At 42.8% G+C, this 144,179-nt stretch overlaps 1 long non-coding RNA gene across 6 annotated transcripts; it reads right to left on the bottom strand.

Moving 5' to 3' along the window:
- Positions 1-41,799: 41,799 nt before the first annotated feature.
- Positions 41,800-115,222, bottom strand: LOC140601799 (uncharacterized). Of its 6 annotated transcripts, none has more exons than XR_012004904.1 (6): positions 115,011-115,222; positions 113,144-113,229; positions 111,192-111,386; positions 60,081-60,163; positions 47,289-47,475; positions 41,800-41,947 (listed from the first exon to the last, which is right to left on the bottom strand). It is a non-coding gene; the product is annotated as an uncharacterized lncRNA (long non-coding RNA). The 6 variants fall into 6 exon arrangements; XR_012004903.1 differs by lacking the exon at positions 41,800-41,947 and adding an exon at positions 45,990-46,468 and having other exon boundaries at positions 115,011-115,221; XR_012004902.1 differs by lacking the exons at positions 41,800-41,947; positions 47,289-47,475; positions 60,081-60,163 and adding exons at positions 107,176-107,787; positions 108,434-108,553 and having other exon boundaries at positions 115,011-115,215.
- Between the last annotated feature and the right edge of the window lie 28,957 nt (positions 115,223-144,179).

Below are 144,179 nucleotides of genomic sequence, written 5' to 3'. Positions count from 1 at the left end.
GATATGTTAGACACACGTTATAGAGTTCTGGAATAAATGGAATACTACTCATTTAGTTATATTCTGTTTAAATTGATCTGGTGTTGACTGACAACAAATTCAACGTCTCTGTGGAAAGTCAATGAAAAAAACTGGGGGAGACTGGGAATGAAAGAACTGAATTCATGCCTTCGATGACTAACGGATGATAACTCGCTCTAAGTGTTGGGGAGGGGAGAGCACATCCACGGGAGTGTAACTGAGGAAGACAGAATAAAATTAAGCAAGGGAAAATTGAGCAAATGAAAATTAAAGCAATCTTAACAGTGAGGGCCATTAAACCATTGAAAAGTCTCCCGAGGGAAGTGATGGAAACCTCCTTGCTTGAGTCATTTCAGAATCGACAAAGCAATGGAAAATGTACTGCAGGGAGCAATCCCGTGCCGGCAGGGAGCGGACACGATGATTTAACACTTCTCTCTGTCTCTCATTTCCACGTTCTGTGAAATTGTATTGCAGCTAAGAAACAAGATATCCTTCACCCTGGCAGTATGTTTACAGAGGCTTCCTCTGAAGCACAGAGTTGAAAAGAACGGGAACAAATGCATTTTAAAATGCCATCAGTTTTTCACATTCTTTTTTTTAAAGGCGAGTTTCTAATATGATATAACGCAGCAGTTTCAGTTGAGCTTGGGCGTTCCTTTGACTTAACCCATAAGAACACTAGAACTTCAGGGAATAATCCTAAAGCCCAGCTTGCATTTGTCCCAATGCAGAATGGAATACTGAGAAGAATAAAGTTTAATAATTTTTTAAACTGCCCATGACAACATAAAAAAAAGTACAGCTTAGAAAATAAACATTAATCCGAAATTAATTTTTAGCACAAGTGGCAAAGAGGAATTTGATGAGAGTATCAGCTTTCTCTTTATTCCTGGGAATCTAAAATGTATTATTATAAAGGTGGCCTTGAATTTTATGCTGTATACTTCTTATTTAGAGATGTTAGATCTGGGCTTTAAAAGAGCAGATCTGGGGATCCCTCGGTGGCTCAGCGGTTTGGCGCCTGCCTTTGGCCCAGGGCGCGATCCTGGAGTCCCGGGATCGAGTCCCATGTCAGGCTCCTGGCATGGAGCCTGCTTCTCCCTCCTCCTGTGTCTCTGCCTCTCTCTCTCTCTCTCTCTCTCTCTCTCTCTCTATGTCTATCATAAGTAAATAAATCTTTAAAAAAAAATAAAAGAGCAGATCTAAGAGAATTGTTATGGAAAGAAATTTGTGTATGATCCACACACTGAAGACCTAGAAAGCTTTGCTAAAAGCAGTTTGGGATTATATCTTGAAAGTCTTTACTATAAAGACCCAAGTGTGATTCCTAATTGAGGACAATTTATTAATATTTTGTAATTGTTAAACTATTATATTAGCGATTATTTACTGTGTTCCAGATGCATTAAGCCGTGCACATCTATAATCCTTTCATTCAACAATATTTATTCAATCCCTATGCTGGGCTGAACACTGCACAATAAGATTTTTTTAAAGTAAACTTTCTATTGGATTTCTGATTTACAGATTTACAAGAGTAGCCCAGAGATTGCCCCCATGCCCCTCATCTGGTATAACTTTCCTTAATGTCACCTTCTTACTAACATACCCCGGATTACTTTGTCAATATCAGTAACTCACTAGTCAACAAAATTCATCCTTCATTGGGATCTTGCTAGTGCTTAATTACTGTCCACTTCCTGTCCCCAGATGCAATCCAGGATGCCACACTGCATTCAGCTGTCACGTCTCCTTGGCTTCCTCCAGTCTGCAACTGCTTCACATTGTCCTTGTTTTAGGTGACCTTGACAGTTTTAGAGTCTTGATCAGGTACTTTGCAGAGTGTGGATGTATCTCCTCCTAATTAGACTTGGTTAGGAGTTTTTGGACAGAATACCACAGGGGTGAAGTGTCCCTCTTACCACCTCCTGTGGGTACCTGGCCTCTGCATAGCATCGATGGCATATTTACCTGCTCCCTTACTTAGGGAGTGTTGGCCAGGTTCCTCCAGTGAGATATTATTACTTTTCCCTCTACTCTGTTCCCGTGAGTAAGTCACTAAATTCAGATCGCTCTCAAGGAGTGGAAGATGGATTAAGCTGGACCTGCGATAGAGGAGGGTATCTATATATGCTGTTTGACATTTTTTTTCTGTAAGGAAGACTTGCCTCTTCTTCATTTATTGGTCTATTCAACAATTTATTTGTATGACTACAGACTTATTTTATCCTGTGGATTATAATTCAAACTACATTACTTTTTTTGTTGTTCCAGTTGTCCCAACTTTGGCTGTGGGTAGCTCTCGCAGATTGGTCACGTCCTTTTGATTATATCCCTTTCCTTTCAGTTTTTGTCAACACTTCCATAGTTTCTGGAATGAAGAGATGCCCCGAGCTCATCTTGTACACTCCCTGTCACTGTTCTCAAGTCAGATGGTTTCATTTCTAGAAGAATGATATTTAGACACCAAGCCCCCTGGATGTTGGTACCAAGTGTCAAGGCTGTCTCAGTGGACAGGGCGAGATGGCCTGTGTGTGTAGTAACCAGCACATGCGTATGTACCATCTCTGCACCCATCTGTATGTATGTATGTGTGTGTATGTGTGTTCACACACACACACACATGCATACACACATGAGCTCATACCAATGACTCTCAAGGGGGTTCACTGCAGCCTTGCCTTCTTGCTTACCTATAATTTCCTTTTCTAGCAATAAGAGACTTGGCTCCAGCCATCCTCCATCCATTTCTTATTTGTTGAACACCATGATACACATAAAGTATTTTAATACTTATAAACCCACACCGCCGTGAGAAGCAAATACACAACTAGAGTATAGTCTTTTTTGTCTTTAGTCCTACCGTTTCCAGATAAAAACACCATTGTCCAAGCAAACTTTGGTCAAGTCCTTCACTCCTTCCCCCTTCAGCAGGATTATGTCATTCTTTCATTATACTTAGATTCATTTGTCCTTCCATCCTGGGATCCTTGGCAATCTGGTTTAATTTTTAGTTTTCAGTGTGCATACATTAGAGTTGACTTGGAGACAGGTACAGGTACAGGGTTTTTGTTTGTTTGCTTGCTTTGCTTTAGCTGTATGGGTTTTGGCAAATGTGTAGATGCATGTGTCTGTGGATCCCAGTACTACACAGAATACTTCCTTCACTCCACGATCAGATATGTGCACTGAAAATGTTTTCCCCCAGTTTGTGGCTGGCCTTTCCATTTTCTTAATTGTAGCCTTTGAGAAGTGGACATTTTAAATTATCATTAGTTTCCCATTTACCCTGTTTCTTTTATGGTTACAGTATTTGGGGGCTCTTTCTTTCTAAAAAATTCTTACTTATCTGAAGTTTGAAAAGCTACCCTGCTGTGACTTTGGAGAGAACTTTTAAGTTTAGGTCCATGATGCATCTCAAGTGTTGTGAAATATCTGAGTTAGGAGTTCGGTATTTAGTACCCCCATGTTTTACTTAGTTAATTAAGTACCAGTTTTCAAAGGAGTCTGTCTGTTGAGATGCCCTGGGACCTTACTGAAAAATCAATTGAATATGCATGAGTCTATTTCTGACCTCAGTTCTATGCTAATCATCTATTTCTGTGTCCAAAGACCAGTGACTGTCCTCTGTAGTAAGGCTTGAGGTCAAGCCTTGTGCATCCCTTAACTTTGTTCTTATTGGAGAAAATTTTGTGTATTTTATTTTTTTTTGTATTTCCATGTATAGTTTAAAATCAGCTTATCAATTTCCACAGTAAACTGTCTTAGAATTTTAAATCTATAGATCAGTTTGGGGAAAATAGTTTGCTTAAAAATACTGAGTTTTCTAATTTCTGAGCATGACATATCTCTGCATTAAGTTTGGCTGTTTTTAATTCTTCCAACAATGTTTCTCATCTTTCAGTAAAGTAGTTTTGTATGTCTGTTTAAAAATTTACCCCCACACATTAAGATTTTTTGGTGCAGTAGTATATGGCATTGTCTTAATAAATATAAATATATTCAGATTTTTTTTTTTATTTCTTCTTATGCCATTTTGGTAAGGTATTTTTTCCTTCCTTCAAAGAATTTGTCCATTTTATTTCCATTCTCATTTTTTTTGGCGTAGAGTCATTTTAATATTTCTCATCATTTTAACTTCTGTAGGATCTGTAGTAATATCACTGTTTCCTTCCTTGTAAATGGTGTCTTCTTTTCGCCTCTTTACCAGTATTACTCAGTCTTTATGTTTCCATGAAGCAATAGTATACTTTGTTGATTGTCTCCATTGGTTACTGCTTGTGTATTTACAATTTTTTCTCCTTTCTTGTCCTCTTTTAATGGAAATTTATTACTACATTTTTTATCTCACGTTCTATGTAAATATATTTTATATTTTATAATATACATTTTCTCTTTTGTTTACTTCTTTTGTAGAGACATCTCATTACTACATTTTCATATCTATTACCTTGTTTGTTAACACACTTATGCTATTTTTATAACATAATTTTGTTTTGTTTTATTTTTTTTTGTATCTTAGATTGATCTTTTTAATGTTCTTTTTGACTTATTATTGCCTGGCATACAATAGAACTTTTTGCATTTTCCACTTAATGCCTTTATAACCACTTATACTCTCTAGATGTTTGTGGGGCTTTTTTCTATATATTTGAATTCTACACGTATTTTAAGCTCCATGAGGCTTTAATATTCATGCTTTGCATAGTTCATATATATTTATATTTAATTACATATTTACTATTTTTTACTCCTCATTCCTTCTGGCATTCCCATGTTTCCATCTGGGATTTTTTTTCTTACTTCTTGAAAAATTATCTTAAGTAATTTCTTTAGTGAATGCCAACTGGCAAAAAATTCTCTGAGTTTTTGTTCAGCTAGAAATATCTCTGTTTAATTTCGTGTTTCAAGGGTATTTTTGCTGGGTATTGAATTCTATGGAATTCTGTGTTAGCTTCTTTCTTTCACCACTTTAAAGATGACATACTATCTTGTGGGTTTTGTCAGTTCTTTTGTGCGGCTAGGTATCAGGGTAATTATTTCTCTGACGGTGATTTTTTTTAAGTTTTTATTTAAATTCCAGTTGGTCAACATGCAGTGTAATATTAGTTACAGGTGTAGAATTTAGTGATTCATCACTTACATACAAGACAGTACTCATCACAAGTGGCTTCTGAATCCCCATCACCTGTTTCACCCATTCCCCACCCACCACCCCTCCAGCAACCTTCACTGTGTTCTCTAGGATTAAGAGTCTATTTCCTGGCTTGCCTCCCTATCTTTTTTAATTTTCATATGTTCATTTTTCTGGATGTTTTCTAAATTTTCTTTGCCTTTAGCAATTTTATTATGATAAGTTTGTGGACAGTTTTTAATGTCCGTTCATGGTTCATAGCACTTCTTGAATCTTAACCTAAACTCAAACCTGACTGGTTTAGGAGAATTCTTTCAGGTTATGCATTCAAATACGTCCTCTGTCCCATTCTTTCTAAACAACCTTCCTGGGACCTCAACTTCATATAAAGTATACTTTACCCCATCTATCTTTTATGTTTTGCTCTGTGTTTCCTATTCTTTTCATTCTACAAGCCTCAGCCTAGATATTTTCTTCTGACCTATCTTGTGGCTCATTTATCTTTTTTCTGTTGTGTTGAATATGCTGGAAGCACATCTACCATCCACTGTGTTAAAGAGAAACTGGGCTGGACATTGGTTAAAGATAGGAAGGCAGATGTCAGGCAAGCTACCACAGTAGGGAGAGAGATTTGAGTATCAATCTGAGCTCAGCTCCAAATACAAATGCAGCAAGGGCACCTGGGGATTTATACCCAACGGGCAGAAATCAGTGGTTGGAAAATTATTAAGAGGAGCTTAATTAGATATCAAGAGTGGGGCGTTCTCATTAAATTGGTATGCCAAGATTCTTGCTGAAATGGGGCTGGAGGCCCAGGATAGCAGCCAGGGTCGAGGTCTAGAGGAGAAGAAGGCTCAGAGGAGCCAAATAATGTTCCGTCAGGGAAGGTGTCCTTGCCAACTGACATCTGATTTACAGTATTGAAGTGTTCAGTTTTAGAATACAGCCACCTGAGCATCCCAGCTGTGAGACTGGAGCGCTTGCTTATGCAGGTACCTTCCTTCTTATCTGGTTCTGATATCCAGTTTCTACTCCGCATAGCAGACAACTGAACCCTCCATTCTGCATTTCAGTGGTTTTCTTTATGGCTTCTTAGCTGCTGGCCTTGTGACATTTCTGACTTCCACAAATGATGTCTATGGCCATACCACCCTGAACACGCCCAATCTCGTCTGACTTCCACAAATGCCTAGAAAGGGGAAATCAAGACTTCAGATTCACTTCTTCCAAAAAATGGGTGATGGGCATTAAGGAGAGCACTTCATGTAATGAGCACTGGGTGTTATATGCAACTGATGAATCACTAAATTCTACCCCTGAAACTGAAATACAGTTTATGTCAACTACATTGGATTTAAATAAAGATTTTTTTAAAAGTAGTGGTTACCCTAGTGTTTGCAGTATATCTTTACAACTAATCTATGCCCACTTTCAAACAACACTTTACCACTTCATGGATATAGTGCAGATGTCTTCTAACAGATCCTTCCCAGGTCCTCCCTCCACCCTTGTAGCATGTGGTCATTCATTTGACTTATTCACAAGCTATAATCACCAAACATGTTGCTGTCAGTAATTTGGGCAAGCAGTTATCTGTTATGTACATTAAAAATAAGAAAATTGAAAAATTTTAGTTTACCTTCATCTACTTTTTCTCAAACGCTCTTCCTTTCCTTATGCAAATCTGTGTTTCTGACATATATCATTTTCCTTGTCTCTAACGAAATTCTTTCAACATTTCATGCAAGGCAAGTCTTCTGGTCAAAGAGTCCTTCCACATATGTTCAAGAAAGCCTTTATTTCTCATTCTATTTTGGAAGAGTAATTTCACTCGATAAATAATTCTAAATTGGTGGTTCTCTTCTTTCAAGACATTATTTCACTCTATTCTCTTCTTGCTTGCATGGTTTCTGAAAAAAAAAAAAAGTCTAATGCAATTCTTATTTTTCCCCTATCTGGCTTCTCTCTAGACTTTTTCTCCTTGTCTTTGATTTTCTGCAGTTTGAATGTTGTATGCCTGGGCCCTTAGCATATCAATAATGGTTAATTTAAATTCTTACTCTGATATTTTAAAAACTTTGTCAAATATAATCTATTTTGTTGCTTGATTTGCATCTTCAAACTTTTGTTTTTGTTTTGTTTTGTTTGTTTGCCTTTTAGCATGCCTTATATTTTTTTGTTGTTGTTGAAAGCTGGTATATGATATATTGCGTGAAAGATACTGCGGGGTTAGGCCTTCAATGTGAGGTTTCATGTCCATCTGGCTAAGAGTTGGGCTGGATCTACTACTCACTGCAGCTGTAGGTGTTAGAAGCTAACATTTTCTTTTATTTTCTTTGAAAGAGTTTATTTATTTATTCATGAGATACAGAGAGAGGCAGAGACACAGGCAGAGGGAGAAGCAGGCTCCCTGTGGAGAGTCTGATGCGGGCCTTGATCCCGGGACCCCATGGTCATGACCTGAGCTGAAGGCAGACGCTCAACCACTGAGCCACCCAGGCATCCCAGAGGCTAACATTTTCTGTGGTGTCTCTCTTTTTGTCTCTCCTGCTCTCTGGGTTTCTCTAGAGAATCTTTCTTAAATAGGATTTGAGCTTTGCAGTTCTTTTAGCTGTAATCCTATTATTTTATAGATGTCTAATGATGTAAGGTACAAGGGGCTGTGAACCAGACTGTATGATTATATCTTATGATTAGATATCAGTCTATGTGAGCCCATGTGCCTGGGCTGTGACCTCAACATGAACTCCTCGATTTTTTCCCCCATCAGGTGAGACAGGGAGGCTAGGGGCCCTGAAACTGGCTTTATCTTTCCCCAGACTATTCAGGCTCTGGTAAAATCATGTCTTTTGAGGGAGGTCCTTTGTTAAGAAGAAAGAACACTCTGGCTATATTTCAAAATGGTTATTTTCCCCCTCTCTCTGCTGGATCATGAGCAAATTTTTTCTCAGATCATATTCACCCTGAAAACCTGGCAGGGTCCTAGAAGTAAAAGTCACAAGTGTGGGTCTTTCCTCCAAGATTTGGCTCCCTGGGGTTTTTCATTCTGGAGCTACTCCACACTGAACCTTTGGTAATTTGTTAATTATAGTTTAATGTTCCTATTCTGATAAGATAATCAATTATCTGAAACACACACACACACATACTTCCATTATAAATGTAAGTGGATGAAATACAATGATATTTGAAAGATTTCTATCCTATATGCAGTATATATATGTATATACACATATATACATATATAATTCTATGTATATTTACATATGCATACCTATATGAGTATGTAATATTTGTACTCACATATATAAAAACCTCAGTCTTAGTATATATTTCTAGATAAAGAATGATCACAGCAGCAAAGCCCATGCCCTTCTCTGTCTTTGACATTCAATCTCTCCCTCCCCTCCCCGTCTTTCTGTTATTTGTACATCCCTCCATCCCCTCCCTTTCTCTATATCTATCTCCGAATAGCACTTAAAATGATTATATAAATGTATTTCCCCAATAGTTACAACTGGGAAAAGTTGCCTCAGTGCACGCTTTTGAAAATAATTTATTCTTTCAGAGTCAAGGATATTCTTAAATTCACCTTCCACGCACCTTCATTCAAAGAAAGTGTATTATTCCTTCTGCTTTGTTCTCCTGCTAACTGCAGTGTTTGAAAGGCTGGTAACTGCATTTTGGAAAGCTGACCTCTGATTTTCTGATTTTCTCTTTTTCTTTCTTGTCTCCTACATGAGGCAGATAATAGAGGAGCTCTGTCGGTAGACCATTCAGATCTAATAATATGTCCATCTCCTAATGTTTTCAGGCTGTTGTGTCTGAATAGACTTTTTTTTTTAACTCATGGCTCTAGAAATATTAATCAAATGAATATTCATAGTTTAAAAAGCATATCCATGTGAAATTTAACAGAAGGGTGCTTGACCTGAGGGAAACTTCTCCACAATATGAAATTCAGCACAACACTTTCAAAAGAGACTTGAACACACCCATCTCTCCTCATTTCACTCATTTAAAATTGGTGAAGAGAATCAAGGGAGCTGTCATTTACTCTCTGGGCTGTGACTAATGCCCAATTTCAGAGCTGTGACTCCCCTCGTATCTGTGATCAACTTCAAAGGAATCTGGAGGCAAGTAAAAGGCTCTCCTCAGACATGAATCACGGCACTCTCTGTCTCTCTCCTTTAAAAGTAAATACCAGTTCTTTCAAAGACAGTTCTATGAAGGTCATGGATAATCTGGAAGATCAATGAAGTCGGGAGTGAACCAGTATCATCCATATTGCTGAATTATCCATAAGAAAAGCCACCAGGAAGCACATTAGAGATGGTGCAGTCCTACTCTTTCAATTGGGAGGAAACAGGCTCTGTGGTACTCACTGCTTTGCCCAAAATTGTGTAATTGGTTCTGTTGTACCTAGAGATAGAATTAGAAATAAATTATCCCAATGCAATCCAATACCATTTCCATTATCCATTTAAGTGGATGTCCTTATTCTATCTGGATTCCAGGTAACTTGGGTCTAACAATATGAAAACCACTTAAGGAAAGTTGTCTTGTGAAGTATGAATATACAAACACACACAGGCCCACATTGGATGGGATAAGATATTCTGAGACTCTTACATCCAATAATCTTCCCATGCCTCATAGAGAATTCACTGTAAAATATTTAGGAAATGTTAAGTATTTAGGGTCAATTTACCTCCTGGAGGACTGTCACTCTGTGACTTGCCTATGTTTTATACATCAAGAACCACCGCTACTTAATGATAGTTGCTGTGGGGTCAGTACTCAGAAATTTCAATTCGGTAATTCCAAGGAAAAAAAGCTTCTTTTTTCTTTCTTTTTCTCTTTTATCCCTCCAATCTAGATTGCTTTCATTTTTCTACCCATCCATCTTGGTATCTGGTCTTGTTTCACTAATTATTTTTCTCTCTTCTGGTGGAATTCAATGCTATGTACCACATCTATAAATATTCTCCCCTTTATTTATCAAATGATAGCCTATTGCATCAGCCAACATCTGTCCTTGGCTCTGTTGAGAATAGACTTGAATGTCAAGTGTCTTGCCTGTGTTAGATGTTCTGAAGGTGGCAGAGAAAGTCTTATGCCTTTTCATATTACTTCCAATACCAAAACCTTGAACACACTTGACCAATACATGCCCCTTATTGTAAATTCAGGTTTGTCACTTTCCAACTATATGTAAAACATATCATGAGATGTGAAATCCTTTGTTTTATTGGGAAGCTTTAATGTAATGACTATAGCTAACATTAATTAAGAGCTTACTATATGACAAGTACCATGCAGTAAGAACTTTTTATCTCATTTGAACTCCTTATGGGTAGGTAATCTTATCTCATGTACAAAAGAGGAGACCAGACCACAAAACATTTGTGTAACTTACCCATTCGTACTATTAATAAATGGTGCAGCTGAAATTTTAATTCTAAAACTGTGCTTCATAAGCATTATGCTATACTCTGATAATTGTGGCAAAATGAAACAAAATAACAAACCCAAATGCACTACCCATATGCGGATATGAAGTTCAGCTCCACCATTAGGTTAGTGACCCTGAATGAGTCAACATTTCTTAGCGGGTTTCACTGTTGGTTCATTTCTTTTTTCAATAGAAATATAGATATTTGCATGTTGGAGAATGTTTCTCTTCACTTACTTTGCACTTTATAATCATCCACTTGGAAATAACAGGGTTTTGCACTGCATGAGGGAAAACAGAGATAACCTGCTAGTTCTTCTGGCGTTACTTTCCAACTACTTAAGGTCATGGAGGAAGACTGATCATGTAGAAATAAGCCATGAGACTTGAAGCAGGAGAAGAGAGAAGGGTTTCCCAGAAATATGATAGTTAGATAGATAGATGACAAGTAGATATATAGATAGGTACATAGATGACAAAGCAAGCAGGCAACCAAAAGGTAAGTATGTAATAATTCCCCCAGTTCAGGCAAAGAGTGATGCCTTTCACCCTCTTTGGGGTAGGGCTCAGAGCTCTTCTATGGTAGTGCTCCAGGGAGGCTGGGAGAGTCCAGGGAGGAATGGTCCTCCAGGCATAAAGTCATAAACAGGTGGGACCAGATCTACAGAAGTTCTGAAGCTTCCAAAAGATTTTCAAAGAGCTATTCACCTAGTGACCATGTTGACATAGACAATATGGTCAGACAAAGTACTGTTGAACATTTCAACAGTACTTTCATGGACAAATAACCTCTTATGGGCCAGGGACTATGCACTACCTTCTGGGAGGGCAGGTGGAAGTCTGCAAGAAGAACTAGAAGAGACTTTCCTGCCAGCCCACGATAATGGAGTTTGGCACTAAAAACTCAATTATGTATATGCAATAAGTTATTCATTATAAATATGTTTCAAATACCTAACATGTGTCTGACACTAGGAACTCAGAGCTAACATAAATATGTAATAAAATATAGGAAATTATCCATGATGACTATATACACATTCTTCTCTCGGCATTTTGAAGTAATTAATTTTTTGTTTAAATAGTTTCATTACCTCCTTGATGCCAACACTATATTGTAACCATAAAAATAAGAAAAAAAACTACTCTAGGACCCAACACTGGTAATGTTTTTGGATTAAAACATTATACTACTTCCCCTGGTGTGATAACTCTTGGGTATTGGGGACCACAGGCAATGATAGCAAATGGACAGCAGAAGAGACAGCACATCTCATTGGTAGAGCCTATATTGTTACCAGCAGATGATGTCTTCTTCAAAGATGCCAACATTTGTTCCTGCTTTGCTAGGTCTCATATCTGACACTGTAAGCAAAGTATATGTAGGTTTTTTGGACCCAATTCCTGGAGTCCATGGAGGAAGCGTGTCATAGGGTGAGGCTGAAGGTATCCCAGGCCATGGACCTCCAAACATAACCTTTTACTGCTACCAGAGCTTACCTCCAGTCTATGGGCATCACTTGTGTCTTACTCTTCATTTCACCAACGCCCCTGACATTTCTCTGCTGAGTAAAATTCACTGCATGGGCTCATTCTTATTCATGGACCTCTAAGTGAAATTTAACTTATTTTAAAATAAGGAGCTAAAATAAAATAATACTGATGAATCCAAGAAGATGAGTGAATTAGAGCTAAGAGGATGGCAACTGAGAAAGCAACACCCACCTCTTCATGATTCAGATAATAATAATACAAGGAATTGCATGCCTACCACTGGTTCCTTACTTTTCAAGGTACTCTTCCCTGATGGGTAGGATGGGCATCACTTATCATGCAACTACTACTTCCCCCAAACTTGTAAGCAACACATTCTTTTGGCAGGTGATGTCTTACTCTGTGGTTCTATGTGACAGGAAGAAGGAAAGAAGCAGAGCTACTTTGCTGCAGCAGGGGCATGGGTCTTAGGCACTGCAGCTGACCCCGCCCCACTCCTCAACGGTTTCTAGTGTGCTTTCCTGCACTGTTTGGGACTCTTTGACCATCCAAACTGTGTCACTGGCCTCTGTGCTTCTTGGAGGAGGACACCATGCATACCCAACTTTGTCTTTCCAGCATGAAGAGAACTATGATAGAGTTGGTGACAAAACTACAGCCAGAACCTAGATGTCCTGACTCCCAGCACTAGGCTTGTCCTCATTTCACCATGTCAAGGATTTTATGGATTTATGAAGCAGAATGTTAACATGTTTAATCAAAAACCCAGTATAACTGAAAATCTGAGAGTTATTTTCTAGTTATTTCCAAAATTTCCCAAGCATTCTGCAGGAAAATATATTTACCACAGCTAATAAGACTCTGTCTCTCCACTATCATTACATTTCTTCAGAGCATTTCCAATAAGAACACTCCAAATTATCCCCCCTCAGCTAGTTCATCTGTTCAGTCAATAAGCAACATTTTATTGCTTTTATGAATTAAGCCCACTTTGCATCCAATCATTTTGCAAACATCTGTAGCAGGAGCAGGCTAGGGAGCTTTTGAAAAATCAATCAGAGGGGAACAGCTTTCACTTCATGAGTTTTTTTTAATTTTAATAAAGTATTTACACATGTTTGCTCTGCCTGAAATGGAAACAGGATGGAGGCCACAGCAGCATCGCAGAGTGAGGGCTCCTGAGCCACAGGCAGCAGCAGTAGGGCCCCTGTCCTGAGTCTCCCCAAGCAAGAGGGGACCTACAGAGCCAAGCATTGCCTCACTGAGCCTAGTCAATTGGTTAAAGACCCCCTGTCTTTTCCTGTCTTTTCTCTCAGGTCTGATCTTACTGAGTTTTACATATGAATGTGGAAAAAAGGGACTTTTTTGGTTATAACACAGTCCCTAGATCTGGTCTTTATAAATGAAACAGCAAAGTCGCCTGTGCAGGGATGAGTTCTGTATGCTACTCGAAGTTGAGTTCAAAAATCCTTGTGGATGTATAACAGGGAGAGAGGAAGTCGATGTCAGTGGCAGATTTTAGACTGAAATCTAAAGGTAAGGACCGTGGACCTACCCAGTATTTTCTAGAAGGATTTCTAGGGTCATCTCGGATACATGAGTCACTCCTAGAAAGTCTCGAGCTCATTGAATTTTAGTCTCCTTCCTCTACTGTGTTGCCTTTGTAACCCTCCAGAATCTGTCTTTTAGTGTGTGATATGCTTCTCATGATGCATTTTTTTTTAATTTAAGAAGGCTCCATGACCAGTGTGGAGCCCAACATGGCGCTTGACCCCACAGCCCTGAGATTAAGACCTGAGCTGAGATCAAGTGTCTGCCATCCAACTGAATGAGCCACCTGGGCACCCCTCTTGTGCTCTGTTTTAGAAGACATTTCTACAGTTTGTCCTCCTCTCTGTCCCTAATTTGCTACCATGGATTATTTCATTTTGTGTGTTTAGGCTGCTGAAGATTACTATGGTTCAACACAGTGCAGAGGGGAAGGGAAAGAGGCGCTAGGGGAAGAACAAACGGCATATTTAACAACCGTTGGTTGAGGACAGAACCCCCAAGTAGTCAACTACTGCACCAAAGATCCCTGGCACTGGATGGGATCCATTCCAGCTGAAGCCTCCTCTTGGATTGATGAGAAGCTTAAGAATTGGGCAAGCCCTTTGTCAAGGACAAAACCTCAAGGATTATGCTACAGCATGTAGTTCTCTATTTCACTCTGTTTTCCTGTCTTTTCCCACTGACAGGTTTGAGGGTTATTTTCTTTTCACCCTCAGTGGTATCATGCTATGAGAAGTATTTCTTATTAACAAGAGGAGGCTGATACGCGGTCGGTGACCTCACTGGGAAGAATGAGAGGATACAAGACAAAATAGGACTTGGGATCTGCCCACCTTGCAGAGGGTGACAAGATGGCATGCTTCCGAATTTGACCACTGTGGCAAGATGACACTGATGGGGCCCCAGAGAGGGCATGGGGAAGGCGCTAGAGGGGAGCTAAGAGAAGGAAGGACCTCCAGCTCCTCATTCAAGGGAAGCCCTTGCACCAGCTCCACACCCTGCGTTCACTCGCAGTTAACCAGGAGTGATGAACACACCGGTCCTTCTGGTACAAGTGTGAGCCCGGTGCCTCTCCGGCTGCTGGCGACAGCAGGTGTCCACGGTAGCAGAGGTGCAGTTATCTTGTAGTTGGCCAGGGATGGCTTGGGAGGCAAAACCCTGGAGCAGAAATGGAGAGAGTTTAATTTTTTATCTGGAGGCAGTTTTCAGAAAAGTCTGTAGCTGCCACCTGGCAGTTTGGAAGCAGCTGTGACTTAAGAAAGCACCCTTTGCTCAGGAGACTCTTCTTGCATGGAGGCCAAGTTTAACAGGCTTTTATTCCCCCATAGCCAGTTCTGAATTATTGACTAAAAGGATTTAAGCAGAGAAGCATGTTTCCCTGCTCCCCAAAGTCAACCCTTCGAGCAAATACACTTCCAAGTTACTTTTTCAAAGCTGTAATCCACTTTGCATTGAAATGAAGAATTCATAAGAACAGTAGACATGTTTTTTGGTTATTTTTTTTTTTAATTTTTATTTATTTATGATAGTCACACACAGAGAGAGAGAGAGAGAGGCGGAGACACAGGCAGAGGGAGAAGCAGGCTCCATGCACCGGGAGCCCGACGTGGGATTCGATCCTGGGTCTCCAGGATTGTGCCCTGGGCCAAAGGCAGGCGCTAAACCGCTGCGCCACCCAGGGATCCCTGTTTTTTGGTTATTAAATGCTGAGGTGTATCACCAAAGTGTTGAAGGATAATTACCTATAGTTTCGTTCGTACAGGCATGAGAATGCTGGTATATTTACCCAGGAATGTATATCTGCCTGTTTTCACATATTTTATGACAAATAGATGGCTCCCACAAACACAGCGTTTAAACATATTATCTTTTTTTAAATGTAACGCAATATTACCTTGACTAATAAAAAGTTATTTTTTGTAGCATGAGAATGCTTAAGAACTGCTGCTTCAGCTCCTCTTGCATCATCCTCTTGTTGGCTTTGTTTCATGGTTTCCAATTCTACTGTATAATAGGGCAAACGCCAGGAAAACTGTGCACTTTAAATATCTTACGATTTTATGTGTCAGTTTTACCTCAGTACAGCTACAGTAAAAAACCTGCTTTTGATTTACCCTCTGCAGCCTTTTATTTTTATTTAAGAATTTATTTATTTATTCATGAGAGACACACAGAGAGAGGCAGAGACACAGGCAGAGAGAGGAGCAGGCTCCATGCAGGGAGCCCGATGTGGGACTCGATCCCAGGACCCCAGGATCATGACCTGAATCAAAGGCAGTTGCTCAACCACTGAGCCACCCAGGTGTCCCTCTCCACAACTTTTTAGAAATCTTGTCGGTTTAAACAGTGATCCTTTGACTGCCCCACTTGATTGCCGCTGCCACAAAGCTGGACACAGAAGGCCTGTCCTCTGCAGACATCAGATTAGTCTCTGGTGAGGTCGTGTGTGACACTCCCATCTCCTGCCTTCTCCCCACTGTCCTGGTTGCTTCTGGTTGCTTTGAGCTGACTCCACCTGGGACGTCCGTGATGTGTTTTAGGCCAAACACTGTGGATCAGTGACTAGGATTCTTCTTGCCTTATTCTTGAGCCTCTTGGACCCACGCCTGTTACCTAAGCTGGATTTCTTCTTTATTTTTCATTTGGGCTGGCTGAAGGGAGTTTCTGATTCATCATTGCACCAGCAGCCCAATGGAATCACAAAGGTCCCCCCGAGGGAGGCCGGGAGGCAGGGGTGGGGAGGCCAGAGGGGAGCGAGGGAAGCAAGGTTGCAACAAAGCCATGTGTGAGGAGGGCACTTTCCATGTGTTTGGTCACAGATGAGTTACAGACTCTGCACCGCAGAGGGTGAGGCTCCTTCATTCACGCTCCATTCATTCATTCATTCATTCCCCAGGATGTGTTAAGTGCTGGCTCTGTGCATGAATCCTATTCCCTGGCTACCATCTCCTTCTTTCTCCCTCTTTTCCTGAACACCTTGTTCATTGCCCTGCTACTCTCTCCTCCTTACCCCACTTTCTTTGCTTGGGTCCCAGGGCCCCCTCTTTCCCGGCTGTCTGTCTCTTCCGGACAGTGGCTCCTCATTCTTCCCTGCTGGATCCTCAGCACGCTGATGCCAAATGCTAGTGTTCAGAGCTCAGCCCTTGGCCCTATTCTTTTCCCTGTAGTCTCCCCCTTCATGGTCTCATGCAATCACATGGCTCTAATCATTACCTGTGTCGGAATGACCTCTGAATTAATATCTGTTACTTGGATTTCTCCTGTAATTTCCACATTTGTATATTGTGTTCCCTACCCAACATCACGTCTCTTGTGGGTTAAGTAGTGTTCCCCAGAATGATAGATTGAAATCCTAAGTCCATTACCTATAAATATGACCTTACCTGAAAATGGGGTCTTTGCAGATGTAATTGAATTGACATGAGGTCACCCTGGATTAGGGTGAGCCCTGCTCTAGAGTGACAGAGTCCTTATAGGAAGAGGAGAGGGGACACAGGCACCCAGGAAGATGCCGTATGAAGACGCTTGCAGGGATGGGAGTGGTCCAGCTGCAAGTCCAGGAGTGCCAGGCATTGCTGGCAGCCACCCAAATCTAGGAAGATTAGGGGAAGGATCACCCCATATTGCCTTTGGAGAGAGCATGTTCCTGTTGACACCTGGATTGTGGACTGGAGCTTCCAGAGGTGTGACACAGCAAGTTTCTGAAGTTTGTAGTATGTTGCAGCAGTCCTAGGAGACGAACACAGTGTCCGAAGCCTAACTCTTCATTCCTTCCCTCTCAAACCTGCTCTCTGCTCTGTCTTCTGTGTGGGTGATAACAACCCCATTCTTAAGTTCCTTTGGCCAAAATTCTTGGCGTCATCACCCCGCTGCGTATCTGGCATTACTGTAATGACTTGCCCTTGGTCTTACTTTTATCAACAGGTTATTCGCCAACAGCCCAGTCTCCGCCTGGCTCGCTCCCTCACCTGCTCAGGTCTTTGTGTACCTACCACCTTCCCAGGGGTGGTGGTTCCCGGCTCTGCCGCACGCTACTGCACATCCTCTTGCTTGTTTGTTTCCCCTGTGGCAACTACCGTGAACAAACATACTCTGTATTTCTCCTCTTCCCGTGTTTCTCCTCTGCCTCCCTGCTCAAGAATAGAAGCTCTATGCAGACGGGGATTTGCCTGTTTCGTGGCTGCACTCAGATCCTTGATCAATGGCTGACGTCCAAGGGCTCTGCAGGCACCTGCTGCTGGAAGCATCGGACAGCTGTGGCCACCATTCAGAGGCAGTGTGCCTGTTGCTTGTCTTCCTCTTGATCAGTCTTCATCCTTTTCCATTCTGGTCAGCCTGTCTTGGAAGAAAGCGCTTGTTAACAAATTGGATCCCAAGCTCTTTTCAACTGCACGGGGTCTTCATCTGCGAGACAAGCAGAGCGGGGAGATGGGATGCCCAGCTGACGGATGGAAGCCACCTACCACTTTGGAACTTCACTTTGGGGGAAGCTAAGGAATCATCCAGCCTCTGTCTCTTGTTGTGCATCTTGCTTGAAGCAGCCACAGCCACTCCTGGGGGAGCAAAATATACTAGAAAGAACAAAAAGAATGAAATGTTTGTTTTCCGGCAAGAAGGGTGGGAGCTACTGAGTTACATATAAAGCTGTGAGCTCTCTTCCTGACCACTGAGGCTTCTCCAAATATTTAGGCTCCAGAATACTAATAAGGTCCGATGCAAATTCTGTTTCCTTTTCAATTTGACATTTTCCAAGTGTATCTATGGGTGCCCGGTGGCTCAGTGGTTGAGCATCTGCCTTCGGCTCAGGGCGTGATCCTGGAGTCCCGGGATAGAGTCCCACATCGGGCTCCTTGGATGGAGCCTGCTTCTCCCTCTGCCTGTGTTTCTGCCTCCCTCTCTCTCTCTCTCTCTCGAATAAATAAATAAAATATATTTTTTTAAAAAATGGTGTATGCTTTTCACTGGGACTCCAGTCTCGTTGATTCTGTTTTGCATGCTTTCTTACCTTTCGCCAGTGTCAGTCAGGAACCTGACCTCTTCCGGTAGAAGATTCTGGAAGGCAACATGTGATCTTAATTTCTCATTGTATTCCTTAGCTACTAAGAACTTTTCAGTTCTGGGGCTCAGAGGTACCTATTTATTTAAATATAATTTCTGTTACCATTGAGTGTTATTCTCAAGGTAATTCAAATTAGAAAAAAAAAAAAAACAAACAACAAACCCTGCCAGGTGAGTCTGTAATTTATGGTATCACCTCATCTGTGAAGCCCTCCCTGTATACCCTAAACTACAATGTGGGAGTGCAGTGAGTAGGTCTGTGGAAGGCCTACCCTGAGCGCATAAGGGCTTCTTTGTGTCACCTGCTCCTACCAATATGGTTGACAGGTGTCATTATCCCTGAGCCTCTTATGAGTAAACCCTGATGTCCACAGAATAAATACTAGCTGAAGTTCTCAAGGCTTCAGGGGGCAGAGGTAGGATGAGAAGCCAAGTTGGCATGGCACAAAGCCTTTTTCTTTCTGTGCCTATGTATAGAAAGTGAAATTTCAGATAAAGGTGCAGAAAAAGATGGTATGTGTATTCTTTTGTCCTGAAATGCCATCCTGCTTCTGTTGGGAGGAAACATCCTGTTTGTAAAACAGACAAACTTCCAGGGCTCCTGGGGCCCACTCATCCCTCTCCCTCCTATTTCTAATACCTCTTGCACAGGGACACGTCTGCAACCCAGATGGACAAGACAGGAACTCTGTACACCTGAAAGTGTTCAAAACAATGCCACTTTGTAAAGACAGCCAGGGTAACACTTGGTAAAAGGAGACAATTTTACGTAGTGGCTGTCATATTATTCTGTCAGACGTAGCAACAAACAGCATTCACAGGATCTTATCCCCTATCAAGGAAATGAGCAACTGCGACCTAATTAGAAGGAAAGCCCAACTCCTGAGCATAGGCCTATGGTCTAAGACTGGGAGGGATCCTAGAAATATATCAAATGAAAGTAGCTAGATTTACACAGACCCAACACACAGAGAATCATCAACTACGTGGATGTACAAAATGAGGAGTCTGAGGGGAGGGCTGGCTTTAAAGGAGGGTGTAAACATAAATGCTAGTCAGAGGAATTGTGTCATACACAATCAAGCCAAGAAAACCGCAGAAAACAGTTTAGATCATAAAATCTGCCTTTCTATTGACACACCCATGGACTTGCTAAACAACCCAGGACTGATTTAACAAATTGAGGTAAGGGCCTATAGTCCGAGTGTATTAGAAAAAAAAAATGTGTACAATTTTGTGGGCCAGAGAACAGGCGTGAGAGACCCAAGGTGGACCAGTTGTCCAAAGCCCATTGTGTTTTCTCTGTTCTTTTCCCAGCCTCCCCTGTGGCTTCTTAATAGATTGTAATAGTCATTTACCCTCTATTTCCCTACAATTAGAAATAAATAACACTTGACCCAATGGGACTTTGGGCCAAGGTTCCTTTCTGAGTGTTTGGATAGCTTCCCTTTGCTAGAATGGGCATCCAATACAGTTTATAAAAAATGAAACCTGAAAGCAAAATCTCTGATTTTCTTCACCACCTTTCTGAAATTCAATATGCAGTCATGAAAACTAGTCAGTTGGTCAGCTGTTGTTCTTTGTGTGGTTCTGGTCACGGCCATATGTATTTTAACAATGATTATAAAATGGCTCAGTCAGACTGTTTTGAAAGGGAATTCATTGCTAATTCATGATGCAGCTAGACTTACAACTTTCCTCTGCTTAATTACAGCTTTTTGTGAGAAGAACACTCATTAAAGGGAAAACAGGGATGGAAGAGTTTCTGAGTCTGATCGATCTTGAACATTGCAGGTCTGGGCGACTCCTGCTTGCCGTGTGTTGCGGGGGTGTTGGGTTTGGATGCGCACATCTGCATTTCAAAGAAGTTCTCATCTTCACCAGTGTTTCTTCCAAAATATGCCAAACCAACTGTCAAGTTAAAATAATAATAAGTCCCTCTTCCCGAATTCCCTGCCAACCAAATGAAAATGATCACAGTTCAGGGGCAATGTGAGAAGTCAAGCAGTGCCAGTATGCTCCCCTTCTGCCTGCTTTCCTCCCTTTGTCAAGGGACACTATGGCTATTGGCTTTGGTAGCTCTAGAGTTCACTTCCTTCTGCTTGTGATGATTGAGCTCATATCAGGAATAGGCCATCCTCCTTATAAATTCAGCTCAGGCAAGGGCATTGGTCTCATAGCAAAGCAACAATGTTGTCTATTTGGGGTTTTGTTTTGTTTCTGGTGAGTCCCATCCCGAAAAGTGAAACAAACACAGACAACTTGGCAGTACAGAAAAAGGAAAGATCAAGAGAGAAGTGTGCTGCCCATGGGTAAGATTCCAGAACTTGTCAAATTCTCTTGATCTTCCCTTTGTCCCTACTGCCCAGTTTTTGCTCAGAGTCATGGTTTCAGTGGCCTTTGTCATTTGGTATAAATGTTATTTCCATAACCCTGGCAAATGTTTACCCTGCCACGAGCCTCATTCCTATGAGGTGTTGGGTGTTGGCTGCTGTTCTGATGCTGGCCACGAGCTCCTGGGGCCGGTGAGACATGCCGAGATCCTTTACTCCACTCAGCTATAGACAGAATGCTAGGGAGCCATGCCAGTTTGAACAGACATCCTAAGCCCTTCCTTTATGTGATCTCCACACTCACACCTACACCCTGTTAAAAGCTAGTGCTGTACACTTGGGTCACTGTGGATTGCCTTGAGCTGCCATAGGGAGACTCCCCCTCTGGCAGATGGGATATAAGCAGTCAGGGATGTGTACCAGGGATGCCACTGTCCTTAGGTCTCTCTTTCAACCCAGCTAAACACAGGAGTGAGGACCTGCCCTCTAGAGCAAGGGTTTTTACGCTGCTTGCACATTAGACTCACTTGAGCATCTCAGAATAAAACAAGACTGATGTCTGGGTCACACAGCACCAACAAAACTAGAACCTCTCATTGGCCACAAGCAGGAGACCCTTCTGAAACCCCTGCGCACACAGGCCGATCATCCTGTGTTTCGGAAGTTGAATGACTGTACTTGTGGTTGGGATACACAAGTACACAAGTACACAAGTATGTGGGTTGTACATAAGGATAGAAGGAAGCCAAGTTTTTAAATCACCTGTGGTACATCCTCAGACTCCTATCTATTCAGATTATTGTGTGAGAGAAGGATCTTCTCTTCTGATTTTGTCACCTCAAGTTTGTTTCTGGTAAAACAGATAATCCCAGATTGATGAATAGAACCCCACACCACCTGATCTTCATAGTGTGCAGACAGCTCTGGAGATCACCAGGACACATGCCTAACTTCTTTTCTAGACCATCAGCTCTTTGCAGAAAGGAATTGTGACTTATTCAACCTTAGCTTCCTTCGTTCAGCAAACACATACTGTGTGCATAAGATACACCTCTTACTAGCCAGGAATTGGAAAGATGAAAGTCTCTGACTGCAAGAAGTTAATATTCTAGTGGGGGAGACATATAACACACACACACATATATCAGATAGTTATGGATGCTTGAAAGAAAAATTAACAGAAGGTGTTTGAATAATAGGGAGAGCTTTTGTTGGACAGGATGGTCGGGGACTGCCTCTGTGTCCTGGTAAAGTGGCCTATCTGAACGAGCACTCAGTATCATTCTGTGGAGTTAATGAATTTGGTTTCCCCCAGAATACGTAGCCATTCAGAACTGAAGAGAGGTCATAGTCCACATGACCTCACCCAGTATGGCTCTCCTCCCAGCACAGGTCAGGTCTGTTATTTGGGTTCCCTGTACCTGCTTCTGCTATCTCTTCCCTGGCAGCCTTTCTCAGTTGCAGGGGCTTATTTACTGAGAATTGGAAAGCTGGATAATCAAGTTTATTAAGCTGGTATGAAAATTAGGAGTTGCTAGGACCTGAGTGTAATTAGATTTGGAGACCTTCTCCATGAAAGACAGACAGAATTGGAATGTTTGGACTTTGTGAGTTGGAGGTGGGGGGGTAGGCATTGTTCCAGCGGCAGGCAGTGGTGTGCATTGTTTGTAGGGAATCCCAAAACAATAATAAAACAAATCATAAGTCAGTATTCTTTTTATTATCACCATGCCCCAACAATTTCAATAATGTCACTGATTAAAAAAAAAAAAAAAAAAAAAAGCTCCTCCATGTGAACTTTTCTCACCTCCTTCTCTCATTGGTAGAACACGGGTAGGTCCCACGGAGAGACTACTCTGTTTAAAACAGAAGGAACTGGGCTCTTCTTAAATTGAAGGAAAAGCTAGAGAAGATGGCTGTGGGCTGAGAATGACTCACAGAAAGATCTGCCCCATGATTGAGGATATGTAGGAATTGAAAGTTGTCACTAGTTACCTGGGTTCCAGGAAGATTTTGCTGTGGCTCCAACCCAGCAGATAGGAAGCTGCTCCCACTCAACCCCTCTCATCAACCATGGAGCTCAGGACAGGACACTGAGTGTCAAATGCTGCAGCAGAAAGTCCCAATTCTTTCTCCCTCTCCCTCTCCCTCTTTTCCTCTTCCTCCTCCTCCTCCTCCTCCTCCTCCTCCTCCTCCTCCTCCTTCTCCTTCTCCTTCTCCTTCTTCTTCTTCTTAGCAAGAGTGATAATGTAGGGGAGTGGGAGAGGAAGAGAGAGAATCTTAAGCAGGCTGCATGCCTAGAGCCTGACTTGGGGCTTGATCTCATGACCCAGAGATCATGTACCTGAGCCAAAATCAAGAGTCAGATGCTTAGCCAACTGAGCCAGTTAAGCCTCAGATGCCCCAGAAAGCCCCAACTCTTAGTGACTTCTCTTGCCAGATACAGCAATAGAGCCACAGGCAGATGGCTTCCACCTCACCTTGACCTTCTAATCACTCTTTGTCCATATGCACCTTGTTCCTACAGCCTAACTGTGTCCAGAACCTGGCTACCAGAAATTATTGGACATATGGTTTCCATCTCTCTAACTGTGAAATACAGGAGGACACACAGAGGGTAATTGGAAAGGGGATCAAATGCTCCAGGTTTTGACCCTGCTTACCACTCCAAGTCTGTGATACTTTTTTGTACCCACGTGTAGATGCTCACACAATCCTAATATATCATTAAAAATGTGACTCACTGAACATAACGCTCAAGCTAAAATGAACCTACTTCTCTCTAAAGGGGAGACTACATTTCCATCAGTCACTGTATCCATCCCTGTGACATGGTATATTCCAATATTATCTTGATATCTTATAACCTGATGATGTAACCATCATAACATGCCTTATAATAAACAATGAGAGGAAGGTGTCTGGATGGTCCAGTCAGTTAAGCATCTGGTTTTGGCTCAGGTCATGGATCTCATGGATCATAAAATTGAGCCCTGAGAGTTGGGCTCTGTGCTCAATGGGGAGTCTGCTCAAGATTCTCTCTCTCTGCTCCTCCCCTACTTGCACACGTGCCCTCTCTCTCTAAGATAAATAAATACATTGTTAAAAAAAACATGGAAAAGAAGTTGAGGAAGACAGAAGTGTTTAGTAATTACAGGTATGTACAAAACAGAACTGAGAACTTATGGGTAGCTCCCTACTAAAGTTCCTATTTCAATAGCTCCTCATAAGGCCATACCTGATGTCATCACTGATCATTCTATGGCTGTACCTGGTCAGGTGAGGCACATCATCCTCCCTCCCAGGTTGAGCCCTTGGTAGTTCTGCTTATAATGACTTGCTAGAATCATCTCTTAATTTTTATAGCTGGACATGGAGTTCCTGGAGGAGCCCCAGATAATCTCCTGAATTTCAAACTCACTCCTGCCTGCTGGCATTCCATAGCAGCAAAGCTACTTCCCCTTAGCAATCAGCACCACTTACCCAGGTCAGCACAGTGACCTTCCCTTTGGCTTGTTGATCTCAAGGCATAGTAAGCCCTGGTTCCAGTCAATGGTACCACTTTCGTGGAAACATTCACATATTGGGTGAGAAGAACTCTAATCAGCAGAACTGAAAGTCACGGAGATAGGCAGCAAAAGTTCTGTGACTGGACAAATCATTAGATGAATTAGTGAAAATGTGAATTTCATTGAGCCCCTGAGTGTCCAGACCCATTTATTCTGACCTTATAAGGCCATATATTGTCAATTCCTGTTTCAAAGAGTATTGCTTATTTAGTAGGCATCCCCTCAACACCAGCTGTTGCAATAACTACATCTGCCATCAGCCTTTGTTTCATTCTCTAAGGATAACTGCTTCTGTTGAGTTAAAAATCATAGCTTCAAGGGATCCCTGGGTGGTGCAGCGATTTGGCGCCTGCCTTTGGCCCAGGGCGCGATCCTGGAGACCCGGGATCGAGTCCCACGTCGGGCTCCCGGTGCATGGAGCCTGCTTCTCCCTCTGCCTATGTCTCTACCTCTCTCTCTCTCTCTCTCACTGTGTGCCTATAATGAATAAATAAAAGAAAAAAAAAGAAAAAAAAATCATAGCTTCAGTCCTGGGGTTGCAAAGGCAAATCCACTTTGCCAGCACCCCCAAAAGAAACTCTCAACACGTGCAACACTGGGGTTAAACACTGAAACAACCCCCTGAAAATGTCCCATAGCTCTTCTGCCTTCCAGCCACGCACAGCATCAACCAGTTGGCAGAAAGTGATTTATAGCCAGTGTCCTAGTGTAAGGGAATCATAGAAACAAAGGTTTCAGCTTTCTAGGCTTTGTACAACAGAGAAGTGTACCAAGCCACATTTGGGATGAAAGCCATCCCATTCACCACAAAATTCAAGGAACTCCAAATAAAGTAAATGGATGATTGTCATATGTGCCACACACGGGATGTCAATACAGCCATGGGCAAAATACGTTGCGTGTGTGGCAGCAGATGAATGACATATGTTATAATAGTTATTGGATTCTGGTCACTTTTCTTTGAGTTTAGCTTTATTGTCCCCATTTTACAGATTATGATGAATACCCAAAAAGGTGACTTGATTTATTCAAGAGTATTCTAAGAGGATTTGAACCAGGTCTGGGTACCTGAAGATACTTTTCAGCATTTATTTGAGGGATGTAAAGGTTTTTAACATTTTTTTTCCCATGGTCAATATTAAAGCAGAATATGGCAGCCATTCCCTTTCACATTTCATTGTGTGGTTGTGCACTGCACAAATCTTAAAGGCACTGTCACATAGGCATAACTAATCTCTTACAGTTTTGAGCATATAGAATATATTTATATTTATATATATTATATAATATATTTATATATACTTATATATTTATATATATTAAATATTTATATATTTATATATGTTATAGAATATATTTATATATATTAGAATATAAACATATATAAATATATATAAATATAGAATATATTCTATATATAGAATATAAAGTCACCTTCTTTGTAGTGGAATTTTCCCTTAGGCTTTATATTAATTACCATGCCCTAAAAATTGAAGAACTGTGACTCCTGGACATAGAAACATATTGGCTAATTTACCTCGGGGACATTTATTTGGGTCACAGGAAGTGGGTCCTCTCATTGGAGCACATTTTTCTTCCTCATAATCTGAAGAATCTGTCTGAAGTTAGGATAGAGTACAAAATGAATGTGTTTTCTTGGAATATTCTTAGAGGCAAGAAGTTGACATTTTATATTCAATTGTGTGTATGTTTGTACATGCAGTAAGGAATTCTGAATATTTTTCACTAAAAATCTTAGTGGAAAGAAAACCATAAAACAAAAGACAGAATGCCATCATTCCAGTGTGGTTACACACAGCTGGCATTATTCTCCACTTTTGTTTCTTCCCCTGGAGCCCTTTCAGAGATGGAAGATTTCCTCAGACAGCATGTTCTCAGCATAGGTTGGAAAGACAAACAAAAAGTGCCTAAGATTTTAGAGAAAAGGGACTTTAAACTGTCTTTGTTGGTTTGGGTAAAAACAAAATCTATAGGAACAGCTGCTTCCATTTTCTTTAAAAATATAAAGGTAGAGGGGTTACCTGGGTGGTTCAGTTGGTTAAGTGACCAACTGTTGATCTCAGGTCAGGTCGTGATCTCAGGGTTGTGATATTGAGCCCTAAATCAAGCTCCAAGCTTGGTGTGGAGCCTGCTTAAGATTCTCTGCCTCCTTCTCCCTCTATCTCATATATATATACATTATTTATATTTATATTTATATTTATATTTATATTTATATTTATATTTATATATAAAGGTAGAAACACTCTGTTGTCTATTAATTTCCATCCCAGGAGTGGACAGGTAGATAAAACCCTTTTACAGTTTCCTACCCCTGTTCTTATATCCATGACCCTCCTCTGAACTTTCCCACATTTGAATCTTACCTTTTCCCTCATTCTAATACATCTGATACACAGAAGTGAAAGCTGAGAAAAAAAGGGATTAAGTAGAAGTTTTAAAAGATTATATTATGTAGCAAAGAAATCCAAGCTGAGCCTACAGCAGTTGATTCTATGTGTGGTCCTGAAGCTACAGGTTTTCTCTTTCCTTCCCAGGCTCTCCCTGCATGTAGGCAACACTTAGTAGGACCCACATCCGCATCCACATCCTATGATCCTGTGGATGGACACTGCAGGAACCATGCACATGCTTTACTGAAGTGTATAGTACAGAGTGGTTAGGGATGTAGAGCGAGCTAGAACTGGGTTCCATGTGAGCACACATGCACTTGTGAGGGAAATCTGCCTGCATAAGAAGGGTGGCAGTTTTCTAGGGACTAGACTAGGTCTTAAAATCTGAGTAAGAATGGACCAAGCAGGAGGAAAGCATGTGCTAAGGTGTGGAGAAACTATGTATTGTGACTGATTTCAGACAGGATGATGTCAATAATCATGGTCATGAGTAAGATGGTTATGGGTTTGAGTCCTGGTTCTGATCCTTATCAGCTGCATGGCCCAGGGGAACTTACTTAGTTTATTCTTTGTGTAGATGCTTCATTTATTTAAAAAAAAATAACAACAGTAGGACTGACCTTATGTAATGTTATGAGCACTAAGGGACATAAAGCATATAGAGAACCTGTCACTGTATTTGGCATGATTTGAAGTCCAATTAGTGTTAATGTCGGTGGTAGTAATTGCCATCATGATAACAGGCACCAGCACAATGCAGTCTGCCCAGGAAAAGAAGCATTGCAAGTCTGAGTTGTGGTCTCGGAGAGTTTTGTGAATGATGAGAGGTCTGCCACAGTCAGCCGTGTGAGTTAGGTGGGAAGGGTGTGAGAACTCAGTAGATATGGAAATATGTAAACAAGACAGGAGTCGGCCACTTTGCAGGGATAGGGCATTTATGAATGGGAACATGGGGGGAAAAAGACCTCAGCAGTTTAACTGGCTTATGTTGGGCTTCAGCTCTAAGTTATTTGGACTTCTTCGGTAAGTCTTGAGGAAATCTGTGGGAGCACTGAAATCACCATCAGTGAAAAGGTGATGAATAGAATTGTGAGCTTTATGGGACTGGCGCTATTCAGTGCTCTTTCCTCCGCTTAAAACATTGGTGTTGGTACAGGTCATTTGCAACTGGCATTCCAAACATGACCGCTCGGCCTAAGATGTCATAAATGTGGGCAGACCAGAAGCAGGAAGGCAGGCTGAGACTCTCACAAATGACACAGTCATTCCTGCACTTACCTTTGTGCTCATCGTCAAGTACAAAAAAAAGTATCTTGTATACAGCTTACCTTGAAAATGTCGCTCTCAGCTTCTGAAGGCCACCATTTCGACTACTGCAGACAGGGCCACTTGCAGAGCTCGGGTTCTCGCTGAACTTGGAATAGGGGGTACTTTTCCCTGGATGGGAAAGCATGGGCAGCATCAGATGTGGAAGCAGAGATGACGAATCGTTTCTCAACCAGAAACTGGCCTTCACGCTTGTGCAGGATCTCTACTGATCTCTTCCGATTTACAGGGTCAGTTCTAGGAGCTGACTCTAGTTGTGTTGTCCTGTGGGAGGTGCTGGCAGGAAATCAGGCAGGAGCAAGAGAGGTTGTTTCAGGTTTACCCCTTACCTCCCGGGGCCACCCAGATCGTGTGCGCTGGACGAGCTTGACTGCTGACTGCCATAACAATTTCCACACAGGGTTTTGAGTTTTAGAATCCATTCCTACCCATTTCCCCTTAAGGGTTAGGGATATGAAGAATTCCCAGTGTCACTGGCTCTGGGCTAACACTCTGTTCTTCGTGATCTCGGAAAGCCCCCTCACAAATTTGTGAATAATCATTATTAACATTTCTTCAAATGACCCAATTTGAGAGTGCCAGGAGTTTTCAAGCAGGACTCTGACTGGTCCACTGGGCACACATGAGGGGCCGATACCAGTACAGAGGTAGGGAGTGGGCAAAGAAGAGATTACATGATGGCAGCAGTATTGTAAGTCAATGAAAATATGAAATCCTTGCAAAGTTAATGAGACCCATCTTTTATCATCTTCTGAGTTTCTACAGGATGGAATTATTTTCCCATGGCTCTTCTCAAGGCCAATTTTACTTAATAGATCTCCCCTTAGGAAGAACACTAATGTTGGCTGGAAGACATATTTGATAAGCCATATGGCTTGGCCAGTGAGTTACTAATAATGTGATCAAGAAAGAATCCCCAGTTGCTATGCTGGGGAGGGTCAATGAGAAGTGAGAGGTAACAGAGGAGGGTCAGGGAAGAGGGTGGAAGATAGCACAGCTAAGTGTAATTCCTATCTAGGACCCTCAGATGTTAGGAGGACCTGATGGACACCCCATCAGAGAATTGAGGTGTGGTTGAGGAGTTGAGGGCTTTTTGTCTCCAGGCTTTGCAAGTGGGGTTTTTGGGCCAGTTTACCTAAAACATCAAGGAGTCATGGCATGTAGGTGCCAGATTCCAGCTTTTATTATCAATAAGAGCTACACTGGAGCACTAAACTTCTGAGTGATAAGACACTTCTTCCATAGAAGAAAGAACTCAGCATTTGTTTCAGACTTTACCATAGTCTATTTAAAAAGAACACCGGTGCCAGAGCCAGCAGCTGGTTTTGGCTGTGAGACGAGGTTGGGGGAATGCCTGTGTTTAGAATACACTATTGTTTTAGAGAGAGAACATGAGATAAAAATGGGCAAATACTTGGATTCTGCAACATTTTAAAAAGAAATTTAAGAAGAAACCCAAATGTACCTTTTGGGTTTCTTGGCTTATTGTTGGCCCAGAAAAAAAAATTGTTACTGTGATTTTAGGAGGATTGATGCTAACTTGCATTTATTTTTGCATGCAGTGACTCTTCAGAGAATGGAGAAGGAAAGGTTTAGTTTTCCTCCTCATTGGACATATCAGGAAATTTTAGAAAGCTGGTTGAAGGTCATGCGGAGATGGAGTTAGTGTCGGGATTGTCTGAGTCCCACATGGTTCTCTCTTCACTGACTCGTGCCGCCTCCTGCTTGAGACTTCTTTTCCTTAAGACAAACTAAAAAGCAAAATGGTAGAGAAGAGAAACACTTGGGAGCCAACACGGTGGCAAGCAAAGAGCATGGATTTGGGGATAAGATTGACTTGGAGAGGAGTTTCCCCTTGACCATATAGACTTCTCCAAGTCCTTGTTTCCTTACCTGTAAAATGGGGGAATAATGTCTACCGTGCAAGGTTGTAGTAAAGATTAGGGAAATAATATGTGTGAGGCGTTTCGTGGAATGCAGGTGGTGATCAGCAAATACATTTCCCTTACTCCCAGCGATGCAGCTTATCCCTTTGCAGGGGAGCTTGGACTGGCTTTGTCTCAACTATTGCCAAATGCAAAAGGACTCCCTGTGTGAGGCCATGTAAAATGAAGTGCTATGATTTCATGTGGGGTTTGTTCCAAGCACTCTGCTGTGATTAGATATCTAGTTAGAGGCTCCCGCTATCACATTAATCATATGTGTCCTTGTAGCTGATTCAGACGAGAATGACTGCAAACTTCAGTGTTTCTGGTTGGTTCTGAGAACGTTTGGTCTTGGTTGGATAGTGCTGATCGTACTTCATATTTTAAAAAAATATCATGTTGCAGGGGATACATCTATCAAAGAAGTTGTCACTCAATACTTTCCAGAAGCATCCTAGAGTAATGAAGGCTGAGAATTTCAAATTAAGGTGACCTTTGATAGTATATAGGAGAACAAAATGAGATGTTCCCAAACTCATTGTTTCCCCATTTATACCAGAAACTAGGTATTTATTTTATCTTTCCCTTCTATCCCCACCTGTGTGTCTCTTGTGTTTCCAAGAGTCTTGGGATTTAACAAGCCATGAGGGGGTGACACGACTGTTGTTCCCTGCCTCCCACCTACTCAGGAAATACACATCACAATCATCTCCACGATTTATGACTTCAAGGCTGCTGGCTATGAATATTCCGATTCCTTGGAGGTGACTAGTGCTCTCAGCCTCTTCAGATACTAGCACATTTCCTCTGAATCTTTTTCCTGCAAAGGCCAACTTACTTAAACTACTGCCTTCTTCAAAGGTGAATTTCTTACTCTCTTTTCATCTGATCCTTTTATCTGTCCTTCCCTGAGTGCTTCACACTTGGCACAAAGTCAACCTGCTGGTTACAAATTATTTTACCATCCCCTCAATTCTCTGAGCACAGACAATGTTTGCTCATGTTTTCCAGACATCTTCTGCCATGTTGGAAGCCATCGCTGTGCTGCCTCTGACAGTTGTGACTTGTTCTTCATCATCTTTTGTTAGATAGTCTTCTACATGGGATGCATTTCCAAGGGGGTCTCTTCCCCCTGAATGAGATGTTACAGAGAGTATGGAAGGGATGGAGGGATGGGGTCAGCTCACCTGGGACACTGGGTTAGCTGGGCCCTGACTTGCCCAGCTCCTGCCCCTGGAGGAAGTTTGCTATGGTTTTCTGTACCACTTTTTCTCTCTGCAGTGAGGAATTGTTTAAGATGTCTTCATTCCTGCAAGTTTTGTGTCTACTTTGCCCCACCAGTTGCTGTCTTTTAGAATTTTTCCACTTTCTGCACATCTGCTTTGACATGTAAAGGCCACAGCTTAACTCACATACACATAAGGAATTCACCAAATTGAGTTAAGCAGACCAGTGATTTCATGGCCCTGCTATGTCTTGGCTCTGCTAAAATATCCGGATCCATGCCAGCTTTTCATGGAGAACTGTGCTCTGTTCTCCAACATAGGGTATAGCTTGCTGTTCCACATACTCCTCTGGGCTCTGTGTGCTGGACAGCATTAGCAGCATCTTCCCACACTTCATGCTTCACACTTGAGCTTTGTGGTTTCACCTTATCAAGTAGAAGTCGAGTTGCTTCTCTCTTCCTCCCCCACCCTCATTATTTATTGGTTAACTCTTAAAATTTCTTCCTATAGCCTTAGTAAAAAAAAATTGCTGAAAGATACAGATGTTTCATATAGAACTATTTACAGATATAGGAATGTACACGGGTTAGTATACACATACTTTTTCTTGTTCTATCAATTAAGCTGGTCTTAAGCAATGATGCTGCAAGGGCATCAAGCACATCTGGTGCCCAGATCTTGTTTTCCAATACCATTCTCCAGTGAGAGGATCTAGGACTCTCTGAGAAATTGGTTCTAGGGCTGAGACAGAAAATATTCATGATGAGCCTGGATCATTTCATAATATCAGAACATAAGAAAGGGCCGAAAGAATATAAAACAAAACAAAAACCCCACAGTGATCGGGGAGTATGGAACGGGACACAGAGGTCAAATGAAAGAGCTCCTAATGACCAAGGCTGGAAAACTTTGAGTAACAAAAAATGTAAATTAGTGTTGTTTTATAAACCAAAGTGTACAATATATATATTCATGAATTTTTACTTACATAACTAAAAAATTGAATTAATAAATAAATGAGAGAGAAAAGACCAATCTCCCACGGAGAAGAATTCCAAGTAATTTATTGGAGGATTTTGCCCTCAAGGGGATGGAGCCTAGTCCCTCACTCATTAAGTGTGGGCCACACAGAATGACTTCCTTCCAAAGGAAAGAGTTTGGGCAGAAGAGAAACAACAGTCACTACCTCAACCACAAGATCCAGGTCAACACCAACATTGACAAGTCATGTCAGTAGCGTATACCTTTTATGCAATGTGATGAAAATGTGGTTTTCCTCCCCCAAGCACATAATCCCAGTCAAATAAGGGGGGACAATCATAAAACTCCCCATTAAGAGACATTCTTTAAAATACTAGATTAGAAAAAAAAATAAAAATAAAATACTAGATTAGTATCCCCTCAAACCTGTTAAAATTAATAAAAACAAGAAGTGCGTGAGAAACCATCACAGCCAAGAAAACCCAAAAGAGGAAATTCAACTAGATGTCATGTGATATCTTCCCTGGGATCCTGGAACACAAAATGGACATTAGGTAAAAACTAAGAAAATCTGGATAAACTATGGACTTTAGTTAATAACAAGGTATCAGTATGCAAGGCAATTCATTAATTAACAAATATGCCATGCTAATGTGAGATGTTAATAAGAGAGAACCTGGCAGTGGGATATTTGGGAACTCCCTGTACTTACTTCATAATGTTCTGTAGATCTAATGCTGTGCTAAAAAAATTTAATAAGAAACATTTCTTCAATCCATAAAAAGACTTTACACACTGTGGATACAATCATGAATCAGAGGGAGAAAGTACCTGGTCTCATAGAGTGTATAGATTTCCTTTATATTACTCATTAAATTTGGATCTTGGCTCCCATTAAATTTCCATGAACACTATTGTCATATGGTATCACTTGATGTCATTCAGAAACTTTTCAGCTATCGGACTGCGACCCTCACTCTAACATTGAGGACTGGATGTGAAAATAGAAGCTAAATGAAAATGTCTTAAGGGAATCCCGCAAGAGTTGATATAAATACTGCGCTTGCTACTCTTAGTGAAATGATATTATGACTGTGTATCAAACGCAAAATTCTACTAAGTGGGGCTTTTTCAATATCAGCTCCTTGAGGAGGATGTCCACTGATACTTGGCAGCATAATGAAGAGGAACAAAGAGAATTGACACCAAAAAGCAAGTGCAATTGTCTGAAACGGCTTGGTGCATGAAAACAAATCACACATGCTTTCAAGTCCTTCTGTCTACTGCACATTGAGATGCCTGACAGGCATGCACGAGGATGCTTAGTCATCAGTTAGGAACCAGAGAGAAGTGAAGAACAGACTGCGGACCCAGACTTCCTCAGTTTGATCCCACCCCTGCCACACAGTTGCTCTTTGAGCACAGGCTGCTCTTGGCCTTTTCTTTTTTTTTTTTAATTTTTTTTTTAATTTATGATAGTCACAGAGAGAGACAGAGAGGCAGAGACACAGGCAGAGGGAGAAGCAGGCTCCATGCACTGGGAGCCTGATGTGGGATTCGATCCTGGGTCTCCAGGATCGCGCCCTGGGCCAAAGGCAGGCGCCAAACCGCTGCTCTTGGCCTTTTCTTGCCTAGTTCCTCACATATAAGATGAGAGTAATAGTGGTCTCTACTTCATACACTACTTTAGGAATCAATGATCCATTAAGCAGGCTTAGAATAATGCCTGTCTATAATACATACCTAACAAATATAAACCATGACAATCAAGAAGTGGCCAAAGTACTTCAGGTTATTAGTAGCAAACATTTATGTAATGAACTAAAAATGAAATCATGGAAAAATTCAATATTGGACAGTTTTACAAAATTCAGTATATATGATTAATATACTGTGGCCTTTCAAATTATGGCTAGTTAGTCCCTGTCTCTCTGAAATCTGTAGGAAAGGAAGGAGAAAAGGAGGCAAGAAGAAAGAGAAAGAAAGTACACTGGGACACATCTGTCAGAAGTTACCCTGATGGGTTTCAAGAGAAGTCTTGGAGATGGGTTGGAGGTGTTGCAATTTATGGGACACTTTAACAGCATATAGCAAGAGCAAGATGAACTTTCCCTCACTCACTTCATTATTATCTCATTTGTACTAGATTTTTTTTTTCAACTTGGTTGAGAAGGACAATGCCTATCTTCCTACTTCAAATGAAAAAATTGTAGCCAACAACTTATGTAGTGGTTTTGTAGCAGTTGTGGTGGGTGCTCCAACTGTATCTCCTCTCCATTCCCTCCTCATGCACATCGAACACTCACCAGTCCCTTCCAATGGTCTGTGACTCTGTCTCCAGGCTCTCTTTGCTGCCTAAGCAGCACCCAGGCAGGCTGGAAGACTGGGTGTTCCATGGCCCTGGGAGCAGCCCTCTACCTGTGCTGGCAACCCATTATGGTGGGTAAATGCCCAGGTGCCCACCCCTGCCTGGGGTATTGCTGAGGGGTGGCTTCCTCTAAGCTCAGAGTTCACCTGTGGGGTTGAGGCCCTGGTTGCACAAATACTCTTTTTCTTGGCTTCTTCCCTAGTCTAGCTTACTTCCTCTTGTTTTTACTGGTTCTCCCCAGGATCACCTTTTAAATAAACTACTTGCAGTCATACTGTCTCAGAGTTTGCATCAGGGGAAACTCAATCTAAGATAAATTCTGTACACTGTTCTATTTTTTTAAGTAATCTTTGAACATTTTCTTTTCCCCAACAACAGCATCAGTAGGCAAGCAGAAGTATGATGTTTGCCATCAAAAGTCTTTCATAGCAGTGGCATCTAGAAATTATGGCTGTGATATAAATAAGTAACTTCATTATAAGTGCATGTATGGTTTAGCTCAGCCATGACCACCCCTCATCAAGCCTGATGCTTTATGAGCTGGGGCCATTTATATTTAGTAAGACAAATTTCCCATTTTGACCAAAAATTATTCTTATATTGTTGGCATATTCTAATCATAAGGAGAAGTAGGGGCCTGAAGAAGACAAAAAATCTACACCGCTCTGTAGCTCATGTTAGAAATGAGTGATGGAACAGGACTTGAAAGTGAGACCACAGAAATGCCCTAATTTCCCCTGTTGCTAGTTTGTAACTTTCTGCTTTGGGCAGTTTTGCTCATAATTAAGCTCTAAAAAGAAGCAGGTATATGAAGTGTTTTTGGAGCCAGTAGGGAATGAAGAAACCAATCATCTAGCTATCCTGGAGCTACATGTGGGGAGACAATGTTCAGAGACACCAAGGCTAGTAACGGCAAGTCAAAGGGGAGAAGGCAGCCTGTCTCCCTGGGGCACGGCCATGCGCGTGTAGTGCGGGGGACACATCTGAGACCAGGACCACCCGAGGGGCTGAGCAGAGGGAATGCCTGTCCTCCTATTCCCACACACACCCATCTTTCCAATCCATAATCTCCTTGCAGCCATGCCACCCCACCTCCTCATCATGTGGAGAAAGAGCACTGAGTATAAAGTAAGCTGGTGTTAAAAAAAAAAATCTATGTCACTTTTTAAATTTTAATAATGAACTAAGTTATAAAAAATGACTTCACAGTTTAATTTTTAATTTTAAAGGTTTCAAAACAGCAAAGAGAGCTTGAGAGGGTGGAGCTGTGTGTCACAGAGTTGCAGGGTTGAGGGAGGCCCTAGAGTATATGGGTAGCTATTTGCCTGGAAGATACCTGTTGGAAATCACTGTGGAAAGAACGGGGAAACCAGCTCCCCAAAACCATAGCACTTGGTGAAGGATAATAGGGATAATCATCGTCTTGCATCAAACAGCCCATCGAGTGTGCGTGTGCTATCTTAGGAGACAGTTGAAAGCAGAGGATGACAAGAAAGACTGGAAGTGAGCATGGTGGCAGGATTTGACTTGTCTTGGAAATGTGGCTCTCAGAGCAAGCATTTGCCAGCAAAGCCTTAGGGTAGCATTAGCGTTGCAAGACTAGCAGAATTCCTTAGGGTGCCAGACTCTCTTCAAAATCTGTCTTTCCTCTAGAAATGCATTGACTTTCAGCTCATTAGGACCTGCCCCACTAAAGACTCTCATAATTGTCTGCGCCTCCACTGAGAAATTTTGCAGCCATCACCAACGTGTGTGATGCACAATACATGTCCTCCCCTCTGTCACAGTGGAGAGGGCTGCATGTATGCACCTTCAAGAGCTTTCCAGATGTCACTAGCCTCCCGAGAGCCCCAGGAAGCATCAGGTGGCCTGCTGTAATTGGGTAGGCGGGCTCTTAAGACAGGATTGAGGAAGTGTTGACGGAAGAGCTCAGATTGAATTCAATTATATCATCTGAAATGAAGGTCAAGGGAACTTATCCACCAATGCAAAGAAGACAAGAGCTGCATCGAGAATCACAGGTTATAAATTCATTCATTCGCTCATTCCTTCATGCATGGCACCTGCCATGTACTAGGCACGATGTTGCCCACAGATGTTTGGGGAAAGGCTGGACGCTTCCTCACAATTTTCTCAGGTGATACAATCTCCACAGCCACCCTCTGACAGGGGAGGAGATTGTAACTCAAAGCCATCTCACAGGAGGCTTTCTGATTTATGCAGTATTGTCAGCATTTGGGACACCGTGAGAAGTAAAGGGCTATTTGCCTTATAGCTAATTTTGTTGTTGTCAATGGTGTGGAATGTCCCCCTTCAAGAAAAATGCTAGATCTCCTCTAATACAGGCTTTCCACAATTATGTTGCTGTGATGGCAGTTGGGTATATGTGCATTGTGTATTTGCTTTAGATTCAGAAATCGGGCTTAGGTTGTTCAGATTTAGCTACATTGTAGACCAAAGTCTTGAAGACTTTGGATGCCTGCTTTTCTTCTTCAGGTGGAAATGTGAGTTGTTTCTCTAGGAATAAGCTGGCAGACTGGGTAGCTGGACGGGGCTGTGGCTGTAAAAGATCAAAGGCCTCTGGTGTGGATGAAGCAGTGGGGAAGCTGCCTTCCAGAAAGAATTTACATCCGGGAAGGAACAGTGCTAAGTAGTGTCTCTTATTGTTGATCTTGGGAGAGAAAGTCCTCTCAAGCTTTTAGCTTTATCCATGTCGTGACAGACTCTGAAAATAATTTATATTCAGTCTTCTGCAGGGAAAGAAGGAGGCTGCTCATGGTTGAGGCCATCAGCTGGGCTCTCACCAGCTCAGACCCCATCTGGCACTTTGAAGGCCACAGGGGTCAGTAAGGTGACCCACCCTCAATTCATTTGAGCTACACCGTGCACCAGGCGAGAAGTTCTGATTAAGGAACTTCTTTAGGATCCCCACATGAAAAGCAGAGCAAAATGAGAGGTTTGCTTATGGAGTTCCTCACAGTCCACTTATCTAGTTAATTCTACCAATGCTTATTAAGCATTTGGCAGGGGTTGGTTTTCACACCAGGTACTGAGGTTACAAAGACACAGGATGCCCAGACCCTGTTCTCAGGAGTGTTGCAATGAAGTTGGAGAGGCAAACGGAGGAAAACAAATGTGGCCCAGTGATGGAAATGTGTGTGGGGGACAGTGGGGACCACAGAAGAGAGTGATCCATGAAGGAAATACTCTTTAGAGAAGGTCAGACCAAGAAGCATGGGCACATTGTCCGACTCTGGGGAGAAAGGTTGGCTTGTCTCTGCGGAGTCTCTCGTGGATGCATACAGGATACCTCGCATCAGAAGGGCATTTGTCAGCTGTTCTGCTGTCTCAACTCGACTCTAGGTGCGCCTTCCACAAATACTGTGCATGAATTCCGTGGCCAGACACTGTGGTAGACCTTCAGAGATATTTTCTGTCCTCCAGGGACCCATGATTTTCTGGTAGAGGCAGACAGCAAACAACGTCAGGAAGTGTGTACCTCAGTTCTATTGATGCTGTTTTGGTTAAGAAAGTGGCCTACAAGGAACAGCCGTTAAATCTGAATGACCCACACTTCACTGGCATGACAACTGGACGTCTATCTGGCCTTCTCCCAACCCTGGAAAAGCAGTTGACAATAGCAAGCTGAACTTCAGGTAGGTGTCTCCTTTCAAACTCTGCAGCATAACTACCATCGCAGCCCTTACCCAGTGGTCACGATCACCAGCACCCACTCTTGTGATGAGTGTGGTGGCAGGCGGTCTTTCCTCCATGGGCACTGAGCTCCAGAATCATGTGCCTGGGCACATGTCTGCTTCATGCTGGAGGACCAAATGCCCCTTACAATCCAGTTCCATGTGTACTTGCTTTATGCCCTTTCCTTAGCACCTGGTGCGTGCCATCTACCCAGACTAGTGTATACCTGTTCTTCATTTATGTTTTCACTGGTTCACTTAGTCAACCCTACGTCTCAACTCCTATCAGACACTGGAGTAAATACTGAGGACACAGGGAACAAAATGAAGTAGCTCCTGCCCTCGCAGAGTTTGTAAGCCAATGGGGAAGATGGCACCAGAAGCAAGTAGAACTCAGCATGGTGGGTGTCCAAAAAAAACATGCTTGAAGGTAGGAGCAAGCGATTTCCTGCAGGTAATATTGTAAGGTATTTTACCCACCATGAATTGTTAGCAAGTTAATTCGAACAAAGAGTAAATTATACGATGTCACAAGTAAATAATTGTGCATTAAGAGCTGACTTTCCTGAAGTACCCAAAATGCAGTATGGTAGGATTTGGTTTCAATAAATAATAGCCAAAATAAATACACCGAAACCCAAAGTTCCATCTTTCCTTCTGCCATCATACCTCACATGTTCCACAAACTTATAGGTAGGATTGCTGGTTGAACACACGGATGTGCTGTGCCTGGGATGACATTAGCTTCCCTCGGAGATGAAGGGGCTGGAAAGGTGGGAACCAGAAGCTCCATACCCTGAGATGTGGGCACAGAAGTAGAAGAATTATTGGTGAGCATCAGGGAACCTCGGAAGCAGGTTTGCTGTAACTGAGACGAGAGGGCTGAGTTCTCACAGGTGAATCCTTCTGGACCTCTTTGCTCAGTGCTGGTCTGCTGTGCCTCTGTCCCTATGAGCCTTTGCCCACACCACCTTCCAGATGATGCTGGTTCCTGGCAGTGACTGTTTGTTTACCATGTTCTAATACCTGGGCAAGCAATCCCAGGGAGTGGAAAGATGGTGTTTATACTAAACATTCTGGTTTGCTGTTATCAAAGATATGGTCTACCTAGCAAGGCAGGAAAATACATTCTTTTAAAAAGTATGCAAAATGCTAATTGCTGCATGTGAAGTCTTCTTTCCATTCTTTGCCATCCCAGAATGTATGGCACTGACTATGAAAGCAGAGAGAAAGAGGGACACACCTCCTGGGTAGACCCCAACAAGGTAGATCCCAGCAAGGAAGATTTCAATCAGTGTTATATTACCTGTGAAAATTAAAAAAGAGAAATATATATATTTCTTATTATTCCACATATATATTTATGGAATAATATATATATTAATATACTATATATATATATGCACTGTTTTTTCCCCATTTTTACCTGCTCCATTTTTCTGTAAAGGCAGTTGCATTTTTAAGCATGCATCAGGAAATCTTAGCCTTCAGTCCTCATGGACTGATTCCGAGCTAAAGCCTTCCTTGCATTTTTCTGCAATGTCTAAATAGAAACTGTTCATTCAAATCTTATTCAACTTCCTAGAAATGAAATATGAAAGTGAGTGAGAGCTACATGCTCTCTGCTATCCAATGCAAATGTATGCAAATTTCTTCATATTAGAATCATTGTCTAGTTGTCACCCTCGCACGGGGCACATCAAAGCCATATGACCTGATTTTTGCACCTGCTGTTTAATTAAATTTACAAGGCAGACACACTCCCCACTCCCGGTGATATACAAATCCGGTTTTACAACCACAGCTTCTAATTTACAAGGTAGTTGACGGCTGCGTCCCACCATCGATAGCCGCCCAACTGCTCTTTGTTGCACCGAAGATTAAAAAAGGAAGAAGAGCTAGCATTTGGGCAGCTGAATTCACAGAAATATTAAAAATTGTCTCCCTCTCCCATCCAAGCCCTGATTTTTGTTGTAAAGATGCAAAGGAAGGTACGCATTGGGTATTTAATGCCAACGGGAAGAGCATTTTCGTCTCCGTTGACTTCCCCTAATTTTCATGCAAGGGACAAAGCTCTGGGCTTCTCTGAAGTCTGATGCCTCCAGTCTGTTGGGGGTGGGAGGGGGCAGGAAGTCCTTAATATAGCAAGGCCAGTGTGGTTTGAGGAGAAAGATCGAAGTTCTAAGGCTATCATGAGCTCAAAGTGTTTTCTGAGAGATATTTATTGCATGAGAATAATGTACTGTGAAATTCTCCCTCAGCTTCTACCCGCAGGAATTTTTAGTCTTTAAATTGTGTGTATCTGTACGTAATGGAGGAAAGAAATAGTAGAGCGTGATCTTCACTGGGTTTGTGTTCGATTATTATTAGTATTTGTTCTTGGGCTGGCACGGTGCTCTTCATTTCTTCTAAGGGCTGGTACACAGACATGGATTTGATTTCCGTGAGAGATGGCTCAGAAAGGAAAACCAATGGAAATATTTTACAGGAAGGCGAGAGGGGATGAAAAAAATACTTCTTTGTCTGTTTCCACTAAATCACCCAGCCCAAGACCTATAGTGAAAGAATAAAGCCTTTTAGATTATCGTAGGGAACATAATTTCATCGAAATAGTACGTTGGGGTTTTTAAAAGTGTTTTTGCAGCCATGCACTCTGAAATCTGGAAGGGCCCCCCGAAACATAAATTTTGTGCAATAATGTGAAATGCATGATCTTCGGATAAAGGAAAGTGAACTTCCCAGGGTCCACCTATAGGTGGCGCCACGCATTCACCAAACTGAAACCCTGTGCAGCCAAGTTTGGAACAAGTCACATAAATTAAAGCCTTGAGCTGCAACTAACTCTGAGACATATGGGTTGAGTCCCAGGCCTGCCCAAGAATAACTTTGAAGAAAATTTTGTTTTCTGGCAATACAGATGCTAACACACCACAGAACCTTTAAAAAGAATAAATATGTAGATGGTTCATAGCTCTTCAGAATAATTTAACCTTCCCCCCCAAAATTAAGATAGCATCACGAGAATAAAATAATATAAGCTCTGTTTTTCTGCTTTGGGGGGAAAGAAAGACAATTTGATGGCTGTGATACTCTCAAGAAGTATTTGTCAATTAGTTTTTATTTACTCACATTTTATTATTTCAGTTTCAGACGTAGAGCAAAGAGTGAACGCATCTTAAAATGAGCTAACGTTTGATGAACAAATAATATTTAAACACAGATTCTATGTGGGAAAATGTCATTGCCTGAATTTAGAATTTTTTGCTTCTTTGTTCTGTGCTATGAAATGTAGTCAACGTGTTCCCATTTAGGAACCAAACGTACGCCTTCCAAAATCCTTTATTCTATCATGGGAGAGTCTAGTCATCACGCCCGGCCAGGAGGTGAACAGTTTCTGGAAAACACCGGTTACAAAGCTGTTAGCTGTACCCAAAATGTGAAGCTATGGCTCTCGAGTAAGTAAAACTTTAACCTTAACACAGAGGTTTTGTTTAAACAAGGACTGTTTACAATGGGCCTTGAATCAATGGCGGGGGGAGCGGCCTTTGTTGGATCTGACCCTCGCTGAAGTCACTCCTGACAAGGGACCTGCTCAGGTGAGGGGGCACCTTGAGAGAAATAAATGCAAGCCCTCACACATATTTCTTTGTTGCCCAAAAGGTAGAAAAGGGCAGCAAAATTAGTTTTTATTTATCCTTAAAGCCAGTAGCGTCAGTCCATTTGGCCGCCCTGAAAATGTACCCAACGGCTGGTCAGACTGGCTAAGATCACCTGTAATATGTCTCAGTATCTAAACAGGGAGCATTCCTGCAAAGAAAACACACATAAGTGATTCATAACATGGAATCCAGCTATTGTAGTCTGTTTGTTTTATCTCCATGTCTTCTCGAATGCACATTTCAGATGTGCCAGGTATGATGTTAATCATCAGTGAATGCCTCCATCTGTGTTTGCGTAGATGTGTTTTTTTCTTTCGCGTTGATGAAAGGTCAAGAAATCTTTAAACCTCAATCCCAAAGCAGGGATAGCCAATAGAAAACACCTTTGGCTACTAGGTTTCGGTCTCCTTCATGCCACAGAACCTGTCTTGTTCAGTTTTGTACTCTCGGGTCCGGCCCAAAGCCTAGAACATGCTAGGGGATCAGGAGCTGTTCGTTGTCACTGCTGCCCTTTTACTTGTATTTGCTTATCATGTTTGGCTGATTAAACAAATGAGTGAGAGTCCCAGGAGCTGAGCACATGGTGGGTGCTAGGAAGGGTGAGGACATGAAAGCCACGCTCCTTCTTTTGCGTGGTTGAATTACGAAGACGGGTTTATGCACGCGTTAATAGCGACAAAACACACTGGCCTTGGCTTCTCATCACCAGCTTCATTTGCGAAGTGAGGCTGAAATGACCTCTTTCTCAAAGGTGGGAGGGTTGGAAAAGGGGGGCTTTCCCGGGACTCGGCACCCAGGGGCCACTTTCAGAACTGTCCCAGAGGCTCGGCGTGATTATCCCATTACCTCAAGTACTGGCCAGTGCCACCCTGGGGCACTACGACATCAGCCCCCTCTTTCCAGTGAGGACACGGGAATCCCTCTCTATATTCCCTTTTCTCTTACTAGATGTAACTTTTGTTGGAATCTCAAGCTCCTTCCCATGGTGGCAAAGCTGTGGCCCAGGGCCAGCCCCATCCTAGTCATCTGCCCCCTGCGGTCCGGGTGCCAGCTTCAGGACCCTCTCCCTGTTCTGATGGGCCCTGCTCTCTGCCCTATTCACAGCACCATCTGTCTTCAAGTGAGGTCCCTCAACGGTGGGAGTCTACCTCTGACCCATCCCTTTCCATCTTGGTTCCTTACAAATGAGTGATCACTTTGTAGCAAACAGTCAGGAAGCAGGAAATTCAGATTCACTCAATTTGAGTGTGGCCAGACACCTACGGCAGATACTGTGCAGGGCCTTTAATAAGTAGGCTTTTCTTCGCCCTCATTCAAACTCCCTATACCATTGTTTGGTTGGTATTTCTGCGTCCCCCACCCAACCAAGGAGAACCCTGTGGCTCTGAAAGATCACCTTCTTTTTCTAAGACTCTGGAGCTAGTAACGGGATAACCAGTATTGCAGCGTTTGTTCTGACTCGCCAAGATAAACCCATTAAGAGGTCTTCTGTACAAAGCCTCGGTACGAATTCTTCCTGGATGTTATTCTGCACACTTCCCCCCTTCCTGTCGATCTGTAACTGTGTGGCACCGCAGGGATACTCAAGGCACCAAAGATGCACTGGGAAGCCCAAGACTTCCTCCTGAAAGAGCTGCTGCTGTTTGAGGAAACAAGACTAACATACAGGCAGTGGTAACAAAAAAACTCCAGGTCAGGTATTTATGAAACTAATAAAAATCCCCAATAATTGCCATGGAGAGGAGTTTAGGTACCTCACCCCATGATAGACGTGGTGTAGCCCTGGGACTGACCTCAGAGGAAGGTGCAAAACAATGTGTGCAGATTGCGCACAGCCGTGCCAGGCAGCTGCCAGTGCACACGGGCCGTGTTTATGATCTCGGTTACTACCTTCTCATTTACTCCCTAAAAGACCTCTGGGAGAGACGTGGAGTCCCTCCAATTGACACACTAAAACAGATGTTGGACCTTCATGTTGCCCGAGGTCAACAGCTGAGAGGTAGGAAATTGGGGTTAGAAGCCTCTCTGCCCAATCCTGTGGGGTGTGCAAGGTGTGGAGGGGTGTGCCCAGGGGTGGGGGAGCAGGAGAAGCTTCTCAGAGCTGGTGGGCCTGGGTGGAATCCTGAAGCCCAGGGTGGATTTTGAGGGCCAGAGAGAAAGTAGATAGAGGACAGGGAGACAAAGTGGGAGTGGCTCAGATGATGCTCATGGTCAGCTTTCTACACATACCGGGGGTCGTGCTTTGTGGTGCACTGGCCCAGCCTGTTTGGAAGGAATGGATTTGCCTCTGGAGCAAAGCAAAGTCCTCATAGAAATGCTTTTAGGATCATAACCTGCAACACTGAAATCTCCTTCAGCTTTGAGACCCCTTTGGAGAAGGGTCTGCAAAGGCATCAGAGGGCAGGGCCAGTGCTGTTTCTGATGGCCAAAGCATGCCACGTGTTTGCAGACCACTTGTGAGGAAGGCTATGGGCAGGGGAGAAATGCAGGTACCAGCCAGGCTGGGGGAGGCAGAGGGCATGCTGTTGGGTGGCCAGGAGAGCTGAGGCAGTGGACACTAGAAGCGCCTTGATGGCCACGGGAAGCACAGAGGGGAACAAGGCAGAGGACCAAGAGGGATGGGGACCAGAAAGGGCTTTCTTGTGCCTCCTCCCCCTGCCGAAGCCTCTTCATAATCAAGTTGAGGCTGTGCTCATCCAGGGTCTGAGGTCGAGCACCTACATGCAATAGAAAAGAAGGCCATGGAAAACCTGCTCCTTCAGCACAAAGTATGGTGGATGACCCGGTGTTTGGTGTGACAACCGATGAGAAGGCTTTGTGACATCAAGCATCTAATTAACCATGCAAGTCCCTTGAACACACTACGCCTTGGTTGCCTTGGCCAAGAGGTGACATGGCAGTTGTCCATGCTACTTCTTAAGCTCTTGAGAAATCCAAAGAGGTGACAACTGTGAAAGCTCTTCCACAACTGTAGTGCAGGAAGCAAGTAGCGATTTTCTGGAAAGTCCCCCTTTGGCTCTCTAATCAGACCTCGAAGGTGTCAGCAGGACCCAGTCATACTAGTTTCTTAAGCACCCCTTGGCTGAGGACACATCGTAGTGATGCGTGCTTGTTTTTGAAGTAGAGGCTCTCTCTCTCCTGACTTGGGTGAGCGTCTGCGGCCAGGTGCCACTGAGCCCTCACTCCAATGGGCATGTAAATCCCAGCTCCGCTCCTTCCTTGTGATCCTGTGCCGTTGGGTCACGTGTTTTGATACTCAGTTTCTTCCCATCTAACTGGGTAATAAGATTGTCTCCCTCAAGGGTGTGTTGGGAAGCTCAAATCAGATTACAGGTAGGTTCCCGGGGCAGTGTTTAGCACACAACAGTTGCTCTCTTTAAGTTGCTCACACACTGATGAGCTCCTTAGAGGACAGAGACTATTCTTAAACATTTTCACAAATCATCCACTTCTGTACCAGATCTCTTCTAATACTGGATGCCCAATGAATCTTTATTAAATAATCACATTTAATCTCACATAAAAAGGCAACTTCCTGCTATTACATAAGCCATAAAACAAAGGACCCTAGAAAAGACCATCTGGTCTGTGGTTAAAGGATGCTTGCACTGGGCTGTGTAGAAAAGTCATAAGAGTGTAGGTTTTGGGGTCACTCAATCTAGTTCAGATCATGAGTATCCCATATACTAGCTCTATAGCCTTAGAAAACCCAAATATCCATGAGCCAGTTTCCAGGGGATGACATAACCTTCATGAGTGACACCGAGTACTGGCTTTAACACGGCTGGCTGCTTCTTTTGGGTTTCTCTCATGGGTTAGCCTGTTGGAAACAATGCTGCGCTGGTGGGCCTGTGTTCTGAGTGCGTGTCATCCAGGTCATCAGGTCTGTGTCCATTCACATCCACATGGTGACACAGTCACCCACAGAGGTGACTGTGGGTAAACCCACAGAGGCGGTATGGGTCTCTTGAACTTAGAGTCCCCCCCCCGCCTACTCAATGCAAGAGTCCTTCCAATGGGGTCTGTGTAGACACCAGCCCTTACCAAGGGAGGGCTGGGATCCCCCGTCTCTGGCTGCTCTCTGTTTCACTCAGGAAAATGTCCTGTTTGGAAAATTTATTGTTGTTGTCTGCTTTTTTAATTTTATGGAAAGATCTTTCTTGTCATGTCTCCAAATCAGTGCTTACACAGACTTCTAGGGAAGAACAGAATTCTCCCTCTGCTCCATGATAGTCTCTTAGTGACTCAAAATGTTCCTATTAAGATAATTTGGGGAAATTTAGTATATTTCCATTCATCTCTACAGAATCCTCTTCTCCCCTGATCACCGCCTTCCCCCATTAACACATCACTAGTCCCACTCTTAAGTAGGGAAAACAGAACAACACCAAAAATAGCAGGTAACTTTGGCTTTGCAATCTGAGTTTGGTCCCTGCTTGATTTCAGCCAATTCCCTCCATTTTTACATTTTCTCAGGGCTTTTCATTTGCTGACAGCTTGGAAGGCCCGAGATACCAAATCTTAAGTCTTCTTCCTCCACTCCCCACCCCTACCACCTGTCTACTTAAATGGTCCCGAGGCACAGTGAGACTCTAGCGAACTGTGGGACAGAAGGTCCTTGCTGGCCAGGGCACCGGAGCACTCAGAGCTGCCCATCGCCCTGCATGTCCGTCACGAGAACATTCTCTGTTGGCTGTGTCTAAAGAATCTTACTTTGGAAAGGTGATAGCATGTTGGCCCATCAGAGAAGCCATAAATCTCCCTGTACACATAGCAGTAGAATTTCACTGAACAGAAAGAAGAGCTCTTGCCAGGTTGATGTTTCATTTCAACCTGGCCATCTGCGTTCAGGCAGATACTCAGGCTGCCATGCTGCACAGGAAGGCATGCCACTGAAGCCTTCTGAGGCTGTGAATGGCTCATGGCAGTATCTTCCAATACACTGCGGTGGCAGCTCCTCGTTCCCCTAAATTCCCCCCAGAATTAGCCTGAAGTCTTGCTATGCAGTCTTCTTATGCAAATGATGACAGCGAGTCTGCTAGAAACTGTGCATGAGGAAGTGACCTCATTTCTTACCAAGGGTGTAGGCTTTGGAGGCAAGAAGTCCTTGAGATAATTTAGATGCTGGGACACAGCTGATGAGCAAAAGGCTGCTCTGGGCTTCCAAGGAACTGTAGTTCCACCAATTCATGATGGCATCAGAGGTTGCCAAAACTTGACAAGGTCATTCACTGATCGGGCCGGTTCTGGAATGCTAACGGAACTGCAAGAAAGTGTTGTGTTCAGCATTGAGACAACTTTATTCCTGATGAAGTCCTACACTAGCCCATCTCAAGCCCAAGGGAGGTGCCCAGTGGGTCTGCTGGTCCCATGAACCATAGCCCGCCTGGATTGAGCAGAGCTGCTACTCTGAGGGAAGTCTGGCCTGCTGGAGGGACAGCATCGGGAGATGTTTTGGGGACTTGGATGGAAGATGACAAGCATGGAATATAATGGTCCATTCAGCCTCCCACGCAACTTCCTGAAGCAAACAACCACTACATGCCAAATGCACGCTAGTTCTGAAGGGTTTAGGAAGAACTATAAATAAGCCTAAGTTCCAATAATATAGTTGGAATATGCGCATAAAATCACTGAAACGGCGTGAGGCAGGTGTTCTAACAATAAGACGACCAGTACAGAACCATGGCTCAGAATTCCAGGGAGGGACAGTGGTCCCTGAGCTCCAGTGATCAGGGAAGGGGTGGCCCATCTAAGGCCTAAGGGCATGATGTGAATAGAGAAATCTCTGGAAGGGCCAGGCTGGAGTCTGTGCTGGAGTCCTGTGCTCTGCTTTCCTGAATCCTGTGGAGCTGAAGGAGGTGAGCTGTAAGCCGGGCCTTGGTCCTTCTCTCTGGAGCCACCTTGTTTTCAATTGCAAGTGCTTGAAGATTAAGCTAATGAGCTTTCCTGCTGTTGTGGTGGGGAGCCAACGCCTCCTCCCTGGCACCCAGCCCTAGTTATTTTTCTTTCAAATAAAGAAACAGGCTGTCTAACATCAGGTGGAGACCTAGGTGCCTTGCACAGCCTCAGGTTGGAGAACATCTTTGCCTCGGGTGACAGATGGCCCCATCACACTCCATCTCCCAGACCTCTGGCCCCAGCGATACTGCACATATGACACCCTCACTGCTGACACTCTGTCATCCATTCCATTAATGTATGATAGGACTCAATCAGTCCAGCTGCTAGGCCAGCTTCAGAGCAAAGTTGCAGGAAGCAAAGAATACCGCTTGGACGCATCCATGACCTGCTTTCTTCCCCTCCCAGCCAAGACTTTGGGAAGCATCTCTCGGCAGCACAATAATCTTTGAATTCACAGCTGATGATGCTCTGAGTTGACCCGGTGATGCCTTTTTATCGGATCCTGCTCCTCTTTGGAATTCTGGCGTGCTTCATGTTGACTTAAAAATCTCAGCAAAAACACGACTTTGTTTTTGTTTAACGCTACCAAATTTGAAGGAGGTGTGTTTGTGGGTGAGTGTAGGTTTTGAAGGAAAACATTTCCTATTTTTGTGAGATTCTGTATGTCAGGTTTTTAGTCACCATTCTGTTGTTTATTGTGCTCTTTTCATTTTTATTTTCTGCTCTGTTTTGCTCCTTGTCGCTTGGCGCTTGAGAGTGGTGTCAACCGTAGGACTCTAGAATCCTGTCTCTGGTGTAGACCTGCCGCAAAATCACAATGTTGTTGAACAGGAAGTTGCTGCCAAGGCCAAAAGGCACCTAAGGCCAGTGACACCTTGGTAGGACTCCTAATTCTATATGTGCCATTTTAAACACCACATTTCCAGCCTTTCTTTCAGCTCAGTGTGGCGTGTTATCTAAGCTCTGACTCATGGGACGTAAGTGTGTTCTGTGTGGCTTTGGGGTTGTATCCAAGTTTGGGGAGGGGATCCCTTCTGTTCTTCCTCCATCCTGTCCCTGTGTGGGACCAAGGGATGAGCATGGCACCTTAGACAAGCCAGAGCAGTGGTCGGGAGCACCTTGTCCCTGAAGATGGGGAGGAACCACCACATCAATCTGGGACTGCTTCTTTCTCATGAAAGAATTAAGTCATCTGGGCTTAAGCCATAATTTTCTTAGGTTTTATGTTACATGCAAACAAATTTAATCCTAGCTGACATAGCACTAATACTTCAGAGTTACCTTTACCTTCCTGAGGATGTTTTTTGTGCATCACCAACTCCATAAATGCCTGTTCATTAAATGAAAGCAATCAGCTCTTCTCATTTTTCTCAGGATTATTATAGCCCTACAGCGAGAGTAGCTCCTTTGGGGTATTGCTGCCTACCCTCCTTCTTCCAGTGTTCATGAGTGCTCACCATGTTCCAGGTATTGCACTAGCAGCTGATCCTTATACCTGTGGCACGCCGATTTGGTGGGAAAAGATACATGTGCTTTTACAGATTTGGCAAAAGTTAGGAGGGGTCATGTGAGGTTGAGAGTTCAGAGAGGGTCTCACTGAGGTCGTAGCACTGGGACTGGTATCTGGAGGATGAGTAGGGATTAACTTGATGAAGAAGGTGAAAATCTTCAGAGGGAGGGACCACCTCATGCAAAGACTCTGAAGTGAGAAAGAGATGGAGAGAAACCTACAGAGCAGCTGACTCGGGCCAGGATTGCTGAGCACGGAGACGAAAGTGTGTAGTGTGGGGTGTGTGTGTGTGTGTGTGTGTGTGTGTGTGTGTGGCAGAGACAAAGACAGGGGCAGCGGGGATTTGAGGAGACTCAAAGACATGAGGGGAGCTGAGAAGAGAACCTGAGATTGGTGATGACATGGGCAAGATTGCCAGAGTCATGTGGATTATTCAGGTCCAAAGCAGAAGTCCTTGTAAGCCATGAGGCCAGCTTAAGAGTTTGAGGATCATGAGAACCATAGAAAACATTGAAGGGATTAAAATATACCTATTCCAGAATTCTATCTCTGTTGCTACAGTCTGTGGAATACACAGGAGGAAGGCAAGAGTAGGTCAAAGAGGTCACATAGGACATGGCTTCAGCAACTTGGGCCGAGTGCCACTTGTTTGTGCTCACTGGACACTTGGATTCCGATTCTTCACTTGTTTAGCCACCTTTACACTTTTCCTTGTATTTATATTACCATTCTCCATGTCTATAGCTTCCATGCTAATCATCTGGCTTTATGTCCCAGGGCATACCTGTGACAGGTGCTCATTCCCAGTGAACGTCATCATGAGGAGCCACCAATAGCCACTCTTTCCTTGTGTACTCAATAGAATAGGATGTGCTAGCTCCGGGTTCTCCTCAGCCCAGGTGGGTCTCTGAGGCCCTGAGAATATCTGTAGGAGATGCTTGAGGGTCATGTGCATGGACACCAGGGAGTAAATGGGCATGGTGGTTGACTTCTACCCCTTTTTCACCCACTTCAAGACTTTTCTCATTCTCTGCTTCATGGAACATGAGTTTCTGAGTATGATTTTGTTTGAAAAATAACCTACTGATATTATAGATTTAAAAAATACGGCTCTGGAAAGTCAATGTTTGTAGAACACTAATGGGCCATTTGGCATAGCTCACTTTTAAGACCCCATAGATGCCTTCCAAACCCAAGTCCTTCCATGAGGATCATAGTATCCTGGCTGTTCCTCTTCCCAGAAGATCTGCTCAACACCCTGCTGCTCACATATTTACTTCATACCAGGTCTAAACTCGGTTCCTGATTTCAAAGTCCTATATAATCCCTCCCTACAGAATCAAGCAACCTCTAAGTTCTCCAAATTGTAGCTTCCCTCCGATAACATAGAGCTTCCATTTCTCCACTTGCAAGCTACATTCTTCCTTTCTTCTCTTTGTACTTAATTGTCCTCACCTCCTTTCTCTCTGCTACCCAGAACATGCCTAAGCCCCCAATCCAGCTTATATTCTATCTCTTCCATGACAATTCCCATAATTACATTTCCTTTCCGCATTAAATACCACCTGTACAGTAGATGCAACACTATTCATTCTACAGAGTCTTACAACATCTTCTGTCACCATCATAAACTCTGAAGAGTTTCAGTTCTATGCCATCCAGTAGAGTGCTAAGCCAACAGACCATGGCAAGGCAGTGTCCTGACATGAAGGTGGCAGCTGATTTTTGGCCCCTGAGGAGTTTCTTTCCTTTCATTTGCTGCAATATCAAGAGGGAATGAAAATATGTCTCCTTACTTCTGGGGAATATTGGAAGATGAAGTAATTATTCCCTGTCTCAGATGAAGGAGTGGGCTTATGATGGTGAATGATTGAAACTCTGGGTTTAGTGAGTCATCAGGTCTGTTATGAAAGGGCAGGGGGAGGGTGCATGGGTAGAAGGCTTGGAGTGAGGAGATGAAATAAAAGGAGAGGGTATAAACTAGAGGGAGACAGCTGGAAATGGCACAGGAAGGTGGGAGAGAGAAACAAAAGTGGGATTGCAGAAGCCCCAGAGACCTCAAGCTCCCCTTCCTGAAGCTGTCCTGGATGGAGGAGGTCCTGCTCTTCTGGAAGAGCTGATAGTTTGAGCCTGTGCCTGAGTGTGCGAGAGCCTATGGGAGGTGAGGCCTTGCCTCTTGTTGGTACAAGATTTACCTGCACCAGGACCTGCCAGTACAGCCTACAATACCATGCTCTTCCTGTGGGCCTTAGGGAAGGCTTGACTGACACAGGGACCATGTCCACCAACTGCCCAAGCAAAGTGATACACAAGTGCTTGCACACATTTTCTCAGTTCCCATCCAATTACCCCTGAGAATACCTCCCCCAACCCAATCCCCTAGGATGACTGAAGGTTCAAAAATGAAGTGAAGACTCCTAGTAAGGTATTTTTCAGTGGGGAAGCTTTTGCAAGTGAGCTTTGGATGACAACACTAAGAGCAAGAGCCTCCAAGCTGCAACAGCAACATCTCTGTTACAAGTTGATTGGGCTACTTTCAGGAATGATGGCAGCACTGAAATGTGAATTCCTACCTTCTAAGCCCCATGAAATCTGTAATAAGTCATGCCTTCTACCTGGAGTCTCAAGTCACACCTTGTCCTCAGCCAGTCCTGACCAACAAGATGGAGCTTTAGCAAGTTCATCTGCCTAGCCAGGAGGCCCTGAGTCAGTGTTAATGTCAGTTGCCTGGGGTAAGTGAGGGGAATCTTGCCAACCCACTGCTCACTGAGTCATATCTTCCTCTATTCTCCCTCACCTACCAGTCTTTATCTCTGACTTCGTCTCATGTGTGTACCTAGCACCTCAGTACCTGCCCTGATCCCAGGTTCCTCAACTGAGCTTTTGATACGCTGCCTGGCCCTTGTCAAGCTTTTCCCTTGGTATTGGGATCTGCTTACCTGTCCTTAATCTGCAGGATTTACTGCCTGTGACCATTTGCTAGGTTCTGGTCTAGATTCTGAAGACAAGTCAGGAGCAACTGGGTGGCACAGTTGGTTAAGCATCTGCCTTCGGCTCAGGTCATGATCCCAGGGTCCTGCGGTGGAGCCCCATGTCAGGCTCCCTGCTCAGCGGGGAGCCTGCTTCTCCTTCTCCATCTGCCCCATGTCCCTGTTCATGGTTTCTTTCTCAAATAAATTAATGAAATCTTAAAAAATAAAAATAAATAAAGACAAGTCATGGTCCACCTATCTCCTGGGCTCCCTTGGCTGTGTCCCTTCCTATAATATGGTTTCCCTTGAAAACCATGACTACTGTGACCTTATCTCACTTTTTGGACTCAGTGTATTGAATGGGGCCCTTTGAGGTCATTGCTGCAATTGAGTCCTATGTACAGTCTATGATGCTGCCTTCTTTACCAACCCACCAGCCCATGTGTCTCATACCCCCAGATGAAGTCATGACATTCTAGTGGTTAGCTGAACAGAATCTTATTTGCCTTATCTTGAGACATGGTGGGTTCATTTCAGATCAAAAGGGATAGCCTGTTTCATTTTTAGAGCTGTGGCTCTCATCCATTAAATGCACCTGTGTTGAAAAATGGCTGCCCTAATGTAAAATACAATAATTACTTCACTGAAGCAATTGTGTGTCTTCCTGTGGTGAGGATCGTAGCAGTTGGGGGAAATTGTACTGTGACTGGTGGGAACTGGAGCTGAAACAAAGATAGGGAGCATGTGTGGCAACAGCTGGGTATGTACCGCATCACCTGCATGTAGGGGAGTGGAAACAACAGGGGCGGAGGCAGCAAGGTCTTCAGCAGCCACAGACAAGGCAAGGGATTCAGGAAGGAGGGATGTCCCAGGGAACATGCAGAGAAGGCCAAATACCAACCCACTCAACAGCAGTATTAGGAAAAATCTCCTAACCTTATTCAAAAGAGGGCCTGGTGAGTGGCGCCAGCTAATCAATCTGTGCCAGGTGTGCCCCAGCACTGTGTTAGGCACTGTGAGATAATGCAAATGTTTATAAAGCAGAAAGCCTCTGCCTCAAATTCTTTCAATACAGAACCAGTATGTGGAACCATAGTGAAGAGAAGAGAACTGTGCACTGGGGGACTTGGTGAAGTTTATTTCCCAGCACCTGGAAACTGGACCAACCACCTCTTACTCGCATCACTTATACGTCACCAATTGCAGAGTATCCTGATTGCATGATGTTTCCTTTTCCCAGAACCTCAACTCACTCATGTTCAAAATATCAACCAATCCAAAGGTTTCCCCTCCTGGTATCCCAGGTCAAGAATTTCTGAGCCCAACTCATCAGCAATCAAAGCTGCATGCTCACTTCCTTGAATAATAATAATAATAACAACAATAATAATAATACATAAATCATCTATGTTGTTTCTCCTTTGCTATAGTAAATCAATAAAACTAAATTATAACAGTTTCTTGGGTTGAGAAGGTACTTTCTGTGATTTGGAGCTGTGACTCCCCTGACCATGGTACGGACCAGAGCTCTTGATCCACAAGATGTTAACACAAGTTAGCATCTATCAAGACAGCTGATGTCTTTTTTCCTCTTGAGGCTCCTGGACCACAGCAGAGAGATTGGTCACATGCTGGGTTTCTGCTTTGATTTTGTTGAAGCTTCTAACTTTATTTGGTCCTGGGAAAATTAGATTTTACTTGTGGAAATCTTTGCCTCAGTTGGAATTGTTTTCTTAAAATTTCTTGGTGAAATTGTGTTCATTTGACCTGACTTTGGTGGAGCATATTGTTAATAACATTATCTGAAAGGGGATCAGTCAATAGAGAGAACCCCAATAAATGCACTAATGAAAACTGACCCCAAGGACTAAAAAGCTTAAAGTCTTGTCACGTTACTGGTCTTCATTGGACAGACTTTGCCTTGGGTCACCGTCTGGAAACCTTAGGCTGTTTTTCCTCCTTCTATCTGCATTCCTGAGAGTTAATTTAGAAGATGAAACCTCCAAAACTGTCTCTTTCTGCTAGAAAAGACCAATTGTCATGTCTGGTGGTCAGAAACAGCCCACTTCTGGTCAGCTGGCATCAAACATGCGGTTCTAAAGGACACATTCAATCAGCTGCAAACAAAGTTCACCTGATGGTCTTATCGCACATCTTAGCCAGGCTGGATGCGTGTCTCCAATTATGCTTCTTTATATCTCAAATGCTTGCTCATGTCATTAAATGGCACAACTTTTTATCAATTATAATTTCACCAGAGATGATTTAGATAACTTTGATATGACCAGATTGTCCATCTCAGAAGTGCCTCAGAGCAAAAAGACACAGGACAATTCCTGATATTTAATGATCTGTCTTTGTCAGTTGGCATGAGAAATATTCTGAAAGAAATTCAGGTCCAAAAATAGCTTCATAGGGATCCCTGGGTGGCGCAGCGGTTTGGCGCCTGCCTTTGGCCCAGGGCGCGATCCTGGAGACCCGGGATCGAATCCCACATCGGGCTTCCGGTGCATGGAGCCTGCTTCTCCCTCTGCCTATGTCTCTGCCTCTCTCTCTTTCTCTCTCTATGACTATCATAAATAAATAAAAATTAAAACAAACAAACAAACAAACAAAAAACAAAAATAGCTTCATTAAAGGGTACTCTAGGGAGAACTTAATTTCGAGCTTTCAACTTTTTTTTTTTAAGCCTAAAGAAGAATTGTCTTTAACTATTGACCAAAGCCACTGCTTCCTTATAGATATGCTAGTGTTCCAGTTTCAATAATAAACACTACCCCGGGTCTGTCCCCTTCCTCACAGTTGATGAATGCCCCAGGGAGCTGACATCTCTACTGGCTTCAGGCAACCCCTCCTTTCTAGCTGATAGCAGTTACCTAGGCTCCTTTGGTGGAAGAGATACTTTGCCCTTTTACGATACTGACATTCAACTGAGCTGGGAAGCTTTGTTAGTGTATAGTATAGTTAGAGTAAATGATCCCTGCCAGGTTTCTTCCTTGCCTGGATTTCCCTCCAGTTATACCCCAATAATAGCTAACATGAATACAAACTTACTGGTAATCTTGTGCTTAAGGCAGGCCCAAACTTGAATGAAGTAGTATAAAAATCATAGAGGCTTACCTATAAAATAAGAAAGTTTACATATAGTAGTTTACCTATAAAGTAGGAATAATAACAATAGTATCAATTGAACAAGATACCAGTAAAACAACTTAGAACAACATATGGCATCTAACATATTCATCATCATCATCACTATCATTGTCATCACAGTAAGGATGACAGGGAATTTTGTGGATCAGAAAGTTCCATGCAAATGGAACTGGTATTATCCAATTGAGTCACAGATAATAATCTTCCCGGATATCAAATAATGCCATTTCTCTTTCTAAATCAGGCCATTGACAACCTACAGAATGGGAGAAGATATTTGCAAGTGACACATCCAACAAAGGGTTAGTATCCAAAATATGTAAAGAACAGATATAACTCAATAGTCAAGAACAAATAATCTAATTTAAAAATAAGCAGAAGATGTGAATAGATATTTCTTCAGAGAAGACATACAGTTGGCCAACAGACACATGAAAAAATACTCAACATCACTCATTACCAAGGAAATGTAAATCAAAGCTAAAACGAGATATCACTTTGTATCTGTCAGAATGATTAACATCAAAAACACAAGAAACAACAAGTGTTGGGGAAGATGCGGAGGAAAAGGAACTCTTTTTCTTTAAGTAAATTTATTTTTTATTGGTGTTCAATTGAAAAGGAACTCTCTTACACTGTTGATGGGGATGCAAACTTGTGCAGCTACTGTGGAAAATAGTATGGAGTTTTCTCAAAAAATTAAAAATGAGCTACCCTACAATCCAAGAGTCACACTGCTGGGTATTTACCCAATGAATACAAAAGCACTAATTCAAAGGGATACATGCACCCCTATGTTTATTGCAGCATGACTTACAATAGCCAAAGTACAGAAGTAGCCCAAGTGTCCATAGATTGATGAATGGATAAAGAAGATGTGATATATATAAAGTAGAATATTATTTATCCATAAAAAGAATGAAATCTTGGCTTTTGTAAAAAACATGGATGGAGCTAGAAAGTATTATGCTGAGCAAAATAAGGCAGCGAAAGAAAAAAAAACCATATGATCTCACTTGTATGTAGAATTGAAAAAAAAATGAGCAAAGCAAAAAGAGAGAGAGAGAGAGAGAGAAACCAAAATACAGACATGTAACTATAGAGAAGAAACTGGTGGTTGCCAGAGGGGAGGGGGGTGAGAAATTGTGGAAGTCAGTGATGGGGATTAAAAAGCATTCTTATCATGATGAAAATAAAGTAAAATTATAAAAAGTAAACTCCTAAAAAAATAAACAAATCAAGACCTTGAAATTCTTCCTTTTGAATTGTGGAAATTGTTCATATCACATTATGTTTTGTTTAGAGTAAGTAATCAGATCCCTAAAGATGCATAAAACTCCTCTGTTGCTATTATTTGAAACATTTAATTTCTTTTAAAATGCATCTTTATTAGAAAGTCACAAATCTGGCTCCCCATACAAATTCAAAATCAGGAATGAAGTTTGCTGGGGGAAAAAAAAAAAAAACCTTAATGTGTCCAAAGGTGTTTATAACGCTCTTGGATTTGAGCCACATGTGAAATCACTCAGTTTTAGCGATCAAAGGCATTCTGTTCTTGTTTTTGTTTTGTTAACCAATAAACTGGATAAACTTGATATATTCTCTTTACTCTGTGGGCCTCAGTTTCCTCATCTGTATACCAAGGAAATTGGAGATAAATAACTATGGAGTTTAATTCACTCTGATTATTATAAAATTCTATAATTCCACGAAACCTGCTCAGTCTCTAACCTCCAATCAAATCACAATGTGTTCTAATGCCATAGTAACCCAGGTGCACTTCACAGCAATTAAATCAGAGAGCACACAAACAATGCCCAGCTAACAAAGCTGGTATCAACCCAACAGGTGGTTTCTATTAAGACAGATTCTAGATTCTGCATTTAAAGATACAGGCACATTAACTTTTTTTAAAGGCAACACCTTTATAGAACTAATAAATTAAGAATGCAAGAGTTAAATGTCATAATCATCATGAATACATTCGACAGTACCTATCACAACTTTATCTGAGGCTTTAGGGTTAGGGACCAAAGAGCAACCCTTTTGCATTAAGATTAAGAGACCACATGCTTTTGTTTTTTGCCCCAGCTCCATACCTGACATTGAAACACTGATTAAAGAATTGCTGTTATTTCCTTTGAGCTGGAAAAACTGCAATGCTTTGCTTGAAACCTGTTACCTTGATTAATGTATAGGGCTCATCATTGAAAAGCAGCAAAAACATATATTATGCTTCTCTTGATTCTAAATATATGTACTTTTAATTTCTGTATTCAGTCTATGTAACAACTCGCCAGGGAAGAAAATCAAATTACATACTGTACACATAAACCTCAAAAAGTACTGATTACTGATTAGAGAAGGAAAAAAAAAAAAAAAACTAGGGTAGAATTGCCGAATGAACCACAAAAAGGCATAGGTCTGAGTCGTTAAGAACTTATTACCATACTGCTGCTCTCAGGGAAATGAAACACATTGATATATTTTTTAATTAAAGTATGAAGTATTCAAGCAAATGCCACAAACTTCTTAGTCAGCACCTTTAGAAAAAAAAACTCTTATTTTATCTTTGTTGAAACCAAATGAAAAATGATTTATTTGCCTGGAAATTTATGATTTGTGAGGCTGTATAAATCAGCCATTTGGGGTAATTGCTTCAAGTGGCAACATATTTGTATTTGGTAAGGTGACTTACGATTTTGGAAGAAATTCATTAGCTTTATGAGAAATGAAAACGCTTGTGGGTTAATGAAATATAAATGTATGATCTGAAGCTCTATTTCTGGAATGAAGTATTTGAAGAGTTGTTGCTGCATGACTTCAAATGCATTAAAGAAAATGTACATATCATGTACCTTTTAGTGCAAGTTACATGACCATGCTCATAAAAATTCTCTCACTCTTGCTAACCAGATAGTTTTTCTGGAAAATTATACTTTATTGGGGATTAAACACAACATTGTATGGCCCTAAATTATGCTCCTAATTCATTACTGATTCAAGTTGAATCAAAGAAGGCCTAGGGAAATCTTTGTCTTTTGAAATAGGGTGTAGGACAGACACTTCCATGATTTATAATATATATCTCATCAAAGAGATCCACCTCCTACAAAGAAAAATACACAAAGATGAACCATGTTGAATATTTGGAAGAATCTTGTCAATCTTAATCAATTGAGGTCATTTTGTTAACCTGGAAGTTTGTTCTTGCAAAGTTACAAGTGAAGAGGATGTCTTTGTTATTGCTGTGTATACAGCAAGGGCACATTAGCTTCAGGCGTTGTACAGGGCCTCAAGATTGCAAACCCAGAAGAGAGAAAGTCCACTGCTGACAGCTGCTTGCTTGCTGGGCAGATGCATTGATTCACCCAGAGAACATGTACTTGGAGCCTCAGAGGCCAAGTAGACTGTATCAGCGTATGGAGAATTTTAAGCAAATTCCACAAAATTTTCATCATGTCTTTATTTTTTTAATATATTTTCATCCTTGTTTCATAATACCAAATGCAAAATCTCCAGAAATTCTAGGAAATTCAGTGTTGCCTCACATAGATAATTGGCCTGATGGATCTTTCTGTTCACATCCTGGGAGGTCTGCATGATGAGCTGTTCTCCGAGTCCACCCACTGTATCAAGGTCAGTAGAACTGAGGTCTCTTGCAGCTGGAAACACTTGCATGGTCACCATTCCAGAGAGAGGCTTTTCAAAGTGGTTTCTATTTCCACTATGTCAGAAGTTTCTGAGGTAGAATTTGGTGATCGTCTATAAAAATGTTACTCCCACCCAAACACACTTTCGAGTGTTCATCTTGAACACTGGAAGCTTTAAAGATTTACCCAAAAATATTTTGCGTATTGTCCTAAGTTTATTTTGGCTTATTAATTTCTTGTTTTATGCCAACTTTGGAATATTCCATGCTTCAGACTTGGGACTGCAATATATCTGTGTTCTATTTTCAGTTCAATATTGTAAAAGCTTACTGGGCTGTACCATAGCTGATGCTCAGCCAGGCACTGGGGTAAGACAGGGGGTCAGTCCCAGCCTTGAGAAGGCTTGTGGTCTATGGTAGCAGCAGGTTATACAGAAACAGAGTCAGCAGTTGGCTTAGGTGAGGATAAGGAACTGAGGAAGTGGAAAGGTGACAAATTCTGATTTGGGGAAATGGGGTTCAGGGTAACCAGAGCTGAGAACATAGCTTTTGATGGGTATCTTGAAGAATGATTTTTAAAGGTGGGGAGATGGTGGCATATCTGATATCATATCGTGTTTGGTTTTTGTTCTGGGAGTCACACAACAGCCTATGAACAAAAGAACGAAAATGCTCACCTGGATGAGGGATTGCCAACATCATTGTCAAAGCACATGACATATGTAAATCACATGGTGAGTTGGGTCTTTCGTGTTGAGTGCTTTGAAGAAAGAAGAAAACAGTGATGTCAGCCCCTCAGTGTTTTGAAATCTAAGTAAACATGTCTGAAGTTTCAGCATCCAGCCCTTTCATGCTATAAAACAAAAGAATATTTATTTTTTAATCTGTGTTTTTAAAATTATACCCATCTCTGACTCACCCATCTCATTTTTACAAATTTATCTATAGACAAAAATTATACGAAATGATTTATCTGCTACAAAAAATATTTACTGTGGTGTTGTTTATAATAAGATGAATGGAAACAACTTGAATTTTCAATCAGAGAACAATTGATATCCACGACGGAAAAGCAAATTTTACTTATCCTGTTTAAAACTCATTTTTGAGGAGAAGAATTCTGGAAAATTCTTCACATTGCCTATTAATAGTTCTCCTCACTCTATGTCTCTGGTCACTTCCCTGAAGCTCCCATTCACCAGAAATCAAGGTTTTTCAGTATATCCACTATAAGTTGTGTTTTCCATTGCATTTTGCTCCTTTCTGGATATTTTACAGATCTACCTTCTTGTTTATGAACACTCTCTTAAATTGTGTTTAGTCTGCTGTTTAAACCGTTTATGATGTTTATTCTATTTTTTAATTGCTGTAACTTTGGTTAGTGTATGTTCTATTTGGCTCTTTTTCAAGTTTATTTATTTATTTTGCATATTGTCTTATACTTAACAGAAGTTTTTGTAAACACCCTTTTATCCTTTCAACCGTTTTAAAAATACTTAGTTTATGACCTCCTCCAGCATCTTATTCTATGATTTCAAGTACTTGAGATGCTAATGCCCCTTTGTCCACTCCCTGCACTCTTGATGGGATTCCTCATTTTTAAATTTTGTTTATAAACTCCTCTTTGGTAGGTCTTGGTCCCTTGCCTTCTCGCTCCCATGGGAATTCCATGGGGTAGGAGTTATTGAATGATTTTCAATGTGTTGCTGTTTAAAGGTATGACCATTTCTAATTTAAAGCATTAATTCCTAATTTGAGTTTTCCTTCATAATAAGGAAAATGTAATCTTGTAGGGCCGATCAATGTGAAGTGCATGGTTTAGTTTCTAGTGGAAGTTTTTAATGGAATACATTGTTTTTCCACAGAGAGCAAAATAATCTCTTTTTTCTCTTTAGGCTGTTGGACAGATTTTATTAGTTTTCATTTCTCTGAAGTATTGGGACTTTGGGAGTTCTAGCTTTATGCAAGGATATCAGCTCCCATCCCCCATCTCTTCTGGGCTTGAGGATTTGTCTCTCATTTGTGGGTGGTCATGAAGTCTTTAGCACTAGAGCATCTGTGAGGCTGCAGATGCTCCAGAACTATAGATGCAGTAGTGTTTGAGCCTCACTCTTTGGCCTTCAAGTGCTTCTTTGCTTCTGGTAATAGAAATTTTCTTTTTTATTGCAATCTTAGCCATCCATTAAAAATAAATTAAAGACATCTTGAAGAGAGGAAAAAAGCAACCCATAGTTGGGAGGAAGATATTTGCACTTCACATATTTACCAAAGATCCAAAGTCTAGAATATTTAAAAAGCTCTTGTGTTTGAGGAATAGCAGGGAGTGCAGGGTGGCTAACAGGGCAAGGGCAAGGGGAGAGCAGGGGGAAGCAAGGTTCTGGAAGAGTCTGGGCTCCACATCAAGAAAAGCTTTAGAGATCTGAATTCTTAGGCTTTATTCTGAGTGGGATGGGAAACCAGTAGGTGATTTTGAGCAGAAGGGTGACGAGATCATTCTTAAGAGGGTCATCACAGTGCTGGGGCAAAGGAAAAGTATTAGGTGACCATACAGGAAGATGCCCTGGCTGAAGCATTCAGTGGTGGAGGTGGCAAATTCTGGGTATATTCTAAAAGACAGGATTACCTGACAGACTGAATGTGTATTCTGAAGGAAATAGAGGAGTCAAAGTCACTTATATGTTTTTGGCTTGAGCAACTGGAAGAATAATGTTGCCAGCAACCAAGATGGGTGATGATGACTTCAGGTGAAAGAGGCTTGGGAAGAGCAGTGATTTGGATTTGGTTGTGAGAAGTCAGAGAAAGAAGCGGTGATATTGAACAGGCAGGTAGAGGGATGAGTGTGAAATTCAAATGCTATATGTGGACTGGTTTATAGAAATCTGAGAGAAATCTAGCTTTTGATTGGTGTTTGAAGCCCATAGAGTAGATAATATCTCTAAGGTACAGGGAATAGACAGAGGAGAGGTCTCAGTACTTGGCCCTGGGCATTCAGTGAGGAGGAGACTGGGGAGATAAAGAGTGGTCTGAGAAGAGCCCCTGGGGGGTAGGTGGGGAACCACTGCAATATGGAATCCTGGAGACTAAGTAAAATCTGCTGCAAGAGAAGGCCAATGCTCTTGTAGCCAAGGCTGAGAACTGACTTTTGGGACTTAACCATGCAAAGGCCATTGGTGCCCTTCATAAGAGATATATCAGTGGAAAGAGTAAGTGCTGATTCCAAGGGATCACAAAGAGGTTGGGACTTGAACATGGAAGAGAGTAATTGCAAAAAGTCTAGTGAGCAATGCTAGTGTCTGGGGCATCCCAGCCAATGGCACTCAAGAGACCAGAATGCCAAAGGCAATGGACTGTTCCTTACAGGTATCAGAGAGGAAACCTCAGCATATCTTACTTTCAGGGAGTTATGGTGACATATGGGCTTGGCCATATGTTAAATGGGAGGGAGGGAGACAGTCTGTGGGCTGCAGCCTTCACTGGGGTCCAAGGTGTTAGCCAAGCAGGGGTCCCATACCCATGATGGACTGGTGAGTATAAAGGGTCCCAGAGGCCTGTCTGGCAGGAACTGGGGGTCTTGGTATTGGCTGCCTCTATACATCTGGTGGGTAAAAGCAGAAATTGGGTGATCAGAAGAGGTAAGGGCATGGACTTAGCGAAGTAGGGCAATGAAACAAAACATTCACTTTTGTTTGAGCAGTTAAAAGCCTACAAATGATCCTCAAACAGCACAAAGAACAGTGGGTTATGACAGAAAGTAAATAAAATGTTTTCAATAAGTATTTCTATATAAGGCAGCAGAGAGGGGAAGATGTGTAATCAAAAGAAGGTTTTGGTTTTGTTTATAAAATGGGAAAAATAGTATATTTGTATCAGTAGGAGTGGTCCAGTGATTGGTCTAGCAATTGTACTTGGGTAGGGGGAGAAGGTGAGAGAAGCAGTGTGTAAGTGGAGGGGTTTGCCTCAATTAAGGCTTGGGAGATTTCACCCATAGTCATGAGAGAGAAGTCAAGAGAAGTCAGTAGAGTTGGTGTTGGCAGGCTTAGAAATTCTCTTCTGACAGCCACAATTCTATCAGTAAAATATTAAGCAAAGTTGTTAGTTAGTAGTGAGGATAGAAATAAAGGTGCTGGAGGTATGAGGAGAAAGGAGAGGGCAAGGAATAGTTATCGGGAAGTGAAGGAGCAGAGAGACTAAATGACATTATGATGGCCTGTCAGCAATAATGCTCCACTTGATGTGCTTGATGGGAATTTTAATTTGACGGTATTCAGTGTGGCTGCATGCTTGTCTCCAGAGGTGTTTTGATGTGTGAGTAGGGGCCAGAACTAGTAGAGAGTTAGATTTGTCGAAGCTGTGGTTTTGTCAAACGAACCTGATGAGCCACAAGGGGTGAGGAATTGAAGATAAATGAATGCAGGGGGTTTACAGTAAGGATGGATCATAGAACTGTAGGTAGTAGGAGGAAGACAGGGTAGCAAGGGGCTGAAGAAAAGGGGAGAGTTCGTAGGATCCATGAATTGATGACAATATTGGGATAGAAAGACTGTTAGTGAGGAAGTATGAGAGAGAATGGCCTGCAGAGATGAGAGGCAATGGTGGAAGAATGGGGTGCTGAAGAAGTCATGCCCATTGCTAAGGGCGCAAGCATGGAGTCCAACAGATGACAAGATCATTGGGTGCAGGAGGTCGAGGAACCAATTGTACCATGTTTTAACAGTATCATTTCCAAATCACCAATATTTAAACCAAAAGTATTGTGGAAGAGATTGGTGGGTAGAAGCCAAAATCAAGGAATGAAGACTATTCAGTAAATAATCCAGCCTATGAATTTGATCCTGCTTTTTGAATCTATTTTGTTTTCCCTCTTACCTACTTTAGGACTTGGTCATTCTCCATCTCAAGATAATGTATGTACATGCCTCCTACCTGGATTTGGTCTTTATGCATCTAGACTTTCCCTCCCAAATCCATTCTTCATGCAACCATCAGAGGTCTGACTGTATGCCTCCTAGAGGCTGACAGCCCTTTGGCCACTTCTCATCCCTTTAGATGTCCGAAGTCCTCAGCCTGGAGCTCCTGAGTCTTCTGTGACCAAGAGTGTGCTTACCTTCTCAGTGTTCACCCTCACATCTGCATTCCAGCAACAGATCTCAACTATGCATTTCTGCTTATAGTACGTCCTTCATCATGGGTTGTGCCTGCCCTCAGCTGGGACTGCCTCTCCTCTCTTATCACCGTTCTCGGGTCTTTGTGTAGCAGCATTCAGTTCATCAATGAAGTCCCTGCTCAAGAATCACATTTTCTAGGAAGCACCCAAAGCTAGAACCATTGACATGTTACACCACAGATGTAATTTTTCTAGGAAGCTTGACAGCAGTTCATGAACATTTGTGAAATGCAAGAATAATTGAATAATCGATTCCTCTTATTTTTTTTTTTTACACTTTGGGGGACTTCAGAACTTAGAGCAAATAAAACCCTTTAAACCACATCTCATTTGTTAAGCATTTGTTTTATATCTAAAAGCAAGTGAAAAGGAGTAAGCTTAAAATAGTATTTTATAATATTCTACACAAACTCATACAAAAGCAAGATTGAAAGTCTCAAGACTTTAAACAGGTAACCAACCTGGCCCATCGCTACTCAAAATATCCCCTGCTTGGTACCAGTTTATAAACTGTTGCCAGGGTCTATATGATTTGTGAACTGTCTGCAATGAGACACTTTTGCAGCAGAATGGGACTCAACCACATTCCAAAGCTTCCTGCTTAATTCCACTGAGATGATTTCTGTTAACCAGACTTTCTTGAGGATTCTCCATGTGTTGATTTACATTCTGGCACAAACGCCTCATCTTCGCATTATGAATATCACTGGCCACTTCCTTTATATTATCAGTGGGAAGACTGAGGCCCATGAGAGTTTTGACTTGCAGAAGCCACCAAGCAGCTCCCTGCCCTGTATCTGTGACTCCTGGCTCCCACCACTCTGTTTTCCACTGTTCTGGGCTCTCCCTTACAACGACAGCTAGCTCCACCTTTGGTTTTAATCGTTGGACTTTTTGCTTTGTTTTAAAAATTAAGTTCATTCCTACTGCATAGTATTCTTCAAGTTTATCTTTCCCAGAAAGGTACTCTTTTTCCTTCCTGGTGGAAAAGAATCAGCATGTGTTGTGGTATTATTATTTAAATGTTTATAGTCTGCCATTTTTTGCACACCACGTCCCCAGCCGCGTCGAGTCAGACGGCCTCACACAGGTATCGTCTGCTCCATCTGGTCCTCGCCTTGCTGCAGGCGGGCCCCTGTATGGTGCAGCAGCTGAAAGTCCATATGGTCTCAGGTGTAGCCCTAGGTAGAGCATATTGCGGCATGCCAGTCTGCAGGCCCTGAGGCAGGAGTAACTGCCGGGAGGCGCACATCTGAGTGAAGTGGCCACCGCTGTGCCAAAATCAGAGGGCAGAAGGTGTTCTTGGCCTCCAGGATGGTCTGGCCTTCCAGGACCGGTCGGGGATCAAGAAGCCATACTGAATCGCAAATGTCAGTGCCTAAGCAACATCCAGAAAACTTACTCTTCTCTTTCCCTGCTCTCAGCCCTAATAAGTCAGGTAAAGAATTTCGAACTGGCACGGCAATAAAACATTGAGGGGAAGGAGATGACGTGCCTGACTCTCAAAGTGGGGCATTGTTAGCTGAGTCTTTCCTTCACATTTGGCATTTGTGCATTGAGTGTTTTGCTTTTTGTTTCCTTTCTAGGAAGATCGTTTTCCTAAAGGAAATCTGCTTTGGGATTTAGAGTTATTTTCCTTATTTTAGTGTGGCCTGTATCACTGAAGTTTCCACACAATGAGCTGTGCTTGTCAATCTTTGAAAAATCAGAATTCCATCTGAAATGTTAAAGTTCCTGATCAGTACAGTGAAGGATATAGAAAGAGATACTTTATGGTGATTTTCACGTGAAGTTACTCTGGCTTCCCTTCTCCTTGAGAGCCTCCAATTCTCCTACTGCTCATCTTCGCTAAGGATGCTACCTTTGAATCAGTCTTCAGTGGGACTTCTTTCTAGGGACACTAAAAAGCCCTTGCTACCACACTTTGCCATTCCATATAAATCTCTGAATCTTTTAAAGTAAATTTAAAAGTCATCCATAAGGCCTGAGGATAACTTTATAATGAAGCTTCCAAGGGTATTCAAGGAGTGGCATTACATTCTTGTTGTGAAATTGGCAAGTCTTTTTTAGAATGCTTGGAATTTAGTTGAATCCCCAAGGCAAAGAAAATATTAATGTACACCTATTTGTAGACCCTGAAAAATGGACAAGCCAAACAATCCTAAGAATCCTTGTTTTTCTATCTATATTAATTTTTTAATTAAAAAATATACCAAAGAGTCTATTTTATTTCCTGACATTCATAAATTTATGTGGTTTTATGGAGACAAATCCATTTGCTTTATGACACCACACCAGTCAAAACTTTACCAATAGCTAATATCCAAGTGTACAAAGGGAAGTTTAGAGTTGCTTCCACTTCCTATAATCCTCAGTGGGCAGAGAAAATACACATTAAATCACCCAAATATTTAGTGATAATTTAAATGGTGGGTTGAACTCAAGGAGCAAGGATTAGAGATGGAATGTTAAGTGGAAAACACTTAACAAGCAATGACCATTATTGGAAAAGAAGATATAATCTTTAAGTTTATAAACAGTGTAGGATCATGAAAGGATATGGAAGTGTATGTCAAAAATAAAACAAGACATAATAGTGATAATGATATGAAAGTAGAATCACCCCTATTTTTGTAATTATTCCCAATTTACAGATGGAGAAACAGGTTCAGAGAGGGTACTTTGTCTGAGACTAGGCAACCAGTAAGCAGAGGAGCAGATCTGCCTCTAAAACCATATCTCCTACCAGACAAAGACAGAGCTAATTTGTCAATGCCACCAAGAGAAGCAAGGTCCTCAAAATACATCGGGTTATTCAAATTAATTTTGGAATATCAAGATTAGCCACAAATGGTAAAGTCTTTACAGAAAATTAAAGCAGAACTAAGAAAAAATGTATAAATTGGGGTTGAAACGTAATTTTTAAATGAATATCTGACAATTAAACATAATATAAAAATCCTCAAGTATTGCCTCTCCAGCTACTCTACCTATAACTAGATACTAATAACATTCATGAGCATTGGAGCAGGACTGAGAATATGCATCCTGGATTCCTGCAGCCCTGAAGCTTTGGGTTGCAAAGATGGATACAGCTCCTTCTCTAAGCAGGTCATGTTGACAAGATCAGAGTTAACTTCCATGCCAAGGGATCACACTCTGAGGTCCAGCTCATAATAAGAAGCTCCTCATCTACACTGTTTCTATATTTGTGGAGTGTCTGAAAACATGACTGGTTTCTGATTCTGAGCTGCCCTGGAAGGGAACTACCTCATATCCTCTCCTGGTCTTGCCTTGCATCCAGTCTGCAAGGTGCACACAGAGAGAAGCCCTTTCTTTTGCCCAGGAAGGTCTCTGGGGGCTGGTGACAAGGAGAAACAGTGATCTAGAGATGTCTGCAGAAACTGAGGTCAAGGGAAATAAGAGGTGAAAAGTTAAGTGAGAAAACCCAAAACAACAAAAATGAACCCTAATGTAAACTATGGACTTTGGGTGATAATGACAGGTCGATGCAGAGCCATCGATTATTATTAACATGTGTACCTCTCTGGTGGGATGTTGCTAATGGGTAAGGCTATGTCTGTATGGAAGTAAGAGGTGAATAGAAATTCTCTGTACCTTCCCCTCAATTTTGCTGACAACCTAAAACTGCTCTAAAATAATTAACTCTTAAAGAAAAACAATAATGGGACAATTGCATAAATCACAGTATTTGAATCAGTTGCTGGAAGGAGTTATGTCAAACAGTTTTACTGATATTATTGAGATTAAATAGGAATTAAGAAAAAATCAAGGTTAACTATAATAAGAGTATATGTGTAGAGAGTTTTCTGACATAAAAGGAATGCCGAGGACATCTGAGGTTTGGCCTTGGAAAAGCGATTTTGAATGTCAAGTTGCCAACCTGGTCAGATGGTTATTAAATTTTTTTTTATTACTTTCCAAGTAAGTAACAGTGTTCCACTAGATCATCTATGACTCTAAACGCATTGAATTAGGAAACTTCTTTTTCTTCCTGTGAGTTATTTGCCTGTGAGATCAGTATCCCCAGAAACATTCATGTAGTCAAGGTGTTTTCAGTTATTCTCTTTCTTTGCTTCTCTCTATTCAACAGTGAAGATTATCTACATTTCAAATCCTTTATCCAGCCTGCATTATTTGTGAGCTTTCATTGTGGACCTACTCTGGGTGACCTGGGCCAATGGGAGGCTTGTTCTCTCTACTGCCTTTACTCTCCCTTTTTCTGTGATCAAGAGCTACTTAGTTCTGGGGGTCTCTTTCACTCTGGATCCTTAGCGACGTATATTTTCCACCTTCTCTGTCACCGCTTCACACATCCCCAAATGTTGACACCCCCAACATGGGCCTTCCTTACCCAGAATCAAGCATGGTATTTTCAATATTTATAGTGCAGCCCACTCTGCTGCTAAAATACTCCTTACAATACAAAAAATAATAATATCTGCTTTCCAAGAAGCGTGTGTTTTTGAAACCCATCCAAAAATACATTTTCCTTTGCACTTCTATCTCCTGTGTTTATGGTGGATATTTCACCTCAGGTACTGTGGGATGTTATATAAGAAGGTGTTTGGGGAATGCCATGGGCTCAGAAGATCCTCCTTGAGACCCGGTTGCTTTACAATTTCCCCTGTGTTCCTGAGACCCATCATGGCTGAGGCTAATTGGCTTTGATATGCTATAAATGGAAAAGAAGCTGGTTGTTTGGATTGCTGCATGCTGCTGTTCAGCCTCTTCAAACAAAGCACTGGATGAGTAGCAATGCTATCAAAGGTTTGCAGACAGGAGCTGCGCGCAGAACAGCTCCTCCTTGGGCAGGCACAGAGAGAAGGAGCTCTAGCCTGGTGTTTGGGCTTGTCAGTACTCATACTCTTGATAATGTTCACTTTGGAGCATCACACTTATGAATCCTCAGTGAGGGCAGAGAATGGCATCATTTCTACTACATATTTCTGAATAATGGATTAGTTACTGGCTGAGAAGAGAAAATTCTAGAAGGGGAACAGAAAGGAGAAAGGGCTAAGGAGCTTGGGTGGAGAGTCAGATGCAAAGAAAGGGACAAGTGGTTATTCAATTTCTTGGAAGTCACCAAAAACCTCAGGGGCAGGGATTTCCTCTTTAAAATTGGGGTGTAGCAGTCTCTTCGAGAAAAGCGGCATTAAGTTACAGGTGATGTTATTGTTTTGTTTATGCCTTCCCTTACTAATTCTATGAGGTCCAATTGGCTTATGCAATCTGGTCTAATTCTTAGGTCGAGAGAGAGAGAGAGAGAGAGAGAGAGAGAGAGAGAGAGAAGGATCTTTTCTATTCATCCAAGGCAAGGACTGTTTTTCTGAGAAGGCTCCTAGACATTCAGAGAACCTTTGTTTCCCACACCTGGTTTTGGGTACTTTTCTGTTGATCTTGGAACCCATCCTAGAATGGGTACAGTTGTGTGTGCACAAAGTAGGTGCTCAAAAAGCATTTGTCGACTTGATTTTAACATGGATATCATGAATGCTGGTCATGGAAGAGCTGTTGGAGGTGCCCGTGAGTCAGCCGCCTCACTTAGAGAAGAGGTGGTGACCTTCAGGGCACCACAGGTGATGAGAAATGCATCTGGTGTGTGAGATACACCTTCCAGAGGAGGGAAATCCAGAAATGCAAAGAGCACTCCATCAGAGAAAAATTCTACATACAATCCTAAAAGCAACCCCAAACTCCTCACAATAAGAGCCACAGATGGAACAAGCATTGCAAAAGGAGGGTGTATTCATGTGTCAAATATTATTTTCATAGCCAAGGCAAAATTAACAATCCAACATAAAGAATTTGAGAACAGAATACTAAAAATGAATCTTGAAATGAGACACAGACATTTCTTTTTATATTTATAATTATCTCAAGCCCTTCCTTAAGATTTCCTGCAAGGGATAAAAACAGACACTTGAGTAATAGGTATTACTTGTATCTTTTACTAAGTTGTGAGCTCCATGAGATCAGGAGTTCTGTTGTTCACCTTTGCATAGCTCCCCCATTGACTGCCTCTCCCCTGCCACCCACACGGGCACACCCACACAAGCACACGCATAGAGCACATGTGCACCGTCACATACACATGAGCACAGCACACAGGAACCCCCTACACAGGCACATGAACATGAGCACACACACAGACACATACACTGGCACACACACATTGGCACATACATGGGCATACACATGGGCACACACAGGCACACACATGGCACATGCACACAGGAATACCCACACAGGCACATGAACACGGGCACATGCAAAGACACACACATGGGCACCTGGGCACACACACGGGTACATACATGAACACACACATGGGCACACATGGACATAAACACAGGGACACACACATGGGCACACTCACATGGATGCACACATGGGCATACTCACATGGACACATATGTGGGCACACATGGGCACACACAGGCACACTCACATGGACATACACATGGACACACTCACATGAGCACACACACATGTCTTTGCCTGGTACAGTAGCTGGTACAACACAGGTGTTCAGTAAATTTTGAAGCAGAGGGGATCTAACAGTCATTTAACAAATATTAAGAAATTACTTTGGATGAGCACTTGGCTGGTGCTTTCACATTAAGGAAGATGAAACATTTGCCTTCAAGGGGTTCGTAATCTGGTATATGAGTATTAATTTCTCATTTATAAATTTCAGTAAATAGCATGAGAGAATCCCCAAGGAAGAGTTAGTTAAATCTAGTAAGAAAAGTCGGTCAACCTGCACAGACAAAGCACTTACACTATATTCTGAGGTAGAAGTGTTCCAGGTAGGCTGGGGGAAATGTCATCAACATGGGGAGACCAGCATGAGCCATATACTACACAATACAGATCTCAGCGCCCTGCAGCACATGGACTAATGGATTGTTCATGTTCTACACTGCCCTACGCCCCTGGTGGTCAGGGACTGCGGGGTCCCCATTCATCTCTCCAGCTCTAGAACTCATAGCAGTGTCTAGCAAACAGCTGGCACTCAATAAATGCTTCCTGGATGAATATGCAGCAACAGATGAATGGCCTCCAAAGAGATTGTCAAATCATTTGCATAATTCCTCTTACCTCATTTCAAATACCTGGCATTTGACCCAATCTCCCCACATATGGCTTATCTACAACTGGGGGTAAAAATAAAAAAAAAATTATGTTGTAAGTGACTTCAATTTCAAAGGAGAGAACAGATGGTGGTTTTAAATAGTTATGGGAAGAAATTAATGGGAAAGAAGACAATGGCAAGAAAAATCAATGCTTTCTCTGTGGGTGTAAATCTGAGTGAGGTCATAAGAGGGACTTACTGCACTTTGGACACCATTTCTCCCGCAATCAATCCACAGATTCTGTGACACTCAGTGACATTCACTCCAACTGGCAAAGAGAATGTGACAAGCAGGTCTATTTTTAAGTGGCAGTTGAATTGAATTCATGTCAAGAAAAGAAAAGGGTCGGGGGGGTGGAGATTAAAAGGGAGAGAGAAAAGCTTTTGTGGATGCCCTGCCACGAAGAGCCCTGTGTCCTGGAAGGCTGTCCCCTATTTGGGAAATGCCAGGACAGGCATGAAGGAGAAGTTCAGTCCAGCCATTGTTGGAAGACAAAGCCCTCTGGACTCCAGTTGTCCTGAATCTTGAATTTGCATGGGTTTCCTCGCATGCAGGCAGGGACAGGCAGCCAGGATATTCTAGTGATAGTGGGATGTGGTGAGGCCACTGGGATTCACTGAGTGTCCTGGGAGCCCCCAGCCCCATGTGACCTTGGACACATCACACATGTGATGAGGACCCTCATTGCTCAACCACGGGGGCTCGTGCACATCTCTGTTTGTAGGGATGAGGATGATGAAGAAGGAAGAGGGGCCTTTGTGCATCAGGGTCTGAGCACCCTCCCTGCCCCTGGGTATTGGCTAAGCTCTGAGTGTGTATTGGGGTCTAGAGCATGGTTTAAAGCCTTCACTATTCTCTAGTCTGGAGAAATTCCAAAGAAGTTCAGGTGAAGAAATGGTAAACAGAAATAATGGGAAAAATCAAAATTTAATTTTAATAGGTTTGAGGGGTATGCCAGAAAAACATATGTATCTGCTCAAAGTCACAGGTTTAAAGTTTTTCAGAAATTGTCATAATTGAGAGGGTGCAAAAGGGAGAGCAGAATTATAATAAAATCAGGGTCATTGTTCAGTTTTCTTTCTGTCACTTATTTCCTCAGTGAGCCAGATTTTTGTCCTTGCACGGGGACCAGAATGAGATGCAGGCAATAGTCTAGGAGAGCCTTGATTTTATGGACTGGGGAAAGGGCAGAGGAAATGCAATGTGGGGTGGTAGCGGGGGTCCCTCTTCTGGACATCAGGTTGCCTTGGCTTACAGCTCCTGGAGTTTCTGGGACCCCCCCACTCTTGGTTTGTAGGTTGGAACAGGCCATCTGTGTATGATGGTTGACTTTACGTGTCGACATGAAAGAGCTAAGGGAAGCCCAGAGAGCTAGTAAGACATTATTACTGGGTGTGTCTGAGAGGGTGTTTCTGGAAGAGATGAGCACTGAATAAAGACACCCTCTCACCAATATATGCAGGCATCATTCAACCCATTGAGGACCTAAATAGAACAGAAAGGCGGAAGAAGGTAGGTCACTTTCTATGTCTTCTCCTGTCTTTGGACATTAGTGCTCAGATGGCAGATTGTGGGACTTCCTGGCTTGACCTCTGTGATTGTGTGAGTCAGTTCCCATAGTGAATGATTTTTTATAGAAGTCTATCAATATACCAATATATGTCTATTGTTGACATCTCTGGCTCTGGCTCTGCCTCTACCTCTACTTCTATCTCCACCTCCCTCTCTCTCTGTATCCACAATGGACAAAGCCCAGGTGTCCATCACTTTCCTGAGCAGACCATGGGCTTCCTCCTTTGACACTTCAGGGCTGCTTGCCGTTCCTGACTCTGAAGACCAGAATTTTCCATGTTCGAATGTGAGGGACTCTGTTGGGGCATGGGGCAATGCTCCACAGGAGGCCAGGCACAGAGGTACCTTGAAAAACATGTGAGGAGTCACAGACAGAACACTTCTGTCCCCTGCTGCAACCTCCCAAGCCAGGAGCGGGGCTCAGGGTACTGCTTTTCTGGGATTTAGCCTCTGTTTGCCTGGATCTCAGGCAGGAAGTGCTTGCTTTCATCCCTGCGGACCACACATGCACTTGACTCTCAATGGTCCACAAACAGAAATCAGGGCTTTGGAAATACTTCCTGTGCATAAGTGCGGGGAGTACTAGTCACACAGCCACACTGTGACACTGGCCTTGACATGGGGCCTTGTGGCCATGACATACAGCAAAGAGGCAAATGTCCCGGCCGTCCCCTCACACCATGGGGCTTCTTGGAGGAGTGTCCCCCAGGCTCCTCTGTGTCTGCACGTACACTTCTTCCTGCCCCAGACAAAGGTAGACTCGACTCCCACCTCTTAGTTGATGCTCGGCACAGTTCATTTGCCAAAGGCTCACTATAAAATTTATATTTTTGGCATTTGTACCTCGATAATGTTACTGCTATTTCAAAAATTTTTAAATTTCTAGATGTCACTGAGATAGAAAAGCTGGTTTTTTTTTTTTTCTTTCTCTCTCCCCAGTCACCTTTCAAAACCTAGATGACCTTGGACGCATACACTTAAACGATGTTTATATATGAGCTTTCTTGAATAAGGTTGACTTTTTGGGAGAACCTGCTTTTAATTGCACTGATGCATGTGATCCAGAGGTATGCTTCACTTTATCTGCAGAAAGTGATCCACTCGGATCGAAAGTACAGGTCGCCTGCCAGAAATGTTATGCTTTGCGGGGAGTTGGGTGTATGTTGGATTAAGGGGTTGTCTTTTGTGATTGTACTTTTGTGATGTTTTGAGGGGCCAAAATTAGGAGAAGGTACTTCATTCAAGTCATTTCAGGGTAGAACTAATAGCTACTACCTATTCTAAATCTTTCTGGATGCATACTTGGCATGAGTTACTTCCTGGGACATGCTCTACTTTGATCCCAAGCTATGATCACAGTCATCATACCCTTGCACAGACAAGAAAATGGAGTTTTGGAGAAGCTCCAGCACTCTCCCAGAGTCCCCTGAGCTGGGATGGTGTGACCAACCTTGGACATGCTACCGTCACTGGTTCCTGAGACAAACACACTTGGGCAACTTTGAGATGAAATGTTTTTAAATTCCCCTATGGTCAGAACTACTTCATGGAATTCAGTATGCCAACTTGAAATTGTGTTTTTTTTTTTTAAATTATAGACTTTAAAAAGATTAAGCTACTGTTGAATGAAAACAAGATAGTTCTGATAGACTATGGTAGGACTGCACCAATATATCCATCTTTCCTTATACTGGTGTCTGATGCCCTTTCTCTGAATGGTAGTCATAATGTGAAAGAGGAAGCGCTAGTGTATAGACACCAGGAACAGGTACCCTTGTGGGGGAGCTAAGATGTGAAGGTCAAGGTCAGAAGACTTATTTTCCATGTCCTTGTATCTTTGGAATTTTTACATGTATGATTTTTATTCAGGAAGAAAAAGTGGGGTGCACCTGCATTTTCCTTCTATATCAAAGGCAAGAGGGAGTCCCATACCCGCTCTCTAGCCCTCCATGAAGAAGCACGCCATTCTTTCATCTTACTGGTTCCTGTGGTTCATTCAGAGCCTGCAGGGTGGCAATCACGGAGAGGGTTCTTCCCCGTGTAATTAGGGACTGCTTGTTTCAGGGTAGGACTGGGTGCACTAGAACTTAGACCAGATTGTGCTTTACATAATCACCCAGCTAGTTTGCCAAGGTATGTTTTGCAGTGGGTTTCCTTAAACAAAAAAGAGGGCGGCCCTATAAAGCATCCCTGATGTGGTCTAATAAAACAGCACAGTTTTTGAATTTCACAGCGGGACATGAATATCATGCAATATTGGCAATTCTTAGCTCTTAAACCCCCTCAGCAACTAAAATCATTACTATAATGGTCTGTGGGATACTTTATAGGCTTCAAATGTTGCCTGTCCCCCCTTGATGCATTTCCTCAGAAACATCCCCTCCAGGTGTTCCCATTTTCTTCTTGGCTTTCCTTAGGAAGGCTAAGCATGGCAGAGACCAGAAGGCTTGGGGTTGGGTGTGGGATCTCCTTAAGAGGGTGGCTTGTTGTTTCTCTCTGGATTTCAGATTTTCTCCTCTGCAGTGTGAGGGACTTGGACAAGGAGTCCTCTGAAACACCCCCTCGAACTCTGGCTTACAGGGTTGACCTCTATGTTCTAGTTCAGAGGGGATGCATGGGGCCGGTCCCCCACTGTGCCTTCTCTCAGCTCAAGGGAAGTTTTACACGTGCCTCCGGCCTCAAGTTTGGCATTTAGGATAAACTCAAATGCGTATGTGAATCCGTGATTAGTAAGGCATCTCATTATTGTTGTTGTTATTGATTTTTTAAGTGTGTTCATTACTCAGCTTCTAAATCCATTACAAAGAACAAATACATATTTAAATATTTATTATTATCCGAGATTGTGGTCATACACTTCCTTAAGCTCCCACTTCCATCTGCTGCATGATTGACTGAACAGATGGGTGTTGCACCCAGTTCTAAAAGCCAGACTACAAAGGCTCTGCGTTTTATACTAAAAGAAAGTATGTAGTGAAAGCAGAGGAAGCACACAGTTCTACCATTTCTTGTCTTAGGTCTTTCCTTTTTATTCGAACAGGAATTCTCTATACAGCTTATATATGACTATAGCATATCGAAGAAGCAGTGTGACTATTAAATTACCTAGGTCTTTTCCTGGGTTTCTTTGCTCCCTTTGGCAACAGTGTTCACCCAGTCTTCCCAGCTAAAAATCGTGCTGCGATTAAACTCCTATACCTCTTGTCATTTACCTGGGTCCCTTAGTTATCACACTCTAAGCACTTTTACAACTTCAGTATAGCTTGAATCTATTGCCCTCTCACCAACCTCACTGTTTTTGTCATAGAGTCCAGGGCTTCAGCTCTTCAGTCTATTTTCCATATCTCTAGGCTTCTGTAAAACAAATGGAGGTACACAGGAATGTTCTAGGAGCACAGACGGAGAAAGTGGAAATGCATGGACAAAGCATAGTCTTGAGGTGCAGGCTGGGTACACGGGTAGGTGCAAAGTGTGGCCAACTTCTCATACCCTGCGAGGTGATGGGATTTATAAGCAATGGGCTAATGGAGGCCATTGGAAGCTTCTCAGCTGGAGAAAGATATTTCTGTTGAAGATGCAGACAAAGGACTGGAGGGCATAAATTAACTACCACCTGGGGCCAGGGGAGCCTTCCTCAGAGGCTGAACAATGTGAGTGCTGGCCACATACAGAGAGAAGGGGGGGTGTGAAGGAGAGGGTCATCCTTATCGTAGAATCACCAGGATGGAGTTATCAGGGTGGAATGAAAGCAAGAGAGCAGAGTCAGGCTGATGTCCAGGTTTCTCATATAGATGATGGGGTCCATACTGGGGCCTAATAGGGCCACGGAAGACATGGGTGCAGGAAGAGGAGAGGGAAACAGAAAGAGGATGATCAATCTTAAAAATGTTGGGATTACCCATGGGATTATCTGAACAGTGGTGTTTAGTAAACAATAGGAAGCAATAGATAATTAAAAAAATAAAATGTCATTAAAGTAGTGGTCTTATCTGGGGTGCCTGGGTGGCTCAGTTGGTTGAGTCTGACTCTTGATTTTGACCCAGGTCATGATCTTGGGGTGATGAAATTTAGCCCCATGCCAGGCTCTGCTCAGCAGGGAATCTGCTTGGGATCCTCTCTCTTTCCCTCTCCCTCTGCCCCTCTCCTCACTTGTACCTTTTCTCTAAAATAAAGTAAATAAAATCTTCTTTAAAATGTGGTGGTCTTATCTATTCAAGTTAAAAATATGCATAGCCATTACCCAGAAAATCTACCTCTAGTTGTCCAACCCTTGAGAACTCTCATGTGTGCAGAAATGTAAGATGTTTTACTGAGGCATTCTTATAGCATAGAAAATTGGAAATAGCCTCACTGTCCGTGAATCAAGAAACAATAAAATAGAATGCCAACCATTAATATGACAAAGTGTTATATTACAATGAAAAGGAATGCAGTGGTTTGCTGATAAATGTTTTATAATCAGATCTCTGATTTCAGGGGTGCAAATATTCCCATCCTGACCAGTGTCAACCTACCAAGGTGACACCACTGCATATGGAGCTAGGGGAAGGTGGTGGGGCCAGCAAGGGCAAGCCAGCTCCAGCATACCTCCAGGAAAAGAATATGTCCTCCCATGTCAACACTAATAATCCTCAAAATATCAATGGGAAGTGAATAATGCAGGTTATAGTATGATATTAGGGTAGGTTGACATTTCAGTTCATAAAAAGAAAAGTCAAAATTATGTGTTTTCAAATGACATTATATATAGAAGTATTCCTAATTAAAATGAAACCAGACAATAAGCAAAATATCCCTGGAAAGAGAAAACTAGATTTCAATATGAATTTCTCCTGAGGGGAGGTTGGGAGGGAGAAGTAAATAGTAGAAGTAGAATTGGGAAGTGTATTGTGTGAGATGGAAAGCTTCATCTGGAATATTATAATATTTTTGAGAAAATAAACTGATGAATTATCTTATAAGTCATTTTTAAAGCAAAACAAGTACATACTTAACACCAGACCAAAAATATAGGGGGTATTTATTGCTTTGGCTTTCCGACTTCTGAGGAGCAGGGCACCTTTCTGGCCTCCAGGACTGGAAAGCAGTGATGAGTGGATGGGGTCGTGGATGAAGGCTCAAGAGTAAATGCTGGGACCCAGTTTCAGTTGCTCACATTTAATCCTTTCAGTACTGAAATGCTGTCATCTAAACTTCAAGTTCTGGCTATACAGTGTACTTCAATGTTTTGGGGCTTTTTTTGTCTGCTGTCCAGGCCACAGAGTCTCTTATTTGCCAAAGAGAAATAAAATGAGGGACAGGTGCTTTCAAAATTATAATGTCCTTTCAAAGCAATGGAATTATGCCTGAATGATTATGCCCCTCCTCCAATTCACATTTTGGAACCCTACACTGGAGTGTGGTGGCATTTGGAGGTGGGGCCTTCAGGAGGTAATGAAGGTTGATGAGATCATGAAGGTGGGGACCCCATGATGGGATCCTTACATGAAAAGACTGGAGAGTTTGCTTGTTCTCCCTCTTTCTCTCCACCATGTGAAGACACAGCAAGAAGGTGGCCAACTGCAAGATGGAGAAGGACTCTTGCCAGAAACTAACCCTGCCAACACCTTGATTTTGGATGTCCAGCCTCTAGAACTGTGAGAAATAAATGTCTCTTTTTTAAGCCCTCCAATCTAGGGCATTTTGTTATAGCATCCTGAGCTGATGAAGACAAATGGCAAACGTTAAAGAAAGATGATTGAGAAATGTCAAAACCAGCCTCTGAAGACCTGAACACAGGTGCCATCTAATTTAAGACCTTGGAGATATCTTCACAAAGGTCAGCCACCTGGAGCAAGAAATGCTATATTTTATTTTATTCCAGGGGGTACAATGGATTGTCTCTGAGATATCAATGAAAGTAATTCAGTTCCTCTTGTCTCACAAAGGGAAAAAAGGGAGAGATTATAAAGAAATAATATTGACATCTAGGATGTTGGATCACACCAGTTAGAGAAAGTTACTCTGAAAGTAGCCAGATCTGAATATTTCTTTAGAAGACAGCTGGGCCCTAGCCTTGGTGGGGAGTATGAGGCATCAAAACAGGAGAGTGAATTACTTAGGTAACGCAGCTGTGTGGTGGCAGGAATGGGGCTAGACTTCCTATTACCAAGGCCAATCGTGGTAGAAGGGCTGAAAAGAAGGAGATTGGACCTAAAGAGGGGAAATGCTTAAGGAGACATTCCAAAGTAGATCCTCATCACCTATATACTTTAGCTGGAAGGTATTTCTTGTCAGCTGCCCGTGCCCCTGTTACTCAGCTATCCTTTACACTTCTTCCTTTTCTGCTGCACAATCACCAAAGCAGTAGGTGATCCTTGTCTTGAAATACTGCATCTGTCTCCATATTGCCTTCAACAGCTTGCTCCAAAGTAGGAATTCCAGATCTCTCAGTTCTCAGGTAGTCATCCATCACAGCTGGGGAAAATCAATGCTGATGGACTCCCCACCCCTTCGTGTCCTGCGATAGACAGATGGAGGCCTGGCACCTGAGTTGTGCTGACCATGATGCATGAACCAAACAAAGGAAGGGGCTCCAAACATTAGGACAGAGCTAACTAAGGGCAACATCCTTTTCACAGATAAGCCAAATTGTTTTGACTCATTATTATTCCTTAGTATTACAGCATTCTATGGAATCAATAGCTAGTTGGCCCCTATTAAATAATAAATAAGACACGGTCTCTACTACTGAGGAGAGATCTATGCAATCGTCGTTATCAGCAATCTTGTAGCAAGAATGGAATAAAGGCTATGCTAGAGGTATCATAAATGGACTTTAGAATTAAATCATTGTAACTGGGGGGTTGGAAAGAAGCTGCTATTGGGCAAACTCAACAAGATATGTAGGATTTCATCAGCTGGAATGGAGGGGAAAAGCATCCCAGGGATTTAGATGATGGCCACGTGGCTTGGAGATGAAGCATTCGTCTTGAACTTAAACCTGTACACGGAAATGACACTAAGAAAAACATCACTCAATCCTGTCAATTCAGTGGGGGGAAAAAAACAACCCAGTTGAACCAATAGTTTGGCAAGAGGAAGACAAAATAACCAGCTGACTCACCAAATTGTGTTCTCTTTTTCAAGTTATTGCATTGATATTATGCACATTCAGGTGTAATTTACCCCAAAGGAGCTATTGTTTTGAGGAGCAGGAGATTTTCCTTTGCAGAAATAGTACAAATAGGTTTCTGTTTGTTTGTGTGGGCAGCGCGGGATATTATAAAGAAGCAATATGATGTAGAGAAATTGCCATTCAGAGATGTGATATGGCTCGTTTTTAACTGTTTTCAGCAAGGTAGATGGAAAAGTGTTGGATTGTCTTTGCTAGCAGGGCACAAATCGGAGGGTCAGTAATACCACTGTGTACCTGAACAGATGCTGAAAGCACCGCATCGTTCAGAGCTCTTAATCTTTTCCAACTGAGCAAAATGTTCAGCATGAACTTTTAAATATAGTGACACCTCATGTGTCCAATCTGCTGAAATTTGCGGCAGGAAACCAGTAATGGGGAAAGCTGTGAAGGTTTGCAGTGATTAAATGCTGCCAAGAGTCCACATTTTCTTCGGAAACGTAAAGATTGTTGACTTGGCAATTGACAATCAGATAGGATGGGGGTACTTTTTGTAATACATAATTATATCTGCATTATTTGATGGAGAAATCAAAGTTAGGGCTTGGACCTATGATGTTTCCAGTGTCAAACTGGAATAAAATACTTTTTTTTTCAAACTACTGATTCAAGTCAATATAGTTGTAAACATTACCTCACAATATATGCCCTATTTTAGAATTCTTGATGAACGGTATGATAAAGTCCAGTATAATTTGCTTACGTGATGGATAAGGACTTTCCATTTCTACCATGCCCATGACTGTTAAGAACCCTAACATGTGAGGCACCTAGGTGGTTCAGTCGGTTAACCATCTAATTTTGGCTTAGGTCATGATCTCAGGGTCCTGGGGTCGAGCCCCATGTTGGGTGCCCTGTTCAGTGAGCAGCCTGCTTCTCTCTCTTCCTCTGCCTCTCCCTCTGCTCATGCTTTCTCTCTCTCTCTCTCAAATAAATACTTTTTTTTTTAAAGAACCCTAACATACATTATTCCCCCCCTCTCTCTTTCTCTCTGTCTTTCTGTCTGTCTCTCTGTCTCTCACTGTGATATTTTCCTTGCTCTGGATGGGTATCGAAGTAAATGAGCGATTATAGTGTTTGCTCACTGGTAATATTTCTAGAAGGGAAAGCTAGTTCCTGCAACCAACATTTATTAAGCCTCTATTCTGAGAACGTAGATGCAGAAAGGAGTAAAGCCCCTTCCTTCATTACTGGCACAGGGTGGAGGAGAAAGAGACATGGTCTGACCTGGTAAAGGAAGTTGGTAGGTAGAGTGATCCATGAGGACATGCAGCAGGGGTGATGAGGTTTGGGGTGGAGGGGAGTCAGGAAAGGATTTGTAAGACTGATGTCCCTGCTGAGCACTGGGCTCCTGGTTCTAAACTGTTGGATCCCGAGGGCCTGGAAAGTTTTAAATTAACAAACAGTTGTTAAATGAATACATACATGAAACTGTGACCATACTGCCCTGTGGCGATGTGGATATAATTAGTAAGAGTGCATCTTTAGCCACAGACTTGCATCTCCATCTACTTTCCCTGACTTTCATCTTCAACGTGATGTGGTCCTCGCCTCTCTGCCTCCTCCTCGCATGTTCATCTTTCCATTGTGCTTCGGCAGATTCACCAAGCTCCATGTCACCTGCTCCTGGCTTGGCCCAGCCTTCACCCCAACCACACCTGTGGGTCATCCCCACTGACCTACTGAGAGGTCACGGAAAAAGGTGATATGATCCAGCCACAATCAGCAGCGTCGTTTTATTTATTAGTAGTTTAGTCCATTTATCATGGATTGTTTCAAGTTTTTCACAATGCTTTTGATCCCCCTTGCACGTCCATAAGATAGGCCTAACTGCACCTGTTATTTCCATTTTTAAGCTCAAAGCCCAAGTCGTTGAAGCAAGAAGAACCACAACCAAGGCCAGGGGAATAGCAACAAATACAATGTGGTTTTTCTAATTCCTAGTCCAGAGTTCGTTTCCTTCCTTTCTTTCTTTCTTTCTTTCTTTCTTTCTTTCTTTCTTTCTTTCTTTCTTTCTTTCTATTCTTTCTTTCTTTCTTTCTTTCTTTCTTTCTTTCTTTCTTTTCTTTCTTCTTTCTTCTTTTTCTTCCTTCCTTCCTTCCTTCCTTCCTTCCTTCCTTCCTTCCTTCCTTCCTTCCTTCCTTCCTTCCTTCCTTCCTTCCTTTCTTTCCTTTCTTTCTTTTCTTTCTTTCTCTCTCTCTAAATTCATTTTTTGTATCAGGAGTTTATTCACCAGAGAAAAGCCAGGAAAAGGACCTGGTGTGTTGCAGCGGGAAGCTACCCGGAATCCGACTGAATACTACCCATTTTCCCAAAGAAGATCCAATCTCCAACCTGTACCCGTGGACATGTGATGAGAGATTAAGGTTTGATTTCGGAGAACCAAATAAAGAGAGGCAGAGGGTGATTTTGACATTTTCGAATATGTGCTGGAAGGCTTTGACATCTGTGACCTCAATAATTGGAAGGTTTCGCCATGCTGTGAGGGGGGTGGGGGGCCAGCAGGCAGCCCCTGTCAGATACCATGTCAGATTGATAAATGCGTTATTTGGTGCTCTGTCAAAATGCTCATGCTAGCTGGGCGTGATCTCTCGCGCATGGAACCCGGGCTGCGCCATCTGCTCGCTCTGGAAGTGCAATCGCAGCCCGCACCCCACGCCCCAGCCGGGCCTGCGACTTGCCCCAGCGCAGGGAGGACTCGAGCGTCTGGAGACACGCCAGGCTCCCATCTCCTGAGCACAGGCCTTGGCCTCGTGGGGACTTGGGAGAGTTGCTCTCAGGCAGCGTGGCCCAGGCTCTGATAAATCACCGTCGGCGTCCCTGCCACACTCAGGGACTGCTCAAGCCGTGGCTGAGCGCTAATGTTTTTATAATGTGCCGTCTTGGCGACAGATTGCAATGGGAAAGCAGGCTGTTCGATGCCCTTTGTTTCTCTTCAAACAAGGTTCTTTCAGAAATCATCACTGTCATCAAAGCAGGGTGGCGTCTGTGTGGCGGAGCCAACTGTGACCCGGGCTGCGCGGTGCTCCATCCCTTTGGATGGCTTTGCTGGCTATCAGCTGCGGGGGTCCCGGCCGGTGGCAGGACAAGGGTGGGACCCGGTGCCTGGTTAATGCTCAGGCCCTGCGAGGACTCTGTCTTTGTGTCTAAGAGGCAGTAGGGCATCTTGGGGACACTGGGCTGGGACCCTTGACTGGGATTCCTTGAGCAATGTGGTGGCACCAGGGCTGAGGGCCCCAGAGCCCCCGGCCTGCTCCCTGCCGTTTACTCTCCTGGCTCTGGGACTGTCACCAAAGCTCTGGGCCTTGCTTAGTCCTTCCATGAAAAGGATATATACATATATATATATATATATATATATATATATATATATATATATATATATTTTTAGTTGTGTCATAATGAACACATTATGATTTTTTTGATTTGTGTCATAAGGAGCATAGTATGATTTTGCCCTTCCTGCCACTTGGCTCCTTACTTGATAATGCTGCTTTTCTTAAGTTCAGGTGCCTTAAAGGCAGAGGGGTTTTAGTAGAATAGCCATTGCAAGCCAGATTTGGAGGATAAAGCATCCCACTATGTCACACAGATGTGTCACACAGATGTATCACTGTGTATGGATGATGCAGTGACCATTTTTTTTCTAACCTTCCAATCTGAACTTAGACAATTATTATTATTATTATTATTATTATTATTATTATGGCAACAGAATATGATGATACCTGTGGGGACAATCGCATGGCTGGAATGATCAAGGTCCTGAAAGTCTCTTCTTCTCAGGGGCCATCTGTCCACCTTCTGGGCTGATGCAGGTGTCCTGGTTTTAGTATTCTTGGCTGACGGGCATCTGGACTTAACACTTCCAATGCCAGGCAACTTACTATCTTGTCACATAGCTGAAAGTGTCTGTGAAAGACCCAGAACACTTTGAAGGCTTATTGCAGGTGTGGGCGCCCGTCTTCTGTGAGGGTCCAGAGAGTGACATGTTGGGCTTCATGGGCCATCTGGTTTCCGTCACAACCGCTCAGTTCCACGGGGGTGGCTTGATAGCTGCCACAGACAATCCATAAGCCAATGGGCATCGCGGCATTCCAATAAAACTCCGTTTGCCAAGTTGGAGGGGAGGCTGGATTTGGCCCCCTGACCACTGTAGCTGACCTCCGGCTAAAACTGTGTCAAATATATTAGGCAGGTGCAGTTGCAGTTTCTATTTGTCCCACCTGAAGCCTTGAGTATCTGAGAAGCAGAAGCAATCATTGTTTCCTCCAGCTCCTTGGCACTTTTGCTTTTCCCCTCAAATTGAAGGGGCACATCTTTCAAATCCAAGATACGCCGTGTGCACGTTTTTCAGGTGATTTGTTTTTTAAACCAAGAGTTATTCATATGGTTAATTTTATTTTATTTTAAAGATTTTATTTATGAGAGAGAGAGAGAAAACGAATGAACGGTGGGGGAGGCAGACTCTGATGAGCAGGGAGCCCGATGTGGGGCTCAATCCCAGGACCCCGGGGTCATGACCTGAGCCAAACGCAGACACGTAACTGACTGAGCCACCCAGGCACCCCTATTGTGGTTCATTTTAAACACCAAACAGACATTAATTCAAAATATTGTAAAAGACAATCTGCCCATGGCTTGGGGATGAGAAGTACTGTGTTCTTGCAGTAGAGAAAGAGGAGCATATGGAGTGGGATATAACTTTTTTTGTCTTTTCCAGACTAAGGAATGGTATTTATGTTTGTTTTAATGGCATCTGAAGAGATTTCGTGAAACCCAATTAAGGTGAGTGTCCCTCAGAGCCTTTCCTTCTGAGTGAAATGCTCTCGACCACTGTCTGCTGCAGGCTGAGCGGATACCAGACGGGATCTCTGACTACGTGGTCTCCCCTGTAAGGGGACAGCGGTGGCCAAGCTGAGCTCGGGGCACGTGGGCCCAGGGCCAGGTGGGTCTGATTTTGATCCTGGGTCTGCACACAACACTTCTTTCCCCTCTTGGAATCCCCCTGCATGTTCAGCAGCTCCTCGGGGAGAGGGGATTGATGCCACGAAGGGGAAAGGAAGGTACCTTCCTGCAATCATCAACCAGGCTGGTCCGCAGCCGGCTGGCTTCTGTGACTGGGCCTCTCTTATGCTTCGCAGGCTCCTGTGGCCAGGCCATGGGCCGGGGATCTGCCAGCTGCAGCGTCCTCAGCTCCCCCTTGCCTCTGCCGGCCTGTACCCAAGAGCCTGTTTTTGCCATGGCACCACTCTAAGCGATACCCCGTGCTCCGTTTGGGCCACTGTCCACTTGGGTGGGGGGACTGCTGCCGCCTTATTAGGATGGGTGCTCTCTGCAGAAGCGGCCTCCTGAAGGGTGCTCTCTTTCCAGTGGTCGCCCCTTCAGTGGGGCCCAGGGAATAATGGTCTGGCCTGCTTTTGCTGCACACAACACACGCTCTCTCTCCTCACTGTGCACACGATTTTGCACTGAGCCTGGTCTGTGGGTCTTTGTTCGGGAAAAAGTCTTTCTCTGCAGTAGTCCCAGCCCTCTTTGCAACTTTTATGTTCAGACTCTTCCCTCCTTTCCACTATTCAGAGCATCCAGTGGCTGTCTGAACCCTGCTCACACAATCTGTCCCTCCCAGGGGGTTTTGCTCGCCACGACATACCCCATGACGGAAGCACACTGATGCAAACAGAAGTGGGCCAGGGGTGGCGGCCACCTCCCAGGCCCCACCAGAGAGAAGCAGACCTGCAAGCGCCCTGAGCGTGATTCCAGCATGTAGTAAAGTTTCTAGAAACAGTCACCAACAGGCTTGCGTCTAGCCAAGGACATCTCAGAGGCTGGAATTCCTCCCGTGTGCTCCCTTGCCTGTCTTGTTGTCTGTCTTATGTCCCTGCTAGCAGTCTTTGGAAACAGGAAACCGAAAGGATGTGAGTGTGTGTCAGGGAAGTCACGAGGGACACGCTTTACCAAGTTGGCCTCGCTGTCGCTGATGTGGAGCCAGGGAAGGCAGCGCCCGTCCTCCCGGGTAGGCCGGTGCCGGCTTGCACACCACCTGCCGCAGGAAATGCACACATCAGCCCTAGGGCTGTTGGTAGGTGATGTCAGAGCGTGGCATTGACAGGGGCTCTGGAACACTCTGGGCCATGCAAGGAGGCAGCTTCGGCGGCAGCAGGCCCCACTCTGCCAGTCCCTCGGGTGGCATGCCCTGGCCTCAGGAGCTTGGGCGAGCTGATGACCTTGACCCTCAGTTTCCTCGCCAGCACCATACAAATGCTACTTCTATAAATACTATTTTCTCTAACTACCTCCCAGCACCACTTTTAGGATTAACTACAAAAGCACTTCATAATCTGCAAAGTGCTTTCCGAGTGCAAGGCTGTCTTATAACTGGTGACAGAGGGGGTGGGTCTCCGGGTTACATGCATTTCTCACAGATCGTGCAGACACAGAGCATAGGATAGTAATGAAAAAGCATATGTTCTGTTCCCGAGAAGCCCGAAGTCTCGCATCAGCACGGGGATCCTGAACGAATGCACGAATGGCCAACCTTAGTTGCTGTCATAAGTTCTGGAACCGCTTCTGCCTGAATTACTCACACCATGGGAGGAAAGAAAGGCAAAAAGAACACTGGGGACAGGAACTGGGTTTTGAAGTCAGACGTGTTTAAGTCCAAAAGCAGGATTTTCCATGTAGAAGCCAACCCACCCCTGGGAACCCCAGTTTGCTCAAAGGTAAGAGAAGAGTAGCAATTCAAATATCAGTCCGGCAGCACCCTCGTTATGCAGAAGACGACAGCTCGAGAGCCCAAGAACTTGCTAGAACACAGGGGGCATGATCACTCCCCTCCACCATGCGGCAGGGGCGGGTAAGAATAAAAACCCCACACGGAGGTTGGGTACATCCAAGCTGTGCTTTGAAATAAGCATATAAGTTCTCCAAGTGCAAGAGTGAGGGTGAGCCCTTCTCGGTAGAACATCAGGCTGCATGGCAGGAGTAGGACCCCTGGGGAGTGGTGCGTGGGGAAGGGGGAGGCATAGAGGACTCCCTGAGGCCAGTCATGGGTCCTTCATCCCTTTGACATGACTTTCCTGGCATTTTTGCCGAAAGAGATCTGACCATTTGGGATGTTTTAATAACAGTTTTATATTAAGTGTGTATTTAGCTCCTCTTTTCCTCTCTCTGAGCTTCCTACCCAGAGGGATTTTTTCAAGGGGACAGAAGATGACCAGTGTTTATTTTCTGGCTTTGACAGATCCTTGTATTTCCAGAGGAAATGTGGTTTGTGTGAGAAATAGCAACTGAAGATGATCCAGTCCTGGTCTGCGAAGAGGAGTCCAGCCCAGGTGCAGTGCTTGAGTGTGAGGGGTTTGAAGGGGGAGAAAGAGTAGTGGTGTGTGAGTACAAGTGCACATGTGTATGCTCTGTGAGTGCTGGTGAGAATGTACACATGTGGGATGTGTATGCGAGTGTGTGTGCATGTGTGTGTGCATGCATGTGTGCATGTAGTATGTGCTATGAGCATGAGTGTGTGCATGCATGTGCTGTGTGCATGGATGTGTGTGCTGTGTGCGTGTTTGCATGTGTTTGGGTGCATGCATGTGTGTGTGCTTATGTGTATGTGCGTGGCTATATGCTCTCTGTGTATACAAGCATGTGGGCATGTGAGTGCCTGTGCATATATATGTGTGTTATGGATATGTATGCTGTGTGTGTGTGCATTCATGTGCACCTGTGTGCATGTGTATGTGTGCTACGGGTGTGTATGCTGTGTGCGTGCATGCATGTGAACTCATGTGCATGTGTATGTGTGCTACAGGTGTGTATGGTGTGTGTATGCATGCATATGTGTATGTGCATGTGTATGTGTGCTACAGGTGTGTATGCTGTGTGTGTGTATGCATATGTGCCTATGGGTGTGTATGTGTGCTACAGGTGTGTATGCTGCATGTGTGTGCATGCACGTGTGCCCTTGTGCACGTGTGCTGTGGGCATGTGTGAGTGTTGAAGGCAGGAGGATCCCTGGGCAGTGAGGCAGGCCCCAGCACCTGGAGTCTGGTGGCTGAGGCTCCCAGCACAGAGGCGCCGCTCCCTGGGTGTGCGTGTTGCACGGCCGTGCACAGAGCCGGCACAGCCGCCAGCCTGCAGGGGATCTTGGCTGGACTCCTCTGCTCGAGGCTCGCATGGGCGCTCCTGCTGTGTCCTTGGGGGCCAGATCCCATTCGCTCCGATGAACTCTCCAAGCCAGTTCTGGAAAAATGCCGCCGTCCGTGTTTGGACTGGGGTTAGACACACGTGCACTCCTCTCCTCCCATCAAGCTGGGGGGAAGCAGTGTCGAGAGGGCAGCACGGGAGGTGCAGGTGTGCTCTTGGGGAGGTGCCAGGCCCGACGGGCGCCAGAGGCTTCGCATGAACATTTGTTAGGCTGGAGAAAGTTCCTCACAGAAGCAGCCAAACGGAGACTTGAGTGTCATTTTTTTTTTAAGTTTTTTTTTTTAAACTTTATTTATTTATTTATTTATGATAGTCACACACAGAGAGAGAGAGGCAGAGACATAGGCAGAGGGAGAAGCAGGCTCCATGCACCGGGAGCCTGACGTGGGATTCGATCCCGGGTCTCCAGGATCACGCCCTGGGCAGGCAGGCGCTAAACCGCTGCGCCACCCAGGATCCCGAGTGTTTGTCATTTCATAATAAAATCCAAAGAGATGAGTAGAAATCACCAAGTTTTTGTCTTCACCTGGGAAGAAGTCAATATTATTTAGGTGAAATGTGAGATAGCCTCCATTGGGCTCTTTTGTCAGGGGTCAGTGACACGGGAGGCCAGTACATACCCCCAGGAGATTTACTTCCTAGAGTTGCATTGACCTGATTCGATAGCTGTTTGTTGACTGAGAAATATACTATTGTGAGGTGTAGACAACAGCCAGGGAAGCAATGGGGACCCAGTGAGAATGGATATTGGGCACATGTGTGCAGAGCACCTTCCCTGTGCCAGCGCCGACCTGCCTCCCGACTCCGTGTCGGTGCTGACCAGGCCCAACCCTGCAGAGTAGGCATTACTTCCACATGACAGACGAGGAAACAAAGGCGCAAAGAGGTGAGGGAATTTGCCTGAGGTTACAATTGGTGGAAGACTCAGCGTTGGAACGGACGTCTAGCTAGCGCCAAGTCTTATACTTTCCCCAGTTCATGACGCCGTATCACCGAAAAATAGTATTTAGGGAGGCATGTGTGTGCATTTACCAGTGTTTCTTCCACACTCTCCCATGAATGCCTCCGTCCTTTGAGAAAATGGAAGAGCAAGATCTCACTCATTCTTTGAAATGATGCATTCCCTACTGGTAGCTGAAGATTTTCCTTTATAAAATCCAATCATCAAACAAGAAGATGACCCTAATATCACTGTTTTGCGAGTAGTTTCCATCCATCCACTGATTCATTCATTCATTCATTCATTCTGTATTCCTTTACAGACATGCGACTTACGTACAGGAAATGCAAACAATGAAGGAAGAAATGAGGAAGCAAAGCCATAAAGCAGAGGGATTAGTGCTATGGTGCTAAAATGTAATATAGAGTTTTCTTGATAAAAAAAATATATTTTGTTGGACTCCGATGTCTACCATCACATAATTGTGCTTGCTTTCTTCTTGGGTTTTAGATAATTGGTGGTCAAGCCTCTTATTTTCTTTCTTTTTTTTGAAAGGTTTTATTTATTTATTCATGAGAGACACACAGAGAGAGGGAGGAACACAGGCAGAGGGAGAAACAGACTCCCTGGGGGAACCTGATGCAGGACTCGATCCCAGGACCCCAGGATCACGACCTGGACTGAAGGCGGAGCTAAACCGCTGAGCCAGGGCAGCCCCGGTGGCGCAGCGGTTTAGCGCCGCCTGCAGCCCAGGGCGTGATCTGGAGACCCTGGATCAAGTCCCACGTCAGGCTCTCTGCATGGAGCCTGCTTCTCCCTCTGCCTGTGTCTCTGCCTCTCTCTCTCTCTCTCTCTCTGCATCTCTATGAATAAATAAATAAAATCTTTAAAAAAAATTAAAAAAATAAAAAATAAATAAATAAACCACTGAGCCACCCAGGCTGCCCATGTTATTTTCATAACACCCCCTACTTTTCCTTTCCCAGTTCATTTCTTTGCCTTCCTTAGGTCCTCACTTTGCCCATCTATAAAATGGGGTGGTGGTTGAATTGACCCTGACCTGAGCAGCAAACTCTCAAGACTTTTCAGTTTTACCACTCTTCAGCAGTGCCCTACATTAGGATGATGCTGAGGGCAGACAACGAGTATTAAAACACACACACACACACGTACTAGGAATTGCACAAATATTTCTTTTTTTTCACAAATATTTCTTATACAGATTGATAAACTGTTCCAAGCTGACCCATACCAAAGTCAAACTGCAGATACTCAGCTACCATCTTTCTTCTCGATACCATATAGTTTGGCCTAGAATCACTTCAAACCAGAAAGTGAGCCATACAGGGGACCAGTTTTCCCTGTATTTTCATAGACACATTCTATCGTAGAGTTCTGCTCTAGCAATCAAGTAAAATGGCATGAGTACATTATTTTTAGCTGGCATGGATTGTGAGAAGATCATCCCCAAAGGAGCACAAAGTCCTTAAACTTTCAGGATACAATCATTCACTTCCTAGAAGTTTTGGGTCAAATGTAAGTTGGGCCAGAATCCATTTTATTTCTTCTGTATTTTGCTGTCCGTCACACAAGTTTAAATCATAGAAGTCACATAAAGATAAGATTTTTTAACATTCTGGCAAGGAGAATTGCTATTCTAGATGGAGTTGTGGAGAGGCTGAATTTTCTTCTAATATAGAATATTTATAATTTAATTTGAATTATAGAGTGAGAAAAGCCAGAATCGCACAATAGAAGGGAATCCTTATTAAACAGAAAACCTCACTTCAAGCCAAAGTACTATATTCTTAAAAGAGAAGAAACACCTAATAACCTATATCATCAGCCAATGCCATGAGCTGCCTTTTTTTCAACAGAGAAAAAAAAACAAACAAACCCTGGTTTCCAAGAAAAGTAACACCCATAAAACAAAGCATTCATAATTTGTGAAATCAGATCTAAAGTCCCCACTTTACTAACTACCTAAAGTCAGAGATTCCAGATTAATTTATTAAAGCTTTTACATTTTAATTGTGCATAAAGATTAGGAGAAAAACACATTATAAAGGAAGTTACTGGAGCATCTTTGCTTAACTTGGAAAGGCAATAGGCCGACAATGCTTCTGTGACTCTCAGCCCCTCACCCAACTTCCAGCCCACTTTTAAAAGGAGATAAAAAATCGTAGTAGTGAGAATTTCTAAAGAGAAAAGACAAGAGGGGATCCATATGTCTCTTAGTGTTTGGGAGGACAGAGACTAGCGTGTCAGAAGCAGGCATCAGTTTCTAGACTAGAAACGTCTACAAGAATAAAGCTAGCTGGATCTGCCCCAATGTCAGGGCAGTTAGAAGGGTTACGTGACAGCCCACTGATCTTTCAGTATTCGGTAGACAAATTCATGAAGTATTTCCCTTGGACCAGAACGATCCCCGCAGAAATTTGCTGGACTTGGGACATTCTGAACATTCTCTACCCCAAAGACCTCTCTCCACCAGGGCAAAGTGACTCCAGAATAAATGGTTTAACCCAGATAGGCCCTAAGGAAGAGTTGGAGGGTGTTGGGGGAAGAACGCATCACCTGCATTAGGGGAAGTTTATGTGGAGGATCACTGCACATCCCAAGAACCCACAGTCGTGCCCCTTGGGAGAATTGAGCATGGGGGGATCTGGCACGCAGAAGGGACCCGTGATGGAGGAGTCAAGGCTGCTCTGTGTATATATGTGTGTATATATATATATATATATATATATATATATATATACACTTCCCCTATAATTCTGTATTATATATAGTGGCATTCTCTCTCTCCTTGTGCTCCTTTTGCTAACTTTACATTTGTTGAAAAACTAGAATATCTTACCTCTGAAATGTTGATGCTTACATCTTTTTCTTTCTTTCTTTTTTTTTTTTTGCTTACATCTTTTATGATAAAAATAGTAAATATGTTTCTTAGTTGGTTAATCTGACCTGAATCTATGAATTATAGTGGTGAAAAAGCCCCCAAACTTTCTTTATCTAGAGCCTACGGTGTGCCCAGCACACATAGTATTTTCCCCTCTTTTCCTCATGTCAATACTGCAAGTAGGAGCATCATCCCTACTTCACCTATGATAAAGCTGAGGTAACCAGACAGGCTTCTGCATATTGGCACTTCTCGAGGCAGAGCCCATGGGGACGCACCGCCTTTGCCTTTGTGCGAGCGACACTCCCTCCCTGGCGCACTCTTTCTTCATTTTTTGGCTCCAAGTAGATGCACGTCTGTGTGTGTGTTTTAAAGTGCAGTGAACTGCACAGTGAAGTTCTTTTTCTCTGCAGATTTTGTAGGTGTAACATCTCAGCCCACACAGCCCACCTGCTCCGATCTCTGTTTCATCTTTAACAACTGGTGTTTTTAACAGTGGTGCTGACTCTGGATTAGCTACGGAAGCATGAAGCGACCAGAGAGATGTGAGTCACCGGGCCCGTTGAGAGGAGCCTGGAGCCAGCTGTCCAGCGGATGGCTCCAGGCCCCCTGCCCTGTCAGAAGGGAGAAGGTCGTGGACCCAAGTGTGGCTGCTGGTGGGAGACGAGTAAACAGAGGACAATAATGGGGCCGTGGGGGTGCAGGAGGAAGAAGTATAATGAGGTGAAAACCTTCTCCACATGCAGGTGTGTGGTTAACATTTCGGTTTCACTTTGTGCATGTTTTCGCAGGAAATTTCACAGGAAGTTTCACATTTTTTTTTTCCTCCCAAGAGAAGTGACCTGATGGGACAATGACAAATTCCTTGGCTTCTGCGTGACCCCCCAAGGACACTGTGCATAGTTCTGAGGCTTGATGGGGGCTCTCGTGAGCTTGACAGATGGGAACTGTTTGATAACTTATAACCTTTTGTGAGAATCCCAATCCTGGAGACTTCAGAAGCCTGTGTTGTGGCCCCCACCCTTCCCCCTGGGAGTGAGGAGCCTGTCCCAGTCAGCTGCCATTCAGCACAGCACAGAGCCCTCATCTCTTCTTCTCTGGATTCACATCGCAGACTAGTAGGACAGCTGACCACACTGTGGTAGCATTAGTGTTGTTTAGAAAGACTTTGTGTCCACCTCTCTGTGGACTTAACAATGTATTTGTGTTAACTGTGCCATTAAAACTTAGCATACTCATGTGACTTGCTGTGCCATGTTAGCCCGCAATATTCTGGAGAGTCACCCTTTGTTACTCAGGGTAAGAGTGAAGCCAGTGATGATGGTGAGCAAGTCTCCACAGAGGCAGGATGGTCCATCAGTGTGAAGGACACAGGCATGTCGGTTATGTAAGCCTCTCGTGACTATTGTGATTAGGTCAGCAGCCAGAGCCCACCCCCTGCAACAAGAGCTTCAGAACACAGTTGGTTGTGTTCTCGCTCCTCTTGCAACCACGCATGGGCATGCCATCTCATGCCAACCCCAGTGATGGTTCCTACCATGATCTTCCTGCAACATTCATTAGTGTGGTCCAGTAGTGCTGCCTCCAACCCACGGTTAAATAATTCTCCGAAGCTCAATCATGTAATCTACAATCAAAGTTCCCTGTTCTACAGGTTGGTTCAAGAATACATGTTAGAGTATTTTAGATATTTAGACTATTTACTATTTTTTATATTCCTCAAATGAATGGGACCATATAATGTGGAAAGGAGAGAAAATGAGTGAGAAATATCAGTGAGGGGGACAGAACATGAGAGACCCCTTACTCTGGGAAACAAAAAGGGGTGGTGGAAAGGGAGGTGGGTGGCAGAGTTGGGGTGACTGGGTGACAGGCACTGAGGGGGGCACTTGATGGGATGAGCACTGGGTGTTATGCTGTATGTTGGCAAATCGAACTCCAATAAAAAACATACAAAAAAAAGATATTTAGACTATTTAGAGCAGCTGTTGACAAACTATGGTCACAGCAACTTATTTTTGTAAATAGGGTTTTATGAGCCTTTGACACGCCCATCCATTCGCTTAGGGACTATGGCAGATTTCATACTACAAAGGCAGAGTTGTGTGGTTGTGACAGAAACCTATGGCCCATAAAGCTGAAAATATTCACTACCTCCCCCTTCACAGAAAAATATTTGCTAGAAGAATAGTTAAAATCTTCCAAATATGTTGACGTTCTTGGTCAGAATTTCAGGAAGCGTTTAACCCAGAGGATCCAAGGTTAGGTATCCAGTAGTGGTTAAGATGGGGCTACTTTAATTGTCAAAAAAAAAAAAAAAAAAAAAAAAAAAGCTATCTACAGGCTCTAGTGGCAGTTAGATTACTTTGAATCTGAAAGATCAGTAACTGCATCCTTTCATCTAGAGGCTTGAATCTCGGGTTGCCTGTAACCCCTTTCTAGCTACGACCAGGATCACACTGACCTCTTGTGTGAGATGCAGAACTTGAAAGCTCTGGGCAATTCCTCCTTTTTATCTGACTCCACCAGGTCTGAGCTTAGGTGTCACACTCCAAGGAGGATCCCCGGAATCCCAGATAAAGTGAGGTCTCCTGGCTTACTCCTCATTCACATGCTTCATACCCCTGTGGGTCACCTTGTGTCACTAGTAACTTCTTCCTTCCTGACTTAGCTTCTGGCTCCGCAAAGCCAGAACCTGTCTGCTGCCTGACAACGTGCATCCTGGCACAGGCCCTAATGCAGAGAAGGTGCCAACGAATACTTTGGCACTGGTGAACACCAGCTAGAGTCCTAAAGGCTGGGGCTACAAAATGCAACTCATTATGTAGTCTCAGGAATGCTAGTCCTAAAACTCAGGGCCATGAGCATGTAACTTACTTAACTTCCCTGTAACTAGACTCAAGCTTATGAGCAACAGCACATAGGAACTCCATTGCTGCTTGCAAGGGGTCACTTAACTCATAAACCCAGAACCCCAGACTTTAGGGCAGAACCCAATTCTTTCCTCTTTGGAAACTATTCAAATCTTAAATTCTTGCTTTCTCTTTTTTTTCTTTTCCTTTTTCTTTTCTTTTTCTTTTCCTTTAAGAGAATCAGGTTCTGGATGAGGGCTGTAGACCAAGCTCATGGGTGGCCTGGCTCTGCTTACATAATCTTACACATTACCTTCTGTTTCACTGTAGTCTTGGCTGGCTTCTCATTACACTGTCCACACCCCCACCCTTGAATATGCCATGATCCCTAGGTTGTACAGCTTTCTTTCAGGAACCATTACCTCCTTGAGACTAGAGGCCAGCTCTCAGACATTACTGGGTAGAAGGTAGGTGTGGGTGGAATCCCCAAGTGGCATTGGTTTCTGTGGATTCTGAAAGTCTGCTGTCAATCACATTGCCTGAATCTGTTGTTTATGTGTCATAATGGGTTAAGATGGGACTCTCAATTAAATGAAAGTTTCTTAGGGAACACCTTAGAAAGCTCTCCAGTGCCCTTCTGCTATGGGATCTCCAAGTTATCTAGAAATTCCATTTGTCCTGCTCTTATGCCCTCTTTAGGCCTTGGACAGAGGGGTGGGTTAGGGACATGAGCGCTGTCAGAGACTCATGGCCTTTTAGTTGTGTATTCTCTGCTCTTCCTTCCTCTCACCTGGATGCCAACTGTTGAGCAACCTCTCCAGAGGTGGGAAAGCCTCCCATCATACCAGCCTGTGCTCTTATAAAGGATGGTGTAGTGTGGACATAAGCACATGTCCCCAGGTTCTGATTATGCTCTAGAGGAAGAGTTTTCTCTTTCAGGAGCCTGGCTCCTAGTATAACAGGGTTAGACTTTCACAGTTATGGTCAATAAAGTGAGAGCCAAGAACCCATTCTGGAATATTGATATGCAATGTCATTCCTGTTGCAATAATCCCAGCTATCACTGAGGCATAGTAAGGATCTAATTTAAAAAGTAGAGGGCCCAGACCCTGTCCTCTAAAAGGCTACAGACTAGTGGAGTAAGAGATCCATTAACAGATGCCTCCGACGTTGGGAGGAACATATAACAAAGAGATGAGCACATTGCATCCTGCGATTAAGGCAGAGATGCCTCTACACTTGCCCTGCCTCAAAGTCATTTATGATTCTCTTCTACTCTATTTGAACACCCATATTTCCTTAGTGTCCCCCAGTTGCAATGATTTCTCCCCAAATTATTACTACTTTGGAAGACAGATACTTGTGAAGTTCTGGCTGGCAAAGATTGGTGCTAAGTGAAATGGAAGGTGAATCTGACCTCAAAAAGGGGCCACAAAGGGATCCCTGGGTGGTGCAGCGGTTTAGCGCCTGCCTTTGGCCCAGGGCGCGATCCTGGAGACTCGGGATCGAATCCCACATCGGGCTCCCGGTGCACGGAGCCTGCTTCTCCCTCTGCCTGTGTCTCTGCCTCTCTCTTTCTCAATCTCTCTCTGTGACTACCATAAATAAATAAAAATTAAAAAAAAATTAAAGAAAATATATTTAAAAAAAGGGGGCCACAAAAAAAAACAAGGGTGAAGATATAGCAGGAAGAAAAGGTTTCAACAGCTGAGGGGGGAGGGTTCATTTCCAAGTGAACGGAACAGATAATCACCCATGGAACACTCAGGGATAGAGTAGTCAACTGAGAGAGGGAGTTTTCTGGACATCCCTGTGGGGGGAAACCTGTTGTTTGCAAACGCCCACCTTATTCTGCCAAAAAGGCACCAACCCACCCTCCACTAGGACCTGGAATCCTCAAGATGCATCCCTAATAGCTCGCTTCTGGCTTCTCAGTTAATGTTCACCCGAGCTAGATCCTTTCCCCTACAGCATCTGCTTCTTGCTGACTCGTGTCCATCCTGTCATCGGCTTTGTGGCTTTAATGAATCAGGTTTTATTTTCCCGTTTCTCTTCCTAGGCCATGTAAGTCCTCCTTCCAGACTTCAATGCTGCTTGGACTGCCTTCCAGTGCTTGGCTCTTCCTGGCTCAGCTTTTAGAGCCACAACCATGAATTTGTCTCTAAACAGAACCAGTAGCTAAAACCCAGCCTCCCAGATCTGTCTCGTTTGAAGCCCAGGAAGGAATGTTCTGAAGCTAGGATGGTGTTGGCCAGTGGGGTTTGTCCTGGAAGAAAGAATACTGCCCCTCAGATCAGCAAATTATTGGTACTTCCTCTACTCTTCAGTTGTTTTCAGAATGGAAGTCTCAGCATGAGTCCACACTGTCTACTTTTATTGGGGTGCCCAAGGCTGAGACACATATCTGCGGCAGTGTCCCTCAGGAGCCCTGACATTTGCAGAGGTCCATTCTGTGGGTGGAAAAGCATAGGTGAAAGAGGATGAGGGGATCCCTGGGTGGCTCAGTGGTTTAGCGCCTGGTTTCAGCCCGGGGCGTGATCCTGGAGTTCTAGGATGGAGTCCCGCGTCGGGCTCCCCGCATGGAGCCTGCTTCTCCCTCTGCCTGTGTCTCTGCCTCTCTCTCTCTCTGTGTCTCATGAATACATAAATAAAATCTTAAAAAAAAAAAAAACTCTTAAAAACGGGGGGGGGGGGGAATGAGATGACTTACCCGGAACAAAAAGTCACGCTGATTTCAAACTGGGCCTCATGTTATCACTTGAGAAACATTAAAAATGTTGCCTCTAGAGTCCCTACCCCCTAGACCCTGATCTACTTTGTCTGGGGGTGCTACTGGGGTGCTGAGCATTTTAGAAGCTTCCAGGTGATTCTCATGGGCAGTCAGAGCCTAGAACCCCTGAGCCAGTTAGTGGCCAACTAAGAAATTAACCACAGGTGTCCCACCCAACATCCAGCATGATCCCTTCTTTTTTAAGAGGAGGGATCTAGATTTTTTGTGTTTCACAGTGTCAGGGTACACTGGGGCGGGGGCGGGGCTGTGCCCACCCTTTGGTGACTCTCAATATTTTGTCTATGGTTTGTACCATGATTTTTTTTTAGCTCTTTCCACTGCTCAACCATAATTCTTTAACTGTCAATTCTGGGGAGTAACAAGCCAGTTTCAATAGACTGGAGAAATTGCAGCGCTTTTTCCCACAGGGCAGAAAACTTAGGGGGTTGTCAACAAAAGAAGAATAAAAAGCAAGCTTTCTGCTACCAAATGGAAAACTTTCAACAGGCTCCTAAGGTCCTTCTGGCAGAACTTTTATGTCAACACCCAACAAACACCCCACGCTCTACAGTTAATGTGAGAGAAGAGTCCCTAAGAAACGCATGCTAGCCAGACTCGTCAGGAGTCACTCAGGCACACAGCTCTCCTTGCTTCAACCCCACAGGCTGGCAGACTTTAATAGGACATGGAAACAAGCCCTTGAGAACACTGTAGCCCTTTATTTTGGAGGTGTTGCTAACCCTCCCCCACCAGAACCTCAATATGCTAGACAACAAAGCAGAGGTGAGGTAAAACAAAATGTTCAACCCTCCCCCAAAATAGTAATTGGTGAAGATCAAAGTGTAGCTCATAAAGTCTGATAGAAAGTTTTTCTAGAAGGATTTAATTCTCTCAAAGGAATGATACTGGGTGAGAGCTACAGGCTTCCTTTGCAATCAGATCTGTCTGTGATTCATCAACTATCATGGCAACTTGGCAACTTTTTAAGAATTTTTTGCAGTTTTTTTCACCTTCTCTGTTGGTTAGAAATACAAGTCTGTCTCCTGGGTGACATTAAGGTGTTTCTAAAACATCACAAGCAGCAATGACTTCATTTTATCACATCTTTTTTTTTTTTTTTTCCTTTTGAAAGGCGCATGGATACGGCAGATTCCACCATCCATATGAAATTTGCGTTAAGATATCCGTCTTTAATTGTGCCACATGGCTACCACGTTCTTACACCCGAGTAGTTTAATTGTGACAATAATATTCTGAATAGCAGACTCTTTCCTCACCAAGATTTTACTATGTCTTCCTTTATAATATGTTCCCCAACTTCCCCACACACATCAAGGTGAATTTCTTCCTTTTCTCTATTCCGCTAGCTGTGGGTTCTCTTCCCAAGGACAGTATTTACTATTTTGCATTCTTATGGTCTACATTTTACATTTTTGTTGTTCTGCTAGTGTGTGTGAGTTCCTTGAAGGCACACGTCATGGCTTTTGAAACACTTGGCCCAAATTATTCCAATAATCAGGGAAGGCTTGTTGTGCTGAACTGGGTGGCACAGTCTACAACCCTTTCTACTGCACAGCTGAGGCTGGACACACTTTTCTGGAAGCCCTCTGAAGATGCTGGTTCTCTATAAGGTGAAGGTCATGCTCTGTGACAGGGGACCCCATGCTGTCAGACACCCGGGGGGTTAGTTTCAGAGTCTGCAGGACAAAGCACCCCAGAACCTCACTGTTCTGAGGCCAGAAGTCTGACTGAGGCTTAGGCAGTGCTCATTCCTTAGGGCTGGTGCAGGAGCCTCCCTTCAGCTTCACATCCTACTTCTCAGTAGCTATTGTCATATTCACATGGCCTTCTCCCTGGGTCCTATCTGTCTCCAAATTTCCCCTTTAAAAGGACTCCAGTTGTACTGATTTAGAGCCCACCCTAATGACCTTGGTTCACGTGATTATGTCTTTAAAGATCCTATCCCCAAATAAGGTCACATTCTGAGGCTTAGGAGTTAGAATTTCAACACTAATCGGGGAGGACAGAATTCAAGCTGGAATACCTGTCTTCTGACCTTTTGGCGACCACTCCCTGCTCATCCTACCAGCTGGGCAGAGCCCGAGTTTCTGGGCCTTCTTGCTTTCTTACTGTTGTTTATATTGCCTGGGATGTTCAGCTTCTTTTAAGGTGAGATCAAGACTCCATTCCCGGTTTCCTGCACCATGAGCCCCTCCCTCCAAGCCCTCCATACCCATGTAGGAAGTGCAAATCACTCTGGCCTGTATGGGCCACTGTCCTTTGTACTGCTGGCCACCAGACTGTGGACAGTATTGACATCTCCTGAGTCCATTACCTGTGAACCCCACCAGGGTGGGAATGGGTCTTTTTCTGCTAACTCTAGCACAAAGCACAGTTCTTAGCTAATGTTTGTTAGATGAATAAATGACACAGGGATTGCAAATAGGTTTCTCCTTCCTTGTTAATTCCATCAGGGTGATGACAGAAGAAATGTGTTGAGAACAACTGAGGGTATCTGGGCCCATCTGGAAACCGTGCCATGTGCAATTAGCAAGGTCTCCTGTGGATACAGCTGGGGTATCCAGGGCCTTCCTTCATATATTTGCCAATCCATTCTTAAGGGTTGCAAGGAGTATAATTTTAACTTGAAATATTAGAGAGAAGAAAATAAATTCCTGGGTTTTCAACCAGAAAGTAAAGGATTCCTGAAAAAGCTACCATGGCTTTTTGAAGAAATGGCTTCAAAGAAATAAGAGGAAGGCTTACAAAGCTCCCCAGTGATGAGGATCCAGAACAAGGACCTGGCAGTCATTGCATGGGATGGAAGTGGATGAATGGATGAAGCCAGCATTTTGGAAAATAAGTGCAGAAAGAATTCCTTGAGGATGCAAAGAATTCCATAATATAGGAGCCAACTCCAAATTATAGTCGGTAGATTATCAAGCAGTATATATTTCTACTGACTAGGGGAAAAAATACATATTACCATCCTCAAATCCTTCAGTCATTTGTCATAGCCTTACAGTGTATAGTTTCCATATGATAGGAAAGAAAATAACACCCAAAAGAGGAAAATACAGTTAAATAAAATATAGCTGACAACTCAGTTTCTGTATGCAAATACACATGAACAGTGTATTCATCTGTATGTAATGAGTTTAAGTTTTTGAAAAATGAAGAACTAAATTAAGGTATGTAATGTCTGCCTCAGAATGGAGATATATGAGTTTTAGATGTGGCTCTGAGAACAAGATAAAGTTGTGTTAGTCTATATGTTAATTAGTTGCCATGCAAACACTTTTGCACACAAAATTATCCAGTATTTGTTTTATACCTGAAAAAATAGCTAGGCCAATCTAATAGCAAATCTAGCTATATAAGAACAAGAACAAATTAAAGAAAAAGCCAGCGCTTCATATACACATAAAATTTCTGGTTTAGAAATGACTCTCCACACAGTCTTTTAAACATTTGATGAAAAACAACTTAGAACATTTCAATTAGGTAACAGAACGTAACTTTCAAGTACCTGCAGTGTTTAATAGGGTTCCCCCAGTTGTCATTGGGGGGGATATGAAGAATTTTGTGCTGAAATTTAACAACGGAGTTATCTTGACTGGTAGCTCTTCAGAGGGAAACTTCTAGCATGCAAGGGCATGCCATGGTGGTGGAGCGGCCATGTATGGGCTGCAACCCCTACTGGACATGGTCATACATGTCCCCATGTGGACCAGGTGATCTCACCATTTTGGCAGTGGCAATCAGTCAGAATCAATCAAGGCGGATACCCAACACAGATTTCTTTCTTCTCTGTCAAGCTGAGTGACAAAATGATCGCATCATATGCTGCCGAATGTTGAAGCAGAGTCAGTGCCATGGCAACTCAAAGACACACATGTGCAATTACTCTGGAAAATGAGAACAGAGAGCCCCAAGGGGAGACTGAAACCCAGAAAGGAAACAATGGTGACACAGGACATCCATGAAAAGATCCTGTGATGGTATTGTCCTAGAGAAAGACAGCTCACAGAGACTAGTGTTCCATGGGATTCTTCTGATGTTGCAAGGCGATTCTCTTTACTGTACTTTTAATTTGAATTAGTTTGGGTTTGTATTTGTTTCTTTTGGATCTCATCAAAAAAAAGAAAAAAAATTCTATAAAACTAAATAATGAGTATCAATTTTGGGATGCTAGAGGAACAGACTGTCCTATAAAAGAATAATTTTGTAGGGGAAGGTATTAGGTGGCCAATTGGCATCACAACCAGATCAGAGAATTAGAGGAACTCAGACCTGGCTTTCGCTTCCATTTCTCCCAACTATCGTTCACTCATTATAAACTTGACCTTGCCTAATTTAAACATGACTTCACTTTTATCTGCTTATGCACTGATATGCAAGACCCCAACGAAGCTGCTGATACTAATAGGTCGTATTTCACACCACATCCTATCACTCAGCATTTGAAATCGTTCCAGGGATAGCAGTTGTTGCTTTACCTAATAGCTATGATAGTTATTCACACTTTTTAGTCATTCATTCAAAAAATCGTATCAACCATCTACTATGTGCTAAATAATTGGCTGGTACTATAAACACTAGAAAACAGGACCACGCCCTTGCCCTGGAGAAGCTGATGGTGGGATGTGGAATACAAATGAGAATCCATGATTGGGTGGCGCTCAGTTGGTCAGCCCGACATACTACAAGGACACCGGTGAGAGGAATCTAACCAACCCAGTGTCAGGAGTCTAAAAGGACTTCAGAGAAGAAGCTTCTTGTAAGCAAAATCCTAAAAGAAACTAGAATTTCCATGGATGAACATGGGGTAGAAGGAAAGTAAAATTAATTAATGATGGTTTTTATTGATGATTTATTATGTCCTAGAGACTCTGCAAAGCACTTTCCAAGCATTATCTTCCTTAAACCTGGTTGCAGTTCTGGGACGTGTGTGGTACACAGTGGATAGGGAAGGAAAGGAGGGAGTTGGAAGACATTCCTAATTAGAATTACTCAAAAACACAAACAGCTTTTTAAAAATAGCTTGAAGTACTCAAGCAGTGGCTAAGTGAACTCAGAGCCAAGCGGATGACTGAGGCACGGAGTCTGGGATCATACTTGATCAGATGTTTTAAGGGCCCATCCAACCCTGGAATGTTCTGACACTAAACAAGCATGCTAGAAGATTTATATTGCCGGATATTTGTTATGAGAATGTACTTGGATAATGACTAATATTGTTACAATGTACTAAGATCTGATTAATCTGAATAATAATAACATAGTTTGGCAACAAAATTATAATGCAGAATTTCTAAACATTTGTTATGTTATATCACCAAGAAATTTCAATCTCCTGAGGACAGAGGGTTGTAATGATTTTGACCCGTGGAGCCCATATGGTTATAATGAGTTCATATTCATTATGTATATTCACGAAAATATGTTTATTGATTGATAGCACATTCATTTGGATTTTAATAGTAGCTATAATAACAGCAATGTTGTCTTACATTGTAGTCTCTCAAACCTGTCACAACAGAAAGATTTTCATGTCTCTCTTCCCCTTATCACGCACTCAACTAAAAATCAAACTGAATTCAAGTCAAATTTCTCATATTTAAAAGCCAAGAAATTGACACTTGTATTAAATGATTAAGGAATTTACATTTATTTATTATGGAATATGCAAATACAGGATATTTAGTTGCAGGTTGTATTTAAAGGCGAGGGCCTCCATTTGTTCCATAAAGCTGTCATATTCTTTGCTTTAACCTGAAATAATGTACCTCAATGATTTAACATCCTTGCCTCTGGGAGTTGGAGGAGGCTCCAACAGGAGCCTGTGGGAGTTGAAGTGTTTGGGCACAAATAGGAAAATTGACTATGCAATTATTGATCAAACCCAACAAACAGACCAAGTAAAAACAAAAATGAAAGTAAACCCCTTGCAGGGAGGTCATAGTCAGGGCCCCAAGAACACTAAGTTGAGTATCTCTCTTGGACCTCATCATGCCAACGACGGAACTCCGTTCTTGACTCTAATTTACTAAAGGCCTCAGCTGACTAAGATGCATATTTTGGGAGGAGGGCAAAACTTCTCAAGATCTCATCTACCATACTTCATACAACCACATGACTAGTTTTCTCACATTTTAATAACTCTAAAATTGACAGGCTTATTACAATTCATATTAATAGAAAGCATTGTATCCTTACATAATAAAGGTAGCACTTTTCCGTCTTATTGGTACACAAAACGTGCACATTTCATATATGGCAGCAAAGATTTGCTAAAAATACTGCGTTTTATAATCCCAACTTCTAGTCTACCCATTTGATTTCTCCTTTGTTCCAAGAAAGCAAGTTCTCTTGTGTCTGCTGCCTTCCCTCTGACAAGTGCCTGTGTTCTTTCCAGGTGTCACCTCCAAGGCTTTCCCTTTCCCTCCCCGTCTGCTGTGGCAAGGATGGTCCATGGACATTGTAGATTCTCAGAATGCCTTCCAGAGTTTGGAGATGTTCTGAGGAGTGGCTTCCCAGCCACGGACCACTCTTCCCAACCTTCTTTGCATTTCAACGGGACCATATGAAGGTGGGGCCAATGGAAGTTCAGAGGAAGTAAAGCGGACTATGTCCAGCCTGAGGAATTACACACTGCTGTGGCCCAAACCTTTCTTTGCCTGACCTGAGGAACCTGGGTTAGGAGAACCACAGAGCAAAAGGAGTTCCCGTTTAAAATGATTTCGACATTAAGATGTGATGGATTTGTACCCTGATATGCTGAAGTAAGTTTTGTTAGTTATTCCAGTCACTATCCAGGGTGATTCAATGACTTCTGCAGGGCTGGAGAGCAGTGCAGCCCTGTCTCTGAGAACAGCTTTCACATGCATATTCACCACATGTAGGAAAATGCAAGGACTGCATTCTGGATGAGATGGGATTGCTTGCATAGATCAGCATGTCTGCTGAAACAGTAAGAAATGCCAAGTCAAATACAAATAGATTATGTGTGAGGTCGTTAGTGAGCTAATGATGCAGTGGGGCCCAGAGAGGCCAAGATTTCAGACGAGAGAACCTCAGAAGGCTAAGCTGGATCTCTGGAGCTGTTTTCCCTGGGGGCATTGGCCAAATCTGTTCACAGAGCGAGAGACTGAGAATCTGGGGTTTGCCCAGTCAGAGGACTGGCACTTAGTAGGGGCAAGAAACATCATTATAGAGATGCTGCACAGGGTAAGAGGCTAAAGTCACCCAAATTACCCTGAAAGTGGACTGGAATCCAAAGACAAAGCAGACGAAGTAAAGGGAACCACAGATCATTCTCATGAGAAATAATAGAAAATAAGTTTCATGTAACTATGATTAATACACATAAGGAAATAGAAAAAAAGAGAGAAAAACCAGAGAATTTCAACAGAGAACCAAAATCTCTAATTAGGAAACAAATGAAGCAGAAGTAAAATATACATTATCTGAAATTAGAAGCTCAATAGTGAGTTTAACTGCAGGATTAGTCTTTTGATATGAAAATGGCATACACAAAAAATTTAACACAGACTAGATCTAAAAGTTGAAGCTGTAACACTGCTGGAGAAAAGTTAAAAGACAAAACTTTGTGACTTAGGGATTGGCAAAGAAAAGACAAAACAGGCAGTGCCTATTAAGGAAAACTGGTGACATGCCCCTCATTGAAATTTAAAATTTCTGCTTTTTAAAAGACATCAAATGAACACAAAAAGATAAGCAACCTATTGGCAGAAAATATTATATATATATACAATATATATATGTCAAAGGACTTGTATAGAGAATATGTAGGGAGAAAAATCCCTTACAATTCAATGAGACAAATATCCAATTAAAAAATATCAGAAAGGGAGACAGAACGTAAAGACTGCTAACTCTGGGAAATGAACTAGGGGTGGTAGAAGGGGAGGAGGGCGGGGGGTGGGAGTGAATGGGTGACGGGCACTGGGGGTTATTCTGTATTTAGTAAATTGAACACCAATAAAAAATAAATTAAAAAAAATGTGAGCAGACTCTAATGTAAAAACAGATATGTGAGCAGTCAATAAACACATGAAAAGCTATTAAACAACATTAGTCATCAGGGAAGATCAAATCAGAATTACAATGAGATACAACTAACACACCTGCTTGGATGGTTAAGCTATAAAGAAGACTGGCAGCCTCAAGTGTCATCACGATGTAGACCAATGGAACTCACACATCGCTGATGAGAATATACAATGATTACAATTGCTTTGGAACATGCTTCCGCAGTTTCTTTATGAAGTCAATCAGAAACTTACTGCATGACCTGACAAGTGGACTCCCAGGTATTTACACAGGAGAAATGAAAATTCATAGGATGCTTATATTCACAAAACACATCCGCCCATATTCATGCAAATGCTCACAACAGCATTATTCATTGTAGCCTACCACTGGACACAACCCCACCAGCCATCAACATGTGAGGGGATAAACAATATGCAATATATGCAGACAATGAGATGATATTCTCAATAACAAGAAATCAAGTGCTGTTACCTGAACATGAATAAATCTCAGAAGTATCATGATGAACAGAAGGCAGACAAAAGGATACATATTATGTGATTCCCTTTGTACCCAATGTAGGAAGGAGGAGTCTAATCTATATTGCTAGAATGCAGATCTTGGGGGCACCGGCAAGAGTTGAATAGAAAAAGCTCAGAGGGAACTTCTGGGGTGATGGAGGCATTGTGTATCATGATTGTGATTGTTGTTCCAAGGAGGCACACCAATTTATCAAAACTTACTGAATTGTATACTTAAAATGTTTTATTACTTACAAATTCTACCTCAGTAAAGCTGACCTAAAACAGATGAAACCCCATTAAACCATTCTTCTCACATCTTTGCTGATCAAATTATATATTTCTTTCTCATTGCTGGCTTAGCATGGTGTGTGTGGTCTAGCAGTTATGTCGTTCTATGTTTTCATAATTAATTGGTTTTATTTACATGCTCTCGTTTGGATGAAACACTTCTGGATTCTTTGAACCTTTTTATTAATTATTGTATCTCCATTGCCTATTATAGCAGCAGGCACGTAGTAAGTTCTCCATAAATGCTTGTTGAGTTGAATTGAGGTAAACCAGTTGTTTGTTGAGATATGCAATGTGGCAAGTCTGATTTCTAGCAGGCTGGCTGCAAGAGAGGTGAGTAGTCACATGGTCTAGGGTCAGGTCCACCAGCTCCTTTCATGTGGCTGTAGAATTTCCCCGGCTAGCAGCTGGAGATTTGGAGGGAGAGCTCCATGGGCAGCCAGAGAGAAAAGTTCAGTGGAATCTATAATGCGTCTGGATGGGAGCAGGGTGACGCTGTGGCCTGAAGATTTAGGGCAGAAAGGACCAGAGCTGGCAAAGCAGAGGTTAGGACAGGGGATGAAAAGACCAACCAGGCATAATTGCAGAGCTTTGCAGCCATGATCACATGCTCCTTCGTGTCTCTGTCAGTAGTGTGCACAAGCAGGAGCTCTTACAAGCCCCATCAAGAGGGATATAGGTCGAGGAGCGGTGGAGAATCCTCCTGAAGCAGGCAAGCAGATTGTCCCAAGCTGATTCCAACTGAACAAAAATGTCAAAGCCAGGGCTGCTTGGCTGTCTAGGAGAAGCACAAAGGATCACACTCAGGGGCCTCGTTGTACTACTTACGTTTGTTGGGCCAACCCATGGGTCCATACCAGAGGTAATGAGCAAGAAGAAAACTAGGCATCAGTGATTGTCAGGATCGCTGTAAATTTGTTCCACCTTCTTAACCTCTGTGGCACAGAGAGCTGTGTTTATGACATTGATCCTGCATTTTGTTCCCTCTCAGGAGAGCCATGATAAGATAATGATACACATGTCAGCTGGCATGTGTGAAACTGGCAATCAGAGGATTAAACTTGGGAGTGTCTTTGGGAAATTCTCAAAATACTACCATGGGTTGTCTGAAGTCTGCCAAGCCTACCTCCTAAAGGCATTATCTTCCATCTGTCCCTTCTCTCCCAACCCCAAGCCAATGCCACAGTGCAAGCCTTCAGCCTGGCGTTAGCTGCTGCAGAAGCCTCACCACTGACCTTCTAACTCTGAGTCATTGCTCTTTCGTCCACATTCACCTCATTCAGAGTGATGGATTCAAAACAAAAATGATTGAGGGACTCATCCCAGGTGGCCCTCTATTGTTCATGGGAAAAAGGTAGAACCTCTTAGGTTATGGGAACATTCTCAACATGGCACCATTGACCCCAAGAGCCTCACACTCTTACCTATGGTGTCCTCTCTCTCTCTCTCTCTTTCTCTCTCTTCCTTTCTCTCCTCTCCTTCTCTCTCTTTCTCTCTCAGTACAGCTTGCAGTTCATTCTCTGGGTACACTCAGTTCCCAAGTGCTGAGAGAGGAAGTGGGGATCATTACATCTTTTATCTTAACCCATTGGTTTTTGGAAGCCTGTGGGTGGCTTCCTTTGCATTAGTTTTGCATCTATGAACTATTTAACCTGATGGTGGACATGAAAATGTTGGCAAAGGAAGAGCCGAATAGAAATTCTAGCTGTTGGCAAGGAAGGTCCTGGAGCAGACCTTCGAGAGGGCAGGCATATGCCAGGTGCTTCTCTGTTCTAATAGCACCCTGTGCTCCCCTCTATCAGGGCACTTGTGAGCCATATTTTTGGTTTTTGCACGGTGGCAGGTACCTAGGCGACAATAAATATTTATCGATGTGTAATTCACAGACTCTCTACTGTGTGTCAGACCTTATATACTGATACCTCTGAGTCCGGTAACTTATCTGTTTTTACATTTTGAACACTCATCATGATGCCTGGCCTATAAGAAATGGTGGTCATTCATGCATTTAATAAATATGGATTAAATATACACAATACTACAAATTTCATATGAGGATGTGATTGGGTGGAGATTGACAGATTGGGTGGAGATATTTACTCCCTGGAGTCTCCCAAAGGATGAGGGGAGCCCTGCCTGCATTAGAATCACCTGAGCCCTCTACACAGGCAGATTCCCAATCAAAACATGCATCTGACAAAGGGTAGTGGAAGGGGAGGTGAGTGGGGAGATGGGGTGACTGAGTGATGGGCACTGAGGGGGGCATTTGATGGGATGAGTTATACTATATGTTGGCAAATTGAACTCCAATAAATATAAATATAAATATAAATATAAATATAAACATAAACATATATATATATAAACATGCATATGAGGCTGCAGGGCATGCATTTTCAACAAAGATCTCAAGTGATACTTAACCATAGTAAGTTCAAGAAATTCTGATTGAATAGTGATAAAATCATATGGTATTAAGTAAGCATTTGATAAATAATTAATTGAAATAAAAATGTGAATTATATTTTGATATATTTCTGACTCTTAAACATATCTAAAAAGCGTCAGTGATCAGAGAGCCTATATTTCAGATCATTCATTTGATATCCCCTGGGTCATGGTGCTTTTATATGTCTTGTGTCTCTTCGGTGCACTTTGAGGGCAGATAATGTATTTTCTGTCTAACCATTTCTCTGTCTTACACTGGGAAGCACAGAATTAGGGACAGAATGAGCATTCAAGTAACTCTGAATGAGTACACGATCTAAAATGAAGCACTGAATTACACACACGGGGAGCACAAAAAGGGCCCATTTAGCCTTCCTTCTGCTACAACTTGGATAGATATCTTGGTTGTTGGCCATTTGTAGGAATACAGAAGTACCACTCTTGTAGCTTTCTGATCTTATGCCATCTTGATTAATATAGCTTATTCAACTTGACTCCTAACTAGTCAGATCTTTGGAGCTTCATGAGATTTTGCTTTTCTTATCAAAATATTCTTCCCAGGCTCCCAAGTCCACTGCTGCTCCGAGCCTGGTGTGGAGGCATTGAGCATAGCATTAGGGACCAGGCCCTGCGGCACATGTTTTCTCCATATGATGAACTTTTTGGATTTTTCCAAAGTCAAGAATCATCATGACTGTAAGGTGAACAACCAAGGCTGGGCTGATGCCTCTGCTTTTGTGGAGGTCTTTCTCTGATGCCATTTTGCAAATTCATTTCAGAAAATTTGGATGCCTCAGACTGAGGACTTGCCCTCTTCACTCAGTGAAAACTGCCTCTCTGTGGGAGGACCTTCAACTGTTATGTGCAAATACTGGTCCTTTGATCATGCCCCAAAACATATCCCTTGCTCTTATGTAAAATGTTTCATTCCCCCCTTCTCTATCGAGAACAATGAAAAATTAGCTACTTGGTGGAGAACTGTGTTAAGTGGATATTTCTAGTTTTATGTATTTTTTAAATTGAAAAAAAGATGTAGTAAAGAATGTTTTTCACTTCTTAAAGACTATTCAGTCTCTCGATATGCATGGTCTAAGAGATGCGGCTGACTTCCTAAGCAAACTTCTTCTTAGAAAGCTGGTCAAGCTGCTTAATATGACAGGGTGCATAGTTCTAAAGACTAATGTTTGTATTTTGACTCATTTATTTTTCTAGAAGCAGCATGTTACTGCTTTTCTTCTTCCCTCCTTCTCTCCTTTTCCTTCTTCTTCTTTCACCTTAAAGCGATTTCCCTATTCAGTAATATCATCCTGGCTTTAGTTAGTTCCCTACCAACATCTTTGAACAGAAATGTGAAAGCATTTTGTGTCAAAAGTATTTTTATAAGGTCTGTAGATACATCAACAAAATATGTGCACAACGAAATGTCACTGTGTTTATTTGGCTGCACATGTGACCTTTTACTGAGGCCTTTCTGAGCTAAGGTAATTAATGATTGTTTATAACAAATTCAACCCCATGGGAAATGGAAATCAAGAAATTAAAGAAATCAGGAAACAGTCCCTCATTGTAGAAGAGTTACCCTGAAGTTGGGTTAAGGAGTCCACAGGAAGTCAGCAGAACTAGTTACAACGATTCTGCAATGGGGCAAGCACGTCACGTCCTTTCTGCTGCTCTGTGCCTTTGCTAATGCTATTTATTCCCTCGGCCTGGGACTCTTGCCCCTTATTCCCTTACCCTGAGGTTCAGATCCTTTCAGACTCGACCCTCCTTCAGGGAACTTCCAGCACTTTGCACCACCTGTCCAGACAGCAGTGGTAGTTCTTTCTCTGGATTCACTCCCTGGTGTTCTGCTTTCTAATTCTCCATGCCACTCAGAGGTCTTGGTGCAAACAGGGGACACCTGAGTAGGTATCTGAAGCAGAGCTGGATCTTTGACACAGAAAAGAAATTTATTGGGAGGATTCGGTGCTACTTGAAGAATCAACAGGATATCTAGACAGAGGAGCAGTCTGCGAAAATGGGCAGCCAACAGTTGAGTCCTGGCCTCCAAGAACACAACTTGTTCTTATGTGTGTAGCCAAGCTCCCAGCATCCCACCACTTTCTACAGGGCGGAGACTCCACTGCTTTGGGACAGATTAAATCTGAGACCCACCGTTTACTGACCCAGTGTGCACACACAAGGGTCATTCACAGGGTCCCTCTACAGGGTCATTCGCAGAAGGGACTAATGCCCCACCTTACAGAGTTTTTGTAAGAATAAATACTATTGAACAATATGGCCACTGTGGAAAGGCCTTGCTCGGGGTCTGGCATGTTCCAGGCAATCAATAAGTGCTCGTGTCTTCCCTCCAAAGCTCCTCAGTGCAAGAATGGCTCTGACACTGTGTAAGGGATGCTGGTCATACTGGGATTGCTCAGGATACGGAAAGCAGTGCAGATACCACTTTTTGTGCCCTGCTCTGTATACTGCGCCAGCAGTGATCCTGCCTTCATGGGCCCCACTGAAGATACACTTGGGGAGAAAAGAAGAAAGCACATGGCGAGCAGCTGGCCATTCCTGGCAGTTCCCTGGCTGCTGGGACTAACAGGTGCAATGCAGCCACAGAGCAACAGTAATGAAAGTAGAGGGTCATTTCTTTAGGTGAGAGAAGCCTCCCTCATTTGCCTGCCCTATCTCCAAGACGCAAATGATCCCTTCTTTAGAGGCCTTAGACTGAGGCCTTCCAGCTTGGAAACCTGGAGATGTCGCATGGAATCAGTCATGCATCTATGGATGAGGACTCTGTAAGAACTCAGTACCATCTGCCTGACTCATTTCATGACTAGAAGGGAGTCACTTTCAAACTAGTGGTGTTACTGTGCTTTGGATAAGCATTTCCTTTTCCCTTTCCCTTTCCCTTCCTTCCTTCCTTCCTTTTTTCCTTCTCTCCTTGAGTTCTTCTTTCCTCCCTCCCCCCTCCCTCTCTTCCTTCCTTCCTCCCTCCCTCCCTCCCTCCCTCCCCCCTCCCTCCCTCCCTCCCTCCCTCCCCCCTCCCTCCCTCCCTCCCTTCCCCCTCCCTCCCTCCCTCCCTCCCTTCCTCCCTTCCTTCTTTCCTTCCTTCCTTCCTTCCTTCCTTCTTCCCTCCCTTCCTACCTGCCTTCCTTCCTTCCTGCCTACTTGCCTGCCTTCCTTCCTTCTTCCCTCCCTCCCTCCTTCTCTCCCTCCCTCCCTCCCTCTCTTCCTTCCTTCTTTCTTTCCTTCCTTCTTTCCTTCTTTCCTTCTTTCCTTCTTTCCTTCCTTCCTTCCTTCCTTCCTTCCTTCCTTCCTTCCTTCCTTCCTTCCTTCCTTCCTTCCTTCCTTCCTTCCTTCCTTCCTTCCTTCCTTCCTTCCTTCCTTCCTTCCTTCTTCTTCCTTCCTTCCTTCCTTCCTTCCTTCCTTCCTTCCTTCCTTCCTTCCTTCTTCCTCTTGTTTTCCCTCCCTTCCTCTTACTCTCCCTCCTTCCTTTGTCCCTCTTTTCCTTCCTTACTGATACTTTCTCCATTCTGAAGTGTATCTCTTATTCAGTGTTGTTGATTTACAGTCACTAAACACGCCGTTGTTCATGACTGAGCCTGGTCTTTTACTATAAGAATTTTCAAAAATAAATTCCCCCGTATTTATCAGTGATGAGGAAACAAGCCTCAGCTTCTAAGAGGGGTGCTCACCAATTTTGTTTCCATTTGCTCCTCCTTGTTTTCATTCCGAGGCCACAGCAATTTTCATCTCCTCCTGAGCACTCCCTATTGAAAAGCTAAGTGTTTCAAACAGAATGGGTAAGATTCAGTGCATTGCTCCACATCACAGCAAGTTAAGGACATACCATCTGACCATTAGCACCCCACTGGGCCTCAGAAGGACCGTTTTGCCTCGGCTGAATGTCATTTCAGCCAGTAACAATTATTTACTTCTGGAAAAAATTTGCTAAGGGACATGGAGCCAACTGGTGCTTCTGATTTCAAGGCCTGCTTGGTAATTCCTAAATTTCAGCTTGGGAAGGAAATTTGCAATTACCTCTCGAGAACATGCCATTTCACAGGAACAGTAATGGTGCTTCACTGTGAGAAGAGAGTGTGTTTTATTGTAAGATGCACCACCAGGTTCCTCATCAAGGAAATGGCTTTTCTCAGACTCAATTTACCTTGGATTGAGCAAAACGCCCAATTTTTTTAAATCTCAGCCTTTTTATCATGTAAAATTTATGCTAAATTTATAATTCTCTGATAGGCATGTAAGAAACTTAAGCAAAGAACACAAATTTCCAGCCCTCCATAATGTCAACAATTCTTCCTGACACAACAGAAATTCTTTTTCCCCTGTAGCCTCACACCACTCTATCTATCCTTCTGTTATGGTGATTATCCCAACTTCACTGTATTGTATGAATTTGCAAGTGTGTGTGAGCTTTCCCACTGTCTGAAGGGTCTTTAGGGGACTGAGAGTGTGGGCTTCTACTTTTTTTTTTTTTGTACACTGCCTTACTTCTAAGAGATAAAACTATATGTTACACGAAATTGATATATTAATTTTATATGGTTAATAGTATTGAATGAATTAATACAATTTTACTCTTAAATTATGAATTATATATGTGTGTATGCATGTGTATGTATATGCTTTATTTATTCCTAATAGTACTTTTCAATTCACTCTATTAGCCCCAAACGGAAATGGAGGCAATAGGCATATTAAGAATCACTAGAATGGATTCAGTCTTCCCTTTCCTTAATCTCATGTTTTGCTTAGATTCCTGTCATTTGGCACCTATGATTGATTTTAAACAGAACCCATAGATCAAGTTATTTTGTTGTTGTTGTTGTTGTTTTTAAAGATTTTATTTATTTATTCATGAGAGACATAGAGAGAGGCAGAGACACAAGCAGAGGGAGAGAAGCAGGCTCCATGCAGGGAGCCTGATGTGAGACTCGATCCTGGGTCTTCGGGATCTTGCCATGGGCTGAAGACAGATGCTCAACCCCTGAGCCACCCATGTGTCTTCTATTTATTTATTTATTTATTTATTTATTTATTTATTTACTTACTTACTTTTATTTATTTAGATCAAGTTATTTTGTTTGGTTGGTTGGTTGATTTGATTCTGGTAAGGGAAATTGGCATTCTTGTAAGTTTCAGAGAAGGAATAAAAAATAATTTAATGTATTTGATATGCTCACCTTATGCTCCTTCCTTCCTTCCTTCCTTCCTTCTTTCCTTCCTTCCTTCCTTCCTTCCTTCCTTCCTTCCTTCCTTCCTTCCTTCCTTCCTTCCTTCCCTCTCTCTTTCCTTCCCTCCCTCCTTCATTCCCTCCTTCCTTCTTTCTTCCTCTTTTTTCCCCTCCCTTTCTCTTACTCTCCCTCCTTCCTTTGTCCCTCTTTTCCTTCGTTACTGATACTTTCTCCATTCTGAAATGTATCCCTTACTCAGTGTTGTTGTTGATTTACAGTCACTAAACATGCCATTTGAAATGTAGCCCAAATGTAGAAATGTAGAAATGTAGCCCAAATTATTCTTTATAGGACAGAGATTCATCCTCACCTTTCCACAAGTTCTGTCTGATGATCCCTTGAAGCAATTACACTGTGTTCAGAGTGCTCTCGAGGTCAACTCTGTTCACTCTTCTACGGTTTCTATGACGCTGTCTGGAAAACTACAGTAGGCTTCCCTTATCTCTGGTTTGGCTGTCCACAGTTTCGGCTACCCACAGCCAACGGCCATCCAGAAGCATCGCCATGTCAATGGTAGCCTCAGGCTATGTCACAATGCCTAAGTCACTCACCTTACTTCATCTCATCACATAGGCATTTTATCATCTCACTTCATCACAAGTGTGAGTCCAGGGGCGCCTGGGTGGCTCTCATAACTGAGTCAGTTATGCATCTGCCTTCAGCTCAGGTCATGATCCCAGGGCCCTAGGATCGAGCCGGGCGTCTGGCTCCCTACTCAGCAGAGAGCCTACTTCGCCCTTTGCCTCTGCTACTCCTCGGCCTGTGCTTTCTGTCAAATAAATAAATAAAATTATTTAAAAAGAAAAAAGAAGGGTGTGCGGTACAAGAATGTATTTTGAGATAGAAGAGGAAGATCATAGTCACATAGCTTTTATTACAGCATATTGCTATAACTGTTCTGGCTTATCTTTAGTTATTGTTGTTAATCTCTTATTGTGCCTAATTTATAAATTAAACTGTATCATAGGGGGATTTTTGGGTGGCTCAGCAGTTTAGCGCCACCTTCAGTCCAGGGCATGATTCTGGAGACCTGACATCGAGTCCTGCATCAGGCTCTCTGCATGGAGCCTGCTTCTGTGTCTCTGCCTCTCTCTCTCTCTGTCTCTCATGAATAAATACATAAAATCTTTTTAAAAAATAAATAAACTGTATCATAATTCCGTGTGCATAGGAAAACACATAGTATACATAGGATGTGGCACTCTCCGCAATTTCAGATGTCCACTGGGGGTCTTGGATCCTATCACCCATGGATGGATAAGGGAGGACAAGTGTTCGGTGGTATAAAAAACCAAGCCTGTGTGTCTAGCTCTGTTGCAGGCTTAGCTCTTTTCCTGCCAACTCCTTCCTCCCCCAGAAAAGAATGGCATTTCCAAGTAATACAAGAATCAATTCTTGCTTTGGATTGGTCCTAATAAAAATGTGCATAAATATGTTTGTGTGTGTGTATTTTCTATTTTTCTGTACAATAAAGTATATTTACATACCATGAGGTAGTGCTTAATGTTGGAATGTTTTATGTAAATTAAGCCTATTTATTTAATGTGAAGAGCTCAAACGCTAACAAAACTCAGCAGATTTCAAAAATTTGGCACAGTTCTTCGCTGATGCTGGTGTTAGGTGTAAGTCTCATTCGCATCACTATTAATTATGTGCCTGTGAACGCATCAGTTCAGATCTTTGGATCTCATGGTCTTTACCTGTAAAGTGAGAGAAACATCCACCTCTCTGGCATGGTGTGACAAGGAATATGAAATCGATAGGAAGTGCTTTGAAAACTCACAAGACGCCCATGGCTATAAGGTCTATGATTCTACTATAGTTCTGGATGCAGGTACCCAGTTTGCCTGTGGTGTGGCTTGGTTGCCTCAGAATAGGGTTATCATGAAGAAGAAAAGAGAATGAAACCAAGGTATGTGTGAGATTAGCAGAAAAAGCAAGAGGAGCTGAAAAGCTTGTGGCCAAACAGGCTACAACCCAACAACAGAGTAGGGATGGCTGCAGACTAGGCGTGGGTGTGCAAGAAAAGGTCACCCAGAGGGTTCAGAGGCTACTAATAAACATTAGTAATTGGTCACTCCAGAGTCCTGGTGGCTTTCTGGGTGTGAATTCAGGAGGATTTTGTGTTTGTGTGTTTAATTTTTATTTTTTTAAACATAGATATTATTTTTCTAGATCATCTCTGTCCAAGCTGGCTTACTGGTTAGTATCATGATGAAAGATCAACACCTGAATAAATATGAAACTTAATGGCAAAACCTTAATTGCCAGAGAAATATAAGGGATTTTAATAGTTTAACTATTGCTGCATGAAAAAATGGTCTGTTTTTACTCCCATGAAGGTGTGTGATAGTAGGGATGGACTCACATTTCCCAGAAGCAGACCTACTGTTTTCCTGAGTCCCATGTTTCCTACCCACAGATATCTGGGAATCAGACAGGTTTTGAGATTCATGGTGAATCAGGAGCAATGTAAATTTCCAAGGTGCAGCATGTGTGGGTAGACCACCCACAACATCTGTGTTTAGGAATGGGATCAGTAGCAGCTACTTTGTTAGACTGGGGTGTTCCTTCTCAAGAAATGTCCAATCCAAGAATCTGCTTCTGTGCTCTTATGGGGCCACAGACTCATTCATTCTTTCATTTTTCTCTGACTTCTCTGGACTTATACATGAGCATGTGATCTCATTGTAATGCCCCCTTTGTTCCCACATCCATCTTAGGTCAGCAGCAAACTTGCTGACCTAAACCAAACTCTTTCTCTATGTCTACTCGCCTTTGTGGATCCCATTTTTAAAATTTTTCACCATGGTTGACAGATATGCTGTAGCAATCAGATGTGTCAGTGTCTCGTTGGTTTTTCTTAGCTGAATAACTTTTCGTGGAATTTATTTGACTGGACAGAAAAACGTATTTTTAAATATCCCTGTGTGAATGGCCAAGCCCTGGTGCATAGTCCACAGTGAGATCTTTGCAGTTCTTGTAATTGGCAAAAATAAAGTAAATTCTTAATAACTGACATGGATTGAAATTGTTCTTGATAACTGTATCTCCACTATCTTAAATTTTTATTGTAGCCCCAGAGCATACATTGTGTATATCAATATATTTTCTCTGTGCTGCTCATTCTGCATCTCACTTTCCCAAACAGACTCATCTGTCAATAGATGACAGCACACTGGAATATACCGTATGCAGCCGCATTTGCCAGATTCGTAGCCGACACACTGCTCCATTCGAGAACTGGAGAAGTTAAGATTTACCCACCATCAATATGTGAAGGCCTCTACTTGGGAAGATGGAGCTCAACATAGTCAGACTGTTTCTTTCCAAGGCAGAGGAAAGGGCCAATCACAAACCATCTCAGGTTTTGGCTCAGTTTAAATGCAGGCTATGACTAAGATGAATGAGCTCCACTTTCCCAAATCTCCTCAAGTATGGTGGTACTTGGTTTTTCTCACGGGGCTGATTCCTAAACTTTGAACTAGAAGCACATAGAAATGATAATGATGAAATGAAATGAAGAGAATCAGGGGAAATAAAACACAGTTTTGTGACATTAAGGGAGGTTGTGAGATTGTTAAAGAAAATAGTGAATTGGAAAGTCTGAGAAATCAGTGGTTTCAAATGGGCACGACTCATTAAAATTGGCTCTCTTTTTTTTGAAGAAAAAAAAAGGTGAAAGGAATTTAAAGTAGGAGTGCTAGAATGAAAAAAATGTTTTCCCAAAATTGTTATGTCAAGATGCAAGTAGAAGAACGTGTAAATACCTTGCTTAGGAACCAATCCGGGGGCCCAGAGGATATTAATTGCAGGATACTGGGTTTCCCTCTCACACATGTCCTGTCTTGGGCTTCTGGGATACTCTGGCTACCTGATATTTGCTGGCAAGGAGACTCCCCAGGAGTGGCCTGGCATTCTCTCGCCATTCACACGGGGGTCACAGGTTCATTTTTGTTTAGAAAAGAAAATCCTTGTCCTGTTTAGAGTACAATATGCAGTATTTTACTTTTTTGAGAGAAGATATCTGTGACTCTGTGATAATTTATTTTCTGTGATAATTTTTTAAGGAAGAAAGTCAAATATAGGTAAAATAGACCAAAAAAAAAAATTTGTGAAATAAAGTGGATTTGACGATCAATCGCCAAAGTCAACATGACACCCAAAGTAGACAATTGTTCACTCTTTTTTTTAATTATTAGTTCACGATGCAATATTTGAAATAATTAGTCTTCATCTGATAGCACAGACACTTTTTCATTGCCTATTTTTCGTGGAAACTAATGGTGGTTAAGCTGCCTCCCGGACACCAAGCAGCACAGGCCAAAGATACTGTTGGTACTTCTGCTCCTGCCATTGTCATTATTACTATTCTGGCAAGTTCTCACATAATGCTTTGTCAGGTTCTTCTAATTAACTTCCTTCCACTCCAATTTCTCATTATTGAAATGGGGATATTTCCAACTATGTGGCCTTGCTGTAGAAATTCAACAACATGATCCAAACAAAAGCACGGATCACACTGCTTGGAAATATGAGCTGCATTTTCTAATGTGCCAAAACAAAGGACAATGTTAATACCATTGCCATCGAGGATTACTCTCATAAAATAAGATGTATATAACACCTACTATTTTTTGAACCATCAAATGACCAGAAATCCAGAAGAAGCCATTTCGTCTCTGCATTGAAGCATAACTCTGTATGATTTTAGTTTTCTGTGTTTAGACAGCGGTGTTGCTTGGGGTGTGTTTTCCTCTAAAAGTGTAATTGTTTAGTTGCGGTCTCTTTTGCTACTGCCACATCTGGTTGAAACCAATGTTGGATTTCACATATGCAGCCGTTAGAAAAAGAAATATAACTATACGTGAGGGTGATTTGGGCTGCAGGTGTGGATGAGATGAAATGGACATTTATTATCTCATGTATTGAGGAGTCCGAGGCAGGACAGGCACACAGCTTTAGGGGCTTAGCTCAATTGCCTCAAAACTGCCATCAGGGTCCCAGCACTTTCCAAATGTCTTCTATTCTTTTCTTGGTACTATAACTCTTCATTGTAAATGTGTCTAGTCTTAGATCCAAAAAACTTCCAAATTTATCCAACCGTGTCATAAAGCAGGATACGGGGTAATGTCCCCTCAAATACTTCTTTACATCAGTGAGGAAGAGGTAGGGATGCCCTTCAGGTACCCGGGTGGTACCTGGTTACTGCAAAGATGTTGGGGAATAGGACCAATGGGCACTGCTCGTCCCTGATGGTGCATGGGAGGCAGTTCCATCAGCAAGTTAGAAGGGAGTGGAAAGGGCTGTTGAACAGGTAAGCCATTTGGATGAAAACATTATCCATCTACCTATCGACCCATGGGTAGAAAGAGACCATAAATCTGATCCTGCTATCCACTGAAGAGTCTTTTTCTCTTATTCAAGCATGTTCAAAATTGGAGCGGGAGAGGGAACTTATCCTTAAATTATTTATGCTTATAATTTATCATTCTTTACTAGACTCTTGAGTTGTTCAGTTACCTCACTCATTGTCATCGTTCCCTTATTTTAATATCTATTCAAGCCTATTCATTTACATCAAATTCTGCTTTTCTTATATTCCATGAGTTTGACTAGTAATAACTCACACGTCTTTCAGTTCTAATTATTTATTTCTGTTTCTTAACACTGGAACTATTCAGGATCATGTTTTAATTTTTTTTTAAATTTTTAATTGTATAAATTTATTATGACGTTTTTACTTCTTTTTTTAAAGATTTCATGTATTTATTTGAGAGAGAGAGAGAGAGAGAGAGAGAGAGAACACAAGCAGGGGGAAAGGCACAGGGAGCGAGACAAGTAGACTTCTTGCTCAGCAAGGAGCCTGATGCAGGGCTCCATCCCAGGACCCTGAGATCATGATCTGAGCTGAAGTTAACTAACTGAGCTACTCAGGTGCCCTTTGCTTATTTCTAATTTAAAAATCTTATAATCAGAGGGTTTTAGCTACATACATTTTTGAAACTTCGCTGAGACTTTCTATGTTATGTGTAAATGATAAAATATTTTATCATGGCTTAAGTAGAACATGTATCATATAGTTTGAAGGCATGCATATATATCTATATGCACTTATTGGATTATATTTACAAATATGCTGTTGAAATATTTTCATCCTTGATATTTATTTTCCCAGATTGAGCTATCCTTGAGATAAAGGATATTGAGAAAAGATTATTAAAATATCCTTCTATGTTGATTTTTTCTCATTTATCCTTGAAATTTGTTTACAGAATTTTTCCTAGGATATCTCTAGATGAACAATTATATATGATTTACAAATATATATTTATAGGTGTATTTTATTCCTGACACTAGCAATAGTTTGTTATTATTAAAAGTATCCTAATGGCAAATACACAAGCCAAGGTGGTTTAGTTCATATTTGAATGAATAAAGATGTGGTATATATATACAATGGAATATTACTCAGCCATCAAAAGCCCCTGAAATCTTGCCACTTGCAATGACATGGATGGAACTAGTAGGTATTTTGCTAAGTGAAGTAAGTCAATCAGAGAAAGACAATTATATGATTTCACTCAAATGTAGAATTTAAGAAACAAAGCAGAGGAGCCTAGAGGAAGAGAGGGGAAAATAAAACAAGATGAAATCAGAGAAAGAGACAAACCACAAGAGACTCCTAACCATAAGAAACAAACTGAGGGTCGCTGGAGGGAAGGTGGGTGGGGGATGAGGTCACTGGGTGATGGACATGAAGGAGGGCACGTGATGTCATGAGCATGGGTGTTATATAACATGATGAGTCACTAACCTCTACCTCTGAAACCAATAGTGTTAATTAATTGAATTTAAATAAAATAAAATAAACCAATAATCTTACCTTGTGATCAGTAGTCGTTTTCTTTTGTATTTATCCGAAGGAGTTGAAGACTTGGGTCCACATGGAAATCTGCACACAGATGTTTATAGCAGCTTTATTTCTCATTGCCCAAACTTGGAAGTAACCCAGACATCCTTCAGTAGGTGAGTAGATAAATCTTGAGTCTTTAGTGGGATTTCTCTCCCTGCTCACCAGTGCCCCTCCCCCTAACACTCCCCCCCTCCTCATTGGGTAGTTCTGAGTTTGAATCCATGCAATCACAGCTTCTTGGCCTAGAACCACACCATATAATAATCCCTCCACTCTTTGCCCCACTTAATGTAAAAAACAACATGCTTTTTAGAAGAAGTAGACTATAAATATTTAAAATTTGTTTTTAAAATACCTGTCCCATATTCCTTTTCTGCTCTGTTTCAAAATGGATGTGACTCATCTCACCAAGAACCCAGTCAGTATAACAAGATAAACTGAATAAAAATGAGTAAGCGTGTGAATTGTGTTTAACAAAAGGAAAGTGAGTGAGGGGAAATAGGATGGATCCAGAAGTGTTTGCACACAGACTCAGATTTAAGCTTTGTAGCATCTAATGCCAAAATGTGGGCAGGATCTGTGATAAGCTATAGAGAACATAAGGTAAAAAAAAAATGAGTTATTTGCCTCTTAAAAGCACAGTTATTTCTGATAATAAGATGTAAGCAGATCTGCCTCGGTTTTTCCTGTAGAGCACACTGTACTATGCAATCAGCAACGTCTGTGACCACGTTTGTTCTTACAATAAAGCCTGTGATGAGTTTCACATGGCTACTTTATTTATTTTTTATTTTTAAATATTTTAATTACTTCATAGAGAGAAAGAGAGAAAGAGAGAGAGCACGAGCAAAGGGAGGGGCAGAGGGAGAAGCAGACTATCTATTCGGCAGGGAGCCTTATGTGGGGCTCCATCCTGAGACCCTGAGATCACAACCTGGGAGCCAAACCCACTGAACCACCCACATGCCCCTTCACAGGGCTGCTTTACATAATACCCTTCAATTGTCCTCACTGCATGGAAAATAAAACAAACAAACCTAAGAATCATAAAAAGCAATCTGTGGGGCATTGGGAAAGAGGAAAGTATCATGATGCCAGGCAAGTGGCTCTATGTGCCTGGTTCTACACCTCAATAGATTTCTGGGTACCTGAAGTACAGGTAAGAACCCTCACTGACAGGTCTCCTCAAGAGGAAGAACGGGACTGCTTGTTTTTCAAACAACCCCACTAATACTGCTTCTCTCTGCCCAGCTTTATGAGGGTTTTGAATGGCACTGAGGTTAAGGTCAATCTATGGCAGGTCTCATGCATATTAGCAGCCAAATGCCAAACTCTATTCTTTGATTCAGCTGACCTGATGGTAAAATCTACTCCTTGACAAGGATTGCATTGAACAGAGTGTTGAACCCCTGGGTTTACTCCTGCTCCATGCTCCTAACATATTTGGGAGAAATGATCCTTTTTCATCAATAAGAATGACGCAACAAAGCCCTGATTTCTAATGAGAATGTGATACAGGATTGTGGGGTTTTGGGCAGGTATTGCCACTTCAGAGATAACTACTAGAATTTTCTTCCAGTGGTAGGTGTATTGGATGGTGGGTAGTGCTATATTTTCAGAAGTCCCCTAATTATACTATATTCCCATTCCCCCATGCAAGAAATGATGCTGCCTTTTGAGAAACACTGCTCTAGTGCTTAATGAAGTTTTTATATAAAAATATTCATTCAAAAGGTTTCCACAACAAAATCCATCTTCTGTTCATTAAGACCATGGTAAAATGTTCCTTTGGAAAATATTTTCAGGTATGTATTTATTTGAGTTACCTTAATTTTTCTTTACTAATTGGAATCTTCCTAGAATATTCTTACAAAAATGGTTACTTTATGTACATAAAATTTCCTGGGTACTAGAGAATCAGATTGAAATAATAAAGACACAAAGTCCAAGAATTTTCACCACTGATTCAATCCAGTTAATTCTATGCACAATTTAAGTTTCACATCTTCAGAAATATTGCCTATTTTTCTCTAATTAGTAAATTATCATATGTAAATATTCTATACATCCTTTAGAACAGATTTTTGTCAAATTATGTATCAGTTTAAAATAATCTACTTCAAATCATTCAAGAATTGTGAATATTTATTGAGTATATTGGATCTGATCTTGGTTTTATTCAAAAGATACTTTTTTTTAAAAAAGCCCTGCCTGATACTCTCTAATTTAGCCCAGACCTAGTTGAAACCTTTTAAAACCAAACCATTAAGACCTCAGACTCTATCACCCATCTTTCTCCATTATAGCACACCGAATGGAATGAAACGTTTTAGAATTATTATAATTCAACGCTTTCAGATAATATATTTTGCCATATATTTTTTTCAAGTGTGTTTTTGTCCTTAAAATTCATTCAGTGTATTTTGTCACCCTCACTAGCTCCTGAGGGCCATTATCTCTCCATTTGTGAACTCTCATGGACCTCTTCCTTTGGTCCTTGTTGGGTCACCAACCTTTGTACATTCCCAGACAATTGAAGGGTCTCAGTGGTGCTTTGGGCCCAACAGAACTCCCCTCGTCATCTTCCCACACTCTCCAGATTTGTAGGGATGCGTTTTTGAAGGTCTGTTGCATGTACCCGCATCCCTCTGTTGATGGAAGATGGAAGCCATCCTGCTGCTCTTTGCTACCTTGAGAACTCTCAATCTCATTCTGTGGGTTTTTTGGGGGGGTGTTTTTTTGTTTTGTTTTTGTAAATTGGGTCACAGATGTTTTATTGCTGCAAAACGCTTTGAAACTTTTTCATATGTTCAGTGGGAAAAGATGCCTCTCAAAATTCATGCTGAAATAATTAAGCTTTTTAATTTCACTGTCAATTTATCAGAACAAGTGATAAATCTCTCTTCATACTGCCTGCTTCTACACACATGCCTTTTCAGTCCATTTACTTTCTCAGATTGTCTGTGAGTGCCTTTCTAAAGTTGCTCAGCATGGTGCACGGAAATGCTGACACTCGACCAGAACCTGAGACAGCCCAGGTCACCCCAGGAAATGTCAGTTCACGCTCCCTGGAAGCCGACGGAGCAGGGCCATGGCTACTCCACAGAAGCATTGCACTGTGGCCACGGACTAGACTCCGTGATCCTGACTCTTTCTGACTTGCTTCCCTCTGCTCAGAATTTCTAGAAGTGTTGGCTCGTTCCAGAGAATCTGCTATCCTGTGGTTGTGGCTGATTCAAAGATGTTTTACCATACATGTGGCAAAACAGTGACAGACATAAAGGCTTTGGCAGGATCCAGGACCCTAGCAGGATCCTATCTCTGCCTCTGACTATAAGATCTTGGACAAGCCCCTTAATATTTATGGCCTTCAGCTCCCTCCCTCACAAATGGGGAAATTATGCCCCAGAATGCTCTTAAGAGGCTCACATAGGCACAGATTCTTTCTGAGTGCCTGACACATGGTGAATGTTCAATAAATACCAGCTCCTTTCTCTTCCAGGGATCTCACACAATGGTGTCCAGTCTGTTGCCTTGCAATTTGTTGAGCCATTACATGGTGCTAATATATTCCACTAGCTGTGGAGTTGCCTCTAAGGGTCAGGACTTAGGAGTGTTTCTCCCCATCGGCTCTTTTCCATTGACTTGGCATTTCTACGATAGATGGTAACTTTCTGAAGTTTAAGTAGAAGAGGCCCATCTTAGGACCTCAGATGGTGCTGCTTGAGAAATAAATGTGTACTCATGGTGTTCTTAGGAAAAGGCTGGCCCATAGCCTGACATTTGTGCATCGATTGGTCTTTGTTTAAACAAACGAACAAACTCATTTTCCCCAAAAGTGTATTGTCTGACCAATCTATTCCCTCACTCTCTTCCTTTCTTCTTCAAACACTGGTTCCTTCTATGTGTCAGGCCAGCAGCTGGAGGACTTTTTCTGTGACAGGCCAGGAGTGATATTTCAGCTTTTTTGGGCAGACGGCCCTTGTTACAACTAGTCAACCCTGCTGTTGTCCCACAAAGGCAGACAGATGGCAGCGAGATGAACGATCATGGCTAGGGTCCAGTGAGGAGGCCCCCTCTCTCCAGGGGTGATTTTGCCTTCCAGGGGCCACTGGGCAATATCTGGACACATTTTTGATTGTCCTCATGGAGAAGGGAGCTGCTGGCATCTAGTGGATGCAGGCCAAGGGTGCCACTCAACACTCTTCAGTGCACAGAACCACCCACCCCTCCTCACCTCCAACAAAGAGTCATCTTACCCAAAGTATCAATAGCATGGAAGGTGAAATATAGAATTTTACTTATAAACACTAACATTTGAATTTCATATAATTTCTTATACAAAAAAAATCAATCTTCTGATTTCTTTTCAACTACTTAAAAATGTATAATCCACTCTTAGCTTGCAAGCCACACAAATACTAACAGCAAGCCCATAGTGCGAGAAGGTGGGGAAGCAATGGTAAGTTGTGAAAAGTAAGACTCCTATTCTCAGAGCTTACAAAAGTGGGCAGACCAGTTTCATTTCATAGACTTTCCTGCAGAACACTGCACTTCAATTAAATTCCCCAGATGAACGACACAGTATTTCCTTGGCAAAAACTGTTATTGGGTTAAATCTTCCTTCTCGAATATTTCCTACTCTTTATATAGACCTGGTGTTTTCTGTTCTCTGTCCTTTAACGGTTGTTCCCTTGGTTCCCTTGTGTGAGCTTTCATCAAGCTATTGTCTGGTTGGGATGACAGCTGACACAAACCAAACACCTCTGTGCTCTGATGTCTGTCTGTAGCCCATGGAAAATCACTCCACATAGCAGGTGGATAGTAGCTGCCTTGAGACCATGGCAGGATCTGTCAAAGTCCCCTGCAGGGTGGTGCTGGGGACTGCCCAGACATCTCTGAGGCACTACACATGGTAGACTCCACTCTACTTAGTGTAAAATCAGGGAATCTGAGGCTCCAAATGCACTTCCTAGTCCTTGAGGCCATAAAGTCTCCAGCTCCCCCTGAGATATCCTAAAATTCCCAAAGGCACTTCATTTTTACTGGGGCAAGTGGCACAGCTGTATTTTTGAAAGATTCGTGGGTGGCCAAATACACAGTTCCGTCTCTAGAGTGCTCAGAGGTCTTGCAGTCCTCCCTTGTGGCTCTCACGCAGCTCTCCCAGCACAGAGGACCCCGAGGACTGAGGGAATGTCCTCTCTCTTCCTCTGCCTTCAGGAAACATGGCTCAGAACTGAATGGAGGCCTCCCTGAGGACCCTCACCTGCCTACAATGACCTTCATAGGGCTCCAACTGAATGAGTTTGCTGGGCTTTGTATATAAATCCTCGATGAAAGGAACTCATGTAGTTACACAAACATGCACATGAAGGCAGACACACTTTTCAAACAATATATGTTCAAAAAATTATCTGTAAGTCAGCTGTTTGGATGAGGAACCTGTTTCTCCAGGCAATGCTTTCATAAAGGCACACGATGCTCAGACGCAAGAACTAATTTACGTTTGTGTTGCTGTGAGGAGCCTTCCTCACACAGGTGTACCTCACTTTCTGAAAGTTCACATTACACCACTTTGCTTTTCAAAGGGGGGTATTGCAAACTTTGGGGGATACTCTTAGATTTAAACCACTTGGGCCTACCAAAGTTTTTGCAGGAATGGTTTACTTCTGGAGAGTGGGGGACACCTGCCTACTGCTTCAAGGGTGGAGGAAGCCTAAGTATTTCGGAGGGGCCTGCACTGCTTGCTGGGGCCTCAGATCCTTGTTCCAACTGGTCATTGCTGATCGTGACCCCTCTGCCACATCCAAGCTGAATTACAATGGAGGTAGCCTAAGTTTGAATCCTAGCTGAGCGATTTGGGTATAGTCTTTGGTTTCTCAGTGATGGTATCCACTTCTTAGGGTTACTGTAAAGATCAACTCTGTAAGTAGCTCACTGCTCCATAGTAACCACTCAATAGGTATCAGTTATTGTCATTTTAAAATAAATTATTACTTCAATCTAGCGAGGAGCACCACTAGATTTCCTGCCCAGGCTTTATATTCTTTCATAGCAACTCAAGAGCCCATTAAAAGAAATCTTTTCTACTTTTCTGGAGAAGAGTGTGAGGTACAGAGAGGCTGAGTGACTTGTGCATGATCACACAGCCAGCAAGGGATGATGCTTCCATTTCAATCCACATCTGTCTTTCTTCAAGAGTAAAATACTCTTTCTTCTGTATTTCACCGCACTCCCCATTCCTACTTCCTTCTAGTGGGAATCTGAGATATAGATCATGAGAAAATTTTGCGCTAGAATTCTGAGAGAATGCCAGTACTAGCTATGTCACTGCATTGGTTTCTGTTGCTCTAGAACAAGCTGCCACATACTTAGTGGTTTCAGGCTGCGTCCTTGGGTATCCCAGGGCTGTGATCAAGGAGAGGGCCAGGGCTGGTTTCTCTAGAGGAGAACCTCACTGGGAAGGGTCCTCTTGCTCACATGGTTTTTGAAAGTGCTTTATTCCTCACAGTTATAGGGCTAAAAGCTTCAGTGTTTTTTTTTTTCTGTCTGCTGTTGGTTAGAGGCTACTCTCAGCATCTAGAAGATGCCTGAGGGTCCTAGAGACCCCTCACAGCTCCTTTGCATGTGGGTTTGCAGAACATCCTTCTTGCATCATCAAGACTGCCAAGAAGCTTTAGAGAGAGTCTACTAGGGAGACAGTAGTGTCCGGCCACCACATTTCCATTGTAATCTTGCCATTTTAAGCATATTTTCTTGGGGGAGTAGTGGAGGTAAGATCAGACACTGATGCTCAGCTGATGACACCTATAGTTTTATCCCCACGGGTGTGTTGTAGAAGCAAAACCATAGTCTATATACCTTATTACCGTATTCTAACCTATGCAGCCCTTCCTTGTCTCCCATGTGGACTCTGAGTCAGCTGCCCTGGAAAAGAAGTTCTCTCTCCATGGATCCAGCTTAGACTCTGGGAAGTGCTCATTCCTGAATTAATTTCTAGGACATAGAATTCTGGGAACCATTTTAGGAAAGCCAGGAAAACCTATCTTGTCTCTTCTGGGGGAAAATCTCAGTCTTCTTTTCTCAAGCATCTGTGATTGTTCCTTTCTGTGCACAACACCCCCTCGTGCCTGCACCTGCCCTCTGGCACTTTGGCTGCTGTTCTCCTTCTCCTGCCCCTGCTCCCCACCATTGTTCTTAGTCCTATGAGAACAAGCCCCAGTCCCATTACCCTTGTGATGGGCTTCATGTACAGGGCAGCAGACATCTCTCTCTCCTGCAGCTCTTCAGATTCTACTTGACTCCCCAAGTTGCCATAGCCATCACGGGTTATTTTACCAGGGAAGATATTTTAATGTTAATGTGGCCTCCAGGAGATGCTATGCCCCATCTGAGACTTGGCCTCACCTAGCTGGGCTCCTCAGTAATCTAGCAGGAGAAATAATTCTGGGTGGAGGTAGGCCTTGCAGCATCTTCGGTCATAGGTCATAGGACAAGATTGAGAAGAGCCCTCCCACAGGCTTCATATTTCTTTCTCTACAACATTTGAACAGAAAAGTTGCTGACAAAGCCTCCAACTCCCATAGGCATGACAATATTAGCTTTCCCAGCAAGGGATGTTGTAGCAGAATTCTTGGATCTTGACGAGAGGTTGCTACTAGATTGTGAATGAAGTTATGCTTAATTCTGCTTTTCTCTAACGCTTCAGAAAACCCCTTTGAGATTTCTGACAGCTATTTCTACTACATCCCTTGTTCATTTGCTCATCCACTCAACGAAAATAATTGAGTACCCATGACAAAGTATTGTGATCTAAAGGTAGTAAGAAGAAATTATTCTTCTTGCAATGGAGAATTTTATTTTATTTATAATTTTATTTTGGTGAATTATATAGAAAATTTTGCAGCTCCTTAATAAAATGTGTATGGTTTTCCTAACAGAAATATATGAGAATTGTTATGGGAATAGAGGAAAGGGAGCAATCAGTTCTGGTTTCTTGATGGCAGAAGGCTTCAGAGAGGAGATGATTCTCCACTGGGCCTTCTCAGATGGAGAGGGCCTCCTGGTTATGCTCAGAACTTTTCTTTAATTTCCCAGAAGACAAGGGAGATTACCAGAGTACTCCTCAGATGGAAAAATCGGGCAGCCTGGGTGGCTCAGTGGTTTAGCGCCTGCCTTCGGCTCAGGATCAAGTCCCACATCGGGCTCCCTGTGTGGAGCCTGCTCCTCTCTCTGCCTGTGTCTCTGCCTCTCTTTCTCTGTCTCTCGAGAATAAAAAAATAAAATCTTAAAAATAAAAAAAAAGGAAAAATGTCACTGGGTGTGGAATGGAAAGGCCTAGGGTTATGTTGGGTTCTGCTGCTTTTTAGCTAAAACTATGAGCTGGACCTTCGAGTCTCTGTCGTCACCTAGAGTGGGGATGACACAATTAGCCCATTTCCATTCAACAACACTGATCCTTAGCAATTCAATCAAAACAGGAATTGATTATAAAGTTATTTGAATGGAGGCTCGTAGAACCTGAGAGTGGCCTGAGGCTCAGCCTTGGAAGTACGATAAGATCCAGAGGAGTTTTCAAGAACCAGGAAAGGAAATTGGCTGTGATACCCAGGCCTCCACACTGCTGTTGTGTCAGGCCTGATTCCAACGTTCCTTCCAGTTTTGTGTCACTTTCTCAATATCAGAATTCCTAGAGGCTGGTAACTGGATGTGCTGTGGATTTCTGAACTTCCACTGTAGGAAAAAGGTGCTGGAGTCACTCTCCTGCCAGAGTGATCAGGATGCTAAGGGAGCAGGGGATCCCAGAGGCCCCAAATGACATCTATAGAGCCCACAGAGTATAGTGCTGGCCAATGGGACAGTGAAATTGAGGCTATTTCATTAAATCAGTAATTTTATACAGTGTAGGAGTCCTTATATGTCCCATGTGTCTTTGTTTTGAATGTTATCACCTGGCAGTAGGTTTAACTAATCCAATTTGATAGATGAAGGCTGAAGAAGATCTCTGTTGCTATCAGCTCCATTCAGTATTTGTATAAACTCTACTTTCTAGGTGCATGCTGACATGCTGACATGCTGACATGCTGACATGCTGGGTTTGAGGCCACACACTCTTCCTAACTTCACACTATGAAGTCAAACTTACTTATTCATTTTCTACCAGGAATTTTGAATGCCAAGCAGCTGTTGAAAAACAACATTATGATGAGAGGTATAAATGATGCAGAAGCATATGGATAAATTTTTCTTTAAAATAAACACAGACATTAAATCAAAGGGGAAATTTGATTGACAGAGCTTATTCTGTTGGAAAAGACTGAAGTGCTCTTGCACTAAAGTTGAGCCAGATTTACCTCTGTTGTGCTAGGTATGGCAGCCTGCTGGCCATTGGGCAAGGCCCATCGCCCTGTCCTCCATAATGTGGAATCGTAGCCTGTGTGGGACTGGCAACTCTACCGAATTGCCCAACATCTCTTGGAGCTGACATCATGGTGACAAGTACTCCCCAACGTATGAACGGAAGTGCAGTGCACCATTTCTACGTCTGGCCTTAATGGAGTGACTTTCCCATGCTTTCTTCCTCTTCTTGCAAACTGAATCTGTATATATGGTGGTGACGTAGGTTCAGCCATAACAACTCCCCAGAGAAGGGGTCAGGACACTTTTCTGGCAAGGGACCAGAGAGTAAATATTTAAGATCTTAGAGATGGTACAATCACTAAGGCCACTATTCGGTTCTGTCGCTGCCACAACAAAGCAGTCATAGATGATGCCTATCAAATGACTGTGTTCTAATAAAACTTTATTTTTATAAGTAGATGGTGGACCTGGAATGCTGACTCTCGTACTAGGGAATAGGGAGCCAGAGGATGGAGAAGAAAAGCTTTGGAAAGAATCTGATTCTATAAAGGACCCCGGGGGACAGGTCTGCCCTAACACCTTGTTTTGCTAATATCAGAAGAGCTACATATGACAGAAGAAACTTCCCTACTGTGTAACCTGTAAGTTTACAAGAATCTTCATTACGGAAGCCTATCTTTCTTTACTCTACTACATTGAATAAATAGAAAACCAAAAAGTAAAATAAAAATAAAGTGAAATATCCTCTCAGGAGAGCTTCATGTGTGCAATAGAATCTCTAGGACAGAATCATATATACACCTGTTAGTACCCTCTATAACATCTAGAGTGAGCTGTGAGCATAGTGTTTAAATTATGTTTCATGTCTAGTTTGTTATTCGTATTATCTTCAAAACTATTGTTAGAATAGCTGATGTTCCAAACTGCATTCATCAAAACATGCTTGGAGAAAAATATCTTGGACCATGTGTGAATAGCAGAGATTAATAATTCTGTTTCCCTTGCTGTGGAAAATATGTACAAATTATAGAGTACCTAGAAGGGTAGATTACAACCATGCCAAGTGATATATGGTGGAATTTAGAATGTTTAGTCTGGAAAAAATATATACCAGCTCCATCTGACATTAGCTAAAAGGAAGCAAGGAAGAAAAATTTACTTTGAGTAGCTCTAACAGGTAGCACAAGGTAGAAATTCCTACAGAGAAATAGATTTTGCTCCCTGAAACAATGGTGGAGGGAAAAGGTAGTCCACATTCTCAGATTTGTAAGAATGCTATCTTCCTTTTCTTACATAACAAAATTCAGGTTTTATTTTAGCCCCTCCCCCCACTCCAGTGAGTGGTGGAAACTTGTTCTCAATTAACTCTTTGTCACCCCTTCCACAAGGTGTATCTAAGATTAGTGCAGCCTTTACCTGTTTCCAAGGCACTGGGCATGTGAGAATGGGGTTCTCTGGCCCGTGTGTCATTGCATCTCAACTGACCTGTTTTCATGACCCCATCCCCTTATGCTATGTGGTCACTAGTCCAATGGGGGGACTGCTCTGTGTCCTCTTTCCTTTCAATGGCCAGTTGTCCCAGGGCTTCCAACTCACTGCATCTGCTTAGACTGCTCTCCAGCAAGGGAAAATATTATAGTTCATTAGATACAAGGGCCTTATTTAATACTTCAAAATATCCTATCGTACTATTGTGCGCTGGAGCTTCAGAGTTGGGTGGATTGCCTTGCAAGATAGTGAGTCACTCATCATTGGAAGTGGTCCAAGTTTGTTGACCATTTGTCTGGTAGGTTGTCAAGAATTTCAAGCACTATATCAGAGGCTACTTCAGTGGGAGGTTATATCCGATCAATGGTTTTCCAACCAGGCTCCACGTGATAATAACCTCTGGTGTCCGTTAAAACAGTCACTGATTTTCTTACTCTATTTGGAGAGACACTGAATTAAAATTTCAGGGGGTGAGAAGGATGGTTGTTATTTTCAATAAACTTGACAAGTGATTTCTATCCACCCATCTTATTTTAAACACACCCACATTCCCACTTGATCCTGAGATACTCAGAAAAAGACTGGTGCTCTAGCTGGTATCAGCAAAGGGTTGCCAAATCAGACACATTACACTCTTCCTGAAAGCACTGCAACATACAACCAGGAAAGACTCTTTTTGTTTATGTTGTTAATAGCAGATGCTGCAAAGCGACATCACACATGCCTGCTTAATATTATCAAAACAATTATTCATGTATTCATCTCAGCTCAGTGTACCGGTTGCAAGCTGGCACCACAGATCCTGCAGACGTGGCCTTCACGAGTGCATAAACAGAAACCTGTGTCACGTGCAATAAATCATCCGCAAGCTTGCATCATCATGCCTTCTGACACAGTGCGTGTTGACCGAAACATAAGGGGAGCCTAACTTTTGACGCACTCTGGGCAGAAGCAGGGTTCTCATCATCTGGGAGCCAGTGATGTTGAAGTCTGATCCCATTACTTCCATTTCCCAGGATATGCGGAGTGGAGGCAGTCTTGCCTTCTGCGGGGAGGCAATGGTGCACAATTTCAGGAATGGCAAAGACCCCAGTGAGATGCTTCCCTTGGAATTGTTTTCACTCCATCAAGCGGTGAAGCCAGACACACAGAAGTGTGTGATAATGTTCAAGTCTAATGATATTATTATTCATTTTCTAATGTTTAACAACAACAAAAAAAGAAAATGTCATCAGAAATGGCCTTTGTTCAGTACTTGATTTTTTTTAAAGCTTTGTTAAAGAGCAAATAATTTAGGGACGCCTGGGTGGCTCAGTGAGTTGAGTGTCCGACTCTCGATTTTGGAACAGGTCATGATCTCAGGGTCATGGGATCAAGTCCCATGTCAGGTTCCATGCCCAGCATGGAGCCTGCTGGGGATTCTCTCTCTCCCTCTCCCTCTCCCTCTATTGCTCTCCAATTCACACGTGTGTGTTCATTCTCTCTCTCTCTCAAAAAAAAAAAAAAGTAAATAATTTAATTAAGAGACTAATTGGGTTAAGAGCTTGGATCTGCACTCCCTCAATGTCCACTTAGTTAGGGGGACATAGAGCTATTACTAACATTTTCTGTGTCTCAGTTTTGTCACCTGTAGGATGGGGATGGCAATAGTGATGGCCTCATAAGACTATGAAAGGACTAAATGAATTAAATTGTAATGCCTAAATTTAGGGTATGAAGTAAATCCTGTATTATTATTATTATTTTCAGCAAATATTTACTAAGCGATTGTTGGGCAAGAGAAAGAGAAAGTTAACATTGAAGAAAGCACATCCCTGCCTTTCCTCTAAGAAAGGAATTAGTCTACAAGGTAGACTCCAGTGTGTGCTCATGAAAGTTACAAATTCATGGCTGAGGAACAGCCACCCATGGACTCTGCCAGAGGTGATGAGAGGTGCACAAGAGGGAGGGAGGAAGGAGTGGAGGAGGGAGGGAGGGAGGGAGGTGGGGGCAAGCTTATTATTAACCATACATAACTAAAACAGAACAAACAGATGAAAACAACAAAGCTGAATAAGAAAAGAGCATCCACAGGTAAATATCGGTACTACTTTATCAAATCATCATTCTAGACATTTTATCTCCCTTTCTTCTCTGAATAATATATATAGCTCCTTCTGAACATACACACTGTAGTTAGCTGATATAGATCATGTATGTACATATATTCATCTCCATACATATCAGTACATATATCCCTACCTCTTATCTCTGTCTACCTATATATCAAGAGACAAATCAGCCATAGGAATACTATACATGCTATCCATGGTATTTCTAATCAAACATATTCAATTGAATTTAACTTGAAATTAATGAAAGACAAAATAATTAGAGAAAAATGAAGAAATGTAAATATTTAAAATTAACTTTTTTTACAAGAGATAATATTTTTAAAAGAACACTCCAATGTTAAGAGACGTTTCTATGAAACATGAGGAAGATGAAGTCATGAATGATTATTTTTATTTCATGCTTCTTTATTTTTCTTCTTCTATTGACTTCCTGCTATAAAAAGTTTGAAAACCTAACACATTTCTTCTTCTCACCTGCCCTCAGAAAGAGAGAGAGAGAGTTTGATATCATTTCTGGACAAATTCAATTTGTAGTGGCTGTGAAATTTTTCGAAGGAGGTGGAAAGCCAGACAGCTGGATAAGTCTGAAATTTGGGTTTTTGAGAAGCCAGCGAAGAGGCGATCACAGAAAGGAAGAGATGATCACAGAAAAAGAAGGAGGCCCTGAAGAGTCGGATTTTATAAAACTCAGTCATTTTTTATAAAGAACCAAATAATGTCAACTAGCCTGAGAAGAAAACAAATGGATGTGGCAACATGAAGCTGTGAAGCTGTGGCCCCTGCAGAGAGTGGTGTGGACCTGTGTTAATGGGTCAGGAAGCACTACAGTGAGTTGAGGAGCGAATGGAAGGGAAAGAGTATTGCCAGCCAGTGTAGATGAATTTCTCAAGAGGTGGTTACACGTGATGAAAAAAATACAAATCCATTACAAATGGTGATCTAGAGGAATAATAGGTTGCTAAATTAGAGACACCATTTGGAGAATAAAATATAATCTCCACACTGATCTTGAACTACGAGACTTATGCTCTTCCACTGGTGTTTCACCATCTTTTTTTTGAAAAACATTATCTCCTCTAAGTTGTGAAGAATTTAAAAATATGTCTGTAACAAGCAAGGCCTGTGTGGACCCATACCACCCCACAGTGTTCCCAATGTTTGAAATCTCCACAGTGAACGACCCTTCATGATGAAGTTTTGATGGTTTATTTGAAAAGAAAGTACAAGAGAGGCATCTCTGAAAAACATTAATTGCAATTAAAAACAATCAGATCAGCCAAATTCTGTGGAGGTTTTTGAGGAACAGAATATTGTTTTAGGTATAGTCTATCCAAATGAATGAAACTAAATCAGTCATGGCTGAGTACTAAAGAACTTTGCTTCTTACTAATTTTATTAGTTTCCTAGGGCTGCCCAAACAAAGTACCAAAAACTGGGTGGTTTAAGACAACAGCAACTTATTGTCTAACAATTATGGAGGCTGGAAATCCAAAGTTGAGGGGTCAACAGGTTTATGAGGGAATCTTTTTCATGCTTTTCTTTTAGCTTCCAGTGTTGCCAATAAACCTTGAGGTTCCATGACTTGCAGACATGTCATTTCATCTCTACCTTTGTCATCACATGGCTTTATTCTCTCTGTGTGTCTGCATCTCTTCTTCTTCTTTTTTTTTTTTTAAATAAGGACACCAACCATATTGGATTATAGCCCACCCACATGACTTGATTCCAATGGCAAAGACCCTATTTCCAAATAAGGTCACATTCACAAGTATGGCAGTTTGGGGCTTTAACACATCTTTTGAGGGGATGCAATTTAACCCACAGTTAAATTGGTTCAGATCCAAAGTGTCAAGTGACCCTGAAAGGTCATGAAAGAAGGCACTGGAAGCCCGGTGATGCAGATTCAGAAGTGAACGGGGAAATGAGCAGAAAGAAGGAGTGCAAACAATGCCTTGAGAAGCTTTAATCTGGAAGGAAGGCAGCTGAAAGGGGATGAGGGGTTTTCTTAAAGAAGAAGATTTAAATATGCATGAAAGCCAAGGGGAAGAATCCAATTGAGAGGTAAGGTTTTATATAAGAGAAATGGAAACATTATTTTTTAAAGATTTTTTTATTTATTCGAGAGAGAGAGAGAGAGAGAAATACAGAATGAACACAAGTAGGTGGAGAGTTACAGGAAGAAGGAGAAGCAGACTCCCCACTGAGCTGGGGAGCCTAACATGGGGCTTGATCCCAGGACCTGGGGATCATGACCTGAGGCAAAGGCAGACACCCCAACCATCTGAGCTACTCAAGTGCCCCCAAAAAGAAAAAATTATAGTAGAAACATTAAACTGGGCCAACAGGCATAAAATCTAAACCATTGGTATAGGGATCCATTTTGGCAGAAGGAGGGTCAACCTCTCTCACAAGAAGAATAGAATAGGGTTTGGATACCATTATGTTTATATTACAGTTTATTAATATATATATGTCTCCATACATGTTGCTAGATGGATTTTTGACTCTATTTACATATGTGTAAATATGTATGTAGATTATATGTAGATTATATAAAAATGTAAAATGTATTCTATATTAAATTGATCAAAATGTGTTTTTACTTAATTATTTTTGCATTGTACCAAAGTCACAGAAGTGGATTCCATTCTAGAGATATGGCATGCCCTCTGAGAATTTTGCCTTTGAGGTTTTTACTATACCATATTTCTGACAGCTTGTAACCAATCAATCAATCAAAATTAATTGGATAACTTTTTCTTATTAGTGCTAATACTCTAATCTTTTTGCCTGCTACCTTGGCAGTCATGTTCAATATTCATATGTCCAAATAGGCAAGAGTCTTCAATTTTGAATATATTAATGAAAATCCTTAATGTACAGACATTAAGAGTGACATAAAGCTGAAAAACATCTCTATGAAAAATAGAATAATCAACAGTGTTTTATTATTTGCCATAAACTTACAGTGAGTGTTCTGGTTAAGTACACACGCCCACAGACAAATCCCTTCATAGTATTAACAATAAACCTTTCGTTTGTACATTTCTTCTCATTTAGATTTCAACATGTAGAGTTAGTTTCTTTCCACAGTTACCCCTTAAAGGGTGAAGATGGAGTACTGGTCCCTGTGTCCCCATCACTGGGCCCGGCCCCCGAGGCCTGAGAGCCACTCTGATAGTTTAATTCTGATAAGGCTAAGTAAGCTAAGCTTACCTTCGAGTCAGAAGCAAAAAGCTAACTTGCTAGGAAAATTAATAAAGTCAGGCAAGGAAATGTTCATTGTAGCATATGGAACCGACTGTTCTCAAACACTGGAGAGACCGCTACCAGGCCACCAGTACTGACTCAGTAACTAACCATTCATTACCAGGAGGCCCAGAGGACTCTTCCCAGACATCGCTCTTCAGTGGCCACAAGGAGTGGACACAAAAGCGTGCATGGTCACCACACACAGAAACCCCAGGGCTCAGCAACTTTTCTTCATTCTCATTGCCTTCCCTTCCTATTCCCCTCTTTTCATGTTTTTTTTTTTTTTTTCTGAGTTGGTAACGTATTTCTGTATTTTTGCCATACTCAAGAATCAAGGTTTCCCGCCCCCCCCATGAGGATGGTCCCTCTCTCCTGCTTTTTTGTTTCCCCAAAGCTTTTGGAACAGTGCTAACAAATATTTTATCCCATTTATAATCTCTTTTAGCATTAAGATGTATTTTCATTCCTTAAAGCATGGTCTCTTCTTGGTCCCTAAGGATTCCTCTTGAGCCAAAATGCAGTTTTGGAGAGAATCAGTGCACAGGTTTGTATGCTGGGCCCCCAGAAAAACATCTTTCACAGGATCTGAGGTGGGAAGAACATTGAAAAAAAATTGCTGGGATATTAGTCACTCCATCTTCACAAGGCAACCTCTCCAAGACCTTTCTCCCCAGGAGCCCCACAAAAGGAGTCCAAAGACAGTTCAGACAGGGAGAGCAGTGCCAGCTCGGAAGACCATGAGTGTGTAACCCCTGAGGCAGGTGGTGGTCGCGTCTGTCACTCGCCTGGTCCATCCCTGCCCACTCCCTGGTTCTGTTCTGCCTCTACTCATGCGCTGGACAAGCTGAGTGAGGGAATCAAGGATCCTGAGGACCATGGTATCTGCCTTTCAGTTTGCAAAACTGTAAAATGGAAATAAAGTGTCTTCTTCCCAGGATTGTGACTGCTGAATGAGGCAACTTACAGGCAATGATGCAATAACTTTTAAGTCCTGTGGAATTACATTTTAGTATTATTGTCGAATGCAGAGCCTGAGGAGGGGATGGTGGTCTCCGGGTCTGCTCACTACATGGTGGCAGAGAGGGGCCTCTGTGTGAACTGCTGAAGCAGAGATCTGAGCAAAGTCAGGATGAGGGGGTGGCGGAGTGGCGAGGATCGGTGCCAGGTGGAATAGGTCATAACAGGGAGATGAGCAGGTGACCAGGAAAGAACCCGGGAGACAAGGGGGCCTGAGCTCAGGACCTCGAGGTCTGAAACCAGATATGAGACATCTGCCTGTGCCCCTGGAGGGATGTGGTTCTTGAGTGGCTTTCCAGAGGGGTTCCCAGACAACAAGCAAGGAGTTCTCCTCTGGGAGGACATGATGGTGACCTGGCACACATTCTTTGCCCTTGTGTGTTGATGGAACAGGTGGGTGGTAACAGGTTGTGGTCAGAATGTAAATCAGCTCAGTCCAATATCGAGAGCGAATGAGAGGTCGGGAAGGACAGCTTGCTCCTCCTGTGTGTCCCCTCTGCTGTCCACACTCGGGTCCAACACTCCTTTCCTCTGCACCAGATGCATGGTGTGGTATGCGTGGTGTGGTACCTCCAGAGTGTGCCCACGGTGAGCAACATGAGTCTTCCATGGCTCTCATTTCAAGGTGCTGACACTGGGGCCCAGAATTTCGGGGACTCGTCCAACATCACCCAGCAGAGGGCAGGTCCAGATGCGCGCCTGTTTTCCTGGCTCTTACTCCCACATTCCCCTGGATGCATTAGATTCTTTGCATACAGCAGGTTGGAAAAGCATGAGAAAGATTCTGAAGATTTTCCTAGATGACCTCGATTTGGCAATTGCATTTTCTCATCAATCATACTTAAGGATCCAAAGGAAGGTCCAGTGACTAAGCATGTTTTGTTATTTTTTGTTTGTTTGTTTGAAAACTTGTGCAATGGAATTTATGTTCCTACTTATTCAAGGAGAAGCATTCACCCTGACACCTGTTGGCTGGAAAGCATGTCAAAGACTCCAGCACTCAGTCCACCAAAGTGCAACCCTGAAGATGAGCCAGCTTCGTGATAGAGGTGCAGTCTTTGGGCCTGGGAGCCGGCTTCCAGTCTGAGGGAGAGACAGATCTGACGAACCAGTGGCCCTGGCTTCAGTTCCCCACCCCTTCTGTCATCATTGAAGGTCACTTAGTCTCAGTGAGCTATGACTTCCTCATCTGTAAGAAGGGGAAGGGCTGCCTCAGGGGCTTGTCATGAAGCTCCGATGGAACGAGGACATGAAAGTGCTCGGTAAATTGTGGTGCACAGTTGAGACACAGGAATCTCAGGATTCTGGTAATGCAAGGAGGCTGACATCCTCCTGGTCATCAGCATCCTTGGCACAGTGGCTTTGGTTTCCTGAACTTTGTGTAGCAGTGACTTTACACCTCATTTCACTCCCTTCTCAGGGTGACCTTCCAGAAGAGGGATTAATACTTCCCTTTTACAGATGTGGGGACTGATCCCAGAGAGGGTCCCTAAACATTGAAGGTTTCTAGTGCAGGTCCAACTCCAGCTACCCTCTCGCTCCATGCATTCATAGGGAATCTCTCTGGTTCCTCCTCCCGGATCACTCTCCCCAGAAACAAACAGAACCTACTGTGGCCCATCCCATTTGGCCTGCATTGGGCTGTGTGGGCTCAGATTTCAGCCAGTTCGCGGGAATTGGGCCGGCCTGGCAGGGAAGAACATTTTGTTCTAGCTGACCCACTGTCCCCAGGGCCAGTATTCCCTGAACCAGTGCCCTCAGCAGAGCCTGTGGTAATTCTCACCCGCAGAGCCTGAGGTCAGGCTGAGGGGATAAAGTGCTCCAGGCCTGGCAACTCTCTCCTGTGTCCTGGGGAAAATGGGTCCTCATGAGCTGGGAGCCCAGCTGCCTGCAGCAGAAGACAGTGACTTCTCTGCAAGAGCAAAGGGAGAGTAGAGTCTATTCATCTGACTTGGTGAGGGGCCTTTCCTCTCTTGCTCCCTCCTCACCACATGCACCAGAGGGCCAGAACTCATGGACCATGAGCTCCAAATGCTTAGCCCAGGCCAGTCCCTGCTCTCTGGGACCTCCTCTTCAAGGACATGGAGAGGCACAGTACGCTCCACCATGTCCATTCATTTCTTTCTGGTCCACAAACATCTGTGGGGGAGGCAGGAGGGAGAGTTACACCATTTCCCACATTGAAAGCAGGAAATTATTGTCTACTGAGCTGAGGCTCTGGGTAGGATTGGTCCGAGTGACACCCAGGAGTTTTGATTACCAGCTACTTGGTTGGATGAGTGCCACCAACTCCTTCTTCCCCGTAAAATGGAGACAGTAGCATCTACTCACAGGGCGTCCTGGGGAATGGTGACCAAATGTGGCAACTGTGCACTTGAACTATGTTCAGTTCCCTTCCCTCCACTCATCAGATGAAAACGAGGGTCCTAGACATGAGTGTCCCAAAGAAGTATGCCGTCCCGGAAGGTGGCAGAGCTGGGGCCACTCCAGGCCCTCAGATCGGGTCTAGGCCTCTTCCTGTGGGCCCTTGTTTCCATCATAGCATCTTCTAGAACTTCCAGAAATGAGCTGGTGAAGAGAGTATGATGCCTACCTTGGATCCATCAACTTGCACAGCGACACAGGCTCCAGCTTCCTCCAGCCTGGGGTTAGGAAACCACCCCCCACCCCATAAAGTTTCCCTGTGTCCACTGGCTAACCTCAGGGTCACTGGAATGGGCCTCCCAATGTAGCTGGGCTTCTCTGGTTCTATCTGACTCTGCCCTTCCCAGCCAGGTGAGATACTCGATCCCCAGGCAGCTGAGGTGCTGGAGCCGGGAAGCTAACTGCCTGGGTCCTGGTCGGGGTCCCCGCTCTTGTGCGTGCCTATGAGCTCCTGTGCAGTATGAGAAAGATGGTCCACAAGGACTGTATTAATTTTTTAAAGGAGAGCTTCTGCTTTCAAAAGGGTTATTTTCAAAGAACAGTACAGTGCTGTCGGATGAAAATGCACCAGCAGCCCTGTTCTCATTTCTGGAGGTTTCCTTTTAAATAAGGCCCCCACCCCACTCCCAGGCCAGTGGAGGGGGCTGGCTTCTCCCTCCCTTGGTTTCCTTCCCACTGGAATCCACCTTTGCAGGTCAGATGAAGTCCCGCCCCTCTAAAATTCCTCTGTTTTGTTCTCTCTGCCTCTTCCCTCCACCTTCTAATTTCCCCTTCATTAAATTCTGAGAATACTTCCTATCTGTGCCTTTGTTGGCATTTAATAAATATTATTTTGTATTTATTTTATCTTTTACTCCATGCTTGGCTTTCCTCTCAAAAGAAGCCAGATTCTGAGACTTACTCATCTCTGGATGCTTCACAGAATCACCCCCTTCCCTGAGACTTTGCAAGAGCTTGGTAGAAAGCAATCCCGTCGCTCCCTCTCAGAGGCCACGCTTCCGGCTCTGCCTGCCATGTTTCCTGCTGACCTCGGGACCCCCTGCAAACTCTCACCCATGGCCACACATTCCCCAGAACCTTGTAGCTGCTCACCTCCTACCACCACCTTCCCTCTTGGGCCTCATCTGACAGCCCACCTTCAGGAAGAGACTTGACAGACCAGACTTCTTCACGTCCCCCATGGTCCAGGGGGGAAACTGCAGACTGGTTAGTGCTACAAAAATCCAGGGCAAAACCTCTTTGAATCACTTGCCTTTATGTTGTACCCAGATAGATGCAATGTGGAGTCTGCTGCTTCCACTTCACGAACCCAGCCTTTTCATATTAATTACAGAGGGGTCATTTGTAGATTAAATGAGAACATTTGGTTAATGCTATTTGGTTTCACCAAATGTGAATTGGCCCCTGAGCAGGGAATCTTCTGTTAGTGAGTACACAACAGTCGGGGCCTCGAAGCCTCAGCCACCGTATCAGTGGCAGAGTAATGGGAGGCAGATGAGATCTGGTTCTCCTCTCCAGGACGAACTGCCCAACGGAGATGCTTAGATGGCTGTCAACAAGGTAGAAACCACTTTGTGCAGATTCCACCCAGGAAGAGACCTGTGCTGTCATCAAGAACCGCTTGAAATGGGTTCAGAACCGTGTAAGAATAAGGACGTTTTCTAAATAATTTTAATATTTATTTATTCATTAATTTATAATCCATACTGTTAGGTCTCCGAGGCTCAGTATCCTCATCTTTGAAACGTGGGTACTAAAAACTTAATTTCCAGTCATTGTAAAGAATCAGTTGGATCACAAATGTATATAACAAGGTCAAAAAGGGCCATGGCTTATGGTACATGCTCAATATGTGTATATATTGCATGGATAAATACATTATCAGTTTGTGGAAGTCTCCCCAAACCTCAAACTTCCCAGAGTCGCATTTTTTGAGATATAATCACCTCCCACAAAGTCACTTTCATAAACTTGTAATTCAATGTGCTTTAGTACAGCCACAAAATTGTGCAACGATCACCACTATCTAATTCTGGCATGTTTTTATCACCCGTGAAAGAAGCAGTTACTGTTGGTTTTCCGCCACCACCACCCCTACCCCACCCCCGGCAACAACCAATTTACTTTGGTCACGATGGATATTTCTGTTCCTTGTGTTTCTCATGTAAATGGACTCACACACCATGTGGCCTTTTGCATCTGGCTTGTTTCACTTAATATAATGTTTTTGAGGTTCATCCATGTTCTAGTGTGTTCAGTACTTCATTCCTTTTTAAGGCTGAGTGATACTCCATTGTATTGATGTAGCACATGTGTTTATCCATTTATCAGTTAATGGTCATTAATGGTCATTTGGGTTGTTTCTACCTTTTGGTTATTCTGAATAATGCTGTGAGTGTTTGTGTTACAATCTTTTTTGGTGTAGACATAGGTTTTCATGTCTTTCAAAGATATTCAAAGATATACTTAGCAATTGAATTACTGGGTCATCTGATAGCTCTGTGTTTAATAGTCAAACTAGTTTTACAAAGTGGTTGCACCATTTCACACTCTCAGGAGCAACATATAAGGGTTCCAATTTTTCAGTGTTCTCCCTAACACTTGCCATTGTTTGCTTTTCTGACTATAGCCATGCTAGTGGGTGGCAAATGGTATCCCACTATGGTTTGGGTTTGCATTTTCTTCATGACTAATGATGCTGAGTGTCTTTTTGTGTGTTTATCAGCTATTTGGATGTCATCTTTGGAGAAATGTCTATTCATATTCTTTGTTGCTTTCAAACTGGGTTGTTTTTTTCTGTTGAGTTCTAAGTGTTCTTTATATATTCTAGACACAAATCTCTTATCAGATATATGACTTGCAAATGTTTTGTCCCTCTCTATGAGTTGTCTTTCCACTTTCTTGGTAG

This window comes from Canis lupus, chromosome 12, assembly GCF_048164855.1.
Source record: "Canis lupus baileyi chromosome 12, mCanLup2.hap1, whole genome shotgun sequence".
NCBI classification, from domain to species: domain Eukaryota; kingdom Metazoa; phylum Chordata; class Mammalia; order Carnivora; family Canidae; genus Canis; species Canis lupus.
This window is presented reverse-complemented; position numbering and strand designations above follow the sequence as displayed.